This window comes from Daldinia loculata (genome assembly GCF_022478755.1).
Source record: "Daldinia loculata strain CBS 113971 unplaced genomic scaffold F4817scaffold_2, whole genome shotgun sequence".
NCBI classification, from domain to species: Eukaryota; Fungi; Ascomycota; class Sordariomycetes; order Xylariales; family Hypoxylaceae; genus Daldinia; species Daldinia loculata.
Window position 1 is genome coordinate 1 of NW_026054856.1, and position 132,282 is coordinate 132,282.

The 132,282-nt window shown below is 47.7% G+C and overlaps 36 protein-coding genes across 36 annotated transcripts; 21 read left to right on the top strand and 15 right to left on the bottom strand.

Annotated features, from left to right (window-relative positions):
• Positions 1-1,244: 1,244 nt before the first annotated feature.
• On the top strand, positions 1,245-3,692 carry F4817DRAFT_323130 (dihydroxyacetone kinase). Its single transcript, XM_049301479.1, has 3 exons — positions 1,245-2,641; positions 2,711-3,061; positions 3,116-3,692. Exons 1-3 carry the CDS (start codon positions 1,717-1,719, stop codon positions 3,616-3,618), a joined length of 1,779 nt encoding a protein of 592 aa, XP_049163385.1. The 5' UTR covers positions 1,245-1,716; the 3' UTR covers positions 3,619-3,692.
• F4817DRAFT_323131 (small nuclear ribonucleoprotein Sm D2) lies at positions 3,693-4,709 on the bottom strand. Its single transcript, XM_049301480.1, has 4 exons — positions 4,435-4,709; positions 4,344-4,376; positions 4,031-4,288; positions 3,693-3,969 (listed from the first exon to the last, which is right to left on the bottom strand). The coding sequence occupies exons 1-4, from the start codon at positions 4,452-4,454 to the stop codon at positions 3,927-3,929; spliced, it is 354 nt and encodes a 117-aa protein (XP_049163386.1). The 5' UTR covers positions 4,455-4,709; the 3' UTR covers positions 3,693-3,926.
• A 268-nt stretch (positions 4,710-4,977) lies between these two features.
• F4817DRAFT_311257 (ClpP/crotonase) lies at positions 4,978-6,447 on the top strand (the record flags this gene model as incomplete). The annotated part of the gene is made up of 2 exons (XM_049299971.1): positions 4,978-5,028; positions 5,086-6,447. The coding sequence occupies 2 exons, from the start codon at positions 4,978-4,980 to the stop codon at positions 6,445-6,447; spliced, it is 1,413 nt and encodes a 470-aa protein (XP_049163387.1).
• A 370-nt stretch (positions 6,448-6,817) lies between these two features.
• Positions 6,818-11,702, top strand: F4817DRAFT_323133 (uncharacterized protein). The gene is made up of 4 exons (XM_049301481.1): positions 6,818-6,919; positions 6,975-7,627; positions 7,683-10,097; positions 10,148-11,702. Exons 2-4 carry the CDS (start codon positions 7,546-7,548, stop codon positions 11,293-11,295), a joined length of 3,645 nt encoding a protein of 1,214 aa, XP_049163388.1. The 5' UTR covers positions 6,818-6,919; positions 6,975-7,545; the 3' UTR covers positions 11,296-11,702.
• A 255-nt stretch (positions 11,703-11,957) lies between these two features.
• On the bottom strand, positions 11,958-13,430 carry F4817DRAFT_77796 (uncharacterized protein). Its single transcript, XM_049307882.1, has one exon. The coding sequence runs from the start codon at positions 13,268-13,270 to the stop codon at positions 12,569-12,571; it is 702 nt and encodes a 233-aa protein (XP_049163389.1). The 5' UTR covers positions 13,271-13,430; the 3' UTR covers positions 11,958-12,568.
• A 20-nt stretch (positions 13,431-13,450) lies between these two features.
• On the bottom strand, positions 13,451-14,059 carry F4817DRAFT_311260 (replication factor A protein 3; the record flags this gene model as incomplete). Its single annotated transcript, XM_049299972.1, has 3 exons — positions 13,451-13,536; positions 13,742-13,844; positions 13,910-14,059. The coding sequence occupies 3 exons, from the start codon at positions 14,057-14,059 to the stop codon at positions 13,451-13,453; spliced, it is 339 nt and encodes a 112-aa protein (XP_049163390.1).
• A 3,254-nt stretch (positions 14,060-17,313) lies between these two features.
• On the top strand, positions 17,314-18,420 carry F4817DRAFT_311261 (uncharacterized protein; the record flags this gene model as incomplete). Its single annotated transcript, XM_049299973.1, has 1 exon — positions 17,314-18,420. The coding sequence occupies one exon, from the start codon at positions 17,314-17,316 to the stop codon at positions 18,418-18,420; it is 1,107 nt and encodes a 368-aa protein (XP_049163391.1).
• A 1,884-nt stretch (positions 18,421-20,304) lies between these two features.
• F4817DRAFT_355708 (ribosomal protein L4) lies at positions 20,305-21,450 on the bottom strand (the record flags this gene model as incomplete). The annotated part of the gene is made up of 3 exons (XM_049305688.1): positions 20,305-21,089; positions 21,208-21,307; positions 21,367-21,450. 3 exons carry the CDS (start codon positions 21,448-21,450, stop codon positions 20,305-20,307), a joined length of 969 nt encoding a protein of 322 aa, XP_049163392.1.
• A 161-nt stretch (positions 21,451-21,611) lies between these two features.
• Positions 21,612-22,768, top strand: F4817DRAFT_77864 (uncharacterized protein). The gene has a single exon (XM_049307883.1). It carries the CDS (start codon positions 21,775-21,777, stop codon positions 22,642-22,644), a length of 870 nt encoding a protein of 289 aa, XP_049163393.1. The 5' UTR covers positions 21,612-21,774; the 3' UTR covers positions 22,645-22,768.
• Positions 22,769-24,530: 1,762 nt separating this feature from the next.
• On the top strand, positions 24,531-26,814 carry F4817DRAFT_311264 (MFS general substrate transporter; the record flags this gene model as incomplete). Its single annotated transcript, XM_049299974.1, has 10 exons — positions 24,531-24,803; positions 24,902-25,054; positions 25,164-25,480; positions 25,551-25,582; positions 25,645-25,831; positions 25,904-26,177; positions 26,227-26,294; positions 26,358-26,440; positions 26,502-26,551; positions 26,614-26,814. The coding sequence occupies 10 exons, from the start codon at positions 24,531-24,533 to the stop codon at positions 26,812-26,814; spliced, it is 1,638 nt and encodes a 545-aa protein (XP_049163394.1).
• Positions 26,815-27,029: 215 nt separating this feature from the next.
• On the bottom strand, positions 27,030-28,369 carry F4817DRAFT_364627 (Extradiol ring-cleavage dioxygenase, class III enzyme, subunit B; the record flags this gene model as incomplete). Its single annotated transcript, XM_049306774.1, has 4 exons — positions 27,030-27,525; positions 27,631-27,917; positions 28,015-28,043; positions 28,147-28,369. The coding sequence occupies 4 exons, from the start codon at positions 28,367-28,369 to the stop codon at positions 27,162-27,164; spliced, it is 903 nt and encodes a 300-aa protein (XP_049163395.1). The 3' UTR covers positions 27,030-27,161.
• A 697-nt stretch (positions 28,370-29,066) lies between these two features.
• Positions 29,067-30,830, top strand: F4817DRAFT_364629 (FAD/NAD(P)-binding domain-containing protein; the record flags this gene model as incomplete). Its single annotated transcript, XM_049306775.1, has 3 exons — positions 29,067-29,792; positions 29,856-30,230; positions 30,330-30,830. The coding sequence occupies 3 exons, from the start codon at positions 29,067-29,069 to the stop codon at positions 30,693-30,695; spliced, it is 1,467 nt and encodes a 488-aa protein (XP_049163396.1). The 3' UTR covers positions 30,696-30,830.
• Positions 30,831-32,791: 1,961 nt separating this feature from the next.
• On the bottom strand, positions 32,792-35,025 carry F4817DRAFT_364631 (uncharacterized protein; the record flags this gene model as incomplete). The annotated part of the gene is made up of 3 exons (XM_049306776.1): positions 32,792-34,681; positions 34,734-34,898; positions 34,963-35,025. The coding sequence occupies 3 exons, from the start codon at positions 35,023-35,025 to the stop codon at positions 33,077-33,079; spliced, it is 1,833 nt and encodes a 610-aa protein (XP_049163397.1). The 3' UTR covers positions 32,792-33,076.
• Positions 35,026-40,694: 5,669 nt separating this feature from the next.
• F4817DRAFT_323192 (TPR-like protein) lies at positions 40,695-43,168 on the bottom strand. Its single transcript, XM_049301482.1, has 2 exons — positions 42,794-43,168; positions 40,695-42,738 (listed from the first exon to the last, which is right to left on the bottom strand). The coding sequence occupies exons 1-2, from the start codon at positions 42,888-42,890 to the stop codon at positions 41,162-41,164; spliced, it is 1,674 nt and encodes a 557-aa protein (XP_049163398.1). The 5' UTR covers positions 42,891-43,168; the 3' UTR covers positions 40,695-41,161.
• Positions 43,169-44,028: 860 nt separating this feature from the next.
• F4817DRAFT_364635 (uncharacterized protein) lies at positions 44,029-45,832 on the top strand. Its single transcript, XM_049306777.1, has one exon. It carries the CDS (start codon positions 44,072-44,074, stop codon positions 45,440-45,442), a length of 1,371 nt encoding a protein of 456 aa, XP_049163399.1. The 5' UTR covers positions 44,029-44,071; the 3' UTR covers positions 45,443-45,832.
• F4817DRAFT_78022 (carbohydrate esterase family 3 protein) lies at positions 45,833-47,391 on the top strand. Its single transcript, XM_049307884.1, has 2 exons — positions 45,833-46,276; positions 46,342-47,391. Exons 1-2 carry the CDS (start codon positions 46,222-46,224, stop codon positions 47,178-47,180), a joined length of 894 nt encoding a protein of 297 aa, XP_049163400.1. The 5' UTR covers positions 45,833-46,221; the 3' UTR covers positions 47,181-47,391.
• Positions 47,392-49,231: 1,840 nt separating this feature from the next.
• Positions 49,232-49,882, top strand: F4817DRAFT_355716 (uncharacterized protein; the record flags this gene model as incomplete). Its single annotated transcript, XM_049305689.1, has 1 exon — positions 49,232-49,882. The coding sequence occupies one exon, from the start codon at positions 49,232-49,234 to the stop codon at positions 49,880-49,882; it is 651 nt and encodes a 216-aa protein (XP_049163401.1).
• Positions 49,883-50,192: 310 nt separating this feature from the next.
• On the bottom strand, positions 50,193-53,423 carry F4817DRAFT_323209 (Pkinase-domain-containing protein). Its single transcript, XM_049301484.1, has 4 exons — positions 52,688-53,423; positions 52,542-52,609; positions 52,309-52,476; positions 50,193-52,249 (listed from the first exon to the last, which is right to left on the bottom strand). Exons 1-4 carry the CDS (start codon positions 52,737-52,739, stop codon positions 50,627-50,629), a joined length of 1,911 nt encoding a protein of 636 aa, XP_049163402.1. The 5' UTR covers positions 52,740-53,423; the 3' UTR covers positions 50,193-50,626.
• An 899-nt stretch (positions 53,424-54,322) lies between these two features.
• F4817DRAFT_78087 (uncharacterized protein) lies at positions 54,323-58,486 on the top strand. The gene is made up of 2 exons (XM_049307885.1): positions 54,323-54,718; positions 54,782-58,486. Exons 1-2 carry the CDS (start codon positions 54,647-54,649, stop codon positions 58,373-58,375), a joined length of 3,666 nt encoding a protein of 1,221 aa, XP_049163403.1. The 5' UTR covers positions 54,323-54,646; the 3' UTR covers positions 58,376-58,486.
• Positions 58,487-61,581: 3,095 nt separating this feature from the next.
• F4817DRAFT_323215 (general substrate transporter) lies at positions 61,582-63,738 on the top strand. Its single transcript, XM_049301485.1, has 3 exons — positions 61,582-62,101; positions 62,185-63,136; positions 63,205-63,738. Exons 1-3 carry the CDS (start codon positions 61,849-61,851, stop codon positions 63,584-63,586), a joined length of 1,587 nt encoding a protein of 528 aa, XP_049163404.1. The 5' UTR covers positions 61,582-61,848; the 3' UTR covers positions 63,587-63,738.
• Positions 63,739-74,330: 10,592 nt separating this feature from the next.
• Positions 74,331-76,974, top strand: F4817DRAFT_78227 (uncharacterized protein). The gene is made up of 4 exons (XM_049307886.1): positions 74,331-75,302; positions 75,351-75,488; positions 75,542-76,242; positions 76,302-76,974. The coding sequence occupies exons 1-4, from the start codon at positions 74,623-74,625 to the stop codon at positions 76,901-76,903; spliced, it is 2,121 nt and encodes a 706-aa protein (XP_049163405.1). The 5' UTR covers positions 74,331-74,622; the 3' UTR covers positions 76,904-76,974.
• A 1,632-nt stretch (positions 76,975-78,606) lies between these two features.
• F4817DRAFT_323233 (uncharacterized protein) lies at positions 78,607-78,956 on the bottom strand. Its single transcript, XM_049301486.1, has one exon. The coding sequence runs from the start codon at positions 78,948-78,950 to the stop codon at positions 78,666-78,668; it is 285 nt and encodes a 94-aa protein (XP_049163406.1). The 5' UTR covers positions 78,951-78,956; the 3' UTR covers positions 78,607-78,665.
• A 5,863-nt stretch (positions 78,957-84,819) lies between these two features.
• Positions 84,820-87,663, bottom strand: F4817DRAFT_78397 (HCO3 transporter family-domain-containing protein). Its single transcript, XM_049307887.1, has 5 exons — positions 87,448-87,663; positions 86,970-87,376; positions 86,632-86,802; positions 86,010-86,563; positions 84,820-85,942 (listed from the first exon to the last, which is right to left on the bottom strand). The coding sequence occupies exons 2-5, from the start codon at positions 87,311-87,313 to the stop codon at positions 85,002-85,004; spliced, it is 2,010 nt and encodes a 669-aa protein (XP_049163407.1). The 5' UTR covers positions 87,314-87,376; positions 87,448-87,663; the 3' UTR covers positions 84,820-85,001.
• A 514-nt stretch (positions 87,664-88,177) lies between these two features.
• Positions 88,178-91,159, bottom strand: F4817DRAFT_78400 (ATP-dependent metallopeptidase Hfl). The gene is made up of 2 exons (XM_049307888.1): positions 89,101-91,159; positions 88,178-89,041 (listed from the first exon to the last, which is right to left on the bottom strand). The coding sequence occupies exons 1-2, from the start codon at positions 91,067-91,069 to the stop codon at positions 88,230-88,232; spliced, it is 2,781 nt and encodes a 926-aa protein (XP_049163408.1). The 5' UTR covers positions 91,070-91,159; the 3' UTR covers positions 88,178-88,229.
• A 586-nt stretch (positions 91,160-91,745) lies between these two features.
• Positions 91,746-92,572, bottom strand: F4817DRAFT_323241 (DUF1531-domain-containing protein). Its single transcript, XM_049301487.1, has one exon. It carries the CDS (start codon positions 92,331-92,333, stop codon positions 91,860-91,862), a length of 474 nt encoding a protein of 157 aa, XP_049163409.1. The 5' UTR covers positions 92,334-92,572; the 3' UTR covers positions 91,746-91,859.
• Positions 92,573-92,611: 39 nt separating this feature from the next.
• Positions 92,612-94,006, top strand: F4817DRAFT_323242 (kinetochore component CENP-S-domain-containing protein). The gene is made up of 3 exons (XM_049301488.1): positions 92,612-92,830; positions 92,896-93,019; positions 93,099-94,006. The coding sequence occupies exons 1-3, from the start codon at positions 92,798-92,800 to the stop codon at positions 93,266-93,268; spliced, it is 327 nt and encodes a 108-aa protein (XP_049163410.1). The 5' UTR covers positions 92,612-92,797; the 3' UTR covers positions 93,269-94,006.
• A 2,458-nt stretch (positions 94,007-96,464) lies between these two features.
• F4817DRAFT_78459 (uncharacterized protein) lies at positions 96,465-97,828 on the top strand. Its single transcript, XM_049307889.1, has 2 exons — positions 96,465-97,033; positions 97,086-97,828. The coding sequence occupies exons 1-2, from the start codon at positions 96,585-96,587 to the stop codon at positions 97,444-97,446; spliced, it is 810 nt and encodes a 269-aa protein (XP_049163411.1). The 5' UTR covers positions 96,465-96,584; the 3' UTR covers positions 97,447-97,828.
• F4817DRAFT_78465 (IGPD-domain-containing protein) lies at positions 97,734-99,390 on the bottom strand. Its single transcript, XM_049307890.1, has 4 exons — positions 99,300-99,390; positions 99,077-99,250; positions 98,540-98,931; positions 97,734-98,468 (listed from the first exon to the last, which is right to left on the bottom strand). Exons 3-4 carry the CDS (start codon positions 98,814-98,816, stop codon positions 98,056-98,058), a joined length of 690 nt encoding a protein of 229 aa, XP_049163412.1. The 5' UTR covers positions 98,817-98,931; positions 99,077-99,250; positions 99,300-99,390; the 3' UTR covers positions 97,734-98,055.
• A 623-nt stretch (positions 99,391-100,013) lies between these two features.
• Positions 100,014-101,431, top strand: F4817DRAFT_323248 (uncharacterized protein). Its single transcript, XM_049301489.1, has 2 exons — positions 100,014-100,416; positions 100,491-101,431. The coding sequence occupies exons 1-2, from the start codon at positions 100,120-100,122 to the stop codon at positions 100,782-100,784; spliced, it is 591 nt and encodes a 196-aa protein (XP_049163413.1). The 5' UTR covers positions 100,014-100,119; the 3' UTR covers positions 100,785-101,431.
• A 2,876-nt stretch (positions 101,432-104,307) lies between these two features.
• Positions 104,308-106,379, top strand: F4817DRAFT_78545 (uncharacterized protein). The gene is made up of 2 exons (XM_049307891.1): positions 104,308-105,145; positions 105,243-106,379. The coding sequence occupies exons 1-2, from the start codon at positions 104,554-104,556 to the stop codon at positions 106,238-106,240; spliced, it is 1,590 nt and encodes a 529-aa protein (XP_049163414.1). The 5' UTR covers positions 104,308-104,553; the 3' UTR covers positions 106,241-106,379.
• Positions 106,380-108,556: 2,177 nt separating this feature from the next.
• F4817DRAFT_78571 (N-terminal binuclear Zn cluster-containing protein) lies at positions 108,557-112,240 on the top strand. Its single transcript, XM_049307892.1, has 6 exons — positions 108,557-108,863; positions 108,924-109,051; positions 109,107-109,171; positions 109,226-109,543; positions 109,605-110,841; positions 110,896-112,240. Exons 1-6 carry the CDS (start codon positions 108,657-108,659, stop codon positions 111,647-111,649), a joined length of 2,709 nt encoding a protein of 902 aa, XP_049163415.1. The 5' UTR covers positions 108,557-108,656; the 3' UTR covers positions 111,650-112,240.
• A 301-nt stretch (positions 112,241-112,541) lies between these two features.
• Positions 112,542-114,078, top strand: F4817DRAFT_323270 (S-adenosyl-L-methionine-dependent methyltransferase). The gene is made up of 3 exons (XM_049301490.1): positions 112,542-112,868; positions 112,943-113,620; positions 113,674-114,078. The coding sequence occupies exons 1-3, from the start codon at positions 112,720-112,722 to the stop codon at positions 113,831-113,833; spliced, it is 987 nt and encodes a 328-aa protein (XP_049163416.1). The 5' UTR covers positions 112,542-112,719; the 3' UTR covers positions 113,834-114,078.
• A 4,524-nt stretch (positions 114,079-118,602) lies between these two features.
• On the top strand, positions 118,603-120,766 carry F4817DRAFT_355726 (uncharacterized protein; the record flags this gene model as incomplete). The annotated part of the gene is made up of 4 exons (XM_049305690.1): positions 118,603-118,942; positions 119,013-119,443; positions 119,507-119,832; positions 119,890-120,766. The coding sequence occupies 4 exons, from the start codon at positions 118,603-118,605 to the stop codon at positions 120,764-120,766; spliced, it is 1,974 nt and encodes a 657-aa protein (XP_049163417.1).
• Positions 120,767-121,881: 1,115 nt separating this feature from the next.
• F4817DRAFT_323276 (uncharacterized protein) lies at positions 121,882-123,075 on the bottom strand. Its single transcript, XM_049301491.1, has one exon. It carries the CDS (start codon positions 122,955-122,957, stop codon positions 121,992-121,994), a length of 966 nt encoding a protein of 321 aa, XP_049163418.1. The 5' UTR covers positions 122,958-123,075; the 3' UTR covers positions 121,882-121,991.
• Positions 123,076-124,257: 1,182 nt separating this feature from the next.
• Positions 124,258-126,281, top strand: F4817DRAFT_364641 (glycoside hydrolase family 28 protein). Its single transcript, XM_049306778.1, has 3 exons — positions 124,258-125,276; positions 125,368-125,522; positions 125,621-126,281. Exons 1-3 carry the CDS (start codon positions 124,748-124,750, stop codon positions 126,176-126,178), a joined length of 1,242 nt encoding a protein of 413 aa, XP_049163419.1. The 5' UTR covers positions 124,258-124,747; the 3' UTR covers positions 126,179-126,281.
• A 1-nt stretch (position 126,282) lies between these two features.
• On the bottom strand, positions 126,283-129,492 carry F4817DRAFT_78628 (uncharacterized protein). The gene is made up of 2 exons (XM_049307893.1): positions 129,207-129,492; positions 126,283-129,113 (listed from the first exon to the last, which is right to left on the bottom strand). The coding sequence occupies exons 1-2, from the start codon at positions 129,284-129,286 to the stop codon at positions 126,488-126,490; spliced, it is 2,706 nt and encodes a 901-aa protein (XP_049163420.1). The 5' UTR covers positions 129,287-129,492; the 3' UTR covers positions 126,283-126,487.
• Positions 129,493-132,282: the final 2,790 nt, after the last annotated feature.

Genomic DNA, 132,282 nt, shown 5'->3' on the forward strand with positions numbered 1-132,282 from the left:
CATTCTATGCATATATAAACATAGCTAGATCCTAATCCTGTAATCCTAAATAGTCAACTTAACAACGATGTCACCACTATTCTAGGAATCACATAGCTAGCCACAATCTGCCACAATAAACTCCACACCATCTGAAATCGATATATATTTAGAATGTATTCCGTACCCCTGTATCTTGTACATGGTGGTGATGATTTGAATAGGTAGGTAGCCTCATATTTGATTACTTATGTATATCTTAGATGAATATCTAGGACCACTGTCAATACATACGACTGTGCATGGGCACTAAGAACGCTACGATAGAAGAAAATAATGGTATTTCTTGAATCTCTGACACCGAGTTGCTGGACTCTCGTGTTCTAAGGACGAAGACTGATAAAAACATCTCTAGGAACATAGAATTTACATAGACCTCAACGGTTCAAGTACCACGTGTTGTTAGTATGTGATGGCCTGCCGTATGCGATGTTGCTATCAGTTGCAAAGGCGATTTGCAATCTAATAGCGGTGAAAACGAAGATCAATGTTGTCGAATCTATGTATGTATTGACACATGTCACTATGTAAGTGCAAGAACTTCATCAAATTACGGATAAAATTGGCGCAATGTAAATCACGGTGTTTCTTAAATTGCGTACTGTTAGATTCGAACCCCCTATCTTCGGACATCCTCTGGAGCTTCCTCAGTAACTCAGTACTAAATTTGAATTTTTGAGAAATATATTAGCAATGCCTGTGTGCATAAACGCGGCTGGAGGCCTGAAAGGTCTCGGGTAAGCTATTTATTCTGATCCTGGTAAATATATTTGTTTCGATCAGCCGCTAGAATGCCGGTGAGAGAGCCGCGCAAGCCTTGGGGCAAGTGGCAAGGGAAAAGAGGTCCGTTGACGGCGGAAGGTATATGTAGGAGAATCTCCGGTAGTATCTTGTCAGTGTTTCTAGTGGGTATGTGTAACGGGCGGCATTTAATGGGTATGTAGTAGTATTAAGGCTGTTTAGTGGGGTGAAATACCGTAATACTGCAAAGAGTACATATGTAGATGGTCCAGATCTATGTAGAGGTATGTTTTAAGCACCTGATATGCAAGGAGGGGAGGACGGATGGTCGTGCATATGTATGACCTGGAACATATGTGATGTTGAGGTGTTTCTGCGTGCGACTTACACGGTATTGTACCTAGGTACCTTAACATATGTACCGAACCTACGCCTAGCTAATAGTTGTGATATCTTTTAGCCGTCAAACCCGTTTTTGGGTTTGGCACTGCACTAGCTAATTTCAACCTGCTAACGGCTTCTTCCCGATATTTTTCTAAGTCGGGAAGATGCCGTGTCCAAGCCCGATGAATCCTATCAACTAGTAAACCCCGCGAGGAGACCCCGCACTTCCGTAGTGGCTTTACCGATTACCTAGGTCGTCCTTGAAGTCTTGGACTGTGTATGTCAAGCCGAAACACACGGTACCTGAATCACCTGCATCATACATGTATCGACTTAATAATAATCGGAAGCCACTACATAGAATGATCAAGTACCTAAGCCATTCAGATGGAAGCCATGCTTTATCTGCCCTCTCCTTCCTGTGTCGCCAAATATATATACCTATATAATACAAGTCCAGTCCATCAAAACCTTACCATTTTTAATTCACGAGAACTTCACACGTACACTTTTCAATCTTATAACAAGTGAGGTCTTCGCAATTATATTAAGATGTCGGCTAGGCATTTCATCAATGATCCTACTCTGCTGGTGAACTCGGCTCTTGAGAGCCTCACCCTTACTAACCCTTCTGTGGCCCTGGATGCTGAGAACAAGATTGTCTATAAAAGACCCAGTCATGAGCCATCGCAGGTCTCAATTATCAGCGGTGGTGGCAGTGGGCACGAACCGAGTTTCGGTGCCTTCGTCGGTACTGGCTTGCTCTCGGCTGCCGTGGCCGGAACTATCTTCGCATCACCTAGCGCGGAGCAAATACGCAGGGCTATAACTTCGAGAGTGGATACTGGCAAAGGTGTCTTGGTTACCGTCATGAACTATACTGGCGATGTTCTTAATTTCGGTATGGCGGTCGAGAAGGCGAAAGCTGACGGTCTGAATGTCGAGATGGTCATTGTTGGCGATGACGTTGGAGTTGGCAGGGAAAGGGGAGGTAAAGTTGGTAGGAGAGGAATCGCTGGGACAGTACTAGTGCACAAGATAGCTGGCGCTCTCGCTGCACAGGGACGCAGCCTCGAAGAAGTTTACAAGGTCGCAAAACTCACTGCAGCTAATCTTGTGAGCGTTGGAGCTAGCCTTGATCATGTGCATGTGCCCGGCAGAGCGATCGGTTCTAACGCCGCCGAGAGCCTTCAAGATGGAGAGGTAGAAATTGGAATGGGTATCCATAACGAGGCAGGATCAGGACGAAAGAAGGTCAATCTCCCAGAGCTCGTGGGCACGATGCTATCGCAGCTTCTGGACCAGAACGACAAGGACAGGGCGTTCCTCAACGTAAACTCTAACGAAATAGTACTGCTCGTGAACAACCTTGGAGGTGTTAGCGTTCTCGAACTAGGAGGCATCACTGCGGAGGTGGCGAAGCAGCTAAGATCATCCTGGGGTATTCAGCCCGTGAGGATTCTGAGCGGAACATACAGTAAGTAATTATCCTATATGGTTACGGGGGTTTTCTATGAATGTCGATCGCTAATCACGATCACTATAGTGACAAGCTTGAACGGGTTGGGATTTAGTATTTCGCTCCTGAATGTCGTAAATACAGATATTGGTGGTCCGAGCATGATTCAGCTATTGGACTATCCATGTGAGGCTACAGGCTGGTCAGCACCGATCCAGAAAACCACATGGGAAGCAAAGAATGCCGCTACGAGGGAAAACGGAACGGGCTTCGGCCAAAGCATCAAATCAAGTGGTCTCAAGACTAACGGCAATGCATTTAATGATGCTCTGGCTTCAGGTTTGCGAGCTATCGCAGCGGTCGAGCCAGAGGTGACCAGATATGATACTGTGGTTGGAGATGGCGACTGCGGCATCGGTTTGAAGCGTGGTGCTGAAGGTAAGTCAACGCTAAGGCATTGATAGAAGACTACCTAATATTAACAACTTGTAGCTGTCCTTAATCATTTAAAGGAGAAGCCGGCAACAGGAGACGTCGTCGTCGATCTCGCTCATATCGTCACTGTTGTCGAAAAGGCAATGGATGGCACTTCAGGGGCGCTGTTTGCGATCTTCCTAAATGCTCTTGTTCATTCACTCCGAACACTTGCACCGGGAGACGCTTCTCCGCAAGTATGGGCTAGTGCTCTCAAGCAAAGCTGTGATGCGCTATCAAGATATACACCCGCACGGCCGGGTGATCGCACATTAGTAGACGCCCTGTATCCGTTTGTTGAGGTTCTCGGAAAGACGGGTGATCTTAAGGAGGCCGCTGAAGCGTCGAAGAAAGCTGCTGAGGAGACCAAGGGGATGAAGCCCAGCCTGGGCCGGGCAGTGTATGTTGGGGGCTCTGGATTTGAACAGGTGCCTGACCCAGGCGCTTGGGGATTGGCGAGTTTCTTCCTGGGCCTTGCTGGGATAAAATCTGATGATGATGAAAGCTGGGAAACTATATAATTGTTAGTCACCTACGGGTCTTGTAATGGTATTGAGCCGATTTGGTGGTGCGGAGTATATAATCAGATTTAATAATATCTGCACCCTATTTCATCCCATGATCACGGCTTTCTCTATTGCTCAATATGTTCCTTTTAGGCAGCTTCGTCAAACTGCTATCACCGTAATGAGCACGCCCTATGAGACATAATGCTGCATTGATATGCTGTCTCGGCCCTCATGCTCTGTCTACCTATTTTAGACACCGTATAATGAAGGATATGCCGCGTACACGAGTGGTATTTTATAACCGAGTTCCAATTTTTTCTCTAGCTGAGTAGGACTAGGATAACCGAATCTCCTCGTAGGAACCTGTGAAAGATGCAAAATTAGGTCTTCTGTCATCGAGCTGTGTGGGGTGTACACAACATACATCTTGCTAATAAATCGGTCCTTGTTGACAGGTCTTCCTTTCTTCCCATTTGATAGCTTGGGCGTCTCGGTCCACATCTCCTTGACGTTTTCTAGCACCATGTTACAATGGCGGTCAAACGCCTTGACGCGAGCTAGGAGTTTCCGGTTGTTACGACAAGAGATCAGAACCTGTGTATGGCTTCGGACAGCGGTTTGGAGAATCGATAAAGGGCCGGCGCTGAACTCATGCTCCTCGAGAAGCGATATCTCGTATTCCCTGTTTCGCGAGTTAGAAAAAAGGAAGCCCATAGATCGCAGGGCGGAATACGAACGTCAGTTCATTGCGTGGCTTCGTGAGAAGCTCCCTAAACGAATAATATTAGCTTCAACCATACCAATACATGCAATTTATTTAGAACTTACTGAATCTTATTGTCCGCCATATTGATTGTTGTGGTCGGATTATTGAATCAAAAGCGACAGTTTGTCAAGGTTGAGGCAAGGCTGAGATGTTTGGTTATGTTCGGTTTCTTGAAATCTCCAAAGTCTTAGTGCCTTTAGAAGAAAGGAGAGATTTGATTGGTCGAAGCGCGTTAAGCTTCAAATTGAATACCTAGGTCTCCGCTTTGGTGCAGTGGATTTGAACGCCAAGGACCAGGTACATTGAATGATGTACCTAATCCGTACTCCTCTTCCTCTTTGTAAGAGGTACTCAGGTACTTCGGGTAAAAGATATCAGTTTTTTTTTTTAAACCGAGGATATCAACTCCCGACTGCATCGAAAACCGCTTATCGCAACTTGACCCCCGGACCCTTGAAGGTTTCAGCACAGGTCCCTAGATGCGCATATAGGTAGAGGGTTGCGCATCCGGAAAACTGGATTAGATGTCTTTCAGAGTCTTGATAAGGAGAGCTGGGTCAGCAGCTACCACTGCTACCTCTCCTTGCTGGAGAACAAGTTCTACTATGCCACTAAGAGCTAAGATAATAAGTCCCCAACCTGCGGCACGAGCACAAGTATGATCAGAAGAAGATATACTTTCTTAGCGAACGTCTGCTGATTTATTGGTGCAGATGTCTACAATTCCTAAGGAGCTCGATACAGATGAACCCAATGATGTCCTCTTCAATAACATATATGGTCTGCGGACCGTCGAGCTTAATCGACCCTCCAAGCATAATGCACTCAGTGGCTCTATGATTAGGAAGATATTCCCCCGATTAGTCGAGTGGGAGAAATCAGACATGGCAAATGTGATTGTTATGAAGGGTGCTGGTGAGAAGGCGTTTTGCGCGGGAGGCGATGTGGTCGAATTAGCGACACAAAACAAAGAAGGCCCAGAGGGCCAGAACAAGTCGGTAGAGTATTTTGCGCAGGAATACCAGTTGGATCACTACATCGCGACATATCAGAAACCATATATCGCATTTATGGACGGCATCACAATGGGCGGTGGCGTAGGACTTAGTATTCATGCTCCATTCCGAATTGCTACCGAAAGGACGGTCTTCGCAATGCCAGAGACTACCATAGGCTTTTTCCCAGATGTTGGTGCCTCGTTCTTCCTACCAAGGATGGCGGGCTCTATAGGTACTTACTTGGCCCTGACAAGCGATCGGTTAACAGGAGCGAACGTATTTTACTCTGGAATCGCAACTCACTATCTACACTCAACCAGTTTACCGAGCCTGGAATCACGGTTAGCCGAGTTGCGGTTTAAAGATTATGACACCATGGCACAACGTCTTGCTATTATCGAGAGGACTATCGAGGAATATGCGACCGGACTACCTCCTGGAGAATCAATCCTGTTAGGTGGCGAACTTCGGAAGGCCATTGATCGATGCTTCAGCAAAAACAAAGTTGCCGACATCATAGCTGCCTTAAAGGCAGAGCAAGGTGCTACTCAAGCCTGGGCTGAGAAGACGCTGGAAACTCTGCATCAACGATCGCCAACCTCAGTTCACGTGGCTCTTAGGCAGATGAGGCTAGGTCGCGACTGGTCAATTTCACAGACATTCCAGAGAGAATACCAAATCGCTGCTAGGTTTATGAAGCATCCTGACTTTATAGAGGGCGTTACAGCGCGACTCGTTTCGAAAGAAACACCGAAGTGGCAGCCGGCCAGTCTAGAAGATATCTCACCAGACAGCAAGATTGTCGAGCCCTTCTTCCAACAGAGCGGCGGCCCGTCACAGTTAAACTTGGTGACAGATAGGAGCTACTCCGAATACCCGTACCAATCCTTTGGTGTACCTACGGAACAGGATGTTGAAGTCATTGTTAGAGAAGGTAGATCATCCCGTTACGAGGTTCGAGAAGAATTAGTCCGAAAGAAAAATGGCAGGCAGGGCATCGCCACTATTGTGGATGAGATTCTGTCTAGAAAGACCATCGTGAACGAAGAGGGCAAAGCGGAATGGGTCGACGAATAATCAAAATAGCACATCGTATTGCATTACCTCTTCATGTATATTATGATAGGCCAGCAACGGCTAGAGATAGCAAGATCTCGGCGCAGGACTTGTACGGGAATCCATCGATGCGTAGGGATCAGTTGGTGGTTTTCCATTTGATGGATGGATAGGCACCTTGGCACGTATTAAATTACGCACCTTTAAGGTACCTAACCTAACATATCCATCCAGTTGGTGTAAAGGGGGGTTAAGATGTGTACCTAGACAGCCTGATTTGGCTGAGTCATTAAAGGGGCCGTTGAATTGTGGGGCTCACCGGCTAGTATAAATATCTCCTCGGAGCCCCCCTCTTATATCCTACAAACAAATTCAATAACTTTTTCTGGATTGTCTCGAGAAGAAGGTGCAGCTACCGGCGTTGGTGCTCTACCTTCATGTTGTGTTGGCTTAATACGTACTAGCGCCTTTTCGAACTCGGCATATATAGTCTGTGCGTAACGGCCCCATATGATATGATAACCGATCTCTTGCTGACAGGCTGATAGTCCCCTAGTGCAAGTCCAGCCTCCCCCGATCAAGTGACGTGACGTCTTATCGCGAGACACGCTTTAACGCGTTCTTCAATTGAAACTATTAGCGCGAATCCCCACTAACCCTCAGCGCGTTGCCGGGTACTTTGACTTCCTAAATATCTGTTCCGCCCAACTTGTACTTTCGTACTTCGTACCTCCGCCAGTTTACAACAATATCCTCACAATATCCTCAACTTCTTCAACTTTTCCCCTTGTTCGACAATTGTCGGACTTTACCAATTCCAATTGGAATTAGCGTAACTATCCGTTCCTACATATTATATTCGATAATTAACATACATAACAATATTCGAATTTTTCCCTTCCCGAACCCAAGTCTACCTTCACATCCTAGCGAATCCGTGTTGGGATTATGAAAACTTGCAACGACTCAATACCATGACACGTCTTTGATAACGATAATTTACGAAACTGGGCCCGACAATTATATCGTATACCCTTAATCATATAACATTCTCATTTGCATATTCGTGTGCATCAAAACTCTTCATCATAAGTGGCCAAGGGCCTCTTCACTGCCAGTATGGCGAACCACGTTGGCAATACCTCCTGGGGTGGTAATCAGGACATCGATGAGTATGGACTACAAGTGAAGCCTATGGGTCGTAAGCATCATCGATCCCTCGAATGATGCTTCAAGGACTAATCATTGCGGTACAGTAAAAGTCCAATATACTTTCGACAAAGACTGCCAAGAACGATGTCTTGCCCGATGGCCTCATGTTCTTCAAGTCCAAACGATTCCGATGGACGAACAAAACCGTATTGGTGTTATTGACCTAAAGCCATGCCTGCAGGCAGTGGCTCAATGCAGTCCGGAGCTGATTGGTAGCGATGAAAGGGATTACACCGTCTACGCTTATGACTATTCTGAACCGGACGTCCCCTTAGTTGGACAGGGCATGCTGAGCTGGGGCCTCGATCAAGGACCTAATTTATCTAACACTCCACAGTTAGTTACGGGGCGCATCACGAAGAATCTACTCGCTGCTTTCGGAACTGGCGTCAGAGAGACTCTCGAAGTTAGACTGAAATTGACTCCAGTTCCAAGAATTGCACGAAACAGTTCAATCCCGGCGGCTGGTACAGAACCGATTACTGCTCCAAGAACATCAACACCTACCCCCTCAGAGAATACCGAATGGAATTCATTCAACCAATCCCATTCAAATCTAGCCCAACCCCAGGGAACACCTAATTATTCCGCTGTGGTTCCTACGCCCATTCAGCCCTTTTACCCGAATCACGAGCCTAGAGCCAATACACCCATATCGAGCTTTCAAGAGCCAAGATCAGCACCAGGGAGTCGTCCAGCTTCGATCGAACCAGGTGTCAGAGAGTTGCATAGGCCAGCTTCAGTTCAAGGACCTGCTCCCCAAAAGCAAGGCATGGTTATGGAGGAGTTAGCAAGAGCGCCGGCACTGGTTAAGGGAGGTAAAGCACAGTCACGTCCAGCTTCCAGAGCATCAAGCCGACCCCCATCAGGGCGGCCTAGGGGACGACCACGAAAGAAGCCTCTTCCGGCCGAGGGCAGTACATCGGGATACGAAGACGGCACCGATGCGGATGACGGACCATCGCGAAGCAAGAAGAGGGCTACAATGACGAAAGCTGAACGTAGTAATACTGCTACGTTCGGCTCTGTACAGGAGTCACTCCGAGTTGTTGCCAGTACCGCGGGATCGATTCGAAATTTTCGACCTATTGCTTCCGCGGGAGATGTTCCTGCAGGCCAAGATATCCCACGAGCTCCAACGCCCGTCCCCGACTCTCGTTTTTCAGGCCTCCCGCAAGCACGACCTTTAGCTCCCAGTGGTCTAAGACGCGAATCGATATCAAGTTCAGGGATGGACCGCTCTTTCACGCCATCTTTCCTAGAGCCCAATCCGTCTATGTCCCAAAGTCAGGACGCTCGATCTCCTGTAGAGTCTGCGGGTGCGTCGCCATCTCATACATATTCCGATGGAGCTAGTCCCGACATTGGATCATCACCTCCGGTTCCACGATCTGCACTATACAGTAGTATGCGATCGAGCCCAGCCCCTTCGAGCCCTATCTTACCGCCGATGCCCATAGCAATGCCACAGCCCGATTCAGGATATATGAGCGGAGGGTTAGACAGCCGAATAGAGGAAGAGACTAACGTAGCGCGCAAGGCCCCTGTGGTAGCGAAGCCGAAGCCCCGTCGAAGTCGTGCAAAGAAAGCGCCAGCCAACATTCAAAGTGACCTTATCATCCATACAGAGACCCCTGGACCCCCCGAGTTGTTACCCCAAACGTCGATATATAACCCACCTCATCTTAGTCGAAAAACCAGTGAAGTTGCTAAAACACCCGTGGTTTCTGAACCTCCGTGCTTACCAGCTGAAAGAGTAGAGGCGGAAATTGTTAAACAGCAACGCTTAGAAAAGGAAGTCTCGCCAGAGAAAACAACCACACAAGGGAATACATTAAACCCAGAGATGGCTCAAATGGATGACTTGATGGAGGACCAGGGTCAACGTCTAGGGTCCTTAAATGGCGGTCATTCAATTACTCGATCTCCCGAAGATTTGTCAAAGTACGATAACGTACAACCCACTACAGAGATCGCCAGTAGCCAAATAGAACCACCTGCTCTTCTACAAAGCCGGGAGACGCCTCCAGAACCCGAGCTTCCAGCGGTACCTGCGAGTGATCCTATTCTTCCTCAATTGACTTTTCCTACGCTTCACTCAGAGCCTGCACACCCTCAGACTGATGCTATCGGCCCTGCCGATGGAAAGTCAAATAAGAATTTCGTCAAAAGACAGACAATCCGTCAGAAACTAGAAGAAGCCGTTGCTCAAGGTCAACTGCCGTCATTCTGTCGCAACTGTGGGGCTCTGCAGACGCCAACATGGCGCAAGATTTGGAAACAGGAACACAAAGGTATTCCGGCGTATCATGAATATTCGGAGAAGCCAGGTTACGTCACTGCCATTAATGTTCTTGAGAGAGATACCGAAGGCAAAGTGACCTCGTACGAAATTATTAAGAAGTCCTTAGGTCCAAAGGACAGCAAAAACGCGTGGAATGAAGTATTACTCTGCAATCGTAAGTTGTAAACGACATGACTAGCGTTGAATTTGACTAACAATTCACAGCTTGTGGTATTTGGTTTAGCAAGTTCAAACAGCATAGGCCAGCAGAGAAATGGGAGAAAGATGAGCAGAGGCTCTCTCAAACACGGAAGAAGAGGGCAAATGGCACCGCACCACCTCGTTCGAAGAAGGCACGGACAAAGAGCGATTCTCAGACGAATTTAACTTCAGAAGCTTGCCTACCCACAGATCCCCTTGGACCGTTAGATGGATCCCTATCTCCTAAAAACTTAGTGGCTGAATCGCTCAGCCAGACACAGCAGCAAGGCCTTGGAATGAACTCGAGGAAGGGAAGTGGGAAATCTGATTTAGAAGCAAACTGCCAAGGCTCGACACATTCTCGGGGATCTACACACTCCAGGGGAAGTGGTACTCCCGGCAGCCCCATTGCTCTTGATGATGACCTCGGAGTTACTCGACGACTCCTTTTTCCGTCCCCGCGCAAAGATGGAGAGCAGAGGATTCTCGGTGAAGCTGTTATTAATATTGTGCAGACACCACCTGAATATCCGGACGCAAGAAGTGGGCGCAAGCTAGAGAAAGAGAATAGCGACCCAGCAATGATTGGAGAGGCTTCAGTGGAAGATGACTTTGTGGATATATTTGGTACTCCGCCCCGGCCTTCAACACCACCTCCAAAGGCCAGCCATAGTGGCCCCTTTAAGACACCGACTCGCCCCACCCCAAGCCATCGACCGGTCACTAGAAGTGTTACCAGATCTATGCGCTCTGGCAGGTCTCTCAACTCCCCAAGCCAGATTCTAATGGCTCAACGTACTCCGAGTCGAACACCTCGCTCCAGTGGGGTTAAGCGCCATTCACCGGGCGGTCTTCTACCTTCGCACCTTCTGGATAGTCAGATCTTCGACACGCCACTATCACGATCCATCAACCAACTGATGCCTGATATCAGTCAGTTTAATATGCCGATACCGTCATCCCCTAGTTTCCAACTAGATCTGAGCTCTCTTGCACCGCTGGAGGAGGAGCTTAACCACGCATCTATAGATTTCGGTAACTTATTCACGATCGACGTGGCCCAGCGTAGTTCGCCTTCTGCACGGAACGGAGACCAACGAGGGAACTTCGGCCCACGCATCACTTACGATAGACACGCAGATCAATGGGCTGAGATGGACACGGAGTACTAATGGGACGAAATGAGATGACAACAATGCCTAACGAGCATTTTATGCACATCTACGATTACGTGTTGATTCACTTTCGGCTTTCTGTATAAGTTTATTGGAGTATTGAGGCGTGTAGATCTGTTTGACCTGCACTTTTTTTTCTCTTGTTCTACGGTCTACGGTATTCGGTCATAGACAGGATAGCATAGCGCAGCACGGGCCCAGGAAAAGGGACGTCTGTGAAGATACCCATGAAGGATTTTTTGCTTTTTTCTTCTTCTTCGAAGTGGCGTTTTTCGCGGAAAGCTCACGCATGATATGGCATTTGTGGCATTTGCAGCGCAGCTGGTAACTTCTACGGACGAAGTAATGAGTCCTGTCGAGGGCAGTGGAATGAAATAAATAGAGAAACCTGCTTGCTTGATTGATTGATTACTTTTTTGTTGAGATTGTGATTCGTGTATGCTTGTGCGTTACATTGTGTCTGTCTTGAGAGTTGAAGGACAATGGTGTTCATGTAAGAAGCCAATGCTGTAGACTGAACTACCTAATGGACGAAGGTTGAGCTGTATAGCTGATATGTATAATGCTGAGGGTATTAATAGAAGGCACGAAGAGAAAAGAACCAATAGTTAAGGACCGCAGTTGTGATTTGATTCGCTAGTCTATGTATGTTCTATGAATCCTGAACCGACCTAATATACCTAATCCTTTTTCGACTAGAGAACTATTAAGCTTGTTTGACAGCTAGTTATAACTATTATAATGAGATTGCTACCTACCTCTTATAATCGTAGTGATATATAGCCACGACCCTCGGGGAATTGCAACTATCGCATAATAAGCATATGCTCCTATTCATTACTAAAGCCTCATCTTGGAAATAGCGACTGGGCCTTAATTTCGAACAGCCTGGCCACTAGTATCCAATATATAGAGCAGAGCCTCGTGTATACTTTATAATAACGGCTTTACAGCAACAGGTTCTCTTTTTTTTTTGAAGGGGGTTTCTCTCTAATAAGACAAACTTAAACCCAGTATGTTTCATTACGCAGATAGCCATACTAACGCCTAGATATGTGTTCAGGATCAAATATAGGGGAATGTCGGGGCTAAAAGATGAAACGGCAAGCCTTTTCTACGTATATTTTCAAATCATCATCATCACGATAGTAAGTGGGTGCTCGAACATACACACTATTTCCTTTTTTCCTTCTTATGAAATTCCTATCTGAGGATTTCTATCCGAAGCCCACATACCAGAGGGAGAAATGTACTCGAATTAGGTCATAAGCTACGCATTTTCATATACTTCCACCTCCGGCTGGTCCTGCCTTGCGATGCGCCAGCGGCCGGTGTCGTCCAGATTGAAGGTGATCGTATGAGAGAGCTCGTCACCAAAACCCTCAAGGGTCATCTGTAGTAACTCCTCGGCGTGTCGCTCTAGCTCTCTACGTCGCCGGATTTCGACGGCAGTTACCAGATTCCCGGAGCGTGTACGGAAAAGCCGCCCGCGTCGCTGTGCGGGGGGAGGTACAGGAAAGGGGGAGGTCATGTAATAGTATGGCTCTGCCGAGGCTGAGATTGGGTTTGAGGCAGGGACTGAGACTGAGACAGAAATAGGGACGGTGGCTGGTGCTGCTATTGGAACCGAGGCAGGGGGTGGGACTGGGTCCGAGATTAGGTCTGGAGCTGGTGGTTCATAGTTGACTTTTTCAAGTGAAGACGCAGGGGGTTTCCGTCGATGACGAGAGGACTGAGATGACCGACTACGTTTATATTGCCGTAACGAGGATGTGGCTTCCTCATACGTGTAGTGAGTATACTGAGTGTCCTGAGTAACAGGGGGTGGTTGCTGGGAGAACTGGGTGTCATTAGGTACAGACGACTGGGTAACGGTGTGAGAGGACTGCGGTGTCTCCTGGATGGATAGTTGGGATAGCTGATTAGTCGGCGGTGATATCGCTCGAGGGGTCTCAGAAGACCGCGAGCTCATAGTAGCAGTCGTAGCAACGGAAGAAGCAGTAGTATTAGTTGATTCAGCAAAACTTCGTAATTCATGTTTTTGAGATTGAGATTGAGGTAAAAACTGAGGCTGAGGTTGGGACTGCTGAGACGAAGACTGCTGCTGTGAACCAGCCGGCCATCCCAGAGACACGCGTCCATGTGCGAAACGTCAGTTCATGCCGCCTCGTTCTGGATACACGAAGATATCCTTAAACTGGTGTGTAACGTCAACGACGTTCTGGCATATTTGGAAATCTGCGAAACATAGTGTTAGGATAATATATTATAAGATATAATCCATAAGATAGGATAAAGATATATTAGGTGGCTAAATGAGTTGAGCAAGACCTTATTGTATGCTCCGTTTGTTCATAAGCCCGCACGTCAGACCCAATTCTAAACGGGATGACGCTTTTGTAGACAGTAAGAAAGTAAGTGTAGTATAAGGTGTAATACATACCAACGTTAGAGCCGAGATCTACGGCGTTCAGCACTTTAATGGACAGGTCTGGATTCACCTTGCCGATAATCTGCGCTCCATTTCCAACCATGAGGTGACAATCCTGTATACGATAGTATAGTTGTCAGCGTAGATCATGTACGACGCTGTGAGTCGACTTTCACTTACCCTGGTGAGGTTGGCTTGAACTTGTCCGTCAGCCTCAATAAAAGCAATGTCGCCACGAAGTTGGGCAACCTTGCCAACGATTATGACGTTGCGGCCAATATACGAATCCATAAGGGCCGCGGAGATGCGGGGCGTTGAAGTCGACTCCATTGTACAATCGACGGTGATACCGTTAAAAGTCTTAGATACAACAGTTCTGAAGATTGAAGATGGAGATTTATCAAAGACTTAGAGGTAAGGGTTAAGGGTTAAGTGTGGGGCCGGTCAAAGGCGGTCGCGACGCGTCATGAAGAGACAGGGCTGAAAGCTGAGAATTGAATTGAATTTAATTGAATCGTCTCAAAATTTTGTACATACATAGTTGGAAAATGAGATGGTCCAAGCGTCATTAAAGCGGGTTGCGGCCCGCTTTAGCCACAACGCATGACCCGTGTCGTAGGTTGTGACTGCCCGTAATCCGTAGAGCGCCAAGGTGTGGCGCTCAATGACATCCATACCTAGGTACAGGGATGATTTAAGCTTTACTAAACAGCCAGTCTTTCTCTTAAAGCTTGGGGGTTATGTAATCTTATCGCATTTCCTCTCCTCAATCTTCCTCAACAGGGGGGGGCCCTCGGTTCGTACCTACATATAAGCTTTAAGTCCTTGACGATTAGCATAACAGCTAAACTTTGAACTAGCCGCTCAGAACATTGAAGCAAAACGGTGTAACTAGCTGAAAGACGGTAAGTTTGTTGGCACGTGCATAGTAAGTGTACTTTTCTTCCTAGACTTCCAGGTTCGGAGGCGCCTTCAACAATACGCCGTTGCACAACAGCTGGATCTAACGCCAAGATGTGATTGGTTTTAAGTAGTTAAACTCTTCACCTTACCTATCTAGCCAATCAAATTCTCCGGAGAGACTATATCTGACTCCGGAGTGCTCAACGTCCCTGATTTCATAGATTGAGGAAAAGGAAGAAGGTACCTAGGACTGCTAGGTAAATTGTACAAAGTAAGTCTAGGCCTCGTAGACAAGACTAGCACCGGCCTTGATGCATGTCAGCTCCTATTTATTCCATATACGATACTAGGTAAGAGCTAAAAGACAGCGCTGCAGCGAGCCGAAACAACGTGTCAAAAGTCACCTCACCGGAGCCGGGTAGCAGTGGGGAATCGAAATCGAAATCGAAACCGAAACAGACATGACCAACGAGATCAACGAATAAATAGTCGTATTCTAGGCTTGCAACACTTCATCGTAACCTGACATGGTATTCCGAGGTTACAGAGTATTTTTTTTTTTTTTCGTTTTCATGTGATGAGAAAGGAGATCACTACAACTTATCGAAGGGAACCCCCGTAGAAGTTGATAGACACAATATGCACACTTTCCTAGTGCTTTGCTAAGGTGTGAACCCACCGTATATCGTATAGCTCAGCTGCCTTCACTAGGTAGGGACAGTTGGGAAGTGATAAATGCTATCAGACCTTGAAATGGTTAACGTCTAGAGTCAGTCTATCTCTTGTCATAAATAAGGGGTCACGTCAGTTGAATAGAATACCTAGGTACATAAATCAATTCAATCCTCTATTATCAGGTTCGAAATTGTATGGGTGTGGTGGCGAATTCTTATTTTTGGAAGAGACTTACAAACGCAAGCATGATCCTTTATCGTGCCCCGTCAATTCCGTCAAGATCAAGCCATTAATTAGACTTTCCGGTCAAGAAACCTACGGCAAATCCACTCACTACATGTAATAAGCCTTGTCTCCATTGAACTTACATAGGTAGTCTTCTGGAGTGGCTACATTGCTTGATTATGTTATGAATGCCCCCTGCTCATACATAAGCCCCGAAGCATCCAATCTCTCTCTTGGTGAACGTAGTAACCACTTATCAAAAGCCACATGACAGTAATTAGGCTTCAATAAATTCCCAATATAAATTCACATGCCTCTAGTATTTATTCATATCCTCTAATCAAATCTTACAGGCTCGATTCCAGACTCAAGAGATACCTAGGTCTATAAAATAACATCTTGTAGACATCACCACGTCCGTCGGAGCCCTTCCCAGATAGCATTTGCTATTTGAAGCTAACTATTACTGGTAATTTTGCCCTTGCTGCTGTTAAGGATGTGGTTGTCAGAGCTTTTCGAGACGGCGAATGAGATGAACATTCTAGATGCTCAGGGGCTCTGTTTACCACAAATAACACACAATTGCTTAAGTTTGCGCCGATACTTCGTGGTAGAGGTTAATCGAGATCTAGAAGCATTGAAATTTGTCAAAAGTCTGATTAAAGGTACATGTGGCTTATCTAGCACTTACCGAATAGGATTTATCATTTCAGAGTACATGATGTAGGTAAATTAAGAAGCTTTTATGCGGACTTGGCATATTCCGACTCGTATTCATACTTCTTTGCCGCTTTAGCGTCTGTCTTGCGATCGAAATAGATCGGAGATCGGATCTCAACCGCCCAGTCCGTAATCACAGCCACCATATGCTGATACTTCCAGGGCCCTTCCAGGGCACTTCTAGTTAACCATGGTTTACCTAACCACTGCTCAGATCAGGACTATTAAGCCCATATGGGACACTGTTCGGAATGCACCCATGAGGCTTGAGGGGGCTGGGAGGACAAAGTTTCGTCTAGCCATGCAGTTGATGCAGTCGAAACTTAATGCAGTCGTTCCGTAGCAAGGAACAGCAGACATTGATAAAAAGGCCAGGAAGTTGAACGGGCATTGCAGGACTAATAAACCACATCCATTACGTACATGTGAGGTTGGAGACCCGCGACTCGGTCCTACCTACCCAATACCTACCTATGTATGTAGTTACCTGTAGTTACCTTGGGTTATGTACCGAATGTGAAGGAAGTTGCTAGTCTGTAAGTAGTATGCATCCATCCAAAATGTCTCCCCTGGTTCCACTAGCCCCGTCTGTATGCCTCTCATGCTTTCCTTCTTCACAAGCCCTGCCTAAAACTTAGCAGTTTCCTCGCAGGAGCAGCAACGCAGCAAATACGCTTCTGATTACCAATTATGTCCCTTGTCCTCACTTGCCATCATCACCTACCGTAACACAACTATAGGGACCTAATAATAATAAATCGATTTGCTCTCGCTTTCTTCGATTTGGTTTTGGCGCTTCAGATGGCGTGAAACAACTGTGCTCGACTCGCATGCTGGCATGTCCATCTCCTTCTGCTCCCCCCCTCGACCATCTTTCTAATGGGCAAGCCACCTTTACCAGCCCTTCACCAGTCCTTCGACTATTGGGTAGCTGGAGGTCCAACCCTTCCAACTATTAAATCCGTGCCCGATCCATTCATGCCTTGCATATCCCATTTCCCTAGCTGTGTCCTGGATAACTTCCTTAGGTTAAGAGATTTTTCAAAAGTCCCGTAGCAAGTATGGATAGACTACCCATATCTTTTAATATTGACGCCCGGAATGACCAATATTCTGCAAGCGAGATCCCCGACTCCCAATTTATAATGGACCAAGGCGACGAATATACATACGCCCAACTCAGCACCGACCCAAGCAGTCCCTCGATCGACGCACTGCCAGCCAAGGCTCACCAATCAAACTCTTCGCCTCAGAAATCGGTCTTCATTAGGACCTCGGGAAGACTTGCAAATCGCCGTGCCAAAAATCGGCCGACGTCATATTCCAAATCGGATAAAGTTGACTCTTCCGGGTCGTCGATTCTATCATCCAAAACATCAGAATCTCGCTCATCGCATCAAACCGTAACGCCAGAGGATACAAGCGCTTGCATAACGGGTAGGGCGCATAATAGACCCAGACAGAACGGGGTTGTGCCACCAAACTCTCCTCCCACTAGAGAGACACGACGACGAAGGCAATATGCAGATGATGATGATACTGATCATGGCGTCAACACGAGCAAAAGGACCAAGTTCCTGGAGCGAAATCGAACAGCGGCGACTAAGTGTCGCCAAAAGAAAAGGGAATGGGTGACGGATCTAGAAGAAACGAAGTTTGACTTAGAAAACCAGCACAACCACCTTCAGAGGGAGTATAGCGATTTGAAAAATGAGATTACTCAGATCAAGTCGCAACTCATGGATCATTCCGGTTGCAACGACACCAATATCAACAAATGGATCGAAAACGAAGCAAAGAGATTTGTCCTGGGAACGAGCGAAAGATACGACCAGATGCTGGCCAATTCAAGCGACACACCTAGACATATTATTAGTCGTCAGGACAGCTTCTCTTCCGCTGCAGGATATCAGACAATGCATGATTTGGAACTTCTTAGCCCAGTTGCTCCGTCACATTCGTTCCACCCCGGGGATTTCATACCAAGTCCACCCATACTCTACCGTTCAGATCTAACGCCGAACTTCCCGCAGGCCGCAGCATCGGACTCACACGAAGAGCCCTATCCGATGGATGCTCTGCATAATACGACGCCTGAAGACATCACGGTTTTTCATAGTATGTCGATGGTTGAAGCATTCAAAAATTCCACTATTCCTACAAGCTAATTCGGAAGTATTCGAGCTAGAGGGAACGCTCACTTGAGGCCGTAACGTGCGTGGTATGGTCATATACCAGAACGCTCAAGCTGAATGCTGGTCCCTTCTTGCAACCCTTGTTAACGGACAAAATGAATTATGGTTGGCAATACTAGTACAAGTATCTGATAAAACTGGTGAGCGGTAACAGTACGAATGGTGTTCTACGTTTCTGTTATAAAGGTTTCCTACGGTCGTCTAAGTCAGTTTTTTCTATGCTCTAGGAGTTTGCTACAGAAACGGTGAAAATACGTGCATCTATGCGGGGGGAAAGGGTTTCAAAGGGTTGAATCTAACAGGAGATATACTAAAGGTCCCGTTTCCTGTATTCAGTTCCTCCTAGGGGGGCTTTAGGTTTTAAAGCAACGAGGAGAGGGCTGGAAAGAGTAAAGGACGGCTTTCCCACTAGACAATCTCTTGGATATCGGATAGACTGGGGACATAATGACTAAACAAGACCATAATCACCTCGGAGGCACTTTCCGTTGCCGCGAGTGTCACACACAATCGGTTGTGGGTATTCCGGCGCTGGTCGTGATCGTGAAAATTGATATGGGAGAATGCCGTACTCGAAAGGAGAAAAGGAGAAAAGGAGGGAAATATAAGATAATCTGATTGTGATTCTAACATTGTATGGAGGTGTCGTCTTACTTGTGATTTCCAGTCTCTTAATCCTTGACTAAACCGGACCGTGCATTATTATCTGGAGAGTACGTGATTTGACAGCGGCATCAACTCCGAGGTATAGTGGCACACGATTCACCAATGACAGCCATAACCAAAGACTTATGTAAGTGCGCCTAGAGAGGCGGTGAATATTCGGCTGGATCGACTCGGTCCGAGAAGAACAACGTGTTTGTATTAAAATGATACCGACGTAAGATGGAAGATGGGTAAGTTTGCTCATCTCCCTGTCCTCGGGCCTAGTACGCAGTAGGTAGTCCCGTGTCTTGGGAAGTCAAGCCACTTCGAAATTCCAACTAGACTTTAGTTAATGCTTAGTCAGAATTCTCATAAATGTAAAGGCGATATTTGGCGATATTTGGCGATGCTCATCTTGTTAGGTGGTTTCAACCCAAAGCGAGAGAAACAAATTGCTAAAGATTATATGAAATTTTAAACAACGAAGACTTGGCACGAGAAAGGACGGAATAGTCAAGATTATATGAGGCACTAATTGAATTGTAATATTACTACCCAATCATTTATATTGTAACTACAGATTAAGAAAGCCGCATATATTTATATACCTAGGTACCTCATTATAACGTCAGAGAATTAAAACTATACTATATCCATGACTTCACTCCCTGACGCACCGCACCGTCTTCTTACAACCGTTCAAGTCCAATCTAGGTGGGCCGTTGCCAGTTCGCCTCCGGACCTAGATAGCAATACTAAAGTTGTTGCTCTATAAGTGAGTGCATCGTGATCTAAGGGTTAAAAGCTGGGGGAAATCGAACCGGAATTGGCTAGGACGTAGATTTTGTATGGGTGCGATACGTAAGATCCATGTCATTATGTCTGTTACTGGGCGAATTATGGTAAAGATGACCTATGTAATATACCTAAGGTAAGTTAGTACGTATAGGTAAGTTAGTAAACAGCATGCTTGCTCGAGGCATTCCAAGATAAGCCTCATATCAGAATTGAAAGCAAAGGACTGAAGATGCTAGAGCTTGTTATAGGGTCTATACATGCTCAAAAAAATAGTAATCCCAATGGCATCAATATACGGACATGTTAGTCCCGGTTATGAGGTATGTAGTTTAGAGGTTTTACAATGGCTTCAAATAATATACAGCCGAAATACAGTGAGATATTACATCTCATATGCCTTGATGGATTTATGTGCTACTCTACCAACACATGGCCACTTTCAGGCGCCCTCGGCAACGCAGCATTAGCGACAAACACTCTCGTGACTATATCGCTCTGATGCCGCTCGATCAGCTCCTTAAGCGCCTCCCTCTCCACAACTAGACGGCCCGTCTCTAGTAGATTCTTAACATCGACGTCGTCGACTTCCAGCGCGCGTCCGTAATTCGGCACCTCCTCCAACGCCTCGAACAGATTATCCCGAGGCGAAGTCGTAATGAACGTGCTGCGGCCGCTGCGCCGCCCCCAATCATTAGCATCGAGGACCTGCTGCACCCACTTCGCCTTGAAGCTGCGCTGCAGCTCGTCCTGCAACTCCCCCGCAGCGACGAGATCGGCAAACTCGGCCGGCAGCGGCAACTCCATGCCGTCCTGGCACACGACGAGCTCGCCGCGGCGGTACCGGTAGCTGAGCGCGGTGCGCCAGGCCAGGTCGTACACCTTGCGCGGGAGCTTGGTGCCGAAGTCGCGGGGCTTGGGGCCGAACGTTTTGCCGCCGCCGCGCAGCATGGGCGACTGCCGCGTGCCTACGCGGGCGCGGCCCGAGCCCTTCTGCGGCCGCATCTTGCGGTGCGAACCGGCGACTTCCCAGCGCGTCTTCGTCGAGGCTGTGCCTTGCCGCGTGTTGTCCCCTTCGTATACGACTGCTAGGTGCAGGATGTCGCGCCGCAGCGGCAGGTGCAGGTGCTTCGCGGACCAGGACTCGAGGCGCTGCGGTTCGAAGGATGGGAAGTTGAAGATGGTTAGGGGGACTGTGGTTGCTGTTGTTGGTTTGTGTTAGTATGGTGAATCGAGGGGTGCCTTGGATTTAGGTACGGAAGAGGGCTCGTGAGTTGCGGGGGTGGATGATGGGTGGTGGGTAGGTGGATGGATGTGTACCTGGTCTCCATATAGAGTCTGAGTCTACCGAGGTGGTGATTTTGGGTAGAGGTGCTTCAGTTGCCATTGATCGAGTAAATGTCGACGATGGTATCCGATGCTGGGCTCGTTAGCAGCCATGCCGACTATAGTCGATTTATTGAAAAGAGTATAACGCACTGAAACGGCTTCTCTGCATGTCTGTGACGATAGGCTTAGGCTTTTAAAGGCCTCATTGAGACACTTTACACCTTTGCTCGCCATGTCTCCGGTCGGTAAGGGGGCGTACCCGGCGTAGTTTGAATTTCCTGGTAGGCCCGCCGGCAAGTGTGTCGATTGTCGATATCCCAATTGAAGACGCAGAAACTCAATTCAACCCCGGAAAAATTCAATATTAAAGATGCAAGCTAAGGGTACGTAGATACTTCATATCGATAGATATAGCGGAGTGTGCCGTCCACTAAGACAGAGCACTTCTAATTTTATAGTGGAGACACAAGCTTCAAAAAGTTCCATGTTTTCTACATATCGATTATCCTCCTCCCTCTATAACCCACCACCAAATCACAGTCTCGACAGAGCCGAGCCATGTCGAGCTGTCAGAGGGTTGCAAGGCCTTTAGTGCAGACTCTTCGACAAGAGCGCATCTTCCTCCAGAGCGCATCGCATTTCTCGCGATCTTTCTCGAGAAGTGTAGCACGCCAAGATGAGGGCTCTACAACAACTACTTCTACTCCGCCAACGGCCTCGACAACCTCATTAGACAAGCTAGAGGCCGCCAGCAAGTCCAATTCAAGCGCCAATGGAGCAGAAACCGAGAAATTGCGCATGAAGGAGCGATTGATGGACCGGGAGACTACTACGGCGCATTGGGCCGAGCGGAAGCTCGTCCGCATGGGTACGCCCCCGGTTGGTTCGCGACGTCGGCGTGCCGCCATACGTACCTCTGAGAACGTGCCCTTCGAGCTGCTGCCTTACCAATGCTTCCAGGAGGCACGCAAGATCTTACAGGAGGACCGACAGGAGAAGATCCAGGCTATCGCAAAAGAGCTGGCTAAGATTAAGAGGCTGGAGGAAACTCCGGCTGATCAGGTCCCCGGCGGCGAGTACAGGAAGAACAAGCGTCTTGCCAGCTTGAAGAAGTGGGTGGAGCAGCTCAAAATCCTGGCAGATGTCAACGACCCCGTCGTTAAGCGGAAGTTCGAAGACGGCCTCGGTAAGTTTCCTCTCTCTCTCTCTCTCTCTCTCTTTTCTCTCTTTCTGGAAGTATTTGAGCCACTATGCGTTACATTGGGCTTCCTTGAATTTTGGTGCGAATTTTATATTACTGGAATGTGGTGGGATGATAGGGGTTGGGCCAACTTCAAAAGCACACGGTTGCTGAGTCTGGAGTGGACTTGGCAATTGGACTGCTTTATAAAAAAGAATAACCAAAATTTCTATCACATACGACCATAGGATCTGGAAAACTCGGGGTCCCGTCCGCTCCCCCATAGATAAGCCAGATACCGCCAGATTAGTAGTTGGGTCGGTGACGACCAGCGAATCCCTGGTGTTGTATGTTTTATTTTTATTGGTCTCTTTTTTTTCTTGTATTCCCCCCCTTTTTTTTTCTTTTTTTTTTTGCTCAACTATTATTGGTCATAGTATTTATTGATATTTGGGGTGGTGAAGAGATATAAATGCTAACAATTACACAGGCGACATGGACAAGCCGATTTACCGGTATTATGCTGAGCGTAAATGGCGTGGCTTGCCTTATCGTATCATCACACAACGTATCAAGCAGCTCAACATCGTCCCCGATGTGCTACCCAAGTTTGATCCCGTTGTAGATGTTCAACTGTTCTTCCGACGAATTAAGGTTACTCCCGGTGCTATTCTTGATTCCCGAATTACGGAAGTGCCGCCGCGCTTGAAAGTTCAAGTCTTCAACCCTGGCGAGCGCCTCGTCTCAGTCGTAGTTATGGACTCGGATGTTCCCAACGCAGAGACGGACTCCTTTGACAGGCGGTGTCACTATCTTGCGGCAAACGTTCCAATCTCTCCTAACCAACCCTCTTTGCCCCTAGGTAAGGTCAACAAGGAGTCTCAACTTGCTGTACCGTGGCTTCCCGCCTTCTCTCAAAAGGGCGCGCCGTATCACCGATTATCTGTGTTTGTTCTGGAACAGAAGCCAGGGGAAAACATAGATATTGCTAAGTTGCGAGAGTTATACTCTGGCCGAGACGGATTCAGTCTCAAGAGTTACCGAGACAAGTTCGGCCTCACGCCAGTTGGCTTCAACATCTTCCGAACGATCTGGGATGAGGGTACTGCTGGCGTTATGGAGAGGGCCGGTATTCCGGGCGCCGATGTCCAGTTCAAGTTCAAGAGAGTCTACTCTCTCAAGGAGGAGAAGAAGCCGAGGGGATGGGAAGCCAAGAGGCAGAAGCCCAAGTACAGAGGCTTATGGAAATACAGCAAGAGGATCTATGGTATCGCTCATGGCCGTCGATAAGTGTATTATCGAAGTTAATGTATCATATGTACATATACCAAAAGAGACGAATTGTAGATGGACCGTAGTCGCATCAAGATTTGGTTGTGACCCGGTGTACAACAGACACTTTCAACTCGTATAACTACCTCGCTTATGGGCAAGTTCTACAGTTCTATTCGATCTGAAATTTGAATTTAGTCAACTTGCCGTTGTTATATTAGCACCAAGGCTTGTGTATCTGCCTTTGGAGGTAGGTTTCTATGTCTTCAAGCCCAAGATTTAACAAATCTCTAATTATTCGAAATCAACGATACTCTTAATCTATTTCTAAGGCCGATTCTCCAATAACAATTGACCTATTACACAAAAGCTCGAATCACTCATTCAATCCAGACATACCAACCCCACTATTATCACGATATTCCCAGGGCCGAAGACGACATCACACCCTACCGACCCAGAACGACTTACACTGCAACCAGGGTCGGCACTTGTAAATTGCCGCCGTAGCTATTGGTATGTATGGTATGGTTATCTAGCATCGCAACATTAGGCGATGGAATGGTAGAATCGGCTCGGCTTCCCAAAAAGATGGTTCGCCGCTTTGGACAAGCGAGCTTTCATGGTTTGGGATATCTTTGAATCCTACGACTGCGAAAGTACTCGCATGTTAGTCCCATCGCATCGGAATCTCGCCTACCGGTCCTGGCGCTCTTCTGTTAACGTAGTTAAGGGTCTGTATCATCGACCCGCGTGGTTCCGTATTGTTGGGTCTGTCGCGATTTATATAGTGCTATCACCCCTTGACTACGTGTTGTCGTAAGGAATTGATATGCTATCTTGAGTTCTCCGGGTATACGGCATGGCGTCTCAAGTTACGGAGTCTCTGGCCGTCGCTGCTACGGCTACGGCGCCGAGTAAGATGGCGGCGCAGCTCGTTGCTGAAGCTGGGGTAGACGCTAAGGAAGAGGGCTTGAATACACCGTCCGATGGCGAGTCTGGGAGCTCGGAAGATAACTTGTATTTCCACCAGCATATCGAGAGGAATGGTCAACGAGTCCTTGTCAGCTGGATGAAGGAAGAGGAGAGGCGCGTTGTTCGTAAGGCGGATTACTTGTTTCTTCCTATATTCGCCGTATGTATTTGCGCCCGTTGGGTCATATCTACCTACCTCCTATTGTTGAGTATAAGCTTATTATATTGTTATTATCTAATGCCTAACTCGCATCACAGCTCATGTTCACATGGATGGCCATCGACCGCACCAACGTCTCCGGCGTCCTGACGTCGACCTTCCTGAAAGACACCCACATGACGCGAGACCAGGCGAACACGGGCGTCTCGCTGCTCTGGTTCGGGATCGTATTACTCGAGATTCCGTCAAATGTGCGCTTACTTAAAACTTCTATCTTCTTATACCTGGCCATTCTATAAAAACAGCACCCTTTCTACATAGTAATGAAGGCCAGGTAGCTAGGTAGCTAACCCCAGACAGATCGTCCTCCACCGCGTCGGCCCTCACTACTGGATCCCGCTACAGGTAGTCGTCTGGGGCGTAATCGAGGTCCTGCAGATGTTCGTGCGGAACGCCGGCGGATGGTACGCGGCGCGCTTGGTCCTGGGCTTGGCGGAGGCCGGGTTTATCCCTGGCAGTTTGTACGTGCTCTCGCGGTGGTACACGCAGGACGAGCTCGCGAGCCGCACGACGGTGTTTTTCTTCGGCCCGTCGATTTCGGCGGCTTTTGGCTCGTTGATAAGTGCCGGGGCTCTGAGTATCGAGGAGGGCGCGAGGGGGCTGTATGGGTGGCAATGGTTGGTTATTTGGTGTGGTTTTATAGAATACCTATGGTCGTTGTGTGCTAATGATGGCGCTTATACTTAGGATTTTTCTCATCTGTGGCGTTTCTACGATAAGTGAGAAGAATACCGACTTAAACACCAAACAACAGTTGGTTTTGACTGACCGTGTATTCTAGCTACCGGACTCGTAGCCTTTACTCTCGTCCCCGAGTCCCCTCACCATACAAACCGCCTCCTTGGTGGCTTGGTCCCGTGGAGCGGGTGGCTCTCCGAGCGCGAAGCGGACGTCTTCGTGGCGAGGATAATCAGGGCCGATCCGAAGAAAGGACAGGCTGCTACCATGAGCATTGGGCTTAAGGATATGTAAGCATCATTCTTCTGAATTCTTACTAAAGAGTGAATATAGGCGTGCTTACTACTAACTTGTCCATGTAGAACCGACGTGCTTTTCAGCTGGACTACTTGGCCCTACCTAATCATCTGCCTAAGCGGTCTTCAGTCTGCCGGCGGCTTGCAAACGTGGGGAGCAACCATCGTCCAATCTCTCGGCTTCACGAGCATCCGCGCGAATCTACTCAATGCCCCGGCACCCTTTCTCTCGGCTTTGTTCGCGCTCGTCTTGTCCCGGTTCGTAGACCGGTACAAGCGGTTCGGCTACACTATCATGTTTGCTGCGGTTTGGACTATGGCTGGGCTTATAGCTCTTTATGTAGGTCTGCTTACCCCTGGCATGAAGCGTCGAGCCTAACAAAGTGAAGAATCTCCCGGTTACTACCGAGGCCTCGTGGTCTTTCTACGCTGCTTATGTCGTGACGGTTGCTGCCCCGTAAGATGTACCCCCCGTATTCATCCCTATTAACAATGTGTACTAACGGGCTTCGTGACGTAGAGGTTGGCAGCCTCTGAATGTTACGTGGTTGTCTCTGAACCAGAAAACGCCACAGAAACGTGCTATTGCATACGCAGTATACAGTACGTTAAGCCTATATCACACCATACTTTAGGGAGAGACATTCTAACAAACTGTCTCCAGTTGGTTGTTCTAACTTAGGTGGAACATACGGAAACCAGGTATTTAGAGGAGTAAGTTATTTGCTCCCCCTATTTTGAGAATAATCGTTAATTACGTTTTCCCTTCCGTTTAGTCCGACGCACCCCTATACCGCCGAGCATGGGCGGCATGCTTAGCTCTCGGCGCTGTGTGGATTGTAACACTCACCATCCAAACATCTTTGTTTAAGTGGTCGAATCGCCGTTTCGCTAGGAAAATACATGATGAGCCATCTCTAGAGCCAGAGGCATTATATACAGATCGGAAGGGCCGCAAATATAGGTATCATTGGTAGATATAAGCTAGGGAGGTTCATTCTAGTAGTCTGGCTCTAAGATAGCATGATTCTAGATATACCCTTGAATTTGTTCTTGCTTATCAAGATTGTACCATATACATATAAGGCCAGTGACTATTCCATGTCTTTACAAATGAGCAAATATAATAATCACATGAAACATTTATATACTGTTTACCTCCTCATTTTATTGTTAATGCATAAGCCATATCACAAAACTCACTCATATCTGATTTAATAAATAGACTGTAACCGATTTTGGACCCCTGAAATATAAGCCGGAATCACACAAGAGGTAACAGTCTAATATACCTATTACATATATCCAGCCAGTCAAACAACCTTCAAGTAAACCGCACATTCAAATACGACATACCAGGCTCAACCACATCAACACCCAGCGGCACAACATCCTCAGCATCTCCCGCCGCCCCAGCCGCTACGAGCAGCGGCGTAAAGTGTTCCACCGTCGGATGCGAGCGGCGAAACTCCGGCAGCGATTCCAGCTGTAGCAGCGCCCCTCTGCGCTCCGTAGCATCACGCTTCGCCACAGCTGCTCGGAGATGCGTATCGAAATCTCGCGACTCCTTTAGGACTCTCTGCCGCGCGAGCTCCCTTGCTTCGTCGGACGGCGCATCTTGGATCTCCGCGATAGACGAGAATGAGTGCACCGCCATGCCGGAGGCGACGATGAGATATCCCTCGTTACTATGCCGTTGGCAAGAAGAAATTCGCGTTAGTAACGTGTAGTTAGTTAATTTGGAGTGCGATGAGAACATTAATTAATTAATAGATAGGCATATATGCACTCACCGGAGCGATGCAACGGCCTCTCCCAGCCGGATTTGGCTCTCTAGATCATAGCCGTAGAACGTGGAGACTTGGACTACGGGAACATCGAGTGGGTTCTCAGGTGGAAACATGAGCTTGAAGGGGACCCAGACGCCGTGATCGACGCCGCGTTCCACCCGCTTAGCCTTGATTCCGGACTTCGTTAGGTGCCTCCACACTTCTGTTGCCAGCTCGGGTGCGTCCTCGTGCGGCCAGTCGTACTCGTAGACGAATGGCGCTGAGTCGTGAAAGTCGTTGACAAAATCGTGCTATTTTGGGTATTATACATATTAGTATTTTTTTTTATCTTAGATATTTTTCATCTCCTTTAAGCTGGTCGAGACGAATGTATGTATGTCCCCTTACCATGATATATGTTCCTTTCTTCACATTGACTACCATATACGCAAGATGCCGGTTAAGTTAGTTACACACAATTTTCCGTGCTGCTCTAACTAGCCGTCATTCGGAGCAAACTGGTAAACATTCTAAGCTCACCTTCTATTACCCCGGGTCCGTGAATCTCCCCGGCCTCAAAGTGTCCGCTAAAAGTAAGGATGGCCTTCGGCCGGGGTGATATCGCGCGGATCTCCTCGCCGACGGCACGGAGGTTGTCCTGGACGATCCGGTTTTGCGGCGATTCTCTGAATAGGAGGCCCACCCCGGCATGTCCGATAAAGTAGACCGGAAGCGGTCGCTCGGGCACGACGGCAGACGGCATTTCGGGTAGACTTAAATTAATAAATCTTACGTTATATATATATCGGATTTATATCTATTCGCAGTATCTTTACCAAATCCTGCAAGTAATTGTGCAGGAGCAATAAGACGGGGTATTATCCATCCTTTTACATGACAACATGGATGTTATTCGCTTTAAAGCACTCCTTGCCGCTGTACTACATATCGGAAGCCTGCCGGAGGCAAGAGGGGTTGCGAACTTGAGGAGTGCTGTGTGGCCATACAGATGTTCGTTACGTGCAGATAGTATAGGATGGCGTGATCGCTACCCTGCCCAAACCTCGAATGCGGCGCATTGTGAGAATGCATACATTTCAATGGTAGAGAGAGGAGTAGGTAGCAGCAGATAGTTCTCCGCAATGTCTATAATCCCTACTGTACCATCCAATACGGCCAACTTCTTTGGCGTGCTCGGGTCAGACGCAGACGCCATCGCGGCAAGTGTCACGCAATGCAGCATGCTTATCGGTGAACGAGCTCTCTGCCTTTCTCCTCAAAGGAGGAGATTGGCTCAATGTTTTAGACATAAAAGCCACCCGTTTACATTTCTGGGCTTCTCTCCTTAAGACGCTTAAGCAAAGTCGCATACGTGAGCCCGCAGGTAACGGCCGTAAAGGGATAAGGCGTCTAGTATTTCGCCACTTGGATACTCCGTCTTATAATTGCTATAGGCTACCATGGCGGTCAAAGCGCGGCGCGTGGCTGTTATCGGGGCCGGCCCCTCCGGTGCAATAGCCACGGATGCGCTGGTAAAGGAGCAGGCGTTTGACACAATCCGGGTATTCGACCGGCGAGCCGGAATCGGTGGCACCTGGGTTTACACGCCTCACCTACCGACGGGATTCCCGTCTCTTAGTGACTTAGTATCGGGCAAGGCGGACGTTGCTGTTCCTCTGCCAAAACAGCTACCGGCTGTTACACTACCATCCGATGAGATCAACGGGCACCAGCAGCGCTTCTCAGATACAGCGCTCCATGAGAATCTGCATAGCAACATCACGCCAGCTATCATGAGCTATACTCAAGAGCCCTTCCCGAACAAGCTGTCACCTCGAACGTTAGCTGAGTACGGCCCTGACGCTCCTTTCCGGCACCACACGGTAATCCGCGAGTGGATTGAGGGCATATTCTCCCGTGGCGGCCACGAGAAGCTCCTCGAGTTAAATACGACTGTGGAGCGAGCCGAGAAGGTCGGCAACGAGTGGGTGCTAACGCTGAGGAAAGAATCCTCGGGGAGGAATTACTGGTGGAGGGAAACGTTCGATGCTCTTGTTGTCGCAACGGGACATTACAACGTCCCATGGTTTCCAAACATTCCGGGGCTCGTAGAGTACGATCAGAAGTTCCCTGGGAGGATACAGCACAGCAAGCACTTCCGCAACGGATCAAAGTTCAAGGGAAAGGTAAGCAAGTGAACATCGCAAAGTGGCCACCACCTAATTGAGAGTTGCTAACATGCGTAACAGCGAGTGGTCGTAGTAGGCGGCTCTATATCAGCGCACGAGGTTGTCCACGAAGTCCTCGAAGCAGCTCAGAGCCCCGTCTACGCAGCTTTAAGAGGGGAACCCATCCCAGCCTTCGGATGGGAGCCGTTCCTACATCCTGACATCGCCATTAAGAAAGAGATCACACGCCTGGATCCCGAGACTGGGCGTGTCTTCTTTGCCGATGGTTCGACCCTCGACGACGTAGACTATATTATCTTCGGAACTGGGTACACATTCAGCGTGCCGTACCTCGAGCACGTGCAAGAGCGAATAAGGAATGCGTATCGTCGCCTTCCCGGGGTTTACCAGCATACGTGGGACATCGAGGACCCGACTTTGACGTTTGTCGGAATGGTAAGCTTTCCCACACAAATCCAGCCCAACTAATAACCCCGTTCTTCATCACACATATTAGCACGGAAGAGAAGACTGGTTTTAATGTATTGTATTTAGCTCGGAGGTGGCTTCACGTTCCGAGTGTACGAATGGCAAGCCGTCACCGTCGCACGGCATCTCGCGGGTCGAGCCAAGCCGCTACCTTCAATTCCGGAGCAACTAGAATGGGAGCGCAAACGCGTCGCCGAAAAAGGCGGTGGTAAGGACTACTACTCGATCGCACCCGACTACGGCGCTTTCTTCGAGTTTCTGCGCGACATCGCCGGAGAGCCGGCTCCGGGGACCACCGGCCGTGTACTTCCCCCGTTCGACGAGAAATGGCTTGAACTATGGACGGGTATGATTACTCATAAGATAGCAGGCTTCCAACGCAAGAGGAAGAGGGCAGAGGAGGCCAGGGGAGCTGTGAAGGCGAAGCTATAGTATAGCAGCAGGACATATATCGAGATACGAGATATTGCTACCTATAGCTGGGTAACATTACCCGTGTGCGGCATAAACATGAATATCGCTCTTCCATCTTGAGATTAGCCTCGTGGATACCTAGGTATTCATGCTAGAATCGGGATAAATATTAGCATATGTTCTAACTAGACTACTACCAATACTTACTTACCTCTTAAAGGCCGGTCTTATCCTTCTTAGCCCGATAGAAATAACCTAGCAAATGGCTAAAATAGTTATAACCGTACCAACCATTTCAAAACAAGATCTTAAAGTTCAAGAAGGATATCCGATTGTGAAGTCATAACAAGCTTGGTACTTTTACCTTTAGGATGTGTGAGTGTGAAAGTTGAGATGAACTTGAATTGGACCGACGGTAACTGGTACTTTTTGGAAACGCTACAAACGGTTAACCTAGCTTGCAGAAAAGTACCCTTTCCCACGGGAAGGTTCACTTAAACAACGCATGGACCACGGTACTGGGGCCGGCTTACCAATTACATACGTGGTAGGACAGGGATCATAGCCAGCCATTGAAGAGAGAGTGGGCCTTGATAGGTACAAAGGAGCAATAAAGCTGAAAGGACCTCACCTTGCGCCAGGGGCTAATTGGCCCCCAATGGTACCTTTCTCAGGTACCGTTTCGCTTTGGATTTCCTTTCAAGTATTTTACTCTTAATCGTATATCCTTTATTTTTTACTTAACATCTTCCACCTCTCTCTTTCTCTTTATAACGTACCTAAGGTATGTATTGCTTGATATTGCCTGCGGTATAGCCTATCTCCGTATCCTCACAAGAAGGATACTCCTTGTTATTTCTCTGATCTTCAGGGTCTGTGGAACGCTGTGCATGTTAGGGGCCGGAGAGGGTGGATAACGTAACCCGTATTCGCTTTTCGAGTACCACCACTAATGACGCTCTAGGCCTTGACGATATGTAAATCGGAGCTAATAGCACGGCGCAGATTCTTTAGTATGGTCTTTATAATAGAAGACTGATTTCTAATTTCCGACTTATTTCTATTCCAAACAGCCTAGTTACATAGAGAAGACTTACCTGTACTCATAACTGAGCTTTGCAAAATGGGCTGCTCATGTGATTTCAATAGTATGTAAACCGGTATATTAGATTATATCAGCATTGTCGTCTTTCTTAAGTCATCTTCCTCATTAACAACCCAACCCATCAAGTTTCTTCGTCAGTAGCGTCCCCCTCCCCGCGATTCGCCGATCCCGTTGCTCCTTTAAAGTAAGCTATCTTTCTTCTATTCCTTAGTGTCTTACAAGGAGGTCTAGATTAAACCCGATCCTACCATGTGCCCTTACCCGGTAAATTGATTAGATCTACCCGAATCCGGCACTATAGTAACGGGCATAATGGCGCGCAATGACGAAAGATCGTACGTGATTGAGGCCCCGGAATCCATAGATCAGGTTAATAGTGGACTACTACGGAGTAGACACCTTCTAGGCCATACCTGATACGCCCCCTTGACCTGTACCGGAAGGAAGATCTAGGCGTGGCCAAATCGCCGCAAGCAAATTTTATCATGGTGGTTTCAGAGTGTAAAATAATTCGACTAGCTGATACTTCGTACGAACTCGGTGTAATTAGCTTTCCAAATTGCTACCCCGATTTAACTTTGATTCGGTAAAGACCCGAACGATACACCGGCGTGACCTTGGTTGCACGGCGATTAGGCCAAGCATATAATCAAGATTCCGACCCGTAGTATAGCTCTGTGGCTGAAGATGAGGGGAACTCCCGCACCACAGGGACGACAAAGGTCCCGTACGCAGCACTCGAGCTGGAATTCGGTGCATATGCAGCATCCGATATTCCGGATCAACAGACAAATAGAATGTCGGGAGGTAGGAGATATCACACCGCAACCAAAGGGGGGGGAAGGGGGGGCAAACGAGGACACCGCTGATCCAGACAATACATAATATAAATATGGGTGATCTATTTGCATGATGACCCAAGGGTATCGATTATTCTTCAAAACAAACAAAAAATTCTCTTTTCTAAAAATAAATGGATATAAGACAGGAGCTGGGTCTTGCAGCTCAGAAATCGTGACAAATGCTCTTCTTCCTTCAGCTACTCAAACATATTTCGTCGTACTGTATTCCAATGGATAAAAATTTACTGAACATTTCCAAATATGCATGGGGACTGTCATGCTCCATAAATCGGAAATCATAGCGCCGTGCTCTTGGGCAATCATCGTGAAGAGTCGTAACAAGCAAAAATTCGTGGTATCAAATACAGAGAGATCCAACTTCCCTAGCCGTGGTGCTGGTCGTTTAATCGCTTGCCTCAGGAATCGAATACGCAATAGTCGGAGTGCTAGCTTCATAGGAAACCACCTTCGTTGCCGAACACACCAACGCTACCTCGCCAACGACATCGTTCTTCCCGCTCGCTTGGCGACATGGCTCCCCCTCTAGGACTTAACGCACCGCTTCTTGGTGGTGTCATTTGCTGAGATCCATCGATCTCACTACTCCCCCGACTACTACCGTTGCTAGCATTCGTTTGTACGAGGAGTAGGCTGCTAGTACCACTCAACCGTTTGGTAAATTCGTTGAAGCTGAGGCGTTTAACGTCAGATACCGAGTGTCGTTTTTCATAATTTAACCGGGCCACCGTTTCTTCTGGTACCCTACTAGGCATAGGTGTCATATCGAGCGAGGCTGTAGGAATATGTGGCTGGCTATTTGTTCGCTGAGCCGCAGGCCTTAATCTTGAATTCGCAGTATGCGGTCGAAGGATAGACGAACCTGTCTCTTGATAATTAGGCAGAGTTCTGACACTCTGGTGCGACCAGTGCGATCTCCCCGAGCTGTGACGATTGGCGATGAACTGGAGCGCTCTGTGCGCGGACGGTCCGATCTCATCAGCACCTAAGTCGTGCTCAAAAGCATTCTCGTCACTGTCCTCTTCGTCGTCCTCGTCCACACCGTCTTCAACATCACTCTCGTCATCTTCCCACGTACTTTTGAGCGGCTCCTTAGTAATCGTCCTCTCCGCTTCGAAAACTTTCTGGCGCTCCTCTACCTCACGCATCAAAGCCTCAAATCTAGCAATAGAGCTTAACTTCTCCTCTCCGGGCACTTCACGATCCGAACCGGGAATACATCGCAACTGGAAAGCCCTATCTAATATGGTTTCCCGTTGCGTTGGCGGCGAGCTAGAATTAAGACCAGGTAGAAATTGGCCAGGCGCAGAAGCAATGCTTTCTCTTATCCTGGCAGGCGAGCTTAGGGTAGAGGACCGTCCTTGTGCTGATGTCCATCCCTCAATAAATTGGTCTGGATATTCACCAATGGTGGTGGCAGGCGATGGAAGATCCGAAGGGTGAACGGTCGTGTAGTGTTGGCCTGGGTATCCTGTAGAAACGGGAACCATTGAGCTGGCATGAGAAGATGAGAGGTCGCTGCGCTTCGAGCGTATACTGGGTGTCCCCGAAGTGTGCGTTGTAGTAGCATCTCGACTTGATGCATGCACATGGCCGGATTTACCATATCGTTTCGTCCACGTCTTAGACGAGCTCCCACTTGATGTGCCGGCATAAAATTCGCTCGCATCCCGGGATGATGAGGAGGGAGAAAATGGATTAATGAAAGAGGGCGATATCGGGCTGATCGGGCTTATCGGATGTCTACTAAGAACATCGGGTAACATTAGCGATTGTATGTAATGGGCCCAGTCCTCCAGTGCGTATGTGCGATCATCGCCGAGGCGGAACCATAACGTCGTTGGTCCAGATTCCTTGGTAGTAGTTAAGCCTGCGGTTCGACTCGATCGACGTTTCCGTAACTTATCAGTAGTAGGATCTGGCGATATCTGAACAGCAAGAGTCGGAAGGATTGGCCCCTGTTTGCGATAGGCAAGCTTTTGAACCTGGCAGTTGGTGATGGAGGCCATCGAGTGCTGCTGAACCGGTTCCCAATCGTCCTAGAATACAATGAGTATTTTCCAACGTAGGATAAGTTCTTTCAATTCCCACCTTTGTCTTATATATCGAGAGGTAGACGAGGTCGGGCTGGATCTTTTGTTGCGACTTGGATGATCGACTGCCGGCATCTTTAATACGAGCGGCGGATAGGACTTGAGAGAAGCCAGTATTCGGTTGGCTACCATCTTTGGGCGGACCGACGACAAGATATCGAGGCTATAGATAAATGAGTATACGAACTTGGTAGGATGAGCGCATGGCAATTATGGTGGGTCATTACCTTCCATGCGGCTCTCCCAATGATACTACCCCGATCTGGGGGAACGAGTAAAGCGCCCTCCATGGTAGATCGTGCCGTTTGTCGTCGCTACAGTGGGGGGTTGCGCGATGTTTTAGGCTACTGCCGTACCTTAATCTGTATGATCGCGCGCAGCAAACGACAGATCGAATATAAGACGGACTTGGAACATTAATAATTAACACGGCATATTGGAATAAATGGCAGGCCAAGGGAAGAAAGACGTTGGCCTTTCTTTTAGAAGAATCAAAAAGTCGAAACTAAGGAGATGAAAACTGGAGGAAGACTCGGGTCCTCCCGACGACTGTCGATGGCCTTTTTTTCCCCGGGAATCGCACACTTAATTACACGTTGTAATGAGAGTTGCAGAAGACATACAGCCAACCGGACGGAAGGGGTGGCGAGTTAAAGGTTTAGGAAGAAGTGATGAGAGAAGAAGAGTAGGTTAGTGTAAGGTAGGTAGGTAGTATTGCTGACGAGAACGAGGCTTGTCGCTACCTTCGCTACATGTACTAACTAGAGAGACCCCCTAAGAAATTATTAATTATATTTTAATGCATGTCATATGGATGCTAGCTGGGTGTGCATGCCTACTAGAGTCTAGTGACTTCTAGCGCGATAAGAGACCGCCGTACAAAGAGGTACTGTGGGATGGGTACTAAAGTATGGCAGGGTAGCCCGGAATTCTACGCAGTAGCTACTTGGCACCTACCAAGATCTACAAACTATGAGACATATCTAGGTACCTACGTAATCGCCTCTTATTCTGTTGGGTCATCTAGGGGCGTAATTTGTGATTATGTATTACCTAGTAGTATCAATCTACATACAGCAGCGACGTCCCTGGAATAATACAATTAGAGTAGGTGCGTGTATATATGCATATTAAGTCTAGAGCTTAAAGCAATTAAGTTCAAATGTGCATATGTATGTATTGATGAGGTATGTACTTCGTAGTACATATAAAGCAGTACCCACAGCGGCTTAGCAGGGAAAGGGGGGGGAAATAGAGAAGCCTCGGTCTAGTTTTGAAAGCCGAAAAGGCAAAGAAGAGTGAAAGAGGAATTATTCCCGACTTGAGTGGATGTCCAAGTCTTTTGTGACGGCTTCAAAGCCAGGCTATATGTATTGTTATATCATTTGACTGTTCAATAAACAATCTCTGTAAGCACTCTACTATCTACGGATTACCTAAAGTTACTCGGTAATAGAGGCGGCTCTCAGCCTCCAATCACGGCTGTTAATCGGCACCCTTGGAACCACACTACACAGCAGGTTAGATGGTTTCAGAAAGAGCGAAGGATTCAGGTACAGGGAACCTGGTTCAAACGTGTTTCGCCCAAGACCTGCAGGTCTGCTTAAGTGCTTAAGTGCTTAATAATAAGTGCTTTTGCGGAGGGTAGATAATGATGAATTAGGTAAGTTATCTATAAGTATGTAGTAAGGTCGGCTTCGACCAGACAACTATCTCCATTCTTGCCTAAGTTGTAATTGTCTATGTCGTAACGGACTAGTCGATTTAGTTTAAGTATCCTACTGTGTAAATACTAGTTTAACCCAACCCATAAGGATAATCATTTGCGAATCCAGGCGCTATGTGCGATTCCCGACACGCTACTCATCGGATCGCCGTGTCTAAACCGTTATTTTTCAGAATACACAGTCTCTCTCTCTCTTGGCCGAATCCCAAACGGCCTGTACTATGATTCACCAATCCATGGTGTCTAGTATACGAAAACAAAGGTGGAGGCAGTCCAAGCAACTCAAGTTAGACACAACATATATCCGAAGAATTGTAAACAATCCAAGAACTCGGGACGATCTAGTAGAAAGGGGCGTCAGCCACCGCTAGTTCCAATCACCGATCACGTTTATGATGATGGCCGCAGCAGCTGCAGCCATAAGACCATCGCAACTAAATGTCAAAGAATCCGCTGCCCCTATTGGAGGATAGTATAACCTTAAGGGGTTCGTTCTTCGCTGGTCGTTTTACGGGATATTTTAGCCCTATTACAGTAGGCTGGGCACTTACTAGTTGTCTGCACGCTTTGACCCCGATTTCATAGGCAAAGTTTGCCAGCACAGGGGTCTCGCTATTCTATTGGACCACTCGACAATCAGCTCCCTGCAACTAGTCGATGCCCATGTGTTGTGCATGTACGTGTTGGTAAACCGTGTGGATCACTTGACACTACCATTTATATGTGTATGCAATAAATATGCACCAGAATCCGAAAAGATGTGTCCTCAGTGGATAGGGTTGACCGCGGATGTACGTCGAGCGCAGAGACGCAACTAGAGAAAATCCACTTCTGCAGTCTTCTTCTATTGTTCTAGAAGCACATACAGGATCGACAGGCAATCCTCGATTCTGCTAAGCCCAGGGGTGGATATACTAATTACCTTTTAAGGGTGTAAGTCTTGACCGATGGTTCGCATTTACAGGTGGTGGGAAAGGGGACAACAAGAAGATATGACATATTGAAAAAGCAAAAGAGGTATAATAGCTTATTTTGGTCATATGACGGTCGATTTGACATGGGCAGATAACCGTCGTCTTAAAAAGCGATCCCCAGCAAGGATCAGCAAGGATCAGGGGTATACACTAGAAGAAGCTCATCGAGAGCAAGTTCAAATGATCGGGATAGGTACATCCCATAGCAGTACCTAGTCCCCGCACTCAAAAGGGGGATACCCCGCTATTCGTTGGGATTCATGTTTCGAAGGTTTTTTTATTTTTTATTTTTTATTTTTTAATACCTTCAACTACTAATTAAATCTGACATTCCAGGCCTAGCCACACAGCATTTTTTCTAAACGGTGTTAACTGCCATACCTTTATACCCGGTTGACAACTGTCGGGTGGCGTATGCAAAAGGTGCACATCAGTTTACTTTTTATTCACGATCGTGAAAAAAAAGGCTATAAAATGCGTGGAATGAATTAGGGGGTATTTTTGGTAGATTTGGCCTTTCTGCTAACCCCTTTAGAGGAGACTCAGAGGCGTTTACTTAAGTGGTATCAAAGTTGAATTTGGCTGGACTTGTTTCTTTAACGAATACGATGAGTTTTCAAATCTATTCGTACCTAAAGAGTACACGAGATACAATTGCAATGGCAATGTAGCAGTCGGCTTATTGCAACGTCGACGCCCAAGAATACATATTCTCCTGCCTTATGAGTATGACCACCGCCAACAACAATCCTCAAGTTACACTACGGATTATCTCATCTCATCTCATCATCTTATCTTACTGCAGATTCTGAGCCTCCTAATCGTCTTTTTTTATATCTTCTCTCTCCGCCTTCGGCCGACGGGACGACATTGTCTCTTCACCGATAAAGTGGCAATTTCGCGAAGACTTCAACTCCTTGCATATCGATCACGCATATCAGCGCCGAAACCGTCCCGGTGTTCGACTTTTGTCTGGTGTAACCAGTCCTCGATTATACCGTGTTTGCAAGGCACACTTAGACTTATACCCCTACCCCGTTTGATAGGGATCTTGTTCATAACTCTGTATTATCAGATCAGTGGAAGTCCCAGTAGGTCGTAGATCCTATTTTACTAATTCAGCCCCCGTAAATATTCAATCGTGATGCTATCATAAACAACAGTTGTGATCGTGTTCCGGGGCATCCGAATTCGGCAGGTTGGTGCACGTAAAATGACCCTTCTTTTACCCGAAATCCTATCTGCTTCCTCCATGCAGTCGTATTACTATGCATGCCTATTTAATATATATTTACTCGATCTATCATCGCAGCTTAAATCTACTCAAGTACCCCCATACATATTACATACCTATCTAACCTTGAAGTAAATTGTGAGACGCGGCGTGGTGAAATCATGGGCGCCTCACTTTTGATAAATCGAGGCATTTTCGAACGGTTACGGTAAGTCCCGCAACTAAGCGAGCCCCTTGAATAAAGAGTGAAAGCCCCAACAGCTACTACCGTGACACATAGCAATTAAGTCTAGTTCCCTCTGGGTGGAACTTATGGAAATGACTGCACAACGGGCCGGCCCTTTTACTACGCAGTAACTACATAGAAGAGGGTCTTTACTACCTATGTAACGTGCACAGAAAAGATTCGGTCAGGGCTTGACGAGCGAACAAAAGGCTCATAAGATGAAGACCGGCCCCGCCGCGGATCACTCCCGCAACTCCATTTCTTGGGACGGTTAAGTAGGATGAGCATCCCCACCAATCCCCCATCATCCCCATATGAAGAATACTTCTGTGGGGATACTCAAACCGAGACGAAGGATGAAGTCGTAATAAACAACGTGATGAATACATAGCTTCCATCAGATCCCGCATGTTCAACATCATACCAAGTTAAAGAACTGCTTACCACTCAGCCACTATGTAGTGTATAGGATAAATAGAGTGCTGATCGACATCACGCCAGGTCCCCCTTTTCTCTATCCGCAACCTCAAGTTGCTATGTATGTACGAAATCAATTTTGAAAATTCATTCATTACATAGGTGGATGACGCTGGGATAACCCATGTTATCCTTCACATGGCGCAAACTTTCACTGCCATAGCATAGCAGATGTAGAAGCGTATTTTCGTCAATACGAGAAGCCGGGCTAAAGCACATATTTTCATGACAAGCAAACCCGAGTGGGATTTGCAAGGCAGAAAAGATTGGGTCGATTATTTACCAGTACCGCTGACGGTCGACCATTCTGTAGCTTCGACGCAATCACGCAAGGAATGAACCCCTTTATCTGAGATCGTTGTTCTCTCCCTTGCTTGCTTGCGTGGCTGCCGATGCGACAATGGCCCACCAACGTCCCAAGAACACGTTGCGGGCGAAGAAAAATGCCTACCTACCTACCTTACTTACTACCTCGTCGGCCTTAACGACCACAGCACTTCCCGGCCTCTCGCTCCTAAGAAGATGCCGTTTTGGGCCCTGACGAGGATACATCATACCACACTCGAAACCCTAATCTTGAAACTGTCTTGGGTCGAGTCCTACATACGATTCACATGCAGTCCGGGCTCGGAGGTGATCAACAACAGATCAGCGACGCCGGGTTTGCTCGCCCCCACGCGGCGCAAAAACGGCTCGGAGACCTGGAGGCTGTCTAGCGTTACATATTAATGAATAGAGGAATGGCAATCCCGGCCTTTCCACATGGCAGCATGTATGTATGTGTGTATGTATGTATGTATATGTATGTGCAATGTAGCACCTACATACAGCGACAACACTACCTAAATTAAGGTCCCCAATATACCGTCAACTAAGACCCGGGCCTCCTAATTTTAGGGGGTATAACAGGCGACGGAAAGCATAACGATGATCTAATGACTTCATGACAGGTAGTTACTACGGTATGTAAGCTTAGGTACCTAAGGCACAATGTGACCAGCGCATATATATACATATAGCCCGAATTGTGACCACAGGCCAACAAAGCCAACATCATCGCCGTAAGATGGCACGGTGGAAGCAATCGCGACACATCAGCCATCATCATCATCTCACCAATTTTATCATTACGTATATTACAACTTACCTGAGCTTTGTGCTATATTGGCCGCGCAATTATTTCGTTTACGTTGACCGCTCTTCCGCCTCCCTATCCGCATCCGCGGGCTGGGAAAAATAATGATAATCATTATCACGTATCGATCAAGGCGCAAGGGCACGGTTGTACATATGTATATAGTAATTAACGTGACGCGCAATAGGGCACACACTCAATTCCTAGAAATAACAATTCGGGGTTTGGAAAGTAACAAGCCATTCAAATCACAGTTACATATACCCAGCGAGAAATCGACGCGCCAACTATAATTAAATTACAAACTTCAAAAATACCTAGTCGATCCGTCAGCTCGCGCAGATGCGCCACGATCGATGAGTTACCTCCTATGTAGAGCAAGCCAGCAAGCCAGCAAGCCTCGCATGCAAGGTACATATCCAGACACGGGCCGACGGTCTAGGCCATATAGGCGGTCAGCAATGCCATCTAAATTTTCAAAAAAAGGGAAGACGTCGTCCAGACAAAGGAGTAGAACATAAGACAGCATAAGCATAGCATTAGTCATTCTCATCCGAGACATCTTCGCAGCCTACAAAGACTATGTAGGTATTACTCATCATTGCTCATAAGTTATGTATTCAGACCGGCCTCACTACGCCGCTACATGCAATGTCAAGGTAATAGACCAGCCGTCTCGTCCAGCGCCTTGTTTAATAATTCCGTCGCGATGGGGTCTTGGGGGTGGATGGCGAGCGCCTGGTGCAGCACTTCGACAGCCAGGTCGAACTTCCCTCCTTGTTCCATGTATATCAAGCCCTTCGCCGCGAATATGGACGCGTCTTTGCCGCCCTGCCTCAAGACCTCGTCGAACTGGTCTAGTGCCTCGTCGTAGCGCTTGGCGCGACGGTATGCGTGTGCCAGATTAATGCGTGCTGAGATCCAAGCATTAGGTTCCGAGTCGATATCCTCTGCGACTTCGAGAGCCTTCAGGAAGAGCGTAGCAGCGTCCTGAGGTCGGTCTTGGTGGTAATAAACGACACCCATCTCATTAAGCAACAACGGGTCCGTCTTGCAGAGGCCGTACGCCGTCTTGAGGAATTCGTCGGCCAGAGTCATGTTATTGAGCGCGTGGTTCTGCATCCCCAGGAAGACCTGGGGCAGATGCGTACCCATAAACAGTCGGGCCGCCGTGGAGTACGCCGATATAGCCTGGTCGTGCTCGCCCTCGGCCGCAAATGTGTGCGCGAATCCGATCCAGGCCGGCCCGAAGTGCGGATCCATCATGCTAGCTTTACTAAAGTAGCGCCTGGCTTCGGCGATCTTGTCGATGGCGAAGTAGTAAATACCAACGGCGAGCCATGTGCAGGGTTCTTCCGGATGTGTGTCAGCGAGGTCATGCGAGATCAGGAAGAGTACGTTTTTCATCCTGAGTTCGTACAGGCAAGCTAAGTGTAAGGGATATATGCTGAAATTGTATTTGTCTTCTTGAAGCACAGACTCGGTAATTGCGAGCGCATCTTTGTATCTGCATTGAGTGTACAATAAATCTGCTCGGGCAAGTAGTAGGTCAGGGTTTGAGGCGAGGTTATAATGCGTAGATAGAGTCTCGCAAGCAGTTGTGAAGGATGCTGGGTTCCTGTACTTGGAGAGTCGGGTGGTGTAGAGCATCTTCGTAAATTCGGCAGCCTCCTGCGAGGAAGATGAGTCTCCAGAGACGTTAATAGCATCGAAATCCAGAGACTCCAAAAACTGCCATTCCTCGTCGGGAGACATAAGTGAGTTCTTCATTAGCTGTTGAAATGCCTCGAAGCATTGGACGTCGATGCGAACAGCATCTTTGTAACACTCCTTCGCCCGATCGAATGCGTTCTGCTTAGCATAGCATATGCCTCGTAGAAAGCACATGGCGGCTTCGAAGCGCTTGTTAGCTGCTTCTTCCTCTGATAGCCCATCTCTGCGCTCGTGCGCTTTGATGGCGCCTCTTCCATGGTGAGAGGCAGTACGTGTGCTCGTGTGCTGAATTTTGCGCTTAGTTGCAGGATTAGAAATTAAGTGTGTGGGATTCCGTTCCCCAAGCACCACAAGGGCTTCGTCGAACCGGGACTGTTTGATAAAGCAGTGAGCGGCCAGGTATCGACAAGAGGGGTTCCGGGAAATAAGGTCCTGTTTGGATAGGAAGGTCTGGGCTCTAGTATAGTTCCCAGTAGCGAAATGAACTTGCGCCAGCCAAAACGCGTCATTGTCGTCGTCTACAGGACAAGTTTAGCATGGACTTCGGACATAAACAACAAATATCAAACCCACTAGTTAATGCTAAAAGTTTGTCCCCAATGAAAATAGCAGACTCGTACTGTGCTTTATTTAAGGCGTCTTGCCTCCATTCTCGAAGGAAGCTTTCCATAATTTTGTAACTCTCTGGGCGGGCTCATAGATATTGAACGAAGTGAAGCTTGGTCCAAATCCTGCCCTGGGGTATTCTGGTGAGAAGGGAAGACGCGTTTAGGCCTTCCTACCGCGGAATAATATAGAAACCCTTAAGTACTATGATAGCACATTCAATTCAGCTTCATAGATTTTACGGTCGCGTTACTAAACGGAGTTGTAGACAATGGCTTTTTGATGTATTGTACGGTATCTTTTCTGTTCACGTGCATTTGACTTTTGGCGGTTAGATTCGACCTTCTAGCGCGTAGTGGGGCTTGCATTACAAAGGTACCTCACCTGAGAAAAGCTGGGCCAGCACTAATAACTCCACTAGTCCAATAGTGCTGGGTAGGGTAACCGCTCCTTCAGCTGCAAGGACAAATACTTTTGAGCCGCATTATATTTAACCTTACCTAACTTATAACTTTTGTCAACTAAATATTTACATTAGCTAGGCTTCCTTACTGCTTTGGGTACAAAATTCAGTTAATTATATTATATCTCAAAAGCGTAAAGCTATAATATAACATAAGATTCACCCTTGCTAAAGGTCATGAAAATGACTTCTTTGATATTGTATCAACTCTTATTATTATTCACCTATAGTTGAGAAACTCTTTAAGTGCCAAGTCGAATAACCTATTCCTTTCTATCGGTTTAGGAATACACTTGAGACTACCTTACTCTAGCACAATGTGCATCTAAAGGAATAACTTACTATAGGAGTCCGAGCTACGTCATAGCAGAACTCTAAATATAATGACAAGCAATAGCATAGGCGGTGGCTTCAACCATTAGTCTATATGATTATGTTAGGTCAGTTATGACAAGCTCGGTATAAAGAAAAACTGTGCTCACGTACTGTTCTCAGATGCCTACATGTAGCTTAGGCGTTCCCTATTAGAATAAAGCTATCACACAATAATACAAACTTGCAGTCTAGTCACCATGATAGTTATTATTGTTAAGCTCAAAGCTAATATATATATCTAAATGCTCTCGCTCCCAATATATTTTATCCGTCGCAATATAGCACAATAAATGCAAGAAAGGGGCTAATCGTACTCACCAGGACCAACCTTTCTACCCGAATACTTCGAGTTCTCTTTACCTAACACTAGTTACTTAACCGACTAAACAGACACTTCTCCCGCCGATATGCACCCCCTAACTTTCAGCGTCGAACTAGAAGCCGTATACTTCTTCAGCCTTCGCCCTATCGACATCTACAATGATCCACGCCTAGCCCCCGTGGTTGACATGTCGCCCCAAGGGAACCCGGGTTTTACAATACATAATTACAACCGCTGGGATGATATGAAAGCCGAGATGATACGCCGCGTATCGTTCGCGATCAAAAACTGTCTTTCCGAACTCCCCCAATCCTGCCGTGGCGAGGTTGTCTCCCTAGAAGGTGATCCCGTATCAAGTCAGTACCAAGAATGGAGGGTCGAATCCGGCAAGGCCACCGTAAAGCGAGACTCTAGACCCCGGCCAGAATACGAGGGTCTTTGGGAGATCGATCTAGAGGTCCAGTCACCGCTGATGTATGCCACCGAAGTCAGCTTCGAAGAAGTCGAGGCTGTCACCAACATGTTACGTGCTACTTTTCGAGCTGCAGTCCCGCCATATTGTGGAATGCGCGTATTCGTCGGCGCAGGATCCAACTCAGTCCCCTTGCCAACTTTTATAAAAATAGCTGCCATTTGCTGGGCTAGTGACCGGATCCTACAGAAAATGCATCCTATTTCGCGCCACTACGACAGATGGCGCAAAGGTCCGCGCGAAACGGCTCGAGTCGATCAAGGAGAAGAGGCGGAACAGGCAGAAGCTAGACCTGGTGAAAAGCAAAATATCCCCATACAAGAGTATATCAATAAAGCGCGGCCGAAAAGACTCTTAACTGAGTTCAAGCGCACGTTGCCGCGTAGCAGACTTAATATTATCCTCTCCCAAGAACGAAATATATACTTCAATACATACGAAGTTCACCGTCCCGATCAGCCATTGGAGCCTATTACCCGTCCCGATATCCTGCAAGGCGCCATACAACTCTTCAGCTGTCGCAGTCACGGCGCAGTCGCGAACCTAATAAATACCAACTCGCTCGGCGCATACAACTTCAACCACTACAGCGACGAAGAGACAGAAGAGAAAGATACCAAGGCAACAGTTGAATTCTGCACGGCAGCCGGTTCGCTAGACGGCCACTGGGTATCAACGCATGCCCGAATCTGTACTGGCATCGCACAATTTGTCGCCAGCGCCCCGGAGGAGAATGTGTGGCGGATGATTTACGAGTGCCACGGCGCGGAGATCGACAAGACCGGGTACGACGTTATCGATCTCCTATTAGATCTCGGCTTGGCGAAGGAGGCTGAAACCGTGCAGTACAGGTTAAAGATGGGCAGCTATTTTAGGGAGACGCTCCGATCATTCTTGACGAGTGAGGCTATAACTTACGAAGACGGTGTCGCAGACGGAAACCATGAAACAGACCAAGCCATGCGTTCGGGGCGGGCGCATTGAACGTACATATATGTTCAGTTTTGGCATTTTTGATACTTTAGTGTCGAACACCAATTGTTTGGATAAATATGGATCAATAGATTCGTACATGATATTTAGAGGAGAACAAATGCTCCTACATAATGCTAACATTCATGCCCAGGAATAGGATAATAAAAGAATCTCCTTCCCACGGAGATCTTTCTCTTTTAACGTTAGCAGCAGTAAGAACGGGGTCGCACAAGAGATTTACTATGTACGCTTCGTATGTCTCCGCGAATTACGAAGTAATATAACCCGTGCTGGGCGACTAAGCCATGGAGAGAAAAGGAGATATTTTACGACGTCGTTAATAATAACCAGCATGTAGGATTTGGGGCTGGGGTCGTATCCCGCACGTGCAAGCCAAGTATAGCAGCCTCGTTATTGGCGAGATTAGAGGCTCCCCTAGCTCCCTGGCGACGATTCTCTACACTTGTGGCGACTGCCAAGGGTTGGTGTGGTGCGTGACGTAAGTACAATTCAACCAAGCCCGTGCCGTCTTTGCCGACTGTTCGTGGGCTTTATTTATCGAGAAAAAAAAGGGGAAGATTGGCATTATGGAAACGGTAGAATTATCTGAAACTGGAAAACAGATCTAGGTAATAATAATAGAAGATATTGTCAGATTATTATATTTTCTTGTATAGAATCAGATTCCATAATATGAATAAATTACAAGAAAACCACTTACAGGATTGTAAAGTGAGTAGTTATTCTACTGTTTTGCTTTAACTATTCGTAGTCGCCGTCTGGTTACGATGCCGAATATTTATAGGTTAGTGGGCGCTTCCGTAGTCGCGTTGTCGTTAATAAGTACGTTTCCAGCGATACGAAAAGCCGTATATCAACAATTAGACTAATATATATAATTTTCATAGTCTTCTTCTTCATACAGACGGTCGACGTCGACGTCATGTACCAATGGCATCTCCTCGCCCATGGCAAGGGAAAGCCATCGCCTAATACCGTTATAGCGGGCGGAACGCCTTTGCGCATCATGTTCCTAGGCGCTTCGGTCACGCGCGGCGAAGAATCGGTGGGCAATAGAGGGTATCGGAAGCATCTTCGCGATGAGCTCACGTCACGGGGTAATCCGGTCAACTGCGTCGGCTTCAACCGGTTCGGCAACTTTCCCGACAACGACGTTGAAGGCTATAGTGCAAATCGGATCAGGCAGGTCCGCAAACACGCAGAGCAGTCGGTGCCATACTTGCAGCCGAACCTCGTGCTTATACAGGTCGGCACCAGCGATTGTTTCCAAAACGACGACACCGCCAACATCATGTCGCGAATGCGCGATCTGGTCGAGTATCTGCTAGAAGCCTCGCCGCGGGCTACGGTCATCATGTCGACCATCGTAACGACCCCAAGGATGGAGTTCGAGCCGTGTATGAAGAGCGCCAACGCCCAGATCCGGCAGGCAGCTACCGATCTGATCCGGGAGGGGAGGCCGGTGGCGCTGGCGGAAATGCATTACGACCAGGAACTCCCCCGCCGGCCCAGGCCCGAAGACATCGGCCACGACAAGATTCACCCTACCAGCTCGGGGTACTTCATGATGGCGGATATATTCATGGAGAAGATCCGCGAGGTCGAAGAGAAGGGTTTCTTAAAGTACCCTGTGGACAACGGCATCCCTGCCGACGGCGAGGCTAGCAGGGAGGTGGAGGATAAGTTGAAGGAAAAAGCGGAAAAGGAACATCCTCTGAAGAGCTAGACTTGAGGACGGCGGGTCCCTATGGGATGAAGATAACGGTGTTATTTCTGGTCATTTGCGATTTAATTCGGTTGGGCATGGAGCAAGGGTATTTCTGGGATTTCTCCGGGTCTGGGAACAAAGATGGATGATTATCATCCATTGCGGCTGTTTGTACCATAAGAGTACATAGGAAAAAGATACCCTAGATGCTGTCGTTTCACATAGAATTTGGGGAATAGAGGACCTTGGTTTGCGTGACAAATAGAATTCTGCGTTGCTGGTTTGCTACGCATTAATATCAAGATATGAATTGGACAATATAATCTTGGGTTTGGTGACTTGGTTCGAGGGATCCGAAAAGTTTGTTACTCTTGACGTTTGGAAACAGAATGGGAAGAGCCTTCGAGATGTAATTTGATACGTAATTATATCAGCTTGGTTATGTGTTAACATGGAAGGTGTGGTGCCTAAGAGATTGAACTAAATAGTTAACTCGAGGTAGAGTTTTTAGGTTTTCCCTTTGAATATAATCTGGATGGCCCCGCGAGTACCTAGTGGAAGAAGATATGCGGAGATAAAATCCATTCGGAAAATTAATACATATCGGATAGATGCATAAGCACTTCAATTGTCAAATAATAAAAGTATCAAACGCATTAACGGAAAGATCAACCCTGTCGAGTCTGTTCCTGCAGAAAGCCAAGACGGCCGGTCCATTCCGACTATTCAATGGTTCTTTCTATCTCTGCACGATCCGAGTTTAGATAAGGTTCACGACTAGCAAAGCTGCCGTCTGTAGGTAGATACATACGTCACCTGCCAGGTACAACGTAACAAAGAGATCGACAGGGTCCTCTAGCGTACCTTAATGTACCTACATGTAGGATCAATTGTATGTAAGGCAAGCAGGGGGTAACTACGTGTAACGCCGTTGCATACAAAACCGCTCGGAATGTTTGTGGAAAGGAAATCTATATTTGAAGTAACGATGCACGCTGCAGAAAATTAAGCTTATATTAACATGCGTGCATATCATGTCCACTATATTAATCTAGGTAACTAGGTTATTTAGGTACCTAATGTATCTGGTGTTGCACTGTAGATAATAATCGGCAAGATCTAGACCACGTGTTTATAAATGAGAAAAGAGCTGGTAACCTATGGCATTGTTTGCATTACGCAGATCTCTTTATATTATTAATAAGAATCAAAACGTGGTAGCATAATGTCGCCATTCTTTGCGGCTTACCGATCCGAATATGGGCTTTGATATGTTGCTCCTTTGTACTAAACTACTTCGACACTTGGGACTAGGGTCTCATGCAAGAAATATTATGGGTTTCTTTCATTAGGACTATAGACCTGTTAAGTACCTGGGTAGGTAGGTATGTAGTCGTTAGATTTATAGGTCAAGCATGTTACCATGTGAGGAGAAAGACTAATAATAAAAACCTCATCAAGTACTCCTTATCTAATTCTACCTTGAGAAAAAATTAAAAAAAATCCAAGTCGGCATTTCAGAAACGGCTACGATCCTTCCCATAACTATGTCACCTTCCTGTTCCTACCTCAGTGAGAGAAAAAAAGTTGTTCCGTTTGTAGCGAATATTGTAGTTGTAAAGACCGGGCATCCCCGAAGGGTACCTAACTAGGGTCTTTTGCTAGAGCACCTGCTGCACTTCTAGAACCACTTCTTGCCACAAAGGGTTGTATGCAGGTACAGACGTTGTGCGGACGTTGTACGGACGTTGTTAGGACGCTGATTGGGTACAATGGTGTGGTTGCCTCCTGTTGCTAGGTTGTATCGTAATAATCTACTTTAACTCGAGTGAATGTTTGTGACTCTAATGTCGGAAAGAGGGCAACAGCTCTTTTGTTCTGTAACAGAGGCATCTACGACGGAATCCCCTTGCCCGTCATAGATGTCTATATAAACATCTGCTTCTTCCAAGTGTAGAGTTGTTTTATTCAGTCAGAGATCCATCAGACTACTCATCCAACCCAGTCACTCCTTAATCCTCACTACAGTCTTTCTCTATTATTACTACCAATCACTATCATTGCCCAACATGCTCTTCAGCAAGACTCTCTCTCTCGTCGCCTCGGCCGTTGCCGTCTGTGCCTCGACCATTCCCGCCTCTGTCCAGGCCCGCGGCAGCATCTCCGTGACGCCTCACGACCGCTACTCGTCATCTGCAGGCGTACTTGGCTGCAAGATCGACACCAACCGCGTGGCATACTGGCCTTCCAACGTCGACTGCAATCACCTGTGCGTTAAGGTCTCCGCCAAAGGTCGCAGCGTACACCTCCTGAAGGTTGACACCTCGGGCGGTGCCCACGACATCTCCTACGATGCCTGGAACTACCTCGTCACCGGCAAATCAGCTCGCGATGCACCCACCATGGGTGGTGGCATCGACGCCACTTGGGAGAACGCCCCCCTATCCGACTGTGCCCATCTCATCAAAGAGCCCAAGGGCCGCCTTGCCCTCTCTGCCGCCAACGGCATGAACTTCTTCGGCACCTGCGGCAACACCAAGACCGCCCTGTACAACATCGCCAACCCGGTGTGCACCAGAGGCTACGACGAGGTGTGCACCCTTGCGGCCGGCGCCAACCAGGCCACCTGCCCACACACTCTCGGCTCTCTCAATGCTTTGACCTCTCAGCCCGTCTGGAACATTGACTACGGCACTGGCAAGCTATCACTTGCAGTTTAAGGGTCGACTATCTAAAGTCTAGACTCCTTGAGAATTTATCGCGATGGATTAAGGGGTTCACCACATGTAACCTGTTGTGATACGGGCAAAAAGATATAAACCAAAAATAAAAGGAGGCAACTGCACTTAGGCAGTTTGTGAGACAATTCTCTATATGAGATATTAGTTTAGAATGAATACCAGAACATAGCACTTACTAAATCAGATTTCGTGACTTGATTATGTGTAGTGTCCATAAGGGGCTAAGTGACTTATAATATGCCTACCACACTCGTATCTTATATGTACCTTAATATCAAGCGAGACTAAATTCTTAAACTATAGTTTGTATTTGATACCAAGCTACCTATCTGACCGTTGGACTACCTCCTATCCGAACCTTGTACCTATTTACCTTTTACAATGATGTACATGAAACATGAACGCACCAAACACCCCTTGCAATGCGAATAGCAGTCGTTGGAATAAAGGATCCAAATGCAGAAAGATTATAGCCCTCCTGATCCCCTAGTAGCAGAAAACGCATCAAAGTCCAAGCTGCCATGTCCATATTCCCCATTCATCCGTGTTCAGCGCGAGCTGTTCGTTATTTTGCGCCGTCGTTTGCTGTTACGTCCAATTACGTCCCTAGGGTCGTGCGGACCCTTCCTAATCTTACATCATATCAACTTCCCAAGTATGCTCGCTCTAAGCGACTTTTGCTTACTTCTTTACCTAAGTTGATGATGCCTCTAAACATCCGTACTAGACACCTGGCCAACGCAGGCGCAAGCCATCCACCCATCGACCGTATAGGACATCCGAAAGCTGTTTACAGTGCTCCATACCCGGCTGAGGGTCGCGGCCAGGGTATTTTGCCTGCAGTGCGACCTTCTCTGGGTCTTTCTCCCTCTTCTCAGGACTTCCAACACCGTTCACTGTCACACTCCCCTGTCGTCTTTTGTGACTCTTCAGATGAGGGTTGCTAGCCGCCAGGACAAGCTTTGTTGGACTTTGGTTTTGGCTGGTTGGTGTTTGACTCTTAATAACCACCGTACCCATACCCTGTGGTGTTGTGGGATCAAACCCCTTCATAGAACCCCCTGAATCCTGCTGCAAGAATGCATTCGACAATTTGGTGTCTTGCGAAATAGCAGAGTTCAAATTGCGCAAAAGATGGTAGGCACCTTCAGGATCAACCGAGTCTAATAGTGCAAGAGCGTCAGATAGCTTACCCAATGCCTCCCGCTTAGCCATACTCGATGTTTGGGCATGCAGCTCTGCGAGTGTAGGCTCGACCGCCTTAGAGTATAAGCGCCGTCCGAGCACAGCCTCCTTGCTGGTTGCTTCAACAGCACCAGGGCGCTTATTTTCATCCGAGAGTATGTGGATCGAGTCCGAGGAGGCTACCTGGCCAGATGTGGAAGTGTCGGAAGGCACTCTTCTGAAAAGACGTTGTGACGACCCCGAGTTACCGAACGACATATCTGGCTGGAGAGGACGTCTAATTGCAGGGGCTGGTGGACCACGTACAGACCCAGAATTAGAAATCTGTGCTAGAGAGGATTGTCTCCGCATTGTAGCCTTACGCATCGTGACCGGGGCTGGAGCTGGTGACGAAGGTTGCAATGGGGCATCCTTGAGGTCCATCCTACGCAATGCTTCTTCAGTAGAGAAGATTGAGGATGGTTTCCGAGACTTGACAGTTGGTTGCCTGGGAACGACGGACCTGACCGTGTCAAAGACCCATTCATCTTGATCGTCCTTTGGAGAGAAGTCTCGTAATGTTTCTTGATAGAATGCTCTGCTTCTCTTCTTGGTTTTCGTGGCATCGTACTTGCGTCGTCGCTCGATCAACTCCTGTAGCGCTTCCACTTTCCCCGAAGACCTAACAAATCGGTGCTTTAGCAGGTCCCTCGCTGACGGCCGGCGATCCGGGTCCTTCATGAGACACTGCGATACGAAGTCTCTGAAGTCTTTTGAGAAATTACCCTCTAGTCTAGGGGGTGGGTTCTTTGGAATATGAAACAAGGCTTTCATGGGGTGGAGATTAGCGTGGGGCGGTTCTCCGTTTGCCATTTCAATAGCCGTGATTCCCAAAGACCAGATGTCAGCTTTAAAGTCGTAGCCAGCTTGCTGAATGACTTCGGGCGCCATCCAAAAGGGTGTGCCAACAAAGGTATTACGTTGCGATTTAATGTTTGTAAGTTGAGCTGCAACACCAAAGTCGGCTAGCTTAACCTTGCCCGACTCTGAGAGGAGGATATTGGCAGCCTTGATATCTCTGTGAATCTTTCCCTCGGCATGGAGGTACTCTAGACCACGAAGTAGTTCGCGACATATTATGGCAATGTGCGTCTCACTAAAGACTGATGGTTCGGGTTTAAGCTAGGAAGAATGATAGGTCAGATCTAGAAACCGTGCGCAGCGTAACGAGATATAATTACCAGGTCAAGACAGGATCCACCTCCAAGGTATTCCATAACAATCCATAACTTGCTTCCCCGCAAGAAGCTAGCCTTGTACTGCGTTACGTATGAGCTAGCACAAGTACTCAAGACTGAGATCTCAGCCTGGATATCTTGGATATCATCATCGGTAGACTCAAGGTCAATCTGTGCGGCTCCAAATTAGCAGCTTGAACTAATGCGCCGGGGTTTGCGATCAGTGTGCCACTTACGTGCTTGATAGCAACAACTTCGCCCGTTGCTTTCTCAATACCCTTGTATACTATTCCAAAGCTACCACCTACATGAGATACAAGGTCAGCGCTCATTGTCCCTATTGCCAAATTGCGGCGTGGTTAGAACCGAGGTGAACACGTACGGCCAAGTTCCTCAAGGACTTGATAATGACTTGCGATAGCCTCGGACCCCATGTTGCCGACAGAGCTCCTGCTCTAGGGCTTCAATGCTTGTAACTTGTCTTATAGCTTGTAGAATTGTGAAATGTTGAAGCTAAGTTTACCGAAAGTAAATATCGAGACTCGCACTTAAAAGCGGTAGAGTAGCTAGAGACCGAGCAAAACAAGACCTAACACCAAACGGCGCAATGCGAAAGATGGGTTGCTATGTATTATACAAACAGCGAAAAGAGCGGCATGGAGATTCAAGTCTGGTTGCTAGGAAGAGCTGGGAAGAGCTGCGACAGCTGGCAATTAAACCAGCGCCAGGGAGGATCTTTGGTAGGAAGTGATAATAATCTGTGATAAGTGTTGGAGAAGCCGGTTGTCAGGGCACAAGGTTTAACAAAGCTCTAAAAAAGTAACAAGCTCTAAAAAGGAGCTATGGCCAACAACAGATTGCTGTTTTGGGGGTAGCGTGGAGCCTATTAGGGAGCTTTCCAGGTGTTATCCGTGTTATCCTGGCCGTTATCCGTGGTCATGTACTATGGATATGCCGAATCTAGGAAATTTAATAAGATTATCACTCCGTCAGATAGCCTTTACCGTTTGAACAACAGGGGGGGAAAACTCAACGGGTCTTTCTCCTGTAACTTCGTGATGTTTTTCATGGTGGCTATCCGAGAAAGATATCTAAAAAAGAAAAAAAAAGGGTAAAAAAGCGGAAAAGGATGCATATAGAAAGCACACAATAGACGCAGCTATCCTCTGGTGACTTACATTACATGCCAGGGCTTACATAGTACATTAGTGCCATCGACAGATACATGCATGTACTTGGTACATACCTAGGTACATTTAATGCGAACCAGGTCTGTCAGCTCTGCTAGGGTTATTCTGATTTGTGAATTGGGCAGGTATGGGGTAAACAAGGTGCATCTGTATCGGTACTTTAAGCCTTATGTGCGTGAGGTGTATCATATGTACATACATACATACATTGCTCCATGATTGTGCATGTTGTGGTTTCACATCATACCAACATTATTATGTACCTAATGTACGTACGTGTATATTTATTTAGCAGCAGCAAATGATTCATTAAGTTGAATTCGAAGTTATAATTATATTCTTCATACTATGAAGAAAATTTTAATAATTTTTGAATTTTCAATTTATTTAAATACCTATAAAAGATGGTGTTATTAATGCTCCGTTTGTAAATCTTGATTCTATGTTAATAAGGTCCTTAATGTACAATTGCATTACTCAAGACCTTGGATATTGTACATAGTGACGTATGTACTCGTACTTAATGTAAGTGCGGGAAGGAAACGCCCTGCGCCGCTAGATTTACGGGTCTCAAAGCTTAGTGGTTACCCGGCAACGATTACGAGACCCCTCTGTTTTCATTCGGTGGTTACGCCAAGGTAACTAACTGTAACCTGTTCCAATACCGCCCCGAGCTTCTAATATTGAACTTTAGTTATGTTCTAACACCCAGAACATCCCAATCACAATCCAGAGATCTGAATTGATGTGCTGGCATTCTCCAGAGTTTCCCGTTACTGCTTTTTACATACTACCTAACGTTTGCAACCTTCAACATCCCTACCGTTGACTCGTGCTTAGGGCTTAGTACGGCTTAATAGCCATAATAATACAGCGTATTATTGCTAGTATTATTGCTATTATTGCACCGTCTTGTTGATCCCTTTTGAGTCCCCACGAGCAACCACACCGCCTTGGATGCTATTGACTCTACCGACTTTCTCAACTGCGTATTCTGCGTATTTACTCCATCACCCTGCAGCAACCGCCGAATACGCCGCCAGGAATTCAGAATAAACTCAAATTCGCCGAGTTTGTCTGATTTACCTACGCCAACGCCACATCTTCAACCTGGCGAATAGACGATTACCAAGACTTCGAATATCGGCACAATGGGATCAGCACCGCCGCTACCCACGCGGTTTCCGTGCTGGTGTAGAGCCGTATATTCTTGGGGAGGAGAAGTATGCATTTGATTTTTTGTGATATCACGGCGACTTTGTTTACTTTGCTAACCTTCCTTTTAGTCGCAACACGACTTAGGATTTATTGAGGGAGACTTGATAGAATGTCTAAATGCGGGGGATGGATCATGGTGGACTGGCAGATTGCGGCGCAACAAGACTGTTGGCGTCTTCCCGTCCAACTTTGTCGAGGTATTACCTCAAGATTTCCGACCCATTACCAGGTCGGTGAGTCCATTGACAACAAGTAACACGCCGAGCCCTACGAATGCGCCGCAGAAATCCAAGTCGCGAATCTTTCGAAAGCCCTTTGAGGCCTACGCGAAAGCACCTCACTACACAACCGCGAAACAGCCCGAGATAATAAAGCAGCCCGAGGTAATAAGGAAGCTTTCTAACACACCGCCCCGAAAGAATTCGGCCAGTTCAGTTAGGAATAGTACGCGCCAGGCTATTCGGAATATCGAGCGCGATCCGTCACCATCTGAGCTTCGGCGGCACGAATCGAAAGCCCCATCGCCTGCGCCTCCCCCTCCTCAAGCTAGTTCATATATGCCCAGAGCCGCATCTCCTGCCCCCCCTATACATTCATACGGCTCCAGGGGTCCATCCCCAGTTCCGCCGCAGCCATACAACTATCAACGAGAACCCTCTCCCATCCCCCCCTCGCCGGTGCAACACTATGGATCGAGAGGACCATCGCCGGCCCCGTCATTTAGTTTTAAGCCGTACCGGCCTGGAGCAGAGCGCGACTCACCTCCGCCCCCTGCTCCACCGCCCCATCGTCACGTTATCGCTAGGGGAAATTCGACCGCGTCAAATGCGTCTTATGACAATCGACGTCTCCATGAAGGATATCATACACCGCGGGTCCCTTCCCCGAGTCCTCACTCCCCAATCGTTGACGGGTTTACCCCTTCGCCATTACGTGAAGCTATGGACGGCGTAATTGAGCAACTAGACGCATTGGGAATGGCACGCGAGGCGGAGTCACCTGAGCCGCCGTTAGACCCATGGTCTCCCGAGTCCTTCGACTTGGTCCATCATCGAACAAAGAAGAAAGGGCAACCAAGACCGCTAACATCCATTGGTGTGCCATTTCAAGATTCGGGGTACGGATCGTTTGACGGCGGTTCGCCTCAAGATAGTGCACATCACAGCAGCAGCTTTCCAGAGCAACCACTTCCGCAGATAAGCAATTATGTGGAAAGAATGGAGACACGTCTTCGCAAGATGCATCATAAAAGCTCGAGCGCAGGAATTCTTGATCATCGTGATCATGAAGAGGATACAGGCCCCCCACCCCCACCGCCGCCTAAGAACCCCCTATATAGCAGACCTAAGTCTTCGATAGGTGATCACTTCTTTGGAGACCGTAAATCCATCCGCAAACAGAAGTCGTTCTATGACATCGGACAGCAGTTGGATAGAACAGGGACGACAAAGACCAATTCGACAGATGCTTCTTCCGGCAACCGAAGTATAGTAACAAATAGCACGAACCGAAGTCTGATGAGTGGCGTGTCCGCAGGCGGAATTAGCGCTACGAGCGCTGGCAGTCTGGCTAGGAAGCAAAAACGAGCACGGAGCGCACTGGGATTCCGAGACGGCGACGACGAGGAAGATTGGGATGCGAATCGCCCAACCACGCCGTTCACCGGAGTGTCGTATCACCCAAGCCACTCTACATCAGCTTTGCGTCCCCGGTCACAGGTTGGCTTTAACGAAGACGGAATTGCGCCCATTGGGGGTCTCGTGCAGCCTGGAAGTGCTAAACCTAAGAAGCAAAATTTCATTAAGAGGATTCTAGAGGCAACAAAGACCGGTGTTGCCAGTGGTCGTAGTAGTATTGCGATGAGCCCGGGGTCTGGGCAGGTTTCGCCGTCTAAGCGCTCGATGGGTCTCGGGATATCAGCAATTACAGGAGCTAGTAGCACAAACCTATTGCGAGACCCAGCCACAGATATGGGGCTCAGGAATGATGGGGACTGGGTCCAAGTACGGAGAGATGTTAACCGATCGAATACGTTGAGCAAGAATGAGCGCAATGAGCGAAAAGATCGTTGCTTAATGTTGGATTACCCGGCGATAGATCCCGTCGATGAGCTTTATGGGAGCGTCGAAGGGGATGAAGGAGCTGATGGAATGCCGGTTCACGAACCCATCAATTATCAGGTCATAAATCTGAGCCAAGTCGATAAGAACTCTCGCTTCATCAGTAGTTTACCGCCGATGACGACAGCCGTGTCCCTCGCCACGACTTACGTATGCAGACCATACAAAAGTGACGTCCAACGTCTCCGGGCAATTTTCACTTGGGTCGCGGAGAATGTGAATTGGGAGGAAGATTTCGAAGGGGACGTAGATACGCGGCGAGTAATCCAGACAAGGCGAGCATGTCCCCAAGAATACGCTGTTCTCGTCCACGAGATGTGTACTGCGATTGGTATACACTCTGAAGTCGTCCGTGGCTACCTCAAGACTCCCGGCGAGGTCCCCGAAACGGCTATAATGCCTCGATCAAACCATTGGTGGAATGCCGTTATTATTGATAACGAATGGCGCATGATGGATTGTTGTCTTGCAAGTCCTACCAATTCCCGTCGGGGCTTATACTCAAGCGCTGGCAATTCGACCGCGGAGTTTTGGTGGTTCCTCACCCGTCCTGTCGAGCTTTGTTGGACACACATTCCCGAGCACCATAGCCAACAGCATATCTGCCCACCTGTAGCTCATGAAACATTACTCAACCTGCCCGGTGTCTGTCCTCCGTTCTTCAAACAGATGATATCTATGGTGGATTACAATACGTCGTTAACTCGTATCGAAGATCTCGAGATGGTACATATCAAGTTCAACGTGCCCCCTGATATCGAAGTGGCAGCCGAAGTCGAAACTAAGGGGTTCACACGAGACGCAGACGGCGACTTCTTCGAAAGCGGCGAAACAGTGAAGAAACGCGCACTTGCGCAAGCCGACTGGTACGGCGGCATAAAACGGTACACGGTAAAGGCGCTCCTACCAGGCGACGAGGGCAGCGGCATCTTGAAGGTGTACGCTGGCAAGCGCGGTCTTATGCATAGTATTAAAGACATCCCGCACCCTCTCGCTTTCGCCTTGCCGATTATTCACACAGGCGAAAATCCGCCTTACGAGTTTGTTACTCGCCACCCAACACCGCATGCGCAACGTCACGATATCTACGTTGCTCAGCCACAGTGTCAGCGGCTGGCACTCAACAATACCTTCGTCTTCGCCATCCGACAACACCCATCTAGTCCGGCAGGCGGACCGGGCAGCAACCCAGGAGGTACGAGCCCGGTGCCCTTCGCGCGGCCGGCCAGCGCCATGAGCATGACCAGCAGTAGTGCGGCGGGGTCGAATCCGAGCTCGGCTACGGGCAGCATCGCAGGCAAGAAGCCGGCTAAGCTAGCAATCCAGACACCTGGCGGCAAGATCCTGCGGCTCATGCGCAAAGAGGAGCGCGTCGGCAGGTCCGGGATCGGCGTGGGAGGCCGCAGCGCCGACGAGGAGGCCAGCGACGGCGGCACGTGGGAAACCATCATTAAGTGCTCCGAGCGCGGCGTCTGGCGCGGCCTGGTGCTCGCGGACCGGACAGCGCGATGGTGCGTGTTTGCCGAGTGGGTTTGCGTCTGATAAAGGGAAGACCGAAACGAAAGGAAACGAAACGAACAAGGGAAGAAGAAATGAAACTGAAACTGAAACTGTCCAACCAAACCCCAAATTCCGGGGTTCTACTGCTAATGTGCACGTGCTACTGTGGTACTAAGGATGGGGATACGAGGGCAAGGACCCCACGGAGGACCGGACTGGACTGGACTCAAGCTAGGCTAGGCTGCGCGCTGGTTGGTTTTATTAATGGCGGCCGGTGGCTTGTGTACTTGTGGCCGGGCAGTGGCGGTGGTGCAGTATATACCTACATACACGTCTGTCTGCATTTGCGTGGCGTTTTCGGTTTTAGGGCAAGGAGCACTGCGTTTTTTTATATTTGTTTTTCAAAAGGGAAACCATCGGATCACCTTTTTTTCTATAACACGTCATGTCTTTTTTGTTTTTTTCTTGCGTCTAGCACGGCCGGCATGGATATGATTTTGATCATGTTTTTTTCACTTTGCACTTTACCTTCTCACGCGAAGGCAAGATTTTTTTTTTTTTTTTCACTTGGCAGCATAAGGCACGATTTGACGGGCAGATTTGCCACAAGACAAGACAAGACGAGACGAGAAGAGACGTTGGTTGATATCAATCACATATCAAATACCATGCATGTATGTTGACGTTCAATGTATAGTTGTAATGCGGATTGCTGTGCGTTATGCGCGGCGAACGCTATGTATTCAAGAAAATTGGTTTTGCTGCTGCTATGGACTTCGTATCTTAGTGAATAGTGACTTTCGTTTGATTAAGCTTAGCTTATTGTGAATGTTCCGGTGATTGATCGTATATGTTGTATTAATGTCCTACAGTTACCTAACTCTAAATCAACGCATGCGAAGCAAGAGAGAAATTAAGCTATAAATTTGAAGAGAGTTTGAGAATAGATGCTAGGAACTAGCTAATTATTGCTGTCAATGTTGAAGTTTAGACAGCCGCACCATTTGCCTCGGCACAGCCGTTAGTACATATGAAAGGATTCGGCAGCGCCGAGAAGAGTCTAGAATGATTTCCTACCCCTTGTCTAGCTTACGGCATGCGACCAAAAAAAAGAAAAGAAGCTAGCAGTGACAGATGACAAGGGTAAACGCTATTTACTATTTACTTTGCATGACGCAATTGAGACGTGCGGTAGATCTTAGAAGTGGTCGGCGAGAAAAGACACATACATAACCTACTGCATTCGACAAGATTGCTACTTGGAGATGGTTGAGAGACGATGAATTGAATAATTGATCCTTACACCCTTACTATGGCTATCGATAGCTTCGCATACGCGCGGGACCAATCAGTCTGTCGCGGTAGAGTTTTTATCAGGATAGGGTTAATAGACCGAGTCGGACCGTCTCCGCTACCAAAGTACCTCTTAAATCGTCTGATGCCAGGTCCAGGTTATGATTACATAGGTTAGGTTAGGTACCTTCCTATGTATATATGTACATAGGACATAATAGATCTACCTAGATTTAGTTAGTTGGCCATTTAATTATTCCCAATACCTAAACAGGCACCTATGTACATAGGTAAATAAAAACACGCAATTGACCACGATCATATCAATCAATCAATCAATCAAGTCACGCTCTCAACAGATATTTTTTCTCTAATCCGTATGTACAAATTGTCTTTTTGCCCCTGACCTCGAAATCTGACATAAGCATAAACAGTAGGCAGGTAGGTTTGGTTAGGTTAGGTACACCGTACCACGGACCAGGCCTTCTAGAACCGAACAGGCCTCAGGAGATTGAGCGCGGTGCACGTACATATGTAAAATAAACATGTGCTAGCTCAACTCTCCCCTCTGACCAATGACCAAGCGCGAAAACCCATGGGCGCGGAGCCGCATTTGTCAAGGGGCCCCGTCGAGCCAACGACAAAACGGCCGACGCTATCGCCGCGGCTCCACAATGAAGCCGAGTGTACCGAGTTAGGACCAGATGCTGGCTCTTCTTTTTTTTTTTTTTTCCCTTTCTCCTGCCGTGTTTACTATGTATGTGTGTATGTGTGTATGTCGGCCGTACTCGAGGGTTGGATAGATAATACCAATAGAAGAGAATGGCCCATTTCGCGTGGATACAGAGAGTGGTATTCTTGGTTATATTGATGTCCTTCCGTACTTTCACACCGCGCCGACCGGTGTGAAGTAAAAGAAGGGGGCCTTTCTGGGGTAAGGGGCGATGGTGGGAAGAGTGCATCTCTCGGCCAATGGGCGGTGGAGTTCTCGTCATCTCCTTGGATTCTGGAAGTTTGACGATGGAGATCGTAAGTGCTAGTAGCTACCAAGTATGGGGAAGAGGCAAAAAAGACCTTTTTTTTTGTTTGGTTTCTTTTTCTTTCCTGCCACATGGTTCTTTCACCCCGGGGCTTCATCCGTAGTACGGGGACTAGGTCGGGGTTGGGTGCTGCACTCCGCCTTGCTTTCTCCGCTTGCTTTCGATCCTAATACGAGCCTATTAGACCGAGTTCGCGCTGGATCTGCCATGGCGGACGTGACCAATCTTTCGACATTAACCATGGCAGGATTGCATCCCCGAGTTCCCCATGGGATAGTGGTGTATGGATTAGGCCGAGAACATGGCACGTGCGTGCCAGGAAGCGAGTCCTCCTAAAATGTTTACGGTGTAAACTATTTTCCTGCTTGTTTTGTCAATCGCTGAGGACCAGCGTTGCTCGAATATACGGGGAATAGATAAAAAGGTAAATTTGGTTTGCAACGCAAGGACGGCTATGACAACTCTTTATCAATAACTGGTGAATTGAAGCAGAGAGTAAGTAACATCCTGTGTGGGGGTCAGAATACCGCCGTGGGATTCATGACGCGTGTAACAAAGCTCGGGACGAATGGACGAATGCAACCTACCTCCCAAACTTTGGCACCTCGCCATGTTCCAGAGTTCCAGAAACGTAAATCCACTTAAACTAAAGACGGAGCTAGTTCTAGCTAGGTTTACAAGGCCGTGACCCCGAGGGGGATATCTTCTGGGGGGTCTGGAGTGCTCTGGGCATTTTGCGGGTTGTCCTCGTGCTTGGGACGTGGAGACGCTTGCTGTCTGTTCATCTCGTCTGGGGAGTGGAGGTGGGGTCTTCAGGAGAAAGCTTGGACGGAGAGAGATCTAGGTTAGGTTAATTAACTGTGCCGTGGTCCTGGGTAAGATCATAGACACACACACACACACACACACACACAACACGCATTTAAGAAGATCTAACTCCCCTTGATGTATCACATCTCCTTCTCTCTCTCTCACACGCTTCCTTGTCGCTCATCCTTCACTTCTTCTTCTTCCTTTCTTTACTACCCACCACCCCTCCCCGACCTCATCTGCTTAGCATATAGCAACAATTCCCCCGGTGCTTAGTAGACCATCATCGTATTGCTAAGCTACCTTACGACAAGCAAATCGACCTCTCATAATTAACCAACCCGACGTCGACGACTTTAAGTCTCGTTCGCGATGGCGGGAGGTGCCGTGGTCCAGGGGTCCACCGACCCTAACCGGGTCGAGGCTCCGGTTACACTCAAGGCCTACCTCATGTGTGCCTTTGCCGCCTTCGGTGGTATCTTCTTCGGATACGACAGCGGTTATATCAACGGTGTCATGGCAATGCCTTATTTCATCAACCAAATCGAGGGTCCCGGTGCTACTGAACTCAGTGGTGACCACAAGTCTCTCATCACTTCGATCCTGTCTGCTGGTACTTTCTTCGGTAAGTGACTAAGGCTATTCCTTGTTCTATAATATATATATATGTATATGTATAAGAATTTAATCCGCTGACTACTATATTAGGTGCTCTTATTGCTGGTGATCTTGCCGATTGGTATGGTCGACGTACTACTATTATCGGCGGCTGTATCATTTTCCTTGTCGGTGTTGCTCTCCAGACTGCCTCGGCTGGCTTAGCTCTTATTGTGGCGGGTCGTGTTGTTGCTGGTTTCGGTGTTGGTGCCGTTTCTGCAATTCTGATCCTGTACATGTCTGAGATTGCCCCTCGCAAAATCCGTGGTGCCCTCGTCTCGGGTTATCAGTTCTGCGTGACCATCGGTCTGCTATTAGCATCGGCCGTCGACTACGGTACTCAAAACCGAAACGACAGTGGATCTTACCGCATTCCCATCGCTCTCCAGATGCTTTGGGCTCTCATCCTCGGCATCGGCCTCTTCGTCCTCCCGGAATCCCCTCGATACTTTGTGAAGAAGGGCCAGCTTGACAGGGCTGCCACGGTACTTGGGCGCCTACGCGGTCACTCCGTCGAGAGCGAGTACATCCAGGACGAACTTGCTGAGATCATCGCGAACCATGAGTATGAGATGTCGGTTTCCCCTGAGGGAGGATACTGGAGCACCTGGACGACCTGCTTCCGCGGATCCTTATTCAAGAGCAGCAGCAACCTTAGGAGAACTATACTAGGAACTTCTCTGCAGATGATGCAACAATGGACCGGCGTTAATTTTGTCTTCTATTACGGAACTCAATTTTTCAAACAACTCGGTACCATTCAGAACCCATTCTTAATCTCCCTCATCACCACACTCGTCAACGTCTGCTCGACCCCTATCTCGTTCTGGAGCATGGAAAGGGTCGGTCGCCGACCTCTACTCATTTGGGGTGCCCTTGGAATGGTTATCTGCCAGTTTATCGTTGCCATTCTGGGCACAGTTACCCAAGCCGACGCCGCTGTTAAGACTATGATTGCTTTCATCTGCATCTATATCTTCTTCTTCGCCAGCACTTGGGGCCCGTAAGTTCATCCCCCTACCCTCTTGACTTTTATTCCATTTGATCAGGTAGACGCTAACATCTGTCTAGTGGAGCTTGGGTTGTCATCGGCGAGATCTACCCGCTACCCATGCGTGCCCGTGGTGTCACCCTCTCCACCGCCAGCAACTGGCTGTGGAACTGCATCATCGCCGTCATCACCCCTTACATGGTAGACGCGGACAAGGGCAACCTTGGTCCCAAGGTGTTCTATGTCTGGGGCGGTCTCTGCACTCTCTGCTTCGTCTACGCCTACTTCCTGGTTCCCGAGACCAAGGGCTTGACCCTAGAGCAGGTGGACCGCATGTTGGAGGAGACCACGCCCAGGACATCGGCCAAGTGGGTGCCTCACTCTACGTACGCTGCCGACATGGGCTTCACCGACAAGGTCGCCGTGTCCAACGTCGAGCATGCCACCAAGGAGGAAGTTTGAGCGTCAAGTAATGAGACAATGGCATAAAGCGGCACGAGGGGGTGCTCTGGGTATGAGTATTTTACATGATCACTTTGACATCCGCATTAGCGTATCGTATATTTAGTATTAGCAAAACATGATAATTCCAAACAAAGCATTGAGCGATTTAATCCTTACCAGTCTTGAGTGAAGCAACACGAATGCGCAATGATCTATACTGGGCCTTTATCAAACATTGCCCTTTGCGTCCTTCTAACTTTTCCGATGTCCCCTCTCAATGACCATAGAACCGTAGGGGTACCTTCTTAAATGTGCTAGTATAGTTTGCCTTCTAACATACTTGAATCCAAGTTGCTATTAGGTTCTCAACTTAGTATTCAAGAGTTCAGCTCTGGTATCAAACTAGGAGATAACGATGGGATAGTCCTCCGTACTGTATTGAAGCTCTACCCCTGAGATAAACATCCGTGAGACTTGTTGGGCCAACTAGACACATCCCACGCCTAAATAGTAACAACCGTAGACTCATACACTCCAATTGACCTTAATATCGATTGGATTTTACGTATACATACAGCTCTCAGCGTTAACTGCATCTCGACGTGTATTGTGACGCACACTACTTGAGAGCATAGAAATATGATTACACTTGGGCAGTAGACTCACGATGGGGTCAGTGAGTAGACCCTATTTACCCCGGAATATAGGTTTGTTTTCCTTAGCGTATTCTGTATCAAATATTTGCTATGTAATTACGAGTTAGTGAGCTTACCGAAAGGTGCTTCCGGATTCGACGTAAGCCGATGCGTAAACCACTCCACATACTCTCCTCGTCGAAATACATACAGAAACTAGAGATTGTAAGTTTACAAGGCCCTGAGTGCCCATACATTTAGCACTTCAGACTGGACATAGGTTACCCGGAATCTGCCTAGGCGCTTTTTATTCTACTATCTCAAGCCGATAGACCATCTGGTTAGAGTTTATATCGATGTCTCTTTCCATGAGATGATTCGCTGGAACTATTAGTCCTAAGCCCTAAAGCTTATTCAATCACTCGTCTGGCGTCAACGGTTGTGCTGGTTAAATTCCTTGAGAAGTCAGTACATGCTTGTCCTGAGCTAAGTGTTAGCATGTAGAATCTGTATTGAGAACCCTTACTAGCCGAGCAAGTCTAAGTATCGAAACCCTCGTGGCCACTTCAATTAACCCGCATGACGAAGATGTCATGAGGCATTCGGAAGAAAGGGCTTGGCGGTGGCAGTTGAAAGGTAGCGAAAAAGTTTTCTAGAACGTGGGGGCGGCCTGCGAGACGCATCGGTCCTTCTATCGACGGCTGGAGTCCAACTCCAGCGTTCCATTCCCGCGCGATGTGTGGCATGTATGGCCTCATCACCACCATACATCTACCATGTAGCAAGGGCGGTCAGACAGACTTACCGATAGCCGCGCTTGGATAAGTTACACAAGTTTCTCGGGAGGTAAGGCGTTGCATCCACACGCCCGCAGGCTGTCAACAACGGTCAAGCTAGTCCCGCAAAGGCCAGAGGTTTGTGAAGCTTAAGTTCCGCGAGCGAATAGGTGTCGTGACATCTTGACCAGTAGGAATGCAGTATTCTCAGACATCGAAGATAGAAGAAACTAGGGGCCGCACAGAGTTCCCTAGAAACATCATATCACAGGGCTGGCCCGGTGGCTATACCTTTCCTCTTGGAGAAGACCCCGTATTAGCCGGTAGTAGACTCCAGTTGAACCTTGTCCGGTATTTCCCAAAGCGACTGGAGCTAACGGGACAGCTACCGTCGGTAGCGAATGATCGAGCATCTTTAGACTTTACCCATCTAGGTATTAGAAGTGTAAACCAAGTGCCATACAATGTGTGATATCGGGGACTATGATCAGGTATTTCACCCATAACTCTTGGCGTTGAGTTAGGCGGAAAATGAACACGGCATAGGAACAAGCCTCTCATTTGATTTAAAATATTACTAGTTCTTCGTCGATTAAAACTTGTCCAAAAAGTAATCGCATATCATGGTAAATATTCGTACCTATATAAGATATTTATGCAGTAGTTAATCTTATCCCGAAAGTTGGCTCGCCGGGGACCGAAGTTAGTCAGTACCAAGGCCACGGAGGACAGCTATTTGACTTCCGAGACTGGGATACAGAGACGGAGCGAATACACCCTGTCTATAGGATAGAACATGGCATTTTGTCTGTACACGAAGGCTCTGGAGCGGCCTAATGCTGGCTAAGGGAAATATACCGTGAATAATAACCTCCCCATTTGGGACGGATACTGCCTTGATCGTCCACGTGCCGTAAATTCATGTAGCAAAATAGCTTTAGCTTATGCAACGAGATGGGAAGGACAAAATATCGTGCTGTTATGGGCTATACCATATCGATTAAGGCGAGCATGCCGGCCAGAGTAATAGAGGTGGAAATATTGGTGAGATCTATCATCATCTCTGTGTAGGCTGATATTCCCGTGCTGGACAGTTTCACTGGGAAATTCCGTCGTAATGCTCGGTGTGATGGGAATCCCTAGGTAAAGCATTTACTTAGCGGTAGTTACATTACAAGTTCTAAGAGATCTTCAACTATAGCCCTCGGGATTCAGTCAACGGGAAATCCGTACTAGCCGACAGGCGAATGTCTTTGATTTGTTGCTTAAGAAATAACCGTAATTGAGTACCTCGATTTAGCGTGTAAATGTTCCACTGTTGGAGTTCATGAGGTAGATGGATCTCATCACAAGATGCCCACTGGTCGGCTAATGGAAAGTTTATATCGTTAAGAAATCATGTATGAGTTCGTATGATGACAACTAGATATGAGAGTCCTTAGACATGGCGTGCTAGAAGTATTCTTGCTCGGCAATTTTCAACCATGCCGGCGATCTGTTGAGGCTGTCCGTTCACTAAGCGTGCTTACTAGTGTTCAGCCGTGTTGCTACGTGTAAGTGATATTCACAGTGAGCATCGTAGCAGGCTAGATGACACGCAAGCAAGTAGTGCGTATTGCACCTGAACGCTGTTAGTCTATCCCGTTGTGAGGGAGCAGATACAGAGTACATAGGTAGGTAGACACTTAGACTACACTATCAAGCGACGAATTCGCAAGCTAGAGTTGCAATGTGGCTTGGGCCACTCCCACTTGACCGTTGGGGTCTCGGATATGCTTCACGTAGTCTGTTGATTGGGAGAGAGGAAGTAGACGTGTTACTGCGAGGGTTATCCATACGTACCCAGCCTAGGTAGTGAGGAGACAAGGGGATAAAAACGCCGAGAAGTCAGAATCTAAATTCTACCTGCAGTGCAATCCGGTGCAATCTCCATGGCAGGCGTTTGGCTGAGCATAAGCCTGCCCAATCGGCACGTTCCTTGAGACGTCCTTTGAAAGTCCAAGTTCGACCTTACGATGTGGCGTAAGCAACAGGGTGGTGCCAAGGATCCGCCTTGCAGATCGGCGTTGATATATGTCCAGTACTTCATCGACCATACATATGAAGAGCCAGGGTTGATTGTTATAACCTAGATCATTTCTGATATCTAGTCTCGAACAGCCAAGATAGCGAGCGCTATGAAACGGTAGAGAGAAGTTTGGGATATTAAAGTGGTAGGGAGTCCACATGTTGGATATTAACATATATGCTAGAGAGGCGACGAAAAAAATGATAGAGCGAGATTGAGGTGTAGAGAGCTGGCGCACGTGGCTTGGAGTTTCGGACAACCGTCATGCTGTATGTATTTAAGCTTGTCTTAGGTAGCTACATAACGTAAACCGTAGCAAGAAGTCTTCCAGCTAGGTAAAGTCGGTTCCCGTCCTCCATAGTTCATTCCTTGATCTCGGGGTCCGGTCACCAGCTGGAACTTAGAACTCCGGGACGGCTTCCTGCATAGTCTTATCCATAATTTTCGAGACCCAATATTGTAGTCTCAGAAGCGTGGATACTACTCAGGCATAGGTTAGGGTGAAAATGAGGTGGCTTTTTTTGTACAACGAAGAACCTTGATCGTGACGAAGCGTGCCATTGAGAGACCCTGAGCAATGACATCTCACTCCTCGTTAATATGGATGTTACAGGAGACGAGCAGTACCTTACCTACCCAAGGTAATTACGGGGGAATCGTCCGTGAGGAGAGTTATGGAGAAGAGGATCCATTATGTTGCATGAGTGCGGAAGCTCATACGGACGAAAACATTATGTAGGAAGTGAAGAAGTGAAGAAGTGTAAAAGAGGTATTAGAAAGGGAAGCACTTCTTTCCCTGACATGCCCTGGTCCTGACATCACCGTAAGAGAGCTAGGTACCCCTGGGTAAAGCCTTATCGATACGGCGCTGTTCCTTCCCTGTCTTGTTACGGTTACGGCGTACAGCTTGCATTTCCACCGCGAAGGGATGGAAACACACGGAGAAACCACGACCTTAGGTTAATAAGAAAAGAGACGCACATAGAAATGTTAAGGTATATATGTATGTATTCATCACAAGGTACTAAGGTAGGTACTCATGATATCTGAATGCTAAGTGCATATAATAGAACCAAATGTTATGAGCGTGCGTATTCGTTTTACTATAGAGATTTACTGGAGGTATTGTCGCATTTCAGCTCAGCCCTACAACTAACGACCGTTAACTTTGGACCTTGCATAGTGGTATTGAATAATAAGAATTAATTACAGAATATATTATCTAGATTGACGAGTATTCTAGTTGGGGGTTGTCAACCCGGGGTCTAACACCCCCTAGTTTATATAAGCAAGGTACCTATACATATGTATGTTCAATTAGACTATACCTTCCCAGGACTACAGCTCTGGGTGTTGTTTCCTTGGATATTTACCTAATGTATGTACAATTATACTGCGTAACAGACGGAAGTAACGTGTACATAGCATGCAAGACGCTCTAACTTGGATTAGGGTTTGTTTTGTACACGGCTACATCCTACAAATAGTATGTACCTGCATACGGTAAGGAGCATACCCATAGGTACCAATAATGTAGTTCATAGCTCCCGACTTAGAGCTCAAATCTAAAATCGATCTTATAACCAACCTAAAAATACGCCTCATCTCGCGCGGCTATCCAAGATATATCCAATTGATGCACGTAATGCTACGCCTACGTAATGCACCTTGTTGCGCGTCAACTCAGCTAAGCCGAATCTCGATGGTCGACAACCGAACAATACATACCTTGAAGTATGCCGGCACGCGGAGATTCAACGTTACTTTGGATCTAATTCCTTCTGCGAGCACTATTTCGGGACCTTTTCGCGACGGTGAGGGTGGGTATCCCCAAGCGATATGGCAGTTTCAGGTTCGAATGGCGGAGGCGTTCTGTGGTCAGCCAACAAACCGTCGCGTCGAACGAAATTACGAATTACGTCTCGCGACAGTAAAACCCTTGCCAGTGCGCGCAGAATCGCGTGACGTGGGTTCAGACCCGAGGCTAGCTTGCGCGATACGTATGTTGAAAACAGGGCCCCCCGGGAACTGCGACTACCGTCTCTCATCTCCCGCATCGTCCATGAGATTATTGGGTTGATAGCTTGTTCGCCGCCACAATCCTTGCATCAGATCTCTCGAGATGGTAGGTTGCTTCACCTTGGCACCGACTAGCAATAGCTATTCGTGCACCTTACTACTTGGTATAGCGCCCTTGTAGGTATTTGCACTTGGACGGCAGGTCGACAGCTCGCAGCGGGGTGTTGAAACTTGTGACGCCACCCGCACGCTGGCGAGATTCGCCTATTTATATCCTGTTGCAATTATGCCTACCTATGTAGGCAAAGGCCGAATAGAGGATCTGCATTGGTACTATTTTGGGTAAGTCGCATCGCCTTAAGCTCTTGGTTCCTGTGGCGCAGATGGGGATCCCCGCAGCTTTAAACGTCCTTCTCTTCAAGGATTTTCTAAACTCATGAGATCTATGTAGCAACCAGGGCAGCTCCAGTGCTAAATACAGCTCAGACCCAGATGCAAGCCAGAGGCGGGTTTCTGCAATGGATACTGCGAGCTGCGAGCTGCGTGGTATTTTACAAGGGGGGAAGGGGGATGATTAGCGGGGCTGCCTTTCCCGGCTTTACGATTCGTCATCTTTAATTTTCTCTTATTTTTTTTTAGTTCCACTTTTAATATCCCAATTTGAAAAGTCTCTTCTTAAGTTATTTTGGTAGAGTATAGGTAATTTTCGAAACATCGAAACCACTAGAGGGCCTTCTACTAATGATCCTTCTTCGACCGGCAGGATGGGATTGGATGAGAACTACTTGGACTCGACGGGCGGTACATGTGTAACAGCAACACCACATACGACTCTATTTGTGCTCTAAGGCGGATGCGCGCTTATGGTTACTAAACCTTACTTAGTTGACTATTTTGGTTACATCTAGTACGGGCTAAGGACAGATACCGACATTGTAGTTAGGCAGATTGTAACATAACCTTATGCAGACGATTGATACCCGAGAGTTAACAATTTCCGATCACTACGGCTACCTACTTGCCTACGTCGACCGCACCTCGTGGGGGCGGTTTCGCAGCCTTTCAACATTTCGACGGACAGCAACCCCTGCTATGGAAGTGCAAAGCGTACTTGAGTACTTTGCCTGCGCCACAGAATCGCATACATAGTACCATCACTGCTTTGCTATGAAGTTGGCCCCGCATGTCTGCATAGGTCGGGCTGCGGCTCTCGACAGCAGTCTTTTAGAGGCCAACTGCTGTATACTTACTTTCCGAAGGTCTACGATAATTAACTCAGTTATTTACTGTGTGAAGGATAATTATGAGCAAACCCCGAGAGTTCTCTCAAGAAAGCGGAGGTTGCCGAGCTATCACGTTGTAAGATATTCGCAACGGTTTTCAAAGCTAAGCAAGCCGCACCAGTCGCCAAAAACCATACTGTCGGGACCTAGCTATATTACGTTCTACTACTAGCCGTCTCAGAATCTCTTTCGTACGATCTACGTATCCGAGGCCCTGGGTTGGTAGGTACTTCGTATATTAATATGTAAATGTAAAGAGTTACGAAAAGCTATATCCTTGTCACAGCCGCGCTCTCCCCTTTTATTAAGGAAGGCCTTCTAGTAAGTAATTGAACAATGTTGGCAACACGTACATATACAATTATAATTTTGAAACTGAAATATAGTAGTTAATGGGAAATTGGTCCAGTAATTAATCGTACGTATGAATTGCCCTTGCATATTTCACTGAATAAAATGTTTATTGAGTGTCGAGCAATTGCGTTTGAGTGTAGTAAAAATAAGGTATTGTTAGTTAACCCGTACTATAAGAAGATCAACACCATTACCTAAAGTTATGGTGTTGTCCCTTGCCCAGCCACCCTGTCGCTGCAAGACATCGATAAGTCTGTGCAGTCTGTGCTGGAGGGTGTAATTGCCAATCAATGGGCACAGATCGATCGTTTGTAATCCGTACTTTGTATTTTGTACCTCCGGAGAGGCGACCCGACGCGCCGGTATGCAGGTACATCTACTAGCTGCGAAACATGTATCTTGGAATTTCAATTGAAATTTCAAAATGCTTAAACCCCCCTCTCAATTCGCTAAACCCCTCCATCACAACCTGCCCAGGTGTATACCCCAAAGTTGTATGCCCCCAGATTCTTAACTTTTTTATTTTTTATTTTTTATTTTTTATAGAGGGGAATAAATCAAGTATTAAAGGTTACGACCCATTCACCGCTTTAGATTATCAGCAACTTTTTAACTGCATGAGATATTATGTTGGGGATAGGGAGATCTTCTATCACGTCTCCACGTCTGTCGTGACAGAACAGGAAGATCAAAATGTATTCGAGTGGTCACGCCCACAGTGTCGGGATCCAGGATCCTCTCATATGTGCTGTTTGGCGTCCGCCTGCAGGTACGATAAGTTACGCAACGATGATGGATGTTTCTCGCTGCCAGCTTTTCGTATGAGACAATCTGTTCCATGATGGCGGTCTCTCAGGGGAATGAAAGGGCTCTCGCACGTCTCCACAGCTGCTCGTGGCTTACAGCTCACATACAGCTTCCGCTTTCTTCAAAGCTCATCTTTGCTGAAGCTCATCAGCGTATCAGCGTATCAGCCCTTTAAATGCGCCATCCGCGCTAGGAATCCTCCTTGGTGCTGATGTTGGCCATGGTTGTTTTATCGAATATCCTTTATCCTTCGTATGTCTAGAATGGCATCTGAAAATGACATCTGAGAATAGAATCTGGGAGTTTAGATCAATCTTATCGCGCCATCTTCACTTCCACCCTGGCACGGACCCATGTTGTCGCCCAGCCAGCCTCCCCTGATGAAACCACGGGCTGATATCCTTGCCGCAGAGCCCTCCCACGCTAGAGGCATGCTCCTCCGTTCTGTACCCACAGACCTCCCTACAATAGTCTAGCCAAATCGACCAGCAAACTTTTTGAAGTCTATTCTCAACGTCCAAGATCCAAACGTGGATCTCATCAGACCCTTCACACGCTTCACGTCATCCCTACTCCTTGTCGACTTGCTGCCAACGTCAAAATCTCTATACCCCGGGGGCTTCTCCGCTTAGATCCCCCTCCGTACCGATTTTCATTTGCGGCTCCTTCTAATAATAATAATTAGAATTCGCAATCTTGAGCAACCAGGACAGTGTTTAACTGAAATAGGTACCTCATTACCTGAATTCATCTACCGTTGCACTTGGCCCCACAGGTTTTTGGTAGGTAGCACATTATCAGCCTACGGCTCATTCGGCGCAGATTCCCACAACCCCATCACTATTCGGGCGTCCCTTGATCTTTAGCCACTTAGCGCGCTTCTTTGTTTGCCCTCTCATGGCGGCCCTCAGATCTGAAGCTGTTAGTGTAGGTGCTTTGCATACTGTAGTTCCCTCGAAACCGCCCATACTTCTCATTCACTGCCCGTAAGACCGCCGAGCTCGTAGCATAAGAGATTCATTTTAGCTACATGGCTTCAATCTGTGTGGAGGGCTCTGTCGATCATATTTACGTCCCATATGTGACGATACATAAGGACGATGAGCAGAATGCCAATCTGCCCACATCGGCTCACTGTTCTTAATAAGCATCAAAACGCGGGACGATGACAGGTGCTCTGCATGGCCTGTCCTGTCTGTACGAGGTACATATGTTGTACTGTCATTCGGCAAGGAAGATCTTATGGGATCTTCCCTTGACCCCCCTGTCGCCACCGCCAGGGCAAGCATCACAAATCGATACCCCTTGCTCGCTGTCCGGCCCACATTATTCGCAGGTTTACTTCCCTACCGATTCGGATGCGATCCTCCAACACTTCTGTACAATCTGGTACTTCTGTACATACATAGTAGGCATCTTAACCATGGACCAGTCCTCCAGGCCCGTCCCCGCAGGCGTCGAGGACCACACCCACCCAGAAGCGTTGATCTTCCTATTGGCGTGAACCTCCACTAGTCTCATCAACGGTCATGCGTTCATCCGCGAAGTCTACGCTAAGCTAATGTAATGAAGGGCCAATTACCAGCTCCCAGATGTCCCAGCCGAGATGCTATGTTTTCCTTATCCTGCCCTCTCTCCGAGGATCATGCTTACCGCTGTACCTCAGTTTTGTTCATATAGCATGAATTCTGACAAGAGGTACCTAGTGTAGGCTGTGTGGACGACTTCTCGTCGTCTTAGCCGTGCCGTATTCCTCCTCTGTTTCGTCTGGATCTAGCCTAGTCGTTGGGGACACCGAAAAAGATTTCCCGATTTCGAACCTGTGAACAGAAATTATGCCTAGCAGTATAGCGGCTGTCTTTCCGTAGTTACTACTCTTGTATTGACGTTTCCGGTTGGGGTCTACAACGGCAAGGGTTATCTGTTGGTTCTTTGGCAGGCCACCATAACACGGCATTAGCCATTCAGCCGAGAAACCCCAATGGTCACGGCCCACTCGATATAGACGTTGCTACATCTCTGCTATCATCCATGACGGAAAAGGTGTGTGGCTCAGCAGTTACCATGCTGGGGGATTTTTTCTTATTACCACACCTAGCCTATTAAGCGTGCGGCTTCTGACCTGACGAGCCTTAAAACGTGCATTCAGTCCCTTTTCAATATCTCTACCGTATCTAGCCAGGTACCGTCCTAGGCTGACCCAACACCCACGAACACCCTCTTCTCCAGCCCGTGCAGACCCTGTCTCTTTTCTTCGGACCATCCCTGGGCATTTCTCCGTAAGGATGGGATGTACCATTCGGTATTAATTCCACCTCTGTCATCCTCAAGAGCAGGGGTTTCCTCGAAGGCGTCTCGTTGCGACCACGGTCAACCTTCAAAGCCCAATACATACATAACACAAGGCCTGCCAGTGTCTAGACGTTTTGAGGCGACCGACCCCACCATCATTCGAGGATTCTCGATTTATACACGACCCGTCATAGAATTAAGAAGGACAAACTCCAAGATTATTTCTTTCCCTTCTTAACATATACGTTCTGGCTTCATATCTATGCCTCGCAACCCTCTTACCATCCAACCTTGTCGGTAACAAACAAGCTCAACAACTAGGATCGTACTACTACAACTTGCGTCTCCTGACTACCTTCCCGACGATTCGATATATATTCAGCACGTACTTGTCAGTTGAGTGCCTACCCAGTAGGCTTTTGGGTGCCAGTATCTAATTTCATCTACGACAACCCCTAAAGGAGACACATCGGCTATATATCTAAGAAGAATCACATTTGGCAACTACTCTGGATTCCCATAGCAGACATATGCGATTGCCTTCAGCAATATTAGAATATATCTAAATACTACAGGTCGTCTGAGGTGGCCTACTACTGGAGCCTTGGTAATCTCGTCTCACAGTTAGGACGGTACTTGATTTTACCATTAGGCTAGGGCCCAGAAGCTAGTTTTCTGGCTTTTCTGATACCTTGTCGAGCATCGACTGTGGAAGAGTTGGTTTTCTTTGGGACCACTTTGAACGATATACTTCGGCAAGTAGCTCCCCTAGCTTTTGGAATCACATCGCCTCCGATACCCAACCTCCACAACATTTCCAATGCTCGTTACCAGGCATCTCGATACAGAGCAGCACCACTGGTCTAGCAAACTTGAGACCGCCTTCCACAAATCTACAAGCCCACGCATGTCGAGCTACGACGGCCATTTGTCGACGCAGCCTGATTGGCAGGGGCAATACGCTTTTCTTCCTCCCGGAGAAGGTAGCATCTTCGCACAGTCCTTCGAGCAAGTTTCAGGCTCTAATAGTAACAATAATGTCGCTTCTCAGCAGCGCCCTTCAAGTGCGCACAACAGCAATCCTGAGAGTACAAATCAGACAAATCATAGCCGCATAAACTCACCGATGAGCCACCATCGTATATTAGACCCTCTTGGACTACGGCAACCAAAGGCCGAATCTCCTGTACAAGAACAGCCCGACGTGCAGGGTGCGAGCTATGCCATAAAGGCTGAGTCTGCGCATGAAGAGTCATTAGCTTCGGCGGATCACCAAGGGCTGCACCTCGGACAGAATACGATAAGCTCAACGTCGTCAGCAGGACAAGGTCAGGAATCCACGTCTATCCCAGCCGGAAACGAAGAGGCTGCTATAGGGAAGGATGAAGATGATGATGTACTGGAAGACGACGAGATGGTAGAAGCCGATGGAGATGTCACCACGCAACCCCAGACTGCAGCAGAGCGCACAGCTGCCCGGCGAAAAATGAAGCGTTTTAGGTAGGAAATGATGGTGTAGTGGGTGGTAAACTATGCTGACAATAGTAGGCTTACGCATCAACAAACCCGGTTCCTCATGAGCGAGTTCGCAAAGCAGCCGCATCCAGATGCTGCACATCGAGAACGTCTTTCAAGAGAGATCCCTGGATTGAGCCCCAGGCAGGTTCAAGTCTGGTTTCAAAACAGGTAAGACTACTGAGGTAACCTTTTATTTCGAAGAGAAGCCTAAACAGTTACAGGAGAGCGAAAATCAAGAGACTCACGGCTGATGATCGGGATCGAATGATCAAAATGCGTGCCGTGCCAGATGACTTCGATAATGTCCAGGCATTACATTCTCCTTATGGAGCTGTGCACGGACTGGGAACCCCGATCACACCTCCTGTTGACTTCGGGACTTCATCGTACACAGAACATATTATGCGGCCGCTGATGGTAGACGGCATGCGCCGAGGCGATCACGACGACCATATGTCTTCTACGGGTATGAGTCCGGCTTTTGGAAGTATCGGCTTTACACCTTCAGGGACGATGAACAGCTCTGATCTTCTTTCACCGCTGTCGCAATCTTCGAGTGACCGAGGTTATTATTCCAGTCACTTGACAAGCCCTCTTGGAGGAGCTCACAGGACTTCAAACCCCTTCGCCAGGCAAAATAGCCTCGACTCCGGTGTTCAAATGCATTCACAAAATAGACAGCAAATCCGACCCCTGCAGCCACTTCAGCTCAGAGAGACATTATCTCGGTCGAGGCCGGAGAATCTACAATCCCCTCTGCGCTCGAGTATGTCATGGAAGGGGGATGCAATCGACTACAGCACGTATTCAAGCACCAGTGGTAGCCCTGGAATCGGAGGCCGACATCAATCAATCTACCAGCCGGACCAGATGGGAAGTAACCCAACTAGTTCACTGAATTATGACTCTAGCTCTTATTCTGGTAAGGAGGGATTCTATTTGCAACTTATTTATAACATCTGTCGCTAACTTATTTTACAGCCCCGGGTGTCCAAACCTCTCCTACCAATATCAACTACTCGAGCCTACAGCAGCCTTCGCAGAATAGATCACGCCTTAGAGCTGCCTCCGCCACTCTTCCACTTGGTCTAGATCTCCGACATCAATATCGACCCATGTCTTCTAGCCATAGTCTTCAGTCTCCTGGTCATTCTTCTACTCCTCGAGTTCCTACCTCATCACCCTATGGGTCATCATCTGCATACACTACGAGCTTCCCGTCTGCTCCGCTATCGGCACCGATCGACTTCCCACTATCCAGAACACCTGGAATTAACAGAACCTCGGTTCAGGATTACTCCATGTCTCAGATGAGCGCGCCAATTGCACCCCCTCAGGATTTCACCCAAGCGCTACATGGTGGTATAGGTAGTTCAAGTTCTAGGACTCCTATGAGAGATTCATTCGGAGGTGGCCCTTTGAACGTTAATCAGGGGCAGGGATCCGGTGAGAGAAGCGAAGACTATTCACAAGACGGATCTGGCTCGAGTTTAAAGCGCAAACGGAGCTCGTTCAGCCTCTCGCAGGGTGGACACACGCCTGGACCAGCCCAAACCTCTCAACCATACGGACACACAACTTGAGGGATGCGCCACTCAAAGTTGTACTCCTCGAAATTATAAGCATGAAGTACTGTAACACAGAAAACTCGAAAATAATAATGCGGCGCTCTTCTGGTTCGATTTTTGAAAATAATACCCGGTTTTTTTAAGGACCCTTCTAGACTATCTTGTGTTACTATATACATTTTTATTCATTTTTTCTTCCTTGCATTTTTTAGGGGTGGATGCGCCACAGCGCCATGACGGGTTTGGGGAGTATTTTAGTGTTTGGTTTGGCGGGACCAGAATGATTTTGTTTACGACGTGAGAAAAGAGCATAACATACATACATACACGCATACATACTGAAAGGAGGGCATGACTGGTGGGACTTTGGGACGGGACTGTCGTGTGGTCAGAGATGGGTGAATTCGAGCGAGCATATTTTCCACCGTTTAAGGCGCAGAAGTACCCTTTGCCCATGAGATGTACATAGAAACATCTTTGATCGAGACGAATTCTCGTGTTCAATGCAAAGGTTCTGGCTCGCGAAAGCGAACCGAGCTAATGAACAACATGATCACACTTGTTGAATTCTCTAGTGCTCGGTATGGAAACTTATTTTACTTGTAGTTTTCCTTGTCGGGCTTCCTGTATAGGGATGCACGTAGTGGTATAAGTAATGTGATTACTACATAGCTTAGATACCTCCTGTATGAAGCCTGGTACCGATACGCATTCCAAATTCTAACCTTCTCCGCAAGTCCTCGTCGATCTGTGTTGAGGCTCACACGACTAGTAAGGCATGAAAGTCGTCTCCCGGTATGCATCTTGGGCCAAGGCGGCCCAACGCAAACAACGAGGGAGATACTTACCGAAGGTATGCGCCCTAGCTTACTACTACTACAGTACGCTAGGTTGTCTATCTGCCTGCCTTATAACGTACACGACCAAGTTGTAGTGGCGTGGAGAAAGAGGGTTTTGCCCCTAAATTCGGAATGTAACGCCGATAGATGGTAAATCTCGTTTTGGAGAGATCTCGTTCCACTCAGAATTCCCCGAACACGTTTTAGCAATTAACAAGGACGGCCCTCCCTACCCAGGCAGTGCCTTCGATGCGACATTGCAGATGCTAGACAGCTAACTATCTCCCTCTCTTTATACCTTCTCATTTTATTTTGTTTTAAATCCATTTCCGGGTGGCCGGGTGTTGGTCGTGCAAGGCAGAAGAGAGACGGTATGGTTGACCAGGGAGGGGTTCTAACTTACATGATAACTATTCCGGAAGAAAAGAGGAAGTGAAAAAAATAATAATAAAAAATAAGCGGATCCCTATAACACGGGCCTCCTCATCTTGCTTAATACCTGGTAAGAAAAGAAGAGATCTGAAAGCAAGGAGTTATTATATATGTAACAAACAAAGACTATCATCAAACGTCTACTAGGGGGTCTAACATTCATATCATATGAAACTTCTTCATGACAAGAAGAAGAAGATGAGAAGTTTCCTGGGATATCCCATCTTCTCATCTCCTTGGTGTTATGCAAGCATCGCAGCGAAAGGCGCGGTAACAAGCTCTCGAGCTACGCACTGCGTTACATGGATGCACCCGGGGTGCTTAGAGGAAAAGACCAATAATGGTTAGGAGAGTCCCAAAGCTGACAACTGCATGATGGGTTGCACAAGACGCAGCCCGTTGCATACGAAAGGGATGGTATTTATGACGGCTGCTGCGTCTGGGTGCGACCCTCCCACCACCTAAACCACCTAAGCCTACCAAAGGTATAGCCAAGGTAGACAGACCTATGTATATGCAGTATATGCAGTATATGCAGTATAATGCCATGCAGGAGGAGGAAGGAAAGCATACGTACGGCGCAGTGCAGTGAGACCCTGTCGGGAGCTGGATCTTAGTTCTGTGGAAGACAGCACAGGGACCCGAACGCTGTGCCAGATACCACGACATAACGATTGGTTCAGATCTTCGGGCGCGGGAAGGACTTTGCTGGACCGGGCCATACCTAGTCCCCCAACTTCGAGGAATAGGAGGGATATTCCCGTCAAGTAGGTTGAGCAAGCAGCAAGCATCAAGCATCAAGCATCAAGCATCCACCTTTCCATTCTATACCATGACTTTTATGACTTTTACATTGCTACTAACATTGCCAACATTGTACACAAACAATGTAACTATCGAATGTGTATGACATAGCATAGCATAGCATAGCATAGTAGCCTATGCCATGCTATGCCATGTCATGTCATGTCATGTCATGTCATGTCATATCATGGCTGCACCGCAGATGCTTGCCGTCGCTCGCCGGTAAAGCTGGTTGTTAGTCGTTGTTATTCGAAGCTTAGCCTAGGGCAGAGGAGTAGATTTCCGGCCAAGGATTCCCGGTACAACAACCGTGCCTAAGACAGATAGACAGCTGCGCTGCGACGCTTAAGATCGCTCCGATATTTTTGGCTAGACGGTACGTTCAGCGCCCAGCTCCATCGGGACTAGGCCCCGGACAGCGCAGCCATCGGTAGTTTTGTCCTGGTCCTGGTCCTGGTCCTAGTCCTGGTATTATAGAAAAAGTAGCAGGATGAGCTTTTGCGTCATTCCGCGCTGGACGACAGCAACACATCGCGTTGCAGGAGAGGCTTTTCCCCCTAACCCTACTGTTGGTGGTTTTCTTCTTCTCTCTCTCCCACCGTTCAACCACTCGTCGAACAAGAGGCTAGACTACAAGCTTTATCCTCGCGTCCGTCTCATCTGCTCACGGATTCAATCCGTCCATGTCTACCTACGTATCTATGCAGACGCATACAACATCAGCAGCAACGGCCGAATCTGACTGCGGCTAGATTCAATCAACGTGTCTCTGCGTCTAAGAGGTCTCTTAGCACTGTCGTGTTCTTCTGTTATTCTTCCGTTTTGACTTCGCTACGCTCACGGCTTATACCTACACGGGCACCCATCTACGGCATACGCCCCCCCTCATCAAGCCACAGGCGCAAGCGCGCGCTGGCGATCGGTTCTGGACGATTGATCTTGATCGAACAGGCCTAGCCGGCTACTGCGTTACTGCGTAGGTACCATACGTACTGTCAATCAAGGTCGCGGGTCCGACTGAAGCCACAGTTTGGTTCGTGTTATGCACCTGGCCGTGGCAGCCGGAGGCAGGGCTATAAGATGTGCTGCTATATCCCCCCACTCGTTCCACTATTCCTCGAGTCCTGATTTCCCCTATTGAGATGCTGTGATTCCCATTCCCGTCGTAGCCTTGCCTTTTTCTGCACCGGTAGGTTACTAAGGTAGGATAACGATGTACTGGATATGTTGTACTGGATATGTTACTATGTAGACGTGTAGATACAAAAGTACGATGACACGACGTAGTTGTACATATCTCATATCTTTATCTCGCCTACCGTACCCTCCTCTAGGCTCTCTCGTACGAATGCACGGGTGATAGACGTGCAGAGGGAAAATCCAGGAACGTGATCATTTTAGTCAGACTCGGTGAGGTTCTAGGCTTGCTTCATCTCACAACGAGTCTCCAATCTGCGAATCTCGTTTATTACACCACATGAAATGACTCAGCAATCCCATACCGACTGGCCCCTCACCTTACCTACCCGCAGAATGACTGCATCCCCGGATGGACCCCTAAGTCCTACATCTGCCCCTATTCATTACATCTGCCCCTATTCAAACCTACACGGATAGAAAGGCAAGGAGGGACGAGACAGCCAACCATATGAATAATGACGGAGACTTCAGCCTTGAAAAGCTACGGAGCCTCGCCGAACGGCCCTCTATGCTCCTAGCTTGCTAGCCAGGAACCAACTAGGTAGACTCGCTAGGATGAGAGATCGCCCGCCATTTAGGCAAAAGGTGTGGAATGACAGCATATGGGGCCCTAGGAGCCAGCCAGCCAGAGAGCCGAGACGATAGCTAGGTCTGGCCTTACTGGACCCGTATCTTTACCTAACCGGATCGAAAATTTCCGGCGAAGCAGCGGTGGGGGGGAAAAGCGAAAAAAAGGAGAAGTGGGAGAGAGCAAAAAAAAAAAAAAAGAAAACCCCCATATGTTGAATGGAAGCCTCTCCCATTCTCGTTTCCGCGGGGGGGCAAGGGTAAGGGACGCCGCATAGGGGGCAGGACGAACCAAAAATCCCACGATGCCGAACGGTGGGAAATTCCGAAAAGGATCAAGGGTCGACAGAGGAGAGGTCGGGGCCCCGGAACGACGATCTCCAGAAACCGGTTCCTGGAGCCTAGAGCCTAGATGCAGTTCGGCACTTTTTCATCAGTGGCTGAGGATAATCTCTAAGTGAATATCTACCTGTCTACCTATCTACCTACCTATCTCTCGAGCGCCTACTGTTGTATACGTAGAAACGGGACTAACACGCTCTACCTCCCCCCCCTGGTTGGCTACCTAACCTAGGTATCTATTGAATGTACATTACTTGCTTGCTGTTACTCGCTAATGTGACCTGCCCCAAAGCTCTACCGAAGAATGGCAGGGCAGGTTGGGCATCGGTTCGTTATTCGTGGCCTATCACTGAAACGAGTGGCGGCGCCAGGGGGGCTTGCTATGCGAGCAGCGTTCCGCGCCGAGGGGCAGGTCATCTCGGCCACGAAGCCCGGTCGCGGGCCTGGCTTTGCCCGATTTAATAGGGGATAGGGGGGAGGGGAGGGCCGAATTCTAACACCCGCAAGATGATCCTTGGACCTTGGTGTCTCTCCTATTGTGTATGTGTGTGTAGCTCTATGTGTGTATGCGTATGTATATGTCTTCGAGGCAGAACGAGCAACACATCGTATCACGCCACCGATATGTAGAGCCGTATTGTAATGTGCTTGCAGATGGATGACGATAACCGTGCAGCTGTTGGCGCCTGCGGGCTTGTTTGTGTGCCCGGTTCTTTCACGTATCTTCCTGGGTACCCGACTCGGCTGTATTGCATTAGGGTTGGCCTGTCTGTCTGTCTGTCTGTCTTATAGCCGCGCCCTGTCCTTGCATCGTTATTACGGTCGCTTCTGGCACGCGATGATGCCATGCGACTTATATTTCGCCGACAGCAAACCCTAGTCTTCCAAGCCCGCGAGAAAAAAAGAGACATCGTGGTACAGTGACATATGCAGACATTTCTCGAGAGCCACCGGAGCAGCCTCTTGGTAGTACCTATCGCATGCGGAGTGGGATATTGAGTCGAGAATTATGTTCTCTATAGTGTGTTCCTGCAAGGGGAAGAACCCACGTTTGCACAGCAGAAAGTCTGGAGGCTGCTGTTAAAGATGTAGTATACATTCAGATCTCGTAGCTACACGCCGTACCCCTACGTACTACTCGAAAAGAATCAGTTCATCCTCCAAGACGCCAAATCCCCAAAGCGGCTCCGAACAGGAATGGCCCTAGGGATCTCCGTTCGTCCAGGACGCAACCCAGCCTACCTTACATCTATGTCTTAGAATCCGGGGACGGCTGGGAACCTGCAGCGCGGGGGTAGGCCCATCTATCTCCCTCCCTCCCTATCTATCTATCTCTCTATCTATCTATCTATCTAGCAGCACGAGGACCTGGACAATGGCTGCGATGTTTAAAGTGCTTTGCAGGATTCCCACATTCCCACCTAGTTTAGAGGAGAGTCGTTTAGTGTGGGGAGAAGCATGTAGGACGCAGGAGAAGGACTGCCATGCACAGCACTACCACTTACTTTCCGATGGCTTGTCACCCCCGTTTGTTCAAAAGGGGCAAGGGGCCGTAATTCGCCAGTCACAAGCAGGTAAGCGGCCAGAAACTCGGTGCTTCTACGTGAAGGTGAACCAAGGGGGACAGCGTATTTGCCTGGAAAAGCCCACTGGAAAGCCGACGTTAACGTCCCCCCTTCCAGCTCCGCTTGGGTTGCCGCGCTCCTACTCGCGAGCCCCCATCTTTCCCATCCTTACCATCCCCTACAGCCTCCGTTAGCCGCCCCAAGTGCACCGGCTCATATCGAGATCGAGGGGAAGCCAGCACGGCAGTCGCCTTCTTTTGTTTGTTTTACGTAGTGCTAAGTCGTAGGCGCCACGAAGACGACGGAGTCGAAACGGTAGAATGGGTCTCGCAGGTTTGGCTACCGTTCAGGGAAACAAGATGGGGGATACTTGAAGATATATCCTGAACAAAAACCGTAGCGTTTACCCGCCGTAGCCACCATACCTATCACTGCCGTCGCCTGAGGGAAAGGAGGGGACACCGCGATGCGTAGTTGCTGTTCAGGCTGCTTCCAGCAACTTTACCTTTTACAACAACAAAGGGGTCTGGTGCGATTAATCCCCAAGTTAGGTAGACCTAATGCACGCGAGCACTCGTGTACCCAATAGCTAGAGTCTCGACCCAAGTAGAAGTTAGAAAAGCACCTGTATGAGCCAGCCAGCCATACGACTAACTAATTGGCATTTATGTCGAGGGTAATTATTTATTAAACCATGTGAACTTGAGAGTAGATTTGTGTTCCCCTTAATGAAGTCCATATTACGAATTCATATGAGCAGAGGGCCTCGCCCCCTATAAGCGTAGTCCTAACGACACGGATAAAGCAGAAAATGGCACCTATCATAGGCGGTCGTAAACCCAGCTGCCACGCGAGTAAACGAACCGGTGAGATGCGATCGAATCGTTTAAGAAACGAGCAATCCGTAGAATAGACAGGTCAGGATTTCGAAATGAATGGATATATATGCATTGCTTCATTTCCTCGTCATCGTGGAACCTGAATAAATTCGACCCTTTCGACGAGAGCAGAAGATTCGTGTATGATTCGCTTGGTTTGCATAGCGATGACTTTTAGGGGATAATATAGATGTGGTTCACGACGGTCTTTTTTTATCTCGAAATATCTCAAACTTTCAATATCACTAAAGAATACAATTTGAATCTTTCGTTCCTATATGCTCTAGCGCGTGCCTCCGTCATCGTCCTCGTTTTGCCCCTTTTTTCAACTCGTCCCTGGAACCGCTGGTCGGGAATGGAGGTTAGAAATAGAACCTCTCTGCATTTCGTTCTTTTGCCAACTACCAGGCAGAAGAATCTCTGCTGAGTCTAAGGGAAATATTGATTTATTCAATAGATGAATTACTTTTTAAATCAAATAATAGACGGCTCTCAACTGCACAACGCTCGAGTTGCTTGGAACTTAAACTGACTTCCTCCTGTGCTCCTAGGTATTCAAGCATCGAGTAGCTAATCGTAAGGTACTACGCATACTCCAAATACATTTACGTATGAGCAAAACGATCATCTTCGAGGTTTCCAGACCACAAGCATCGTAGATGCGACTCGAATCCTCCGGATAGCACCAGGGACAATAGGTATTCACCGGCCGAAAGAGCTGTGCTACGCACGCCGGAGTAATTCTACACAACCACCATCACGTCTTAATACCCTATATTCCTACCGACCTATCTAAGACGAGTAAACAAGCGATATATATATAGCGAGCGTAAGAAAAGCTATAAGGAGGAATCCTAATACGGACTTCGAAGCATGTGGTTTCCCGTCACCTGAGACAAGATATAGTATAGAGGACAGAAGTTAATACAAATAAACGACGATACCTATATAAACCCTTTGGTTCTTGCTATCTTCAAATCCGACCATCGTTATACGTTGGCCGTTGTCCCATTACAGCTTCGACTGCAAACAAGTATCGAGGGGGACGATAGCTTACTAGTAACCCACAAGCCCTGGCGTCTTGCTCTATCCAAAGGTTCGACCGTCAAATAAAACTACCGTTATCCGATCATTATACTACCAGCGAGAATCCGATAACTCAACCATATTTCTTCCTCCTTGCCCGTATCACGGAGGCAACGGGACAACCCAACTCACCGCCTCCCAAGGCCTTTAACGTCTTGCTTCGCGCGATGCTACCATTACTCTATACATTCAAGACTATATCCAGTTCCAAATCACGATTCATTCTGATAAAATCATATACGTCTATTCGAAATCTATCTAGCCACGTTAGATTAAAAAAGGAATATATCCTTAGTCTCTTCGATGCCTCTCCTCTATACGTCCCAAAACCCCCACCCGAAATACCCAAACTACCTACCTACATCTACTTGCACGACCCCCTACTTAAACTTCCGCTATACTAACTCTCCTCGTGCCCCGCGCTCCTACTAGCCTGTCCCCTCCTACTGACGCCCAACCGACTCATCTCAATCTCATCGCGCGCCCCCGGCTCCTCGACCGTCTGCCCCCGGCCCTCCTCCGCAAGCACCTCCCCGCTCTTTCCCCTCGGCTCGCTTTCCGTCGTTTCCCCGAAGACGCCCGTACCAACACTATTACAAACACCTTCCTGGACGCCCGAGGAGGCATCAATAGCATCAGCGGGCGCAGCGTACGAGCCGCCCACGCTCTCCATGGTAAACGGGCTAGCGGTCGGCGCGTCCAAGATGGCAAGCTCGTGGGGCGTGAAGACGCGGGGCAGGACGAGTGCGCGGACCGGGATCAGCGCGAGAATGACGACGGGGAAACCGACGGCTGCGACCGTCTGCGTGATGGCGAATGTGGCGCCGAAAGCGACGAGTTCGACGGCAACGAAGGTCCATACTGCAGCGCGGCGCGGGATTCCCGCGAGAGGGTGGCCACCGGGAGTTAGGGCGTGGTCGCGGAGTAGGAAGAGTAGTTTAGCTGTGATGCCGTTGCCTTCGAGAGCCTGGTACCCCATGATGAAGAACAGGCCGGCGAGAACGGCTTGCGGGATCAAGTGTAAGACGACGAGGAGAGGGCCTGTCATGGTGCCGAGGGTTAGGAGACCCTGTGCTAGATTCGAAACTCGTTGCTCGACCACGTGCGTCCGCTTGAGAACGTAGTGGCCTTTCGCCTCGCCGTTTTCCTCAGTGTCTGCCTCCAGCTTGGTCACGCACAGGGATTCGGTGTGGAATGGTGCCTGGGGGATTAGTCCATTCGGAAAAGGCAGTCCAAGGATACCTGCAACACCTGTGGTGAGGCCTAGTAGGAACAAGTCCCAGTGGAAGCCCGCAGGTTTACGTAGAGGGAACTCGGTCCCTTGTGCGATAAGCGACGACACTAGTCATCATGTCAGTATATTTCCCAAGTTAGAAAACTCGCTCGACCCATTATACTTAGAACTCACCATTATGGTCAAAATAGAATAGGATAGTGAGTAATATAGCGAAGGGTATAGCAATAAACACATCGCCAACCGAGATATCCCAGAAATGAACCAGCCAGTCCCTATCCGCGGTAGGGAAGAAAGCCGCACTAGTAGGGAGCTTCTCAAGCTCAACATTCTTCATGCGGCCAAAGTGCACGAAGCCAGTGAAGAAGATAACAGTGAGCGGTGTACCGTAGTCCTTAAGAAAGACACGAACGGGGTGGCGGAACAGAGGACTACCACCTAGCTCACCGCACGCATACGCGACCATGAAGACGAGCAGAGCCACCATGATAGATAGATAGAAGGGTGACCCATCGCCGAAGCGCTCGAGTACCTGAATGCCCTTTTGCAAGTAGATAAAAGCGACGTAGAACCCGAAGATATCGCACGGGAACCGCGTCACATATCGCAACCAGTTGCACGAATTCGTAACGGCGAGGATCCAATGGAACCCAAGCGACCAGAGTCCGATCCAACACATGAACGCCAGGTAGTTAGTCCCAGTGGGTGACATGATATCGTAGACGGTACTAGCCCCTACAGTCAGGTCTCGGGATGCTATGTAGAATGTAAGGACATAATCCAGGAGTAGACGTACTAATTAAACACCGTAATAGGACCCGTAACTCCCACGATAACCAACGGCTGACAAGCCAGTATAGCAAACACCACAGCGCCGAGCACCGACGCCAGCAGCACCTCATTCACGCCGTACTGCATATTTGTCTTGGTGAACATATCCAGCGAGAAGGCCAGAGCGGGCAGGATACTAGAAGGGACGTGGTGTTAATCTCTCTCTCTCTCTCTCTCTCTCTCACACACACACACACACACACACACACGCACATTCTTCGATTTCAAGACACAAGTACAGAAGCGGGCGCCAATCAACTTTTCCAGTTCTAAAGAAAGGAAAGGGTTCGGGGACACACATACTTAGCAAAATACATATAAATCGTCGACGGCACAACGCGATAATCCCACGCGTCGCGCCAGTCGCTCCAATAATACGGCACCCGGCGGCGCACGTCGTTGACCATGCCGCGGAAGAGATGGATCTTCCACCAGCTATCAGGCGTATACGCCGCGCGCTGTTCCGCGTCATTATCGCCGCGGCCAGAGGCATTACGCGACGATGTCAGCAGGGAACTCGTCCATTGCCGGATCCTGGCGCTCGGCGACGGGTTAGCTCCAGTTCCGGACTCGGCCGTCCCGCCGTGGCCGCCTCCAGGGGAATGCATCGCCGTCGGCAGGGTCAGCGAGTCTGCGGTCCGCGACATGGCGCACGAGGCGGAATATCCTGATTCTAGTTGATGACAAGTCTGTAACAGACACCGCTAAGACTTAAGACGTTATTAGTATAACTAGTATACTAGTATATAAAATAGGTATTTAGGTGGTAATAAATACCTGCCTTCACCAAGATGTATATGCGTATATGCACCTAGCCCCCTTAACTTGGGTGTATAAGTTAGGTTAGGTAGATAGAGCCGATAAATCAATACGTCCCTAGAACCTAGCTCAATGAAAGAGGCAAAGCAGCAACAATAGATTTGTTAGCTAAACCAGAATATGAATTCGAGTCCAAACGACAACATATCTATTACACGCGTTAGATTGGATGATACCGATCCAGACGCGAATAGAAATAGGCCGATGAATAAACAGCTACTATTAGGAAATATCAGTTAATTAGCCTAGACCGGCGGTGTATTGTTTTTTATATATAGTGTATATTTTTTAAAGGGCTTACAATTATTGGGTTAGTTTTCATGCTGCCGAGCCGCTTCCCCACAGAGAGACTGGGGGGATTAAGCGGGCGAGAAAAGTGTTCCTGAGGCCGCTGGTCGCTGGCTGCATCCGGGGCCGGGGGGTCGTCTGGGCGGGAAATTGAAACTCTTGTGGGCAAATGAGGAATGCCATCATCGGCGTCGTCTACGAAACTCTACTTTGTCTTCTTACATCTGAACTTCAGTCCAGTGTGTCTTGCGATTGTGAGACTTCTATCTACTATTGTACAGTATATGCAGACCGCGGCGGGGTGGCACGCCCCCTTTTTTTTCCCTTCTTATCATTATTTAAATATACATAGGATGAGTTGGGAGCTTCGTGTCATCATATATCATGACGAGAGCCCTCGACAGCTTCTGGCCGGAAATAGCCTCCCGAGCTTATTAGGTCGTATATACACAATTGCTACCTGTCATCCTCGCTCTTAACTTCCCTAAACAATGCAGGGCTTGATGGGGGCTCAGGAGCATCGGGATGCGATGGCGATGGCGATGACGGTGCTGGCGGAGGCCCCGGTGGCGCCTTGCTAGCATCACCACCGAAATACTTAGAAAAGTCGTCCCTGTCATTAAACGGTCGAGGACCTAAAATCCGAACCATATCATCCCGAACTAGCATCTCCTTTCTTAACAATTCCTCCGCAATAAGCCCTATTTCCTTCTTTCTCTCTAGCAAAAGGTCTTTGCACTTCTTATACGCCTGCTCGACAATACGTCTCACTTCTGCGTCGATGACTTGTCCTGTCCCCTCGGAGAAAGGCTTGTAGATCTTGTTGTCGTCGTTGCGGAAGTGTAGCGGCCCAACTTTTTCCGACATGCCCCATTGCGTTACCATAGCCGTGGCCATTCGAGTCACCTTATCGAAGTCGTCACTGGCTCCCGTTGTGACCGTAGGGAAGTGGATTTCTTCCGAGACTCGGCCGCCTAACGTCATAGCCATCCGGTCCATCAACTGCTCGTAGCTCATCAGGTATGCATCTCCTGGCACGTATTGCGCATATCCGAGACCTTTACCTCGTGGTATGATCGAAACCTTGAGCAGCGGGTCCGCATATCTAAAAAACCAACCACAGATAGCATGTCCGGCCTCATGATAAGCTACCGTCTTCTTTTCTTGCGGGTCTAGCACGAGCGACTTGCGCTCGAGACCGCCAATTACACGCTCGATAGCTTGCTCAAAGTGCTGTAATGTAACTGATGTAGCATTGTTCCTTGCAGCTACTCCTTATTAGTAATCGTGTCTACGTTTGTTTGATGAGATAGATCAAGAAACATACCAATGAGCGCGGCCTCGTTTACGCAGTTCGCGATATCAGCACCAGCGAAGCCCGGTGTCAGAGACGCGAGCCGTCCGCTTAGATATTCGATTTCCTCATGCGTCACAATCTTCTTCAGGTACACTTTGAAGATGTCTTTCCGTCCTGCCATTGTCGGGGCGTCAATGTTGATGTGTCGATCAAATCGACCAGGTCGCATCAACGCCTTATCTAAAACGTCTACTCGGTTGGTACCGGCAAGAACAACAACCTGATCAGTAGTGTTGAAACCGTCCATTTCCGTGAGGATCTGGTTGAGCGTGGCTTCTCGCTCATCGTTTCCTCCAAACCGCTGCCCCTCCGATCGGGACCTACCGATGGCATCAATCTCGTCAATGAAGATGATGCATGGTGTGTGCTTTCGCGCCGTAGCAAAGAGATCTCTGACCCTAGACGCACCGACACCAACGAACATCTCGACGAATTCAGAACCGCTTACACTGAAGAATGGCACTCCAGATTCACCCGCAGTGGCTTTTGCAAGCAGCGTCTTACCAGTTCCAGGAGGCCCGGCAAGAATCGCACCACGGGGAATTTTGGCGCCAAGTCTTTGGAACCGTTCTGGCTTTTTGAGGAAGCTCACAAACTCCATGATCTCCTGCTTGGCTTCGTCCATGCCAGCTACATCCGAAAACTTGACTTTGATAGCAGTCTCGTGGCTGAAACGCTTCGCCTTACTCTTTCCAAAACCAAAGATACCGCTAGATCCACCAGCACCGCCGGGACCACGTCGTGAAGCCCAGACGAGCAGACCGACAAGCAATACTGTTGGACCAAACGCTATCAGGATGTTTAATAATGGGCTTTCAGGAGCATAGCTAACGGGAATCCTCTCGCTGCTTGGAATTCCAAGTTCGTTCTGTGCTTCTTCCAAACGCCTTTCAAAAGCGTCAGCAGAGGCGATAGAAAAGTAGTAGTTAAAACCAGGACGTGTCGCAGGCGAATCAGGGTACATAGCCTTGGTCGCATCCCGGTTAAGCTCAACGCGGACTCGGTGGCCCTGAATAACCATTCTTTCAACAAGACCCTTGTCTAAGAAGTTCTTCCTCAGTTCTTGCCATGTGATTTCCCGGCCACTCTCTTCAAACAAGGAATTGTAAAGCCAATACGCAATAGCCGAGCCCACGATCATTGTGAGCCAGTCGTTTCCTCGCATCGGGTTGAGATTGGGGTCAGGGCTTGGAGGTTTCTTGTTCGAGTTGAATCCGTTGAAGCCCTGCTCGCCCTCTTTGGGCCTCTGCTGGTCATTCCCCTGCTCTTCTTTCCCCTGCTCTTCTTGCCCCTGCTCCTTTTGCCCCTGCTCCTTTCTCTCTTGCTTCCAAGTTTTTTTGGAGGATGAGTTGAAGTAGCTAGATTTCCGCTCCTTAGAAAGCTTTTCGGGATCCTTATTATTCAACGCCTCCTGGAACTTTTGCAGACCCTTCCATGCTCTCGCAAGATCGCCAGGGCTGGGAGCCCCCGCCTTAAAGTTTCTAACTAGATCCCGAAACTCTTCAGGTGTTCCCCTTTTTTTAATAATATCCAAGACCTTGCTATTACCCATACCAACCTTATCGGACATTTGCTTAAATAATTCAAACTCCTCGTCAGTTAGGTATGTCCAACCCGGGAGCAGTGGGGACGAGTCATCTTTTTTAGGACGGGGTGTTACTGGCGCGTCACCCTCCGTTGGTCCCGGCGATCGAGAGCTCTGCACTTGGGGCTTCGAATTTGGATTTTTTGGCCGAGGCGCCCCATTTCGACCGGTTTCTTTCCCGTCGTCGGAGTTCTCGGGCTTCTTTTCGGAATAGTAACGCTGTAGCTGGACTGCCCAGGCAGACTGGGAGGTGGGTAGCAGACGCGAGTATCGTATAGTAGAGCGGGCAGAGGCGCTGAGCGAAATGCTAGCGACCCGCGTAAGACCGGTCGACCGCCGCAATAAGCTTGACATGCCGGGCTAGTCCAAAAGCTTGAGGCCGATGAAGGCGGGGGAGATATCAAGGGTCCGTGAAGATTAGGAAAATGTTGAGAGCCGAGTTATCTCATGAGGACGTATACGGCAGCGGCAGCGGCGACGGCAGCGGCCGATATTACGGGCGGGTAGTGTAATGGATTGAAACCGAACAAGTGGTTTATGCCGGAAGGATTTCTAACGTTTTCTGAGGTAAATCGTGTGTTAGAAATCGAAATCGCCTCGCTCTGTCAGTCAAAAAGATGCGGCGGGTGATCATTTCAAAGCTTCCGTTGCGCTAGATTAACCCCAAACAGATTAGTACTCATAAGCTAAGCTATCTCAACTACGTAGCACACGTGACTCATTCGGAGGTAGCGGGGTTTTGACCAAGAACCTGCGGTGCATCCCTTTTATTCCATAAAGACAATATGCACAAAATGCACAAAATGGATATCTTCACGGGCAGGCTGAACCCAAATAATTCAAAGCTACTGGACATACTTACATAGGTCACAGTAGGTCTCAAGTCATCAGACATCCTTTGAAGATGGCATCACAGAAAAAGCCCATTTCAGTCGGGTCCTGCATACTTGGCAGTACAGCTATAGAATATCAAATAACAAAGCTTGGTTCACAATACCACCATAAGGTACTACTAGATCGATTACATTGAGGTCAATAAATATTCGATTGCCCAATAATAGGTAGTTTTTTTTTGTTGCTATTCTAGCTACGGATAACGGATAACGAAGCATGTCGATATTCTCTTGCTACGTGGTACAACTACCTAGTCGTCTGCTACTAGGTACTGTTCAATATCCTTATCCTCTTCGTCTTCTTGTAGCTCTTGGAGTCTCTTCTCCTCGGCATCCAGCAACTTCTTTATCATGTTCCTCTGGCGCTTCCGCGCCTTCTTTCCCCAATCCGAAGCCGTGGTTTCCGCTTGCTCCTCGTCGTCGTCGCTATCCTCAGGTATACCGACTTCGCCGCGTAATTGATTAGGCGATATTTCCGCTTGCTTTGCCTCTTCTTCTGCGAATTGTTTCTCGAGCTGCTTTTCTTGGTGCTTGGCGCCGAGTTTGATGATATACGGTCGCAATAATGCATATGCACCAACGATGATGACTAGCCGAATCCATTCCTTCGCCGTCATAGACGTAAATGACTCGGCGATGTTATTGCTAAAGCGGTCTCTAACCAGCGTATAGAGCTCGGATATCGAATCGAATAGATGGGCGACTAGATCTATGAGTTCCGACATGATGGGCAGATGGCTCTCTTTCTCGTTGTAGTGAAATAGATTGTTCGGCGATTCGAAAGAATAGAAAAAGGGAAAAGAAAGAAACTGGGAGGTGAATTGTTGCGTAATATCTTATCAAATGCCTCAAAGGTATTCGGTAATGGGGCAATGATAAATGACATGCAAATAAACATGCAAATGTACAAGGCTTGTGAGACTTTTTAAGCCATAAGAATGGTTCAGAATCCCTGCTTGCCGCGTGAAATAAGCATCCAAAAGTAAAAAAAGCCGCTTGGTAACCTTGGCGCGCACGGTCCCCTAATATAAAATAGGTACCTAGCGCTAAACTTTACTGTGTACTGCATAGAACTTTAAACTTTCAGTGTCCCAACGCGTCTGACGTAACCGAGACGCGTTTAACTGCCGATTCCTCCCCCCTAAAATTATACAAGTCCTAAAATTTAGACGGAACACCATAATCGGTCATGGCGGATAATTCCGAGGAAGAGGTGCGAGAGGTAAGAGACCACTCTAAAACGATTCTCTAGGAAATATCTGCTAACTCAGTAGTTATAACTAATAGCAACTAAAAGCTGCACTATGGTTCGCTGTGGGGAAGATGGTTGACGAAGAGACCCTGAGAAGAAACAGAAATGTCACTCCCCAGTTTATCGGCGCTTTGACAGAGATGGTCTGGGCTCAAATAGGTATCATCATCACCAACATTCATGAATTCCTAAATTCTATCATAATAGCAACATAGGTAGGCTAACTAACCTATTCCAGAAAACGTTGCGTTGGATCTAGAGAACTTTAGTCGCCATGCAGGACGCACTACCATCAACACAGACGATGTCCTTTTACTTGCCAGGCGAAATCAAGATCTCCATGCCATTATCAAAGATTTCGTGGACAAGCAAAAGGCTTCCAAGGCAAAGGGCAAATCGAAAAGATGAGACCATCTCTTATATCCACAAAGGGTTAAGGTCTAGTGATAATTCTTATTCGCATATTAGCCCAAGACATAAAGAGGTGTGCTTAGGCTATGATCCCTTGATATCAGACCTAACTACATGTTTACCTCCTAACATGAGTGGTTGGATGTCAGTAAGCAATTGTGTAATCATCTACTCGGTTACCCGGGATGAGAATTGCAGCAAGAGGAAGGGCACGGCGGGGACGCCTACATAGGCAGATTTCTAGAAGAACTAGATTTCATCGCAACAGATACCCGCGAGTTTTCTCCATGTCGTCTATCAGAATTACGTCCCTGTTATAATGAGATAATGCCTAATGTCTCTCATAGGTACTAACGACAGTATTAATAGAAATATCATGCATAACAATATCGTGTGGATCTACCTTGTTGGATATTTCTGTCGCCCAGACTGTGTCGCCTACTTTGCGGATGATGGGCCCCGTAAGCGAAGAGTACTTCTAGAGGCGTACGTTGCGTTTTTTTTTAATAAGAGAAGGAACTTCCTCAGCACAACACTCGTCACAATCCCAGACATACCTTATATTTTGGCCAGACCGGTCTTGTGTTCAGCAGTCACATGTTACATGCCCTATATAATATTATCACTGAAAATAAAACAATCTTCTGTAGCTACAGAAGGGGCATTCTTGTTAAGAAGCCAAAGATTATTAAAATACCTGCATTGGATTAAGATATATCTGTCTTTCTTTTCCCGTGCCCCTTACCTATATCTATAAGGTTTATGCAATATGCTTGCTATGTTTAGGAAAGGGGCGATTTAAACTTGAGGCATCTGATCATTATATGATTAAAGTGTATTGAAATGATCCGACTTCGTACTAGCCGGATAGATCAAATCGGCGTAAAAGACCTATGTACCTTCTACCATTAACAGGCTCAGATAATTTGTACGTAGCAGATGTGATAGTACCATAGTGGTGACGCCCTCCCGTAGTGAGAAACGGTGCATTCGCTACATTGGCAGCTTTAACCTATGCACCAATCACATACACTTAGCTCGGCTATATCTGCTAGGCTGAAGATAGACAGTCTGTTTACGATCTCGACAACTTCTCCCTCGCTCGAGGGCGTGACATCCGCGCAGAAGTTGAGGCCCCCATAGGCATTCCATCGTGCCGTCGCGCTGGTAAAGGCATCGGAGCCGGGATCTTAAATCATGGACTCGGTAGGCCATTGATCATCCCCGCGCGCGGCTATTCTTCCCTTTGAGCTTGAGCTTGAGCTTGCATGGCGCTCTAGGCAAAATCGAGGAGATTCTTAAGGAATTACTACTTCATCCCAAAATTAGTCAATCAGATCAATACGAAAAGTGCGCTAGAGAAAGAATTACAACTACCAACTGCTTGCAAAAATAGCTTGCTGATTAAAGCCTAACTAGAAACAGGCTCAGATTATGTTGTTATACATCATGATTTTTGGTAAGTTAGACAAAGGCTACCTCAATCCCTTACTTTGGAACCTCTCCTGGGTACACTCATCAAGTGGCAGCCCGCTTTCCTCAGCTTCTTAGTACTGATTGGGTCTGCTTGTAATTTATCTTTTTACCAAGTTAGTCAAAGCGGTACATGATAGAATTGTCTAGAGAGTGAAAAGCTATAAAGGCTTACGAAGATAAGCCGAGCCCGGCTTGATACTTGAGGTTACTGAGGAGTTCATACTATAGAGTTGAAACCAATACCCTTTTCAACCTCAACATCTCATCTGAGTTTATTTCTCAAAGGTACGAAGTACATAATAATAAAATATACCCCCTTATAGCACCAGACCTTCATTCTCATTGTTTGATGCTGGAAAGGTTAGCTACCTCTTAGAATAATAAGTGAGTGCACACTCGTCAACACGCATACTGTACCGATCCGTGAATAAGGATTTACCCAAAACATCCCTATCCCTAACGTCCACGGCACCTTATCCGGGTAGACAACTTTAGTAATGACATGGGTAACTGCTACAGCAGTTATTCATGATATTGCCCTAGAGCTTTGGGTATATAATACCCACGCCCTTGGAATACTCCTGAACTAGACACGATAGTAGCACTCTCGCACTTGAGGACATAAAGCAGTGGCTTTTACAAGAGTGTCGATATAGACATCAGTCCAATATGATTTCTATTTTTGGAAATAGTATGAATAATAGTCATATGCTCACGACTGCAATTATGTATTAACCAAGTCAATAAGCTGATGACACCAGCAATGCACTAGCTACCACTCAAGCTTCGACGATGATAAAAGTAAAATAGATATATTTATCTATATTGATCTTCAACGACATAAATTTTATGAAATGTCGGGCTAAAGATAAGCTATCAGAGGTCCACTTCCTACGAAAATATTCATAGAAAATAATGAAAGTCGAACAATCGTATTCTCAAATCCTCCATGTAATAAAAGCCGGAAAAAACGAATCCATAATTTTTAAGAAGAGAGCTTTAAACCCCTCTTTGTACTCTAACTTAACTAGGAGTATTCACATGCTGCGAATCCTCCTTTAGTAAAACACCCGATGTTCTTTTCGATACATACCAAGATGGTTCCTTGTTGCGACGGATGAGACGGATGACGATCGTCATTAACTGTTGAGTGTGGCTAGACAGCCAAACCCTGCCCACTACCAAAGCCACAAGCTATGACGCCATTCTGTGGCTTCGTTGGTTTCGTAGCGAATCAGCGACGATATCCCTTCTCTATCCCTGTCGGGACCCAACGTTACGTCGGCAGATCGGCACTAGTGCGACAGGCCATCGTCGAATGAGAAGCTTTCTTGAGGGGGTAGAGGGGCAGTACCCTGCTATAATGGCGCAGATTGGGATAAACTCTGACCGCATTCGTCATCGTTAATTTTCATGTATGTACAAAGCTTTGGATCGAGTAGAAAACTGTGTCTATCATCGGCCTCCCGCTGCAGTACAAACGTGTGGAGGGACCCGAAACGATATCTTTTCCATGTACCTATCCTGAGTAACGTCAATTCTCTTTCATTGACCGACCGCCTAAAGGAAAAAGTGACACACACTTGCTCACCTTAACCCACCTATTATTTCAATCTTCCTCCTTTGTCCCCGGTTTATATTATTGCTACTCCTGCACAAATCTTTTGCGTCTAGACCTTTTCTAACCTATCCCCGGAATCTCTGGAAGCTCTCCATCTCAACTCTACTCATCCTCACCTCACCTTACCTCACCTTACCTCAATTCCCGATCCATTCCACAACGTACTACTCCGTACAACTGCGATTTGATCGTACAGATTAGCAAACAACCGCCATCATGGGCGCCAAAGCAGGTCTCGCGCTCAAAGTAGTTCAATGGTTCATCCGCGGCGTGCAATTCGGTTGCAGCGCTCTCATTCTCGCACTCTTCTCGTACTTCCTCGCGGTGCTTGCTAACCGTAATTTGCCCATACCAACATGGACGCGTGCCGTTGAGGGTATCTCGGGTATCGGTGTGCTCTATACCATTCTCGGGCTTCTGCTTTTATGTTGTCTGGCCGGTCACCCCTTCACCTCTTTCATCGCCATTGTGTTGGATATCTGCTTCATCGGGTCCTACATCTACGTTGCTAGCGCTACTCGTGGTGGAGCCAGCAGTTGCACCGGCACGGTCGATACGCTTTTTGGCACCGGTCGTGCTGAGGACTTGATCGACAATCAGCACCCTACTTATAGACAAGTTTGCCAGATGGAAACTGCTTGTTTGGCCGTCTCGATTGTAGCAGTGTAAGTGTTCTTGTTCCGGGTTGTTCGTATAACTTACTAATTGATATATCAGTGTCTTCTTCCTCTTCTCTGCGCTTCTCGAGGTTGTCCTCGTCCGCCACCGACGTAAGGAACAGCGTTTTGGCCCTAGTCCCGCCAACAACTACACGTCGGGTTACGGCGGACGCAGAGGCATATTCGGACTCTTCCGCCGAAAGAAGACTGTAGATAGCCCAAACCCTAACATCTTGCCTGAGCATACCCACCCAGACCAGATGCGCCAGAGCTATAATACCGAGACTACAGCTGTCGGTCATGAAAATGGGGTGCAAAATGGGGTGCACAATAACAAATTTCAGTATGACGGTCAAGTTGCGTACCCCGAGACCGGCACTGCGACAGCGCACACTACGCCGGCTGGTTACCGTTACTAAGCGTACACCGCTCTTCTAACTGAGAAGTTTGTTCATGAACATGAGGGGCATGAGGGGAATGGTACCTTTTAAGAGAACGATACCTATGTATGAACTGGGAGTGATACCCTGCACGGGATTGACATATGGGATGCTGTCGCTCGCTGCTTTATATGAATCCTGATGAGATTGCTAGACATGGCTGGGAACATTGTGGCGGAATCGTAATGACCGTGTTGAGTTTCTTAATCGTCTACTATGACGCATGTAACGTAAAGACTCTTAGCCACCACCAGCATTAATTTTGCTTGGCTGGTATGAATATAATAGAATGAAGTTAAATAAGAAGCAAAGCATGTTCATCGTTTGCCGAATAGACATAAGTCGAAAAATGATAACTATAGTCGTATAAATTCGAGGTCATCTAAAGAGTGTCAACGTAAGATGTGAGTCCAGAGAGGGTATATGATGTAGATAACATGTCGAAGAGAAAGGGGGAAAGGGATATGCGAGGCTATTGTAGAGGGTTGAATTCAGTAGATATTAAACTACCAGGTAACTGGATCATCATAGAGGCTCTAGCATGCAAGTATGCCTATCGTCAGAAGTTTAACCAGTTCTATTAAGCAACTATACGCTCAAAGTCCCCTTCGTGCTCGGCACCTCGCCCTCCTTCCCGGGTATCCTAGCAGTAGCCTGCTTGATCGCAACAGCAAGGGCCTTGAAAGCGCTCTCGGCGCGATGGTGATCGTTCTCGCCCCGGAGGCAGTCGACGTGCAGTGTGATGCGGGCGCCCTGGGCGAAGCTCTGCAGACAATGCGGGATCATCTCGGTGCTTAGGTCGCCGATCTTCTCGCGCCTGAGCCCGAGCTCGACGACGCTATACGGCCGGTTCGATAGGTCGATGACGGCGCGCGAGAGCGCCTCGTCGAGCGGCGCATATGCCGATCCGAAGCGTGCTAGACCCGTGGCGCTGCCCAGCGCGTTCGCGAAGGCGTATCCAAGCGCTATGCACACGTCCTCGGCGGTATGGTGATCGTCGACTTTGCGATGTTATTCTTCGTCAGCGGATCTTCGTTCTTTCATCATGTCATGTTGCTGGGCGGGCTCGTACTGTGGAGGTCGCCCTTGCACGCCAGGGCTAAGCTCCAGCCGGCGTGCTTGGCCAGGGCGTGGAGCATGTGGTCGAGGAAACCGATGCCTGTGTTCACGCTGATGGTTTGCGATTTGCTGGACTGACTGGCATGGCTCTCGGCGACGGACGTTAGTAGGCGGGGGTCGGTATGTTCAGGAAATGCCCCGCCATCGAGGTTCAGAGCCAGCTGGATTTTGGTCTCGTTGGTGTCGCGGGTAAACGCCGCCCATCGCGGGGTAGCTTTCTCGGAACCCATTTTCGTTTAGGTGTGTCGTTTGCTCCCGAGTTAATCAACTTCTTAGTTTTCTAAGTTGCCAATTACTTGGGGAGAATGTATTAACTTGTAATTTTTTTGATACGCCGAGGATCGGCTTATGCAAAGGCGAAAGCTATAGCGTCAGACGATTGACCAATCATGACAAAGCTAATTGGTTCGATTTAGGGTTTTCTATAGCGCTACAGTACCTCACCTGTAGGCCACCATAAGGCTTCTGCCGATCAGTGGGGCATACCTACTATAACGTATATTCTGGCCAACCAAAAAAAGCAATAAAACATTCCGTTAGCATTTCTATTGACCTTGATTGGAGTAGCTTCGAAAGCTTGAGGAGCCGGTTCGGGGACTCAAATATACCGACGAGTCTTCGCGGGAGATCCTTCGTAAGCTCTGGCTATGTCTAAAACCAATAGCTACAAGCGTCAAACCCTGCGAGGGCAAATAATGGTCTTCGATGCCTACCCTGTTCTTTTGGAAATACCGCTCTATTTAGGTAAATATGAACAACGTAGCCCTTTACGACGTCGTATACTCGAACACAGTCGATGAGCGGACCGTCCCGAAGACCAGGGTATTGAGTTGAAAGCAAAGTCCATGGCTTTAAGTTACGCTTTAAGCATAATTGCCGATGTTTGGCAGCGGACAACTTGTAGCTAGATTACCGCTTTTGCCTTTCGCTTTTTGGTATTATGGTGCTATTCTTTAAGATTCACGTTGCCGTCCATCCTTGTCTTAAGCTGCATATTCTGTCTTAGAGGCGCTGGAGCTAGAGCTATTTGTTAAATCATGTATGAAACCCACAATATAATATTGAGGCTTCCGGTGAAATCGAATAGCCAATGAGGGATAGGTAGTCTATCCAGGATAAGAGGAGAGGAATATTTCTCCTAGAATAAGACTCGTGCGTTAACGGGAAGTTGACATGAATATTGGGCATGTTGTGTGTTGTGTGTCGTGTGTCGTGTGTAAGCTAGCTACCATTTACCAACTTGGTATAGACATTAAAAAGGCATATTTATGTGCTTAGATGATAAAAAATAAACATAAACATACGGCTTCAACTTCACATTTATCAGATGAAGTTAGGTATATGAGTTCGCAACTAAACAGATGGCGGCTTATTAACCAATTCTTTTTCCTAATTGAGTAAGTGGGTTGCGTTACCTGTGTGCTTAGCTTATCTCTTATCGCTGATAAGTAAAAGTACAATTTTATTTCTACAATCTGCAGGTCGCGCCAAAGTCTTCAAGCTACATCTCGTCGCATCAGAACTTCTGTAAAAATGGCGCCTTCGAGAACAAAAACAGTCAAAAATAAACATGCCGCGAACAAATCCGGTATAAGTTCCAGCAAATCGTCAAAAGGCGGTCCGTCAGATGGCATCGTCAAGTCAAAACGGAAGGGTCCGGTGCTCTCGAAGCAAGTAAGAGGGAAAAACATTCCTGACCTACTGAAGAAGAAAAAGAAGAGGGTCTACTCGGAGAAGGAATTGGGTATTCCAGAATTGAATATGGTGACCCCGGTCGGAGTTACAAAGCCTAAAGGGAAGAAGAAAGGCAAAGTCTTCGTAGACGACAAGGTACGGCCAGTTCGCATGTGGTTATTCCATTTCAGCCAACGAATTAATGCTAACATGTGTCGCTGCGCCAATAGGAAAGCATGAACACGATTCTAGCCATGGTCCAAGCCGACAAGGATGGGGAGATCGAATCCAAGATGATTAAGGCCCGACAGATGGAAGAAATCCGCGAGGCGAGAAGGGTCGAGGCAGAGAAGAAGGAGGACGAGAAAAAGGCAAAGCTCGACGAGACCAAGGATTCGCTGAGGAGAAAGAGAAAGAGGACCAAGCAGTCTAATGAGAACGACGACGGTGATGGAATCAAGGAAGTCGCATCTGCTGGGACCAAGGCCACCAAACCCAAGAAGAAGAGGGTATCGTTCGCCTAGGAGATTTTGAATGGGAATATGAATGACTGGACGGCGTTTTGGCGTTGATTCGGGCCACCCCCGAGAAAATACGAGCATTGATCGATAAGATTAGCATCAAAGCATTTTCGTGATACCCCTAGGACGAAATTAATACGGCCATTACTATGTGCATGGGTCCAATCAAGCTACTCGAGTTAGTTTATCATACAACTAGAAGATGGTTCCAATCCCAATCGTATTACCTCCTCAAACATACGCCTTACGCTCGGGATGTAGCTTAGAAGGGTATGCGAACCGACGGCATAGCCTTCCACTGCCGCCAACATGATTAACATAGTCGTCGACCCTGCTATATAGCACGCTTGCGAAGAGGTCCATTAATAAATGACTAAGTAGCGATTTAATTAAGCTAAGCGCTTCAAAAGCTGCGAGTCAATATAGGTAAATAGATAAGTATGGGTAGATGCTCATAAAATTGGTGAGCTTAATGAGGGTGGATTCGAGAACAATGCAACTCTAAAATATAACGAGCTTTTCCACCTAAGCTCAAAATAGGCCTCGATGAGGTGTTGGAATGTTTTAGAAAGGAATCAAGTATTAGATAAGTTTAAGAATAACTATTCGCCTGCTTATTGTATGGGCGAATGGTAGGTGTCATAATAGATATGTTTTTATTGATTTATTACTTTCTAGTGACAGACTACGGCTGTGGGGTTGAGAGTATCGTTATTATCTAGATTTTTAGTATGTCTCGTTGATATTCTTGATATTTTTCTAAAGTTGTTTAAATGAACCGAGATATTTGTTTCTAATTGACCTGTTATCCGGTGGTCGACGCCGCATTACCAGCAACTTGGGAGCCTATTTGAGAATCTGTTTTACCTTGCCGTAGGGCGCTGTCGACTTCTTTTTTAGGGTCCAAAAGTGAGATTTAACAAATCATCAATACAAACCAACACCCGTATCACAACTACTCTTATTGTAAGGTGGTACCCTCCCAAGCAAGTATCACCCTCCTTGATTAGAGAATGCCAAATGTAAGAAAAGAATTGATAGCTTGGTCAAATTTAGCACACCATGTTTTCAAGTGCTTATACCTTCTTGTAAGACCTGAGGCTAATCGAAAACTGACCGTGCACTCGGTTCTTCAGTAAGAGATGATAGTACATGAGCGTCATTATTGGCAAGCCACTTACACTATATATAAAATTCGATGAGACAGTCTCTTTTAGGATGCATGCAAATTGTATTGTTATGTAGTACCCTGTTCAAGACTTTACTTAGTTACCCCTTTCGGATAATTTTGAAGACATGTATTGTAAGCTTCGCACGTAACAAGATGTTGAAACACGAGCAACGTACGCTCGTAAGGTGCTAGATATCATCTAGTTAGGCCAGAAAAGATAAAGCGACGAATCTCACGCGTTGTTACGAGTCTAGAGTGCGTATATCGTATGCGGGCCGGTGCAAAAATAGGGCGTAGACCGAAGCTAATATACCTGGCTGGTAGCTTGTGCTAAACTAGGAGCATCCTAGCTTGAGATTCGTGGTCTCACAACAACATTATTAATGCCTACTTTATATATATGCGTACGTATCCCTTCCTTTACTCAAGTAAACATTGATATACCTAGTCATTCAAAGTAAACAATCTCACTTTTCTTTCTACTTTGGACTTTGGACATTACCGACCCCATTACCGGAGAATCTCATATGAATTATGACGCAATCCCCCTAAAACAAGATGATTTTGGAAAAGCCAAGTACCAGAGCTGCGCGTAAGCACCCGCAGTCCAAATAAGGCGGTCCACCTTTTGGCCTGGGGACCCTGACGCCATCTAATATTAGGCTGTAAGCCCAAACCGATCTGAGTAGACCAAACAGACTACGGACTGAGCCGGTCCTCTTAGCAAGAATGTGACAATATGTAGGTATGTACATAGTAGGAGAAGATGAGGAGAACAAAGATGTGAGAGTTTCTGTAGGAGTGAGAAAAACTCGGTTCAGATGGTGATACGAGCGCAGTTATGAATGAATCATTTATCTGTTAGAAGAATCAATCAATCCGAATCGCGTGGCTTTCCAGTAGACAGATCTGCACCAAGGAATACGAGCTGCTCTGCTACCCGCCAACCATAAGTTGTCTAATCTACGATGGGCCGGGTGGTTTGCATATGGCGGCTACACGCGAACGGATCGAATCATGATTTTACATAACGTGCCCCACAAGTCAACCGCCCAAACTAGTCAACCGCCCAAAATTTAAAACAATTGTAAATAATTCAACAAAAACAATTAAAATTGATTAAAATTTTAATTGACTATTATTATTAAATGGTGTTATTATTACTTTATACGTTTTTATATTATAACTAATAGTATTGCAAATTTTATAGCATTATTAACCTCGGCGTTGCCGTTTTAAAAGACTTTCCTCGGCAACCTCCTTAAAAGCGTCAAGATTTATACCCTCTTTTTTAATGCGTATAGCCTTTCTTTTAGCTTAGGTAAGAAGTCCTCCACGTTGTAATTGCTTATTTTTAACGCGCTTTAAAGTCGGTAAGTAGTATATTAAAATATTTTAGGCGGTTGACTAGTTTGGGCGGTTGACTTGTGGGGCACGTTATGTATCTTGCTTACCTGTGGCTAACCTTGTGCGGGTTTAGGTTGCCAACCTACTGCAGTCAAAACTTCGTGTTCCTGCATTGGTTACAGGCTTGGCATGTTGGTTTGGGGTATCGAGAAGTACAATTATATTCGTCCGCCCGTGCACCAATGTTTTGATATATCATAGTTTATATATACCTACCTACCTAGATACCTTACAATGCCTACTTATCGAATCAAGTTGATATCCACCATAATGATATGTAGAAAAGTCTTAAAAGGGGCTTCTCAAGAGATAAAACGTCATGAATGGTACAACGACCTGGTGATGATGAGGATGCAAGAGATGCCCGTATGTTTGTAAAGAAATCCCCGTCTCGCGGACCAATCGTAGAAGGGCTTGCCCATGTCCTTGTCCGTAGTTATTAAATGTGATTGGTCCGTATGTTTATGACCCCCTGGTCAGAGGGACAACGCTCAGCCCAAGCGAAATGAGCAGCATCACCCTTCCAGTATTGTCGCCCATTTACAGCGAGACAGGCCCCCAAATTCAGTGCCATCAGTGCCATGTCGAGAGTCCGACGAAGCTAACGATGCTCGGGGGGTGTCCACTGATGAGAAGTATCTCATTTTAATTTTTTGGATTGGCAAACATATTATCAAAACGCTCCCGCCGTCGGGTTTCATTAATTTCTCTCCTCTCCTTTACCTCTCTTTATCCTCACCTTAACGTCCGGCCGACCGTTCGTCGCTTGTGGGTGTCGATGTTTCGGTTCCAGAGCCTCTCGCGCCAACAATGAGGATCCGGCAACGATAGAAGGACTACAAAGATAGAAGAAGTAGGAAATAGGGGACGATAATTAATACGATAATGATGGGATGCTATTCTGGACGATCAGCAACCTAACCTAACGCATTCATTCTCTTTCTCTCTTTTACCTGCCAGCCAGCTAGCCGCAGCTCTTTTTTATTTATATTTTAGTCAGGCCAAAAACGAGTCCATCCAAGCAGCGAACCGCGAACCGCAGACCGCAGACCGCGCCCCCAAAATCCACCAGCGAATCCGACTCTGCCTCTAAAATAAAACTAAAAAACCTGGTATTCTAGTACACACGCTTACACGCACGCACGCACTTTGAAAAAAAAAAGCTCGTATTTCTCCAATTCACCGCCACGCGCGATGACAACCCCAGTCTCGGGGTCTTCACTCCCTCAGACCCGAGACGTACATCAACACAATCATTTTCACAATTCCAGAGAAAGCCACCACCATCATTACCATCACCACACTCACCACACCCACCACCACGCTCGTTCCCAAAACAGTAACAAAAGGGGCCATAAACGCACCGATTCGGAACCCACTATAATCGTCACGACCGTTTCCGTTCTTGAGCTTATCGACTCCGCCGGTGTCCCCATTACTACCCAGACCCTCACGCCATCCACATCGACACCACCTGCGTCGTCTAGCAATATCACTAGCTCCGAACCCGACGTTAGTGTCGACCCGACGAGCACAACAAGTTCAAGTTCAACTTCAAGTTCGAGTTCTACTCTAGGCTTACCTACTTCTTCCCCGGGAACTAGCGACGATGAAGGCGACGGCCTCACTTCGACTTCCATCCCCACGATAGACCCGACCGTAGCACCGTCGGAGTCTTCGATGCCTACTATCTTTCCCACGTTATCTTATTCGCCTTTGACGTCCACTCCTTTATCAGGCTCTCCCGTTTTTCCATCCTTGGCTGGCGTGACTAACACAACCCAATGTAAGTCTCTTATTTTTTAATAATAATTATTATTACTACGACTATAAATAATTCCCCATCGCTGTCGTTCTGCTATTGGTTTCTAACTCATGCGTAGCTTCTTCGTCCACTCTTTCTGTCAACAGTACTAGTTCTACTTTGCTACCTTCATTTTCCATCGAGGGTTTCAATTCCTCCTCGTCCGAGTCATCTAGTACTGTACTTTCGTCCGATTCTTCTTCTTCTACTACTACTACTACTACTTCCTCTTCTTCTTCTTCTTCGCCAACGACTACCACTCGCTCCAACCCCACGTCGACTACTTTTGGTTCTTGGGGAGTATCTACCCAAACGGGAGACGGTACTGTTGGCGTTGGCAATGCACAACCATCATCTTCGAGCGCCGTAGCGACCGATGGCGACTCTGTTTCGAATGGACCCGAGGCGGCCACGGTCGCAGGAAGCGTTCTAGGAGGTGTGGCTGCACTTGCAGGTATTTTGATTCTTGCACTCTTCCTTCTCCGATGGAAGAAACGCCAGAATACTATTAAGCTCATGCGGGGCTCCACGAGTGAACGAGGTCCCGGCGGCGGTTTGGTTGGGAATTCCGGTCCCGGCGGAGGAGGAGAGGGCGGTATGACTGAAACACGGCGGCGTTCAGTTCCCTTTGCAATTCCCGCGGCTCTCGCTAGCTTGACTGGACATAAACGATTCTCCGGACGCAGTGCCGCCTCTGCGGATGGAGGTGAGCGAGGATTTTCCAAGGTTTCTGGGAGGAAGTTACCTCCGGTTATTCAGTTTGGTGGGGATGGCTATTCGGATCCCCGCGATACTATTCTAAGTGATCAGTCCATCGATTATCGAGACTCGGCCTTCCCTGGATTAGGTGGTGGGCTCGCACCGACTAGGTTAGCTGTGGGTGCCCCGATGCGGCCGGAAAGCGGAATCCCGGTCTTCAACCCGGGGCCGGCTCGGACCCCAAAGACGGAACAGGCACCTTTCAGTCCCGTTTCAGAACTTGAACCCCCCCGAGATCCACTTGGACGATCCCACCCTTCTCACGATGGGTCGAGTCGTTCCCACGGCTCAGCCTCCCGGTTTACCGAGGAGTTATGACCCCCTGGATAGATACCCTGCTTTTTCATCTTTGCTTTTGTATATTTCGCTTTTTTTTTTTTTTTTTTTTTTGTGATGATACCTGTTTGTTATTTTGTGTCGACATATACTCGTCACGGCATCGGGTTGGCGTTGATATTTGAAATAAAAACTCAACGGGTTATGGGGGAAAGGGATATAAAGCTACTTTTGGCTTTCTTCGCCCCTACGTCAGATGTAAAACCATTTCTTGTAAATAGTCAAATGTCGTTCCGGGCCTTCGGGCTGGATAACGACAATGAGAGCACGATATTTGGGAGTTGAGGTTGCGGCAGCTATCTCCTCTGGTCTGCTCCTAATCAAGCATAATTGTCATCAAACATATTTTGTCCATGTCATCTCGGATCTTGTGTTGCAATCGTTTTCAGGACCTGAGTGGAAATACTTGCCTTATTATGCCGGTGAATAAGCCTGTCAGGCGTGTACGGATCTTAAGCTAGTTTATTCCCATTAGGGATAGTTGAAGAAGCAATCCTTCACTACGAATTTACGTTGCTATGTACTAAGCATTTATTCCTACGCACAAATGTGCATCGAATTTCACTACCTAATATGATCAACCGAGGGGCTCGTTCAGATGAGCACCTAGTTGAGACGGCTATGAAACACGACTTGGTCTCTTATCCACGATTCCGTTGACGCTTTGGCCCGTTATTACAAATCGGCTTCTCTATGCCGCCATGGCGCCATACCGCCACGCTGCTTGGTGACAAACGCCCAACTTGGAAAAAGTGACGGAGTCAAGTCAGGTCTAGTTCGTTGGTGTTTACGGATCCGTACGCCGAGGATCTTTTCCCCGGATGACGCTAACACACACACACGCTTGTAGATAGATCTCGTCACCCGCTTGGGTGTTGAGTCTAGACTAGATTCTTCACCTAGGTGGATGAAACCAAGGTCACTTCTGCAAGGCGATCAAGTCTAAGGGTGTGGATGCACGTAACCTAGCGCTGGGGAAGGATTGAAGCTTATCAACCATGTGTGCATGTAGTTGGCGGCCTCCGACATCAAACGTTCTAGTGGTATTTGAATAGGTATTATCATATGTTTTCCACCATATGTCGTCACAATTTTGACATGATGCGTAAGCTCACTGGATTAACTTGAAAATGTGTAGAATAACTTCTTGAATCTTAGAATTTCATAAGAGGATATTGCCTCGGTTTCTATTAGTTAACTAGGTTAATATTTTTATAAACTCCGAAATCCGTCCCTCCTAACGCTCTGATCTGGAAAAAGACGCTTGAAATGAAAAAAGACATTGGTTTTCTTTATTACTAAAAAAGGCAAGAGGGGCTAGACTAGGACTCGGGCACTTTTCTCTACCTATGTAATATCCAAGGGTCTAGTGTATCATTTTGTCCGATCGAGTAAATTCTCGACCTCCTCGACAATCTATTGTCTTAACTTAAGGGGAAACTAAGCAGCTTGGTATATATATATATTTTCGACAAGATGATAAATCTTGTTAACTACCTAAGTTGTAAATTATAATACAGACATGAGAACCGAGGGTATTCAAGCGTCTATCATACCAGGCCCTACCCGTACTCAGGGCGAAAGGATCCCCTCATAATACCACCCCAGACCCTTTAGTGTTATCATAGTAAATTCTGATTCGCGGGGGACTTGAATCCCACTGAATCATTGTCTGGACTAGGAGGGAGTGCTCGCACGTCCCTGACAGTCAGTAGTCAGCTTAGCGTTACTAACAGACATCATAAGGTCTCAGACAACGAAATTCCCATTCTGCTTGTCTCAAATATTACGAGTTTTTTTTGTTTTTCTCTTGCCTCTCCTTCGCCCTGTGGAAGAAGACAAGAATAGTCAACAATTCCCTTAAGCCACTTTCTAATAAACTATTGGTCTTGACATCTAAGCCACGCCACATAGTCTAGCTAGTTATATTGTTGTCCCTAAAATATCTTTGTGTTCAGTCAGGATCGCTTGGCGCCTAAATCTTCAATCTGGTACCAAGTTTAGAAAGAAAAAAAGCGAGTACGAATCCGCGGTACATCGTACAGAGCCCTTGTACATACAGCCCGGCGTTTAAACCCGACCCAAGCCCCCTTAGATAATTCACCGAGCGAATAGCGCACCTGCTAAGAGTCTCGACTGGAGACAGACCCGTTGGCAATTTCGATAAAGACAGGCAAGGAGATCGATCACTGTCCATGGGGGAATGCTTTAAGTCCGCAAAATCCTAGTACCACACAAAGTACCTACCTGAAAGTTACCTAGGCTGAATTATTTCTCCAAAACGTCAACTTACATTAGTTAACTCTCTTAATTAACCAAAACCACCCCGACGATTTTCTTATCTCCCGGAGCGACAACTTCCAACCGAAACAACGACTAAGTCCGTAGAAGAGAGGCTATGGATCACATGAGAGTTGATCCCGGGGGCTTCCAGATACCAGGAATGCACCGTCCGCAACTGATGAATCAACCACCACAGATATTCGGAGGTTATAGTCACGATGGCTTATCCGTATTACATCCGGAACTCGCGGCGCAAATGGCTTTCGATCCATCGGCGCTGCTTGATGACCCGAACGATGCAAAGAGAAGGAGAATTGCACGGGTGAGTTATCACCAGTTTCGGCTGTGCAACTGTACATAGGTTGACCTGAGTAAAATGAAGGCTTGCGATATGTGTCGGAAGAAGAAAATCAAGTGCGATGGAAAGCTTCCCGCGTGCACGCATTGTATTAACTATAAGACGGAATGCGTCTTCACGCAAGTCGAGAAGAAGAGAAGTCCGCCCAAAGGGTATGAGTGGTTCATGTTCGACCAAGTGCGGGTTGAGACTGACCTATATGAATAGTGCAAAGTATATCGAGGGTCTCGAGAACCGTTTAGGGCGCATGGAAAGTTTGCTGAGGCTATCCGGTACGTCCTGAGTCCTTCACCGTACATCTTGCATTGGCTCACAATATAAGAAAGGCCTACTCGGAGACGATGACGAATCAGTCGATCTAGCTACACTGGAAAGACGTCTCGCCGAGAAGCACCAGCAGTCGAGACAAGCTTCACAAGCAGCTACTTCGAATCCTACGTCGCCGTCGCAAGCGACATCTGGTCATGATGGCGCAGTATCGACCCCTCGAAGTTCCCTAACATCTCCAGAGCCGACCAGAGACCGTGATAATAGGAAAGATAGCTCACCGCAACCCGAGCGACCTAGAGATGAAGAAGTCGAGTCCCTATCTGAAATGATGTGTTCATTAGTAACGAATCAGTCTGGAGAGACAAGATATATAGGTACTAACCACGAACTAACCGCAGATATAACCCGTGATGGAATTCGGCTAACTTGCGTTAGGGTCGTCGTCGGGTTTCTCTATATTCTCACCGAAGGGTATCCAGTGGGTAAACGAAAAGACGGGCGACAGATCATTTCAACAAATGATATCAGAAGTATCCATCGATGATCACAAATGGAATCACTGGAAACCCGAGATTTTTAGTGACCTTTTCCATCGTCAGATTTATCGGCAGTTACCGCCTAAGCCAGAAGCTTTATCCCTGCTCAAAGACTATTTTGACAACTTCAACTGCATGTTCCCGCTGTTCCACCAACCAACGTTTATGCACCTTGTTGAGAGGCAGTACTCCAATGACCCGTACCAGGGTTCGGGATGGTGGGCTAGCTTGAATGTTGCATTGGCCATCGCGCATCGCCTTAGAGTCATGAGTAATCTAGTACCGCAGGAAGAGGACGATAAGTCGTGGGCGTACATGAAGAACGCCATGGGAGTTTTCTCCGAATTAACGATGCGCAATACCGACTTGCTGAGCGTGCAGGCTTTACTCGGAATGGCCTCCTTTATGCAGGGAACACCCAACCCTCAGCCGTCGTTTCTGCTGGTTGCCGCAGCTATCAGACTGTCGCACAGTATCGGGTTGCATAAGCGCGGAAGCGGTTTTAATCTGAACCCGGTCGAGATTGAGCAAAGGAAACGAGTATTCTGGATAGCATATATGCTAGATAAGGATCTATGTCTCCGATCCGGACGGCCGCCAGCGCAGGATGACGATGACATGAATGTAGAGCTCCCAGATGCCGACCCAGTAGACAATATTGGCAACATTCCCCTTGCCGACGGAAAGGGAAAGATGAATCTATTCCGAGCCATGTGCGAATTAACAGTTATTGAAAGTCAGGTTTATAAGAGGCTCTATTCAACCAAGGCCACCAAGTTATCAGAAGGCGAGCTGCTACAAACCATAGGAGAGCTTGATAAGCAGCTAGACACTTGGAAGGACAACATCCCTATTGACTTCCGTCCAGAACACGAAATAAAAGCGTCTCACACTCCTCTAATACTCCATGTGGTCATGTTACATTTCTCTTACTACAACGCCCTCACTACAATCCATCGCATGTCTATACATCACGGCTACTGGACAAGTCGACTATCCAATTACGCAATCCAAGGCCTGAACCCCAGGCCTTTAAATCCACGGGTATTTGCATCTGCAGCTCTGTGCGCATCCGCAGCCCGAGCAAGTATTCAGCTGCTCAAGTATATCCCGCAGGGCGACTTTTCCTGCGTTTGGTGAGTGTCTCAACATTTCTACCCGCAGTCTTTATCCGTACTAATACACTGCAGGCTTATTCTCTACTTCCCTGTCTCGGCACTCGTCACGCTCTTCGGGAATATCCTGCAGAACCCGTTAGACCCGCGAGCGAAGTCGGACACGAAACTAATGAATCTAGTGGTGACATTCCTCTCTACCCTCGGACAAGAGGCTGAAACCGGTGGAGTGCACCGTATGCTCGGTGTATGCTCCGAGTTTGAGCGCATCGCCAAGATCGTCATCGATAAGGCGGAACGCGATACCAATCGGCGAAAGCGTAAGAGTCACGAGCCTCAGAGACCCTCCATCAGCCAAGCTTCTCCATCGCAAATGTCCAACACGCCGCAACCCTCATCAGCAGCCACACCGACTGGCAACTACTCAGGAACCTCGCAGCTATCGCCCAAATTTAACGGAGAGCAGAACCGTGCTAACAACGTAGCAAACGGGGGCTTCAGCCCCATGGACACAGCGAGCACGAATAACGGATCAGCGCCACGCGACGGACCAGGAGCCTGGCCGTCTCCATCGCCACAACAACAGCAAGAGTGGAACCCTAACGCTATGGACTTCGGTAACTTCTCAGAGATGACGGGCTTTGGACAGCCGATCGCGTCACCGCCGTTACCAGGTCCCGCCGCGCCTGGGGTCGCGGGCGGATACCAACCGCTGCTCCCACAGGAGCTGTGGCAGATGCCCGGGGGGCTCGACTGGGACTGGGCCGAGTTCACGGGAGGTGCGTATCCTAGCTTCGAGAACGGGTCCGCGGCACAGAATGGGAGATGAGATCAACCTACCATTTACCTATTGGGAGATTTAATATCACGCGGGGCGCTCTATCAGCTTTTCGAGATTTGCGCGACGCGAAGAATACGGGCCGAGCGCCTGAGCGTTGCGTTCGATTAGAGAGTACAGGTATAAGCATAAGCACGACAGGTACGAGAGAGAATGCATCCGGGGCGTGAGGGCATTGGGCGCGAGGAACTGAGCACGGGCGTGGGGGTTGTGATTTTCTAAAAAGAAGGGAAATGAGGCCGGAGGGGGGTTGGAAGGATTCGACTATTCAGACTAACGTTACTGTGACGGCCGATAATATTTAACAACTAGACCTGTTGTCTAGGCAGGTACCTCATGAGGAGTTTGAATTTGCTCTTCTGCGTTTTTTATTTATTTTATGTATAGGAGGCGGTGTGGGAGTGGCGTTTATACGGCGCATTTCTGTTCTGTTCAACGGCCTGAGACGAGATGTTATATATGGCCTGTTTAGTAGCATATATCTCAATTCTCAAGTGTGCGTTTATGGATAAATATAATGTTATTTAAACTAGTTATTCAGAAAGTTTACCTTTTAATTTATTCTATGAATCTTCTTGTGTACCTATACGAAGCATAGCTCTGCTGTGTGTGTATAGTTGGGCTACAAGTACAGATATTTATTTAAATGCACAAGCCGCAAAAACCCAGCACAATTAAATACCAAAAAAGCCACCGTGATTTTATCGTCGGTTTCATCATGATGTAACCAATTGCAGATTAGGCGAAAGCACAGCAACGATTCAACGTTTCGGAGTTCGTCATAGGCGCTCAGCAATATGTACGTGACATGCAGCCAAGATCCCAGCTGCTTGCCTTAGCGTTACTCCGGCCCATATCTATTGAGAACCTCACCATAGGTAATAGCTTCTTCTAACAATTAATTACCTGACACTGGTAGGTGTGCCACTTACTTGTCGTGTGACTTTTATTCCGCCTCACTTCCCCTAGACAACTCCAGGTTACTCTTATCTAAGCCCGACCTGTGCATAGAACTTGTAAGACGTACCTTAGGTACGGTACGGTACCTACACCTATCAAACATGGCTCAACACGAAGCATCAAGTCCCCAACTCCACCCCGGCGATCAGCACGAGATCCCCAGCGTTGAGGCCCACGGGTCCTTCGACTCGCTGAAGGACAGGATCAAGACGCATTACGAAATCGCGTCGGACTACTACTACTCGTTATGGTATTTCCTGCCCTCTCTCATATTTTGTCGTTATTTCCGGTGTGGAGCTAAGCCAGGCCATTCTTCGTCCGTAGGGGCCAACATATCCACCACGGCCTCTTCAAGTCCGCCAGCGAGACTAAGGAGCAGGCCCAGGTCAATCTTATTAACTATCTGCTCGAGATTTCTGCTCTGCCCGCTGGCGCTAAGGTCCTGGATGTCGGCTGCGGCGTCGGCGGCACGAGCCGGTTTCTTGCGCGCGAGCGCGGTTGCACGGTCACGGGCATCACGATCAGCGGGCGGCAGGTCGAGATCGCGAGGCAGGTAACTGAGACGGAGACGGGCGGTTCCCCGCCTTCACCGGGAAGCTTCGCGAAGTATGCCGATGAGAAGGGGAAGGAAGGAGGTAAGGTCCGCTTCCTCGAGCTTGATGCCGAGAAGATGCTAGATCACTTCCGTCCGGCTGCTGGTGAGGCAGAGACGTTCGATTGCGTCTGGATATCGGAAGCGCTGTCGCATCTTCCGGATAAGAAGCTCTTCTTTTCTTCATCATTCTCCCTGGTGAAGAGTGGAGGATTACTCGTTATTGCCGATTGGTTTAAGGCGCCGGTTCTATCGCCCGAGCAGGAGAGTACTGATATCAAGCCCATTGAAGACGGCATGTTACTTCCCCGACTCTACACTGCGGACGAGTATGTTGCGCTGGCAACGCAGGCGGGATTCCGAGCCCGTAAGGAGCCGGTTGATATAAGTAAGGATGTGGCTAAGACATGGTAAGTTATCTCAACTTGTGCTATGGGAAGTCTGCGAGCTAATTGCCACATAGGGATATATCATGGTCTCTTGTTTCCTCGCCTTCACTCTGGGCCTTTGCTATATCTCAAGGTAGGGACGGTCTTGCGTTCTTGCAGGCATTTAGGGCGATGAGGAGAGGTTACGCAAATGGGACATTTAGGTACGCGGTCATGTGCTTTGAGAAGCCTTGAGTGCGAAAATGTGATGATAGAGGAGACGGAGATGGATATATATGTTGGTTGTGGGATTGATAGAGTGGGTGCACGTAGCTATCATCTCCCACCTAATATATGACGATCGGCTATGAAGATATGTAGTAAGATAGCGTCATATCTACTACTTAAGTCACTCATCTGATCGCATATCTTGTCGAACGATGAGAAGAAGCCTCGTATCTGGGGTGGGTATATTCGCTAATACAAAGCCTTGACCCTTATACAATTCGATTAAAGCACCCAGGTAGGTCGGTAAGTTAGGTAAACAAAAGGGTAAGCCTCGTTAATCCTACATCATCCATTGGCTATTTAATTGAGTGGGATAGACCCTCCTTTGATATAGGCATCACATACCTAGCGGGATATATGAAAGGTAGCTTGAGTAGTCGAGAAACGTTAATTAGTAAATTGTATATCAACTGGCCTTATAGTTGGCTTCCTCCTGCTCTAGCAGCCTACGCATATTGTCTGTGACGCTTAATAGCTTAGGCAGCATGTTATAAGAAACCTCACGAAATTCTATAAGTTGACATTGTAATTTGGTTCCCTACCTAATGTTTATCATTATACCAGGCGGCGCTGTTGCTCAGCTCTTTACGAGACACGACTATTGAGAATGGCTAAGTGTACTGAGGGGTCTTCTCACATAGACTTAAGCGATATGGTGAAAACTATAAGCTATGAATTATATTACATAGGTTGGGCAAACAATTAAGGACAATATCGTTAGTCAAAGAAATACCGTGCAGAGCTATAAAATTTTCATCGTGTCTCATGCTTGGAAGATTCATGTCAGAATACAACACAATGTTACTAAATTCGTCTTCGAAGCTTAGCCAAGTCTAACACTTACTAATAAGATAGACGTTCATCTGAAATAAGGAACGCTACCAAGGGGAGGAGTTATTCGCCGTAACATCCCGAGACTTGAAAGTTTTCGGTGACGATCCTTTCTGTGAGACAGAAGCCGGCGTGGCTCTAGTGGGATTCCTGTATATGGGGAGTTACCAGTAGGGCCATGATTACTGGTAGAACATATATCCTTTCAGAAATGACGGCATCGTCACATTTTGGCGGAAATTGGACCTAAAATTTTCGGGCTATCTTAACGTAATACGTTAGGTAGTTTGAGCCCCGCGAAATATTTAGCCGCATCGTGACTATTCTGCCTAACACCGAGACAGTAATGGGCAATCAGTGGATGCTGATCTCTATCCGGCAACAACTACACTATAACAGCATGACTGATGAGATTTCGGCACATAAATGTGATAATGTGCCTTTGTATCAGTAAAAGGCAGATACTAATGAGACAGGGAGCTTCTGAAACTTCGAGCAACAAGCTCCTAATCGCCCAAGCTATTGGCACGTTACGATACGAAGAAGTTTGCCCTATTATCCATTAAAAGGCAATGCATTAAGAAGCAAAGAGTCAAGACAAGCTCAAAAGCCAAGAAAGCAGGGTGCACCCTGAGACAGCATAGCGGTAGACGAGCTGCAGTGCGGGCATACATAGCTACATGTATGTAGTAGCACCGCTAGTCGTTGACCGAATATATAATAACTATATTCGGACGACTTTCTAGAAACAAGCGCGACGATCGCGGCCATGGCAAAGGCCACTTTGTTAGTCACGATATTGAAAATGCTCACCGTTGCCGGGAAGCTAGGCCTCGAAGTTGGCGGGTATTGTGGATTTCTCATTAGGCTCGAGCGGCGGTCATGCGCACGTCGAAATGGAGCTTTTATATGTATACGAGTCTGAACAATTAGCCTAGGCCTATGTACAAATGCTTGTCTGTATCTCCGCAGTCTGGAGAAGCTTGATTGATGACCAAGTGGGGAATAGTAGTTGGGCTGCATGAAAGATGAAAAACTGTATGTAGGGTTCCCGGTGCCGGTGACGGTGACGGTGAATCTGTGTTTGAGCTCAGTGGAGACCTTTTCCATGCTCTCCATGCTCGGCGGCTTGGGCTTGGGCTTGGGCTTGGAGTGGAGAGATTGGACGGTAGGGCACTGACAGGCTGGGCGGGTTCATCAGACGAACTAGAAGAGTCCAAAAGAATCAACGGGTCGTATCAAGCACCAATTCGAAGGAAATTGCAGTAATGACGACTATGTATTCCCTATTTCTTCCGACGAGTTTGATGATATGATGAACATACTACATAATAGCTCTCATGTATGTTTCGGCCATCTTGAAATTCTTGTTGAATCTGATGTATCAATCTAATTGGTAGTGGTCTTAACTAGAACTCGGTGAGGCTGTTAGCAGACTTACAGCACGCCTGCCACGCACCCAGTCGGTAAAACCCAAGCCTCGTGGCATTTTCAGATCGGAAGAATCCGGGTCTCTTGCAAGGGTTTGTACAAGATTCGTCAGCCCTGTCAGCCCCATCCTTCGGCGCGGTCATACCTTGCAATATCGTGATCAATTTCGGGCTGGTCCTGGATTGGGCTTCCAGAAGGTGATTTTTTTAAAATGAACGGGGCCCATGGTGAAGTAAAGGAGTTTGCTTGGGCACCTTGATATAACATTACTTACGTAGGTAGGTATGTAGCAGCAGAGAAAGGCATGATTTGGCTAGTCAATCATACAACATCTCGAGCCATGGTCTCCCGTTATTTCCATTTGGAAATGTCGTATACCCTCTTATCCCCGGGTCCTCATCCTTAAGACCTCCAACCGTTGACGGATTACAGGATCTTGCGAAGGGAGCCTCTTTCGATCTGATCCCCCAACTTTTGAGAAGGGCGAGAAGAGGAAGGGCGCGGCCATCCAAGACGGTTGGAAATGCTATATTACCTGTACGTTATCGAAATCAAATCAGAAACATTGGACGGTCCCAAGTCGCAAATCCGACTTATGCAGGGACGGGGAGATAGAGCTCAATTGGTTGTATCACGGACCAGTCACAAGAGTCGGGACTGCGGGATCGACGGACATGCAACGTCAAGGATCAGGGAGAACCCGATGCACCCCAAACTTTTTCGGAGTCCGTGTTGCGACATGTCATACACTTGTGCACTACACTCATACACCTCTTACACCAGAAATTTCGTGAATGTTGCTGTCGCTGACGAGAAGGCGTTCCGTAGCAATTCCTGGGGTTGGATTCTGCAGAGGAATCGTATCATATTCAGCCACAGAAGGGGTGAAGTAATAAGCATTATTCATGCCCAAGTCCGTATACCGTATACGTAGCGCTTATACTCTCTCAACGTCGTAACTTGGCAGGCTTGTACATGTGAAGGCAGCCGATGAATAACCCTTCCTTCGTCTTAGCTACCTTTACCATGTAGGTTTAGGTTCCACGTCCCACTAGAAGTCAGTTAGTCCTTAAAAGTTAAGGCTAGTCTAGTCCTAAGGATCGTTCCCCGGGCCCAATTACGAACTACAAAGCTTTCCTTATTTGGCGTATCCTTCTTTTTTTTTTTTTAGTTTTTAGTACGTACAATAACTCCCTAACCTAACATATTCCAAGATGGAGTATTGTATGGAGGTCATAACCTTATGGGATAACCCTACGGTGTGCAATGCCTGTCTGTACTACATACCTACATACTTTCGATGCTCTTACACACACCACACACCACACACCACTATGTATGCTGTATGTAAGTATGTAGGTACCGGCGTACATTCGTACGGCAGAGTCTCTTGATTTCCCCTTGGTCGGATCCCAACAAAAATTTTCCGTCTTTCTTTTAGAAAGAAGAAAAAAATCGGAAATTTGGTGAGTGTCTGTCAATCTTGACTTAGAATCCTTTTTTTGTTCTATCATTAGGTCTATTAGGTTGTCTACATCGACTCCTACATAATTCTTCAGAACTTTACCAGTTGCCTGTTTCGGACGTTGCTTTAATTGATTTGCACGCCTTTTTACGTTGCTTCCCACTCAAGATAAAGTATTTTATTTATTTTCTTCGATTGGAGGATACCCAACTACGCGAATCTCGGTACGGCCGTGCTTCGTTTGTTGGTACCCTCGTACCGAAGATACCCTTTTTTTACCTTTCCCTCTCTTCTTATTCGTTCCGTAACTTGCCGATCAGCCGCCCCCTTAGCTCCCCCTGGGCTCCTGGGCTAATAACGAAAATACTACAGCGATCTGGACCTAGTGTTTGATCCCCTATGATCCCCTATGAAACCCCAACGAAACCCCAGTTCGCCCTTGTCACAGCTTACACGGCTCCGTGTTAGCGGTCGTCTGGCGGCAGCGAATGGAGGTCTGAGAACGAAGGCATACGGAACCAGGACCCTTGGTATTCCTCATGCTCTTCCTTATGCTAGAACTAGTGCTAGCACTCATCCTGATACCGGCTTGCCGTTATTGTTATTAAGAAGCCCGGTCCCGTCTGCAAATGGCCTCATGGACGACCTCGTAGTTGGGCGGACTTTTATTAAACACCACGGCAATAATACAAGAAATTACACGAATACTCTTCGGGACAGTAATCAGCAGACACACCACGTTCACCCACCCGAACCTAGTTCCTTGTATTCCTTGCATTCCGGACTTTTCTCTTGCACCACTACTGGTAGTGATATCCGAAAAGGGGAACCATCGTCTTTGCCTATTGCTCCGTACCCGTCCACGTTGTCTTCAGCCAGTTCTAGTTCTGATAGCGTCAGCTGGATCGGACAGTCCCCTATTAGCCCTGCTCTTCCGTCTTACCCCATCAGCTCAACATCCAACCGTTGTCTTTTAATACTGGCACGCCACCCGTCACCGCGACGTCCAATGGCGTTTAATACTTACAGCACCGCCAGTTCAGATATATCAACGCCTCGCTCGTCTTCCCCTTCTTCATTCTCTATCGCGTCTGCGCGTTCCTCTCATACTTCCGTCTCTAGTAAACGCCTGTCCTTATCTCTGCAACGGAGGCAGTCTGCGCTTAACCCAATGTCCTCGGTTGATATCTCTGCAATTGAAGAACAGATGAAAATGGCTGCTCTAGACGGCCTTCGAGGTTACGCACAGAACCACTACGGCGAGGTCCAACAGTACCGAAGCACAGAATACATCCCGCAGTCCGCCGCTGGTGGTTACCAAATATTACGGGAACCTCTATGGAACAAAGGTATTGCGCCGAGTTTTTAAACAAGCCCGCCCCTCGCGATTGCTTTCCTACTAACACCCAAGCTATCCAGGACTCTCTTTTACCCCAGATGAGCGTGTCTCTAAGAACCTCACAGGTCTAATGCCGCATGCCATGGAAAACGTTGAGACTCAGGTCGCCAGGTGTATGAAGGTGATCAACTCTAGGCAGACCAACGTCGACAAGTATCTATACTTGACGCATCTCAAGACTCAGAACTTGGATCTGTTCTACAGAGTGCTTATCGACAATGTTCGTGACCTGATGCCGCTGGTCTACACTCCCACTATCGGTGATGTGTGTCTGCAGTACTCTACGCTTTACACTCACCCGGAAGCGTTGTACATATCGATCAAACAGCGCCGGTCAATCAAGACAATCCTGCGTAACTGGCCTTATCCGGACCCCGAAATCTGCGTGGTAACGGACGGATCCCGCATTTTGGGGTTGGGCGACCTCGGTATGAATGGTGTGGGGATCTCCGTAAGTTCCACCATCTTGGCTTACATTAGTGTCCCGTGAAATCTGAGGCTGACTCCTACTTAGATCGGCAAGCTGGCTTTGTACACCGGTGCCGCCGGTATCCACCCCGGAAAGACCCTACCGATCGTGCTAGACACCGGTACCAACAATGAGACTAACCTGAAGGACCCCCTGTACCTGGGTCTCCGAGCTAGACGCCCTTCTCCGGCTGTTGCCCAGGAGTTCATGGATGAATTCATGGAGGCTGCCGCCGAGGTCTTCCCCAACATGCTCGTCCAGTTTGAAGACTTCGAGACTGAGAAGGCCTTCAACTACTTGGCTCGTTACCGTAACAAGTACAAGTGCTTCAACGATGACATCCAGGGAACTGGTGCCGTCGTGTTGGCTGGGTAAGCAATTCGAAGCTTCACCATACCTTTTGTCATTAATTACTTACAAGATATTAGTTACATTGGCGCTGTGAACCTATCCGGTGTTCCCATTGAGGAGCAGCGCCTGGTATTCATGGGTGCCGGTTCAGCCGGTGTCGGTGTCGCGAAGCAGATGGTCGAGTACTACACCCGTCGTGGCCTTTCAGAACAAGCTGCGAAAGAGAAGTTCTGGCTTGTCGACACCAAGGGCTTGGTTACCGCGGACCGAGGTGACAAGTTAGCGGACCACAAGAAGTACTTTGCCCGGTCGGATAACAATGGCCACCAATTCCGCACACTCGAGGAAGTAATCGAGTATGTGAGGCCGTCTGCCCTCGTTGGTCTTACGGCAACTTTCGGGGTTTTCACCGAGTCTGTCGTTCGTGCCCTCAAGGCTTCGGTTGACTCTGGTGGCTCTGGAAGGCGACCCATCCTTTTCCCTCTTAGCAACCCTCTTACCAAGGCTGAATGCACATTCGAGCAAGCAGTCCAGTGGACAGATGGCACTGTTATCTTCGCATCTGGTTCTCCATTTGCGCCGTTTGCCGTCAAGGCCGGCGACCACGCTGTGACCTACTGGCCGAACCAGGGTAACAACGTCTACGTGTTCCCTGGTCTAGGTCTCGGTGCTATCCTCGCTAAGGCGTCAAAGATCACTGATGAGATGGTCTATATCTCGGCTTCCTCATTATCCGAGTCCCTAAATGCCGAAGAGGTCCACAAGGGTTTGATCTATCCCCACATCGAGCGTGTCAGGGATGCCAGCGTCGTCGTCGCCCGGGAGGTGATGAAGGCTGCCCGCAGGGAAGGTGTCAGCACTCTACCCGAAGAACAGTGGGTTGAATGGGAAGAATGGGGTGACGTCGCCCTGACGAAGTACATCAAGGATAGGATTTACGATCCCCTCAAGTAAGAACGTGGCTTGCATGAGGAGGTATGCATAAGATAAGATTCATGGTCGGCGTTATTGGTATTGTTTCCCCGTTTTTGGGTCTGGCACATAATGATTATTACGCTTCGCTTCTGACGAAGGCACTTTTCGGAGAGATATCCTTGGAATCTTAGCTACTTACATGGGCATCATGTTGAGGGATTTCCCGAGTCCGTGGATAGAACATGGAACTTGTTAAAAAGGGAACAGACAACACCGCGATCTAGAATCAACGATATAAGGGTCGAATAGATGGACTATATAGATCAGAAGAACACTTTCATTCACATATTCGTTGTTTCTTCATAACTCCAGCATGTGTGCGCTCCGATAGACCAGTCGACTGTTCAGAGTTTGGATTGTGGTTTACTTTTGATATGATTCTCTACCAAGACAAACTCATCCAACAAGCTCAAAGTTAGGTACCTGTTTATGTACTTCATTGCGGGCTGAACCTAATAATACTGATGACCCCTGACATCTCAGGAATATAACTTATACCAGTCCAAAAATTTTACTATTAATATTTAAGATAATAGTACTTTACTAGTAAGGTAGGAACTAATAAATAGATGCTACGGTCAAGCATAAGTACTTCATCAGGCTACTCTGGATTCTTTGTTATATTAGCTGATTAGTTAAAACCCAATAGAAGTGTCGGTCAACTACTCGGCAAACATCACAACCAAGGCGCTATATTTACTAGGTTTATTAGTATCTCCTAGTTGAAGAGGCGGGTAGAGCCGTCCCTACCTGTTAGGTACGCAATACTCAAGGCCTTTGAATATTTAGGGGACTTGCAGTTATCCCGCCGTTAGACCAACTCACGCTCGAGCATAGTGACGTGGAGAGGCTCAAGTGCCGACTAAGAATTTTAATATTAATTACTGCATCTATTGACTTAATTAGATGACAAGTATAGTGGCCTCTTGGGGATAATTTTCTTAGGAGAGGCGCTTCTATTCGGATATTCAACCTTCTAGCTTTCTTAAATAAACCATAAATAAAGTCTGTCGCTATGCGATATCCGTAAATGCCTTGGCATTTGCCATGCCTTATCCCCACGTCCGTCTATACCTAGCGCTGCACCTCCAAATCATTTACATAACTCGAAGCCAAGTGTATCTTCCTAGTCCCTTTTAGATCTCCCTTACGCCCCTAAATAAGAACCCCTATCCTAGGAAGTCGTAGTCGTCTAGGCAGCTTATCAAGACGACGGCGTATTTTCAGGCCAAGACCAGTTTTCTATGTGAACGTCAATCCATGCATCCCATCCAGTGGCATCGAGCCCGCTTAAGTCATCTTCTTGGAACTCGGGGGGTATCTCGAGAGCCTCTGGCTGTTCGCGCTGAGCGCCTGATGGCAATGGCTGGGTCTCTGACAGTTCCTGTTGAGGTTCTGGTAGTATTGTATGGATCTCCGATGGTATCGTTTGAGCGTCTGATGGTGCCAACCCGGCCTCTGATGGTACCGTTTGGGTCGTTGGCGGTGCTGGTTGAGATTCTGGTGACACCCTCTGGGCCTCTGGAGGTGCCGACTCGGTCTCCGGTAGTGGCGCTGCGTGGGTCTCAGAAGGTAGTGCCTGAGCCTTTGGAGGTGCCAGCTGGGGCGATGGTGAATGTGTCTGCCTCTGGACCGGACTAGAATTCCCAGGCTTCCTAGATTTCTTAGATTGTCTAGGCTGCTTAGGTTGGTTGGGTTGTCTGGGTTGTCTGGGTAGACTGGGTAGACTTGTAGACTGATTAGGTTGAAGGGGGTTACTAGGCGGTTGTCTGATATAGGCTGGCTGGATGTAGCTGTAGCTAACTTCTTGGATACCTACCGCAGTATTCATAGGGCGATAATATGGATGTATATGCGAGCTCCTTTCACGTTGTGGACGCTGAAGATGTTGAAACTGCCAGCGTGGAACAGGACCTGGCTCATAGGTCGTCTGGTAGGGATTGTAAACCCTCGGGTTGGGCTGGTAGGTGGCTGGAGGCGGGACTATGAGGTTCGTTGCCCCCATACTAGGCTGGCTGGTGCTTTGATAGGGAACTCCCATCCCCGTCATTGTTTGCCCGGCATAACCCTGAGTTGATGGGAAGCTGTGGCCTTGAACAGGTTGTCCATAGCTATCAAGTATAGGGCGTGTAGGAAAGTAAGCTCCTGGAATATTTGGATATCGATCCATTTGGAAGGTGCCTAAGAAGCGATGCTGTTATTAGTGCTTGATAAAGATGTGTAGTTAGCAGAAGAATGTGCTTGTTAATGATGATAATGATGGTACTGCTGTTAACGTCTATCGGTAGCTATAGCAGGCGCATCTATGGCGCCGAGACGTCCAGAGAACCTCCTTCGAGACAGAATTGGAGTATCTCCTGGCATATGAGATCTTCTGTTTTTGTCTATGCATTTCATTCCCTCGTGCCTCTAACACTACTCTGCTTAATTAGCGCTGGCTCTGGGTATTTATATAGGTATATATATATACATTTCCCAGGTTCTTAAAGTTCTCGTTTGTTCATATCAACAAAACTCAAACGCCACATATATACTCATTCCAAAGTAGAACGTAACCAAATGGCATTTCCGACTTGAAAGCCTATTACATTAGCAGCAATGCTGTGCACGACTGACTTCATCGCCCGTGTTTATTTTGTCGGGGCGTATTAAGTTAAGGTCTAGTCGCGATAGAAAAATGAGGCTTTAGCAACAAGTATCTCAGTTGGATATTCATACTTAACCGTACAGGGGGATAAATAGGCTTCCTTCCATGAGAAAGCGTAGGAGTTTTTAGAATAGGAGTCTCGGAAGCTTCGTCATTAGACTTATATAGTAACATTTATGGTTCCCGACGAATCGTAGTAATGTACATGACTAATTGCGCTTCCATCAGATGATTATTTGTACTATAGTTGATATCTAATGAGTTTATAGTCTGGGCTAGGTGACACTTTATCGTGACATATCGCCTAAGTTCCTCCTAAACCATTGAAGATACAGGATTGTATTAACTTGCGTCTTGTTAGATATTGTGCCCTATATTTTACGCAACTGACTCGACTAACATCGTCTATATTCAACATCTATCTATTTTAGACACTCTACTTTCTCTTGTAAAAGTTGCCTGGAAATAGTTGTTGGATTTCTACAAACCGTCTTCCATAAATTCGTCGTATCGAAAATGATGTTGTTATTCTCGTAGAACACAGATAGTTTTCGTAGTATCTTATGGGGTTCTTCATTGGGGTTCACGATTTTCTTAAATAGGTGCCTACCAGGTAATCCTGGATCTAACAACAAGTTACTCGTAGCCAGTGAGCAGCTAAGCTCCTGGCCTCATAAAATTTCTCCATCAATCATGTTATCTACCTGACTATGAAGCTTTCCCCCGTTGCTGCGATTAGGTTAAGTAGGAGTAGTCTAGACCCCGGATTTTTAATATCCGCTTAATCAACCTCGCCCCTTTCTTCCACCTCCACTCCACATTAGCCGAGTTCGCCTATATCCATGTCTACGTCTCCCCGTCTCTACACCCTGATTTGAGCGCGTACTTTTCTGGGGGGCGCGATGCCACGTTTTTCCTTAATATAGTATCAAGATAATATATGTCTTCTCGTTTGCGTTACAGCAATCCATCCCCCCTCCCTATTTCACCGCCTGCCCAACATCGACCGAGGTAGCCTGGACTTCGCGAGAGCCAAGACGGTAATATGGATTACCTGGTTCTACGGCTCTGGAAGACTTTGACACTAAGGGGGCCGTAGTTTAAAATATCTCCGGTCCGGCAAAGCTTTTACCAAGATGGGACGCTCCGTTTTCCTACGGGAATGCAGTCGCTTTTATTTATCTTTCCTGCCATCACGTCTTTCAGGACTCGGATTCCCAAAGCCAGAAAAGAGCAGCGATTGCGCGATTGCTTCCTAGGCTCGGGAAAGATTTTTGTTCCTCAACTAACATAAGGCGTAGAAGAGAAGAAGAATGATGCTTACATATTTTATACCTGCTCTGTTGGCACTTGCCAGCGGAGCCTCTGCGGCTCTCAATGTCACAGGTTCGACATGCACGGTAACACCTCTACCGGTTGAGGGTGGCAAGGAACCGGACGACACACAGCAGATCCTCGATGCCTTCAAGCAATGCGGGAAGAACGGCAAGGTTATCTTAACGGAGGGTTCATTCCACATCGGGAAGGTGATGGATCTTAAAGACCTGAGCAATGTGGATATTGAGATCCACGGTACGCTACGATGGTCCTCGGATATCCAGTACTGGCTGGGAAACAGTATCGGCGTCGAGTATGCGCAGCGGTCTACGGCCTGGCGCATTGGTGGCCAAGATATCAGCATTCGTGGCTTCGGCAAGGCATTATTTGATGGCCAGGGCCAGTTCTGGTATGATCAGAACCGTGGCGGAAGTAACCAAGCCGGACGGCCGATCAGCTTAACGCTCTGGCATGCTAAGAATGTTTTTATCGATGGAATCACCTGGAGGCAGAGCCAGTTCTGGCGTAAGCTATTCCCGCCCTCCCTTCGTATTTGCCAATAGTATCATGAAGTTGAAGTATGAATAAAAGACGAAGAGGGCTAATAGAATATTAGACACCTTCGTTGCGTACAGCGAGAACATCACCATGACGAACCTAGACATGAACTCAACCAGCAACAGCCAATGGAGTACCGTGAACACTGACGGTACCGACACTTGGAACTCAAAGGACGTCTTCATCAAGAACTGGACAGTGACCTGCGGTGATGTAAGCCCCCTTCCCTTGTTATTCTTCTAATATGTCTACCACCCTCCTACCCCTATTCTCTTAAACACTAGGTAGGTACTCAGCTAACCCACCCACAGGACTGCATAGCCATCAAAGGCAACAGCACCAACATCCAAGTCTCCGACGTGCACTGCTACGAGTCCGGCTGCGCAACCATCGGCTCTCTGGGCAACAACCCCGGCAACGCGCCAGACTTCGTGCAAGACGTGACCTTCGACAACATCACCTGCACGCACAGCTCCAACGCAGCCTGGGTCAAAACCTACAGCGGCAACGGGCTCGTGCGCAACGTCACCTTCTCCAACATCCGCGCCGAGAACGTCAACCAGCCCATCTACGTCACCTCGTGCATCTACACGGCCCGCGGCTGCGACCAGAGCCGCCTGCCCATCCAGGATGTGCGCTGGATCAATGTGACGGGGACTAGTCGGTATAATATTGCTTCTGCGATCCACTGCTCGGCTAGCAGCCCTTGCTCGGGGTTTAGTTTTGAGAATGTCGAGATCACCCCGCTGGATGGGAAGAGTACGCCCAAGTACTTGTGTAGTAATATCCAGGGCCAGACTGAGAGCGGCATCCCCTGCACGGGGACGTGCCCGGCTGATTGGCCGCAGCAGTTGAGTGGAAACCGCTGAGTTTTATCGTGGAAGTAAATGATGGGATGATGAAAGGAGAAGTAGATAGGGGTTCTTGTCTGGAATATAGCTACCGTTATGAGCAACCGATAAATATTCGTGTGCCTATTAAATCAAAAGTTCATACCAAAGAATTCGCCATAACCATGTCTCATTACTCGTCACTATAAATCTAGTTTCATTCATCTTCGTCACACATAAGCAGCGTGGTCTCATAACCTCCCCGCCTTGCCTTGCCTTGCTATTCCATCCTAGCCTACCCCCTATATCTATATGACCGCGCCCATCCATTCATTATGATGATCTTCCTTACTCCCACCTCTGCCACTCTCTAACCGCCTGGTCGAGCTCGGCATCAACCCACTCCGCACCGAAGCGGTGCGGGTCGAGTCCCACGATCCTGGCGTGGTACTCCTGATCTTTCATCCTGCGTTCCCTGACCTTCGATTCCAGATACCTCATATCGTTATGCCGCACGGCCCATTGGAATATTTGGCGCATGCGGTCCGAGTATAGCTGGCAAGCGGCCAGCTGGAGTAGCTGGGGGTTCTTGTGGAAGTTGGCCGCAATGGAGCTGCTGTCGCGTTGGATCATGGGCCATACCACTTCCCCGAAGCATTCCTCGCAGACTGTAAAATCGGGAATCGACCGCATCGTATACCACTTGCCATTTTGGACCGGGGTGTCGCGAGCGCATTCGGGAACAGCCGTTAAGTCGCGAAGTCTATCGGCTAAGGCCTGAACGTCCGGCGTGCTCTTAGTTATTAAGGCCTTATCGGCCGCCGCCTCTAAAAGGTCGAAATAGAATAAAAATCTTCGTTCGTTATCTTGATGCATCGCACAGACACCCCTTGTAGCTTCAGCCGGGGAGTCCATAGGCACGAAAAGGCCCGTCAGATTCGGAAGTAAAGCCTCAACGGTCTTCGCACAAGTGTAGCAGACGGTAAAGCTTTCAACAGGGTGTCCTGAGCGGGGATCTTTGACTGAATACCAGATCCGGGAGGTTTCTCTCGCCCCCGAACACGGCTGGCTCTTAGCGGTGACGTTAGCGATATTTCGAAACATGGCTAGATCCGCCATTCCGTATTTCCTTGTTAGGAAATACGCGATTTGGTAGTATCGAGAAGTCCCGAAGTCGCAGACGATATATCGGTCTGTCGAGCGGAACGGTGTCGGAACAAAGTGGTGCGCAAATTCGGTTTGAGAAAATGTGACTTCGTAACATGACGGACAGATGTCGAAGTTGTCGCAACGAGGAAGTGTTAGCCAATCCATGTGTCCTGTAGTTGGTTGCCTACGAGGGCAGTCACGCATATTAGGGAGTTCGCCAGCTTGCACCTCGTCGAGATATCTTTTATACGGAGGCATATAATAACTTTTGCTGACAAGGCTCCTTGGCGAACCGGATTCTACCGGCTGGCGTGCGTGTCTCTGAGGACTCGTCGACAATGCTGATGTGGACGAGCGAGGATCTTGCTGGATGGATCCTACTCTAGGTGATGGAAGTATACCTGACCTACGAGGATCAGTAGGGGAACCAGAATGTACGGCCGCAGCGGTTGCAGTTACGGCAGCGGCAGCGGCAGCGGCAGTAATTACGATCGGAGCAGAGGGTTTAAGCTCAGATCTTCCCGTAGAGGAACGGGTCAATGAATTGTGAGAACGATGTTCGCTTCGTGAAAATTTGATATCTTTTGGGAACGTAGAGCTGCGCGGATTAGACGAAGTCGATTCCCTCTCATAGACTTGGGAGGTTCGTGAAGATGGAAGCGGAGAGGCGCCCCGAGATCTTCGATCGCTACTAGGTCTCAGTTCTGCTGAGCTTTGGAGGTAGGATCTTCCGTCAGTAGACACGACTGATTCTCGATGACGGCGGGGACGAGCTCGATATGACGCGTCCTCATCACTTGAGTAGATATATTTACTATGAGGCGGGACTTCTGGTTTCTCTTCAGAATTAGATGAGACCTGAGACGCTGTATCTCGTTCACGTTGTTTACGGTTAGTATCGTCAGCTCTCGGCGACCGAAGCTCGGCGTACGGCGGAGGATTCTCATAGGCAACCTTTGAGGATGTCCGCACATGTTGAGGGATATCCGCAGTCGAGTGTCGTTTGTGATGAGTAGGGCTTGTCGACTTGGCCGATTTGAGAGGCTTATCTCTATATCTCCTATCATCTCGAGGACTCTTCTCGTACTCAACATTAGGGTGAGATGAGCGATTGCGATTTTGAGAATAAGAATCTGAGCCCCCTTGGTAGTATGCTCGGTCTCTTCCTCTGCTAGCATGTTCTATGACATCTGGAGAAAGCGTACTTCCACTCTGAAGCCGAGAATGACGGCGGGGAAAGTAATTCTCGTCGCCTTTCTCAGATCTTGTCGTAGATTTCGATCTCCTCGTATCGGATTTCCGAGAATCAGGCTCAATGTCTGTAGTTATAGTAGGTAGTTGTTCAAGTTTGCTACGACGTCTCTCACGGCTTGGCCGCGTGTCCGATTTGGCCTCAGGCGATTCTTCGCGACGCGTGCGCGCATCATATTTGCGACCGGTGTTCGCCTCATAAGAGGTAGGTTCGGGTTCGGGTTCGAGCTCGGGGTTTGAATCCCTAGATTTGGGTCGCCTCGGTAGCTGCTTAGCATTTCCCGAGGAATCACCTGTAGAATCGGACGAGGTCGAAACTATAACAAAGCGCCTCTCCGGATTATGTTCATGCACAGGGAGGAGGATAGGCAGCTGGTCAATATCCCCCCGGTGTATCGGTCCCTCGCCTGGAACTGGAACCGTGGCCTTATATTCCTTTGCGAGCGACGCCGTCTCATCCTCAACACATGGCGGAGGAGGATAATCGCGCTGGCGACGAGCGTGAAATGGTAATTTACTCGGAGCCGTCACATTTACATAAGAGGACTGGCTTGATGGTGTACTCGAGGTGGCGCTGCGTTACATATGACGTATCAGTAAGTCGCCCAACTTTGGTTCACAATGGATTCATCCCACGCCATTTTGGTTGGAGGGTATAGGAACTTACAATCTTGAATCTGGGCTTTTAGCTCTAGAGTTAGGCCAATAGCCTTGTCGTAGGAACGCGTCGATGTCGACATCAACCATATTGGAGATATTCAACCAGCTTTATTGGGGGATTATTGGTTATTTCTGGAACATGGCAACCAGGGTGTGTTGAGGAGGGGAGAAAGAATGCAGTTGATATGTAAATCGAACGCCCTGCTTCTCAGCCTTGCTGACCAGCTCTAAGTAGATTCCGCCAACTGTAGCTTAGCTCCTTGAAACCTTTGGAACTTCGGAACAGCAGACGGATAAGCGGCAACGTACGAGAAGTCGTGATTCGCTGACGTTTAAGAGTTGGGTAATTCCAAGCGCAAGCCCCAGCTGTGAACTCGTCGTAAGTGATTTGACAGGTGAAGATGTCGATGACAAGACAATTCTTAACCGTTCAAAGTAGCGCTTAGAAAGACTTAAAAGACGTCAAATGACAAGCAGCGAGGCAGTGCGTCTTAAAAAGGATGGACCTCCAAAAGCGCCTCAAAGGTCAGTGGCTTCGGACATTGCCGTCTCCACGCTCGTCTTCGTCAACCTTTCAGGGTTTAAGCTGCTGTGAGCTGCTGCGGACTGCTGTGGTACTAGTTCGCTCAGCTAATGACGAAAATGATATAGAGGCTTATATTATAGCTTATCCAAGTGCCGTGGATTTATACTAGTATACCTAATGTAGGTAGTAAAAGTGTAAGTTCGCCGCGTTCCTGATGGTTCCCAAAGGACCTTGCTACTGCAGCTCGTATGCAAATGATGGAATAAGAAGCGGGGTGGAAAGCAGGGGTCTCTACGGTCTCTACGGTTTCTACGGGTCTCACTAACAAATCTCGTCGTCTGAGAGTTACATCCATAACACATCCGTATCTGGGCTAGTCACGATGAACCGACAATCCTTTGCCCCTCACTAATCCTATCCAGGCAGTTCAAATTGCTTGACTGGCAGCACTGGCAGCACTGGCTGGTCCTGGGAACACTTACTCCGCAGGTTTATCGAGTGAGATCTATGATCCATTGTTATGGGCTTTGCCCTTGAACCACTCCGTTTTCCATGCGTCGTCGCACTGCATACCTACCCTGCATGACATTGAAATATACCTGTACCCCTAATAAATAGGACCCTTCTCGCCCGAGTACACGCCGTACACAGAGATCAATGTGTATGCCTACCTACAGTATTTACTAACTATTATTTCGGGCGTTGGACTATGTATGTACGTACACGAACTTGTAGAGAATCGACGTTGACATGTTCGCCTGCCAACGCGTCGCCTCACCGACGTCTAAACAAGGCGTAGGTTGAGCAGCATTGACAGTTTCAGCCATGACTTGCGCCATCAAATCATCATGTTATCTTGACGTCTTGGTACGCGATGCTGTGCTGCGCGCCGCCTTCGGCAAGGGGTATCACAACTCTGCTGAGAAGAAGGGTGGTCAGCAAAGCTGAAGGAGTAGAGCTACGATGGCTGGTGAGTTTCGATTACGACTTCTATCGAATACCAACTTACATACATAAAATAAAGCCTTGGTCGCACAAGACAGAAAAATCATGACCTCTACGTTTGTCGTATTACAGAATGCGCCCTTCGTGTACGTAAAAGTAGTATTGGCGAAGCCGAAAACAAGTTAAATGAGCTTTATTACGGAGTAAAGCGACTTGCAGCTAGGCTATGCAATCGATCAAGTTCGAATGCATATAGGACGGAATATGACCTGCCTAACTGTCCTCAACAGTCAACAGTTGTCGTCCCGCATGCTGTAAGTAAAGGGGTTCGTTGGCTTGGAAGTTATCAACGTGTAGACGGTTTCTTCATCCCAGAGATAGCTCCTATAGAGAGCTACCTGGTAGCAGCTGGACCCTGCGAGTTACCATGCAGCTCAAAACTCCGATGTCTTACCTGTGCGACAGCTTTTTGTTATAGAAGGGTCCTCTTGACCTGTGTCTCTACCCAATGTTTCACCACATTCTTGTGTGTCTACCAGCCATGAACTATGATGCCTCGGATGCAGTTCTCATGATCGCCAAGGTAGGTAGTATTGAAATACCACGAAAAACACGCTATTCGCCGAGATACACACCCGACGCCATGCATCTTAATATCGACAATATCGAGATTCCGTTGTGCTGGGACCCCTTAGAATCACCACAGGGTCACCATAGGGCCACCAAATAAAATATTGATTCGCTCAATGAAGGTGATGGTTGCCACACTTTTACTATTTTCCAATTATTTCCCCAGCCCTTGCGAAAAGGTAATCTATCCACGCAGATCAAAGTTCCGGCCGCAGACTACGTTCTGCAGAATGGCGCCACCCTTCTAATCGTATGTGAGGCTGTAGATCTCGTCATACAATCCCGATTAGCTCAATACCGCATCAACTAAGACAATCATAAAAGGCGACCAATCTCAGACGAACAACGATGAGGATTGTCAGACCCAGAAGTTGAACTGTTATGACTTCTTTGGAGATAAATATGAAGATCCAACACACACTGGTTGAAATAGGCACCATGACACCTCAAGTCCACGTTTCGTGTCTGGAGAACATCCGATCCAAGTTCTTCCTGTTACCCGATTGATGACTTGAGATGGACTCGCACGGATATCGTAGAGAAACCATCGGGCGAGGCCTTGGTTTGCTGTTAGTCCCACTCGAAGAAATAGCTCAAACGTATCAACACGGTTTGCTGATACATGTTGTAAGCCCATCGAAATTTTCAATAACCATAGGTACCTTGGGTATAGAATAATGCGAGATAGCCTCGTTTGTCTAGGCATATAAAATTTATAAATAATTATATCTACATATTTCATTTTACTTGTCAAGCAAGAATACATATGAGAACAGTTCGATTAGAGTATAGATAATATGAGATGATAGATGATAGGACGTAGCACAAGTATGAGATATTGCATGGTAATTACGTAGATATGTCGAAGTTAATATCAAAGTGCTGATTGAAAAAAAAAAAAGCCGTTACATCGTCTAACGTTGTACTACTTTCGGTGAAGTTGCTAATATTGCCGAGAAGTAGGCACGCATACGTGCTCGAT

Excerpts from the sequence above, each read along its gene's own strand:
- F4817DRAFT_323241 (XM_049301487.1), bottom strand. The coding sequence starts at position 92,333 with ATGTCGGAACTCATAGATCTAGTCGCCCATCTATTCGATTCGATATCC.
- F4817DRAFT_323248 (XM_049301489.1), top strand. The coding sequence starts at position 100,120 with ATGGCGCCTTCGAGAACAAAAACAGTCAAAAATAAACATGCCGCGAAC. Across the intron at positions 100,417-100,490 it reads AAGTCTTCGTAGACGACAAG|GAAAGCATGAACACGATTCT; the intron begins GTACGGCCAGTT and ends CTGCGCCAATAG.
- F4817DRAFT_323270 (XM_049301490.1), top strand. The coding sequence starts at position 112,720 with ATGGCTCAACACGAAGCATCAAGTCCCCAACTCCACCCCGGCGATCAG. Across the intron at positions 112,869-112,942 it reads GACTACTACTACTCGTTATG|GGGCCAACATATCCACCACG; the intron begins GTATTTCCTGCC and ends CTTCGTCCGTAG. Across the intron at positions 113,621-113,673 it reads AAGGATGTGGCTAAGACATG|GGATATATCATGGTCTCTTG; the intron begins GTAAGTTATCTC and ends ATTGCCACATAG.
- F4817DRAFT_78087 (XM_049307885.1), top strand. The coding sequence starts at position 54,647 with ATGGGATCAGCACCGCCGCTACCCACGCGGTTTCCGTGCTGGTGTAGA. Across the intron at positions 54,719-54,781 it reads TATATTCTTGGGGAGGAGAA|TCGCAACACGACTTAGGATT; the intron begins GTATGCATTTGA and ends CCTTCCTTTTAG.
- F4817DRAFT_78397 (XM_049307887.1), bottom strand. The coding sequence starts at position 87,313 with ATGTCGCGGACCGCAGACTCGCTGACCCTGCCGACGGCGATGCATTCC. Across the intron at positions 86,803-86,969 it reads ATTTATATGTATTTTGCTAA|TATCCTGCCCGCTCTGGCCT; the intron begins GTATGTGTGTCC and ends CGTCCCTTCTAG. Across the intron at positions 86,564-86,631 it reads CCTATTACGGTGTTTAATTA|TACCGTCTACGATATCATGT; the intron begins GTACGTCTACTC and ends TGTAGGGGCTAG.
- F4817DRAFT_78022 (XM_049307884.1), top strand. The coding sequence starts at position 46,222 with ATGCCGAATATTTATAGGTTAGTGGGCGCTTCCGTAGTCGCGTTGTCG. Across the intron at positions 46,277-46,341 it reads AGTCGCGTTGTCGTTAATAA|TCTTCTTCTTCATACAGACG; the intron begins GTACGTTTCCAG and ends TAATTTTCATAG.
- F4817DRAFT_364641 (XM_049306778.1), top strand. The coding sequence starts at position 124,748 with ATGATGCTTACATATTTTATACCTGCTCTGTTGGCACTTGCCAGCGGA. Across the intron at positions 125,277-125,367 it reads GAGGCAGAGCCAGTTCTGGC|ACACCTTCGTTGCGTACAGC; the intron begins GTAAGCTATTCC and ends ATAGAATATTAG. Across the intron at positions 125,523-125,620 it reads GGACAGTGACCTGCGGTGAT|GACTGCATAGCCATCAAAGG; the intron begins GTAAGCCCCCTT and ends ACCCACCCACAG.
- F4817DRAFT_323209 (XM_049301484.1), bottom strand. The coding sequence starts at position 52,739 with ATGGGGTCCGAGGCTATCGCAAGTCATTATCAAGTCCTTGAGGAACTT. Across the intron at positions 52,610-52,687 it reads AGTCCTTGAGGAACTTGGCC|GTGGTAGCTTTGGAATAGTA; the intron begins GTACGTGTTCAC and ends TATCTCATGTAG. Across the intron at positions 52,250-52,308 it reads GTGGATCCTGTCTTGACCTG|CTTAAACCCGAACCATCAGT; the intron begins GTAATTATATCT and ends CATTCTTCCTAG.
- F4817DRAFT_323130 (XM_049301479.1), top strand. The coding sequence starts at position 1,717 with ATGTCGGCTAGGCATTTCATCAATGATCCTACTCTGCTGGTGAACTCG. Across the intron at positions 2,642-2,710 it reads GATTCTGAGCGGAACATACA|TGACAAGCTTGAACGGGTTG; the intron begins GTAAGTAATTAT and ends CGATCACTATAG. Across the intron at positions 3,062-3,115 it reads TTTGAAGCGTGGTGCTGAAG|CTGTCCTTAATCATTTAAAG; the intron begins GTAAGTCAACGC and ends AACAACTTGTAG.
- F4817DRAFT_78628 (XM_049307893.1), bottom strand. The coding sequence starts at position 129,286 with ATGGTTGATGTCGACATCGACGCGTTCCTACGACAAGGCTATTGGCCT. Across the intron at positions 129,114-129,206 it reads AAAAGCCCAGATTCAAGATT|CGCCACCTCGAGTACACCAT; the intron begins GTAAGTTCCTAT and ends TATGTAACGCAG.
- F4817DRAFT_323215 (XM_049301485.1), top strand. The coding sequence starts at position 61,849 with ATGGCGGGAGGTGCCGTGGTCCAGGGGTCCACCGACCCTAACCGGGTC. Across the intron at positions 62,102-62,184 it reads GTCTGCTGGTACTTTCTTCG|GTGCTCTTATTGCTGGTGAT; the intron begins GTAAGTGACTAA and ends CTACTATATTAG. Across the intron at positions 63,137-63,204 it reads TTCGCCAGCACTTGGGGCCC|TGGAGCTTGGGTTGTCATCG; the intron begins GTAAGTTCATCC and ends ACATCTGTCTAG.
- F4817DRAFT_323233 (XM_049301486.1), bottom strand. The coding sequence starts at position 78,950 with ATGCTTGCTGCTTGCTCAACCTACTTGACGGGAATATCCCTCCTATTC.
- F4817DRAFT_77796 (XM_049307882.1), bottom strand. The coding sequence starts at position 13,270 with ATGAGCTCGCGGTCTTCTGAGACCCCTCGAGCGATATCACCGCCGACT.
- F4817DRAFT_323192 (XM_049301482.1), bottom strand. The coding sequence starts at position 42,890 with ATGGAAAGCTTCCTTCGAGAATGGAGGCAAGACGCCTTAAATAAAGCA. Across the intron at positions 42,739-42,793 it reads CAAACTTTTAGCATTAACTA|ACGACGACAATGACGCGTTT; the intron begins GTGGGTTTGATA and ends CTTGTCCTGTAG.
- F4817DRAFT_78227 (XM_049307886.1), top strand. The coding sequence starts at position 74,623 with ATGCTCGTTACCAGGCATCTCGATACAGAGCAGCACCACTGGTCTAGC. Across the intron at positions 75,303-75,350 it reads CGAAAAATGAAGCGTTTTAG|GCTTACGCATCAACAAACCC; the intron begins GTAGGAAATGAT and ends TGACAATAGTAG. Across the intron at positions 76,243-76,301 it reads TGACTCTAGCTCTTATTCTG|CCCCGGGTGTCCAAACCTCT; the intron begins GTAAGGAGGGAT and ends CTTATTTTACAG.
- F4817DRAFT_323133 (XM_049301481.1), top strand. The coding sequence starts at position 7,546 with ATGGCGAACCACGTTGGCAATACCTCCTGGGGTGGTAATCAGGACATC. Across the intron at positions 7,628-7,682 it reads ACAAGTGAAGCCTATGGGTC|TAAAAGTCCAATATACTTTC; the intron begins GTAAGCATCATC and ends ATTGCGGTACAG. Across the intron at positions 10,098-10,147 it reads TGAAGTATTACTCTGCAATC|CTTGTGGTATTTGGTTTAGC; the intron begins GTAAGTTGTAAA and ends AACAATTCACAG.
- F4817DRAFT_78459 (XM_049307889.1), top strand. The coding sequence starts at position 96,585 with ATGGGCGCCAAAGCAGGTCTCGCGCTCAAAGTAGTTCAATGGTTCATC. Across the intron at positions 97,034-97,085 it reads GCCGTCTCGATTGTAGCAGT|TGTCTTCTTCCTCTTCTCTG; the intron begins GTAAGTGTTCTT and ends TTGATATATCAG.
- F4817DRAFT_77864 (XM_049307883.1), top strand. The coding sequence starts at position 21,775 with ATGTCGAGCTGTCAGAGGGTTGCAAGGCCTTTAGTGCAGACTCTTCGA.
- F4817DRAFT_78571 (XM_049307892.1), top strand. The coding sequence starts at position 108,657 with ATGGATCACATGAGAGTTGATCCCGGGGGCTTCCAGATACCAGGAATG. Across the intron at positions 108,864-108,923 it reads AGAGAAGGAGAATTGCACGG|GCTTGCGATATGTGTCGGAA; the intron begins GTGAGTTATCAC and ends AGTAAAATGAAG. Across the intron at positions 109,052-109,106 it reads AAGAGAAGTCCGCCCAAAGG|TGCAAAGTATATCGAGGGTC; the intron begins GTATGAGTGGTT and ends CTATATGAATAG.
- F4817DRAFT_78400 (XM_049307888.1), bottom strand. The coding sequence starts at position 91,069 with ATGTCAAGCTTATTGCGGCGGTCGACCGGTCTTACGCGGGTCGCTAGC. Across the intron at positions 89,042-89,100 it reads AAACGAGGCCGCGCTCATTG|CTGCAAGGAACAATGCTACA; the intron begins GTATGTTTCTTG and ends AATAAGGAGTAG.
- F4817DRAFT_323276 (XM_049301491.1), bottom strand. The coding sequence starts at position 122,957 with ATGGATCGATATCCAAATATTCCAGGAGCTTACTTTCCTACACGCCCT.
- F4817DRAFT_323242 (XM_049301488.1), top strand. The coding sequence starts at position 92,798 with ATGGCGGATAATTCCGAGGAAGAGGTGCGAGAG. Across the intron at positions 92,831-92,895 it reads CCGAGGAAGAGGTGCGAGAG|CAACTAAAAGCTGCACTATG; the intron begins GTAAGAGACCAC and ends TATAACTAATAG. Across the intron at positions 93,020-93,098 it reads GATGGTCTGGGCTCAAATAG|AAAACGTTGCGTTGGATCTA; the intron begins GTATCATCATCA and ends AACCTATTCCAG.
- F4817DRAFT_323131 (XM_049301480.1), bottom strand. The coding sequence starts at position 4,454 with ATGGCGGACAATAAGATTCA. Across the intron at positions 4,289-4,343 it reads AAGCCACGCAATGAACTGAC|GGAATACGAGATATCGCTTC; the intron begins GTTCGTATTCCG and ends CTCGCGAAACAG. Across the intron at positions 3,970-4,030 it reads GACCGATTTATTAGCAAGAT|GTTCCTACGAGGAGATTCGG; the intron begins GTATGTTGTGTA and ends CATCTTTCACAG.
- F4817DRAFT_78465 (XM_049307890.1), bottom strand. The coding sequence starts at position 98,816 with ATGGGTTCCGAGAAAGCTACCCCGCGATGGGCGGCGTTTACCCGCGAC. Across the intron at positions 98,469-98,539 it reads GTGCAAGGGCGACCTCCACA|TCGACGATCACCATACCGCC; the intron begins GTACGAGCCCGC and ends AACATCGCAAAG.
- F4817DRAFT_364635 (XM_049306777.1), top strand. The coding sequence starts at position 44,072 with ATGCACCCCCTAACTTTCAGCGTCGAACTAGAAGCCGTATACTTCTTC.
- F4817DRAFT_78545 (XM_049307891.1), top strand. The coding sequence starts at position 104,554 with ATGACAACCCCAGTCTCGGGGTCTTCACTCCCTCAGACCCGAGACGTA. Across the intron at positions 105,146-105,242 it reads CGTGACTAACACAACCCAAT|CTTCTTCGTCCACTCTTTCT; the intron begins GTAAGTCTCTTA and ends ACTCATGCGTAG.